The sequence below is a fragment of the Scyliorhinus torazame genome, chromosome 22, assembly GCF_047496885.1.
Source record: "Scyliorhinus torazame isolate Kashiwa2021f chromosome 22, sScyTor2.1, whole genome shotgun sequence".
In the NCBI taxonomy this organism is placed as follows: Eukaryota; Metazoa; Chordata; class Chondrichthyes; order Carcharhiniformes; family Scyliorhinidae; genus Scyliorhinus; species Scyliorhinus torazame.
This window is the reverse complement of record NC_092728.1, coordinates 90,745,743-90,889,921: the sequence shown is the minus strand read 5'-3', so window position 1 is coordinate 90,889,921 and position 144,179 is coordinate 90,745,743. Positions and strand designations below refer to the sequence as shown.

Here is a 144,179-nt window from a genome sequence, read left to right as displayed (position 1 = left end):
TCTTTTTCCATTCTGTCTGACTTTTTGAAGTGTTGTGTACCCTGGAATATTTATTTCCCAACTTAGGCTACTTGGTAACCATGGCTCCATACTGGCAATTAGATCTAAACTATTTAATTTTATTTGTGTTACTATTTCCTCAATCTGATCTTATTACAAATGCTTTGTGCTTTCACTTAATTTATTTTTTTATTACTGCCCTTTGTTCGATGATGCATTATTATCATTAAACTCTGTCTTTGCTGCGAGGGGATCGCAAGATCAAGGAGAAATGGGAGGAGGAGTTGGAGGGGGAGATAGGTTGTGGACTGAGGTGTTGCACAGGGTGAACTCGACCTCCTCGTGTGCGAGGATGAGTTTGATACAGTTTAAGGTGGTACACAGGGTACACATGACTTGGGCGAATGAGTGGGTTCTTCCAGGGGGTGGCAGACGAGTGTGAGAAGTGTGGGTGAGGACCAGCAAATACGCGCATATGTTCTGGGAGTGTGGGAAGTTAGAAAGATACTTAGAGGACACTAGCAAAGATTGTGGGGTAGAGGTCGGGCCGGACCCGATGGTGGTGATTTTTGGGATATTGGAGCTAATGGAGAGGAGGAAGACTTCGCCTCTGGTTGCCCGGCGAAGAATTTTACTGGAATGGTGGTCGACAACGCCGCCAGGGGTGGCGGCCTGGCTAGGGGATTTGTATGACTTCTTCTGTTTGGAGAAGATTAAGTTTGAATGAGGGGTTCAGCGGAGGGTTTTTGAGGCATGGTGGGGATTGTTTGTGACCATTTGTATGGAATTGTTCGTCGTGGCCGGGGGGGGGGGGGGGGCTAAAAAAGGAGGAAACTTGTACAGGCTGTAAAATTGTGAGTTGGGGAGAGTGTTCCCCAGATTATTTATGACTTTGTATTTTTGAATATGTTTGGACTAAATTACATTTTTTTAAAAATTCTGTTTTTGCCTAGCTCACTCTTCCCTTCAACCAAATTGCTACACCGCTTATTGTCTTGACTCCCTTTAGATTTCTAAATCTCCCTTCACCCTCCAATCTTTTAGTTTAAATTCATAGCCCAATTCATAGCCCTAACCCTAACCCTTCTTCACACACCATTCTTTGAGCCAATTGTTTAATATTCTAATTTGTTCGCACGGTGGCGGTGGCACAGTGGTTAGCACTGCTGCCTCACAGTGCCAGGGACCCAAATTCAATTCCAACCTTGGATGACTGACTGTGTGGAGTTTACACGTTTTCCCTGTGTCTGCGTGGGTTTCCTCTGGGTGCTCCAGTTTCTTCCCACAGTCTAAAGATGTGCAGGTTAGGGGGATTGGCCATGCTAAATTGTCCCTTAGTGTCCAACGGTTAGGTGGGGTTATGGGGTTACGGGGATGAGGGGGGGGGGGGAGTGGGCCTCGGTAGGGTGCTCTTTCAGAGAGTCAGTGTACACCTGATGGGCCGAATGGCCTCCTTCTGCACTGTAGGGATTCTATGCCAGTTGGCACGTGGCTCAGGGAACAATCCAAAGATTATTATCTTAGGCTTCTGCACAAAATGATGGGTAACACAACAATAATTGCATACCGAGGATAGGATAACCTGGAACCTTTATGACACGTCCTGTCACTAGCCAAATATATCCCGTAAATAGCAAATTCTGGACATCTTTCAGGTGGAATGAATTCCAACTGATTCCTTTTTTACAACAGTGCACATCAATCGTAAATTAGATCTGTTGGTAAGTATGAAGGTGTTGACGGTTTAGAGATATTGGTAATGAAGAGAAAAGTGGCTGATGCAAAAAATCCCATGCAGTGCAGTGATACATTTGCACTGAAGACTTCATCTTGTTTTTCTACACAGCTATACTCTTGAGCTCCCTGCCCTTCGTTTCCTGTTTTAGAAATAACAAAGATTTACTTACGAACAATGATTGAAATCTTATTGCAAAAGTAAATGAGAAGAAATTGTAGTAGCATACATAAGATATTGTGCAAATTGATTTTCTTGGTGTAACCATCTGAACCTGGTTCTCAACTTCCCTAAGTGTTGCTTTCATGGGCACACACAGAAGTTAAACTAGCAGCTTTGAGTGCACAATGTGCCATGTTGTGGTACAGACTTGAGTTGCACCTTCTGAGTTTTCAGTCGAATGACTTTGCAACCTTGACAGGGCTGCCGGAATCTTGATGAGCTGAACTGAGATGCACCTCTGTGCGGAAATAAAGGGAGATTGGAAGGTAGTACGTTCGACAGCAACATTACATTCTCTGGGATTATTCAGATTCTGCCATGCAGCTAATCTTCCTATGAGGTTTTGAGGATCTAGACTGACCTTACCCAGAGTTAACTTGATTACTTTGAGATTTCCAGTAACCAGGATGTGATGAATCTATTGGGGGGGGGGGGGGGGGGGGGGAGGGGGGGGAGCATGATGGGCATAAGGGGCCAGGAAATTCCTCCAAGCTGTTCCTGATTGTCTGGCATTACTTCACTGGAGGTTTGGCAGAAATTTTGTTTATTCATGTGAAGTACTGTTTCAGTCACACCTCTGCTAAAATGAGCTAAGATTTGAAGAATTTCCTGGGAAGTGAAGTTGTTTTTTCGATTTATTCATTCATGGGATGCATGTGTCATGGGTAAGGCCAGCGTATATTGCCCAATAATAAATGATACGATCATCTAAAAACCCAAAAGTGTAAGAAAGCAGATTTAAAGCAGATAACGTGACAAAACTGCTGAAGTATTCTTGAGTTTCAATTATGTCTCCAGTAACATTATTGCAATTATGCAAAAATACTGCTTCTTAGAAAGAGGCACGGTTGCATTCAACACAAATCTCTGATGGGGGTCTCAGCAAAAAAAACGGTTTGTTATTGAGAAAATAAATATGATCTATGCTTTGCAGTGTACAAAAGAACTTCCCTGGGTCTATGCAAATAGTGTTGAAAATAGTCACACCCATTATTCCCAAACCCCCATGCAAACCCTCCAACCTTTCTATGGGGATGTAATGTTGTTGCCGGGAATTGAGGTTGGAATTCGATTTCACTAAACTATTATGAGTGTTTCCAAAAATAATTTAATTAGTGAAGGAGTGTATCAGAATGGGCAATGGCACACAGGGCGGAACAGAGAGCTTTGCTCATTTTTAGTACCCCAGGTGATTTAGAAACTGCCCATATGAATGCAATGCACATGTGCAAACTTTACATTACATAGAATTCACAGCAGAGAAACAGGCCATTTGGTACAACTACTTATAGTTCACACCATTAGATTTAGGATATGTCTGTGATTAAATCCAACAGTAATTGCTAAGCAAAATAGAAGTGTCTCATCAATCTACAATGCCACTTCCACAATGATATTATGCCTGGTTGCAATCCTTTGGGAGATTATACATTACTTCAAAATACATGAAGTCATGGAAGAATGGGAACAACAATTTTGATTAATCAAACAAATGGCAATGTTTTAAAAATTGTTCATGGAACGCGGGCGCTTCTGGCTGGGGTCAGCATTTATTGCCCATCCCTAATTGCTCTTCAACTGAGTGGTTTGCTAGGCCATTTCAGAGAGCATTTAAGAGTCAACCACATTGCTGTGGATCTGGAGGCACATGTACTCCAGACCAGGTAAGGACAGCAGATTTCCTTTCCTGAAGGGTATTAGTGAACCAGATAGGTTTTTATGACAATCGACAAAGGTTTCATGGTCATCATTAGATTTTCAATTCATTGAATTCAAATTTCACCATCTGCCACGGATCCTCAGATCATTACACTGGGTTTCTAGATTACTAGTCCAGTGACAGTCAAACAACAACCTCGGGTGACTGTCTGTATGGAGTTTGCACATTCTCCCCGTTTCTTTGTGGGTTTCCTCCGGGTGCTCTGGTTTCCTCCCACAGTCCAAAGATGTGCAGGTTAGGTGGATACATAGATACATAGAAGATAGGAGCAGGAGGAGGCCTTTTGGTCCTTTGAGCCTGCTCCGCCATTCATCACGATCATGGCTGATCATCCAACTCAATAGCCTAATCCTGCTTTCTCCCCATAGCCTTTGCTCCCATTCTCCCCAAGTGCTATATCAAGCCACCTCTTGAATATATTCAAAGTTTTAGCATCAACTACTTCCTGTGGCAATGAATTCCACAGGCTCACCACTCTTTGTGTGAAGAAGTGTCTCCTTATCTCTGTCCGAAATGGTTTACCCTGAATCCTCAGGCTGTGACCGCTGGTTCTGGACACACCTATCATTGGTAACATCTTCCCTGCATCTACTCTGTCTAGTCCTGTTAGAATTTTATAAGTCTCTATGAGATCCCCCTCGTTCTTCTGAACAGCTAGAACAATCCCAACCTAGTCAATCTCTCCTCATATGACAGTCCCGCCATCCCTGGAATCAGTCTGGGAAACCTTCGCTGCACTCCCTCGAGAGCAAGAACATCCTTCCTCAGAGAAGGAGACCAAAACTGCACACAATACTCCAAGTGTGGCCTCACCAAGGCACTGTACTATTGCAGCATATCCCTGCTTCTATACTCGAAACCTCTTGCAATGAATTGGATTGGCCATGCTAAATTGCATCTTAGTGTCCAAAGGCTAGGTGGGATTACTGGGATACGGTGGGGGAATGGGCCTAGGTGGAGGGCTCTTTCGGTGAGTGGGCGCAGACTCAATGGGTCGAATGGCCTCCTACTGCACTGTAGGAACTCTATAATTCCATAATTCTATCTTTATAAAAAAAATGTGTAATTGCACAATTAATTCAAATGACTGCTATATACTCTGTCCTGTCCATAATCTACTTCATTATAACAATCTTTCCTGTGATTCTAAATTCAGGATACAGTTAGATGAGTGGGTGATTCAGGGGTTTAGAAAGCTGCAAGTGAAATATTTGATTAAATGCTGTAATAGGCTTTGGGTATAAATTTCAGTCAAATTTATTTGGTATTAATTATTCACAGACATGCTTTGTCCTGTAGTTTTTGCACAATTGGACATAACCACATATTTTTGTTGTATGTAGACAGCAGGTAGAATAATGCAGTGAAGAAGGTGGAAATACACCGTAATATGTAAATTCTGCATGAAGACACAACCAAATGCTTTCTGCAATTAAGAATCTGAGTAAAGAATTGAATTTGTTCGGGCGACATGGTGGCGCAGTGGTTAGCACTGCTGCTTACAGCGCTGAGGACCCGGGTTCGATCCCGGCCTTGGGTCACTGTCCGTGTGGAGTTTGCACATTCTCCCCGTGTCTGCGTGGGCTTCACCCCCACAACCCAAAGATGTGCAGGGTAGGTGAATTGGCCATGCTAAATTGCCCCTGAATTGGGAAAAAATAATTGGATACTCTAAATTTATAAAAACAGAAAAAAAAGAATTGCATTAGTTTACATTTTTGCCAAATAAATACCATTTTTTAAAATCTGTTTTTTCCCAGTTCTTTTTTCTTTCTTGACCACAAAACATCACCCTTTGGGGCAGGGTGGAGTAGAGGAAGGTCTGGAGTACAGGCAGACAATTGCTTGTGAGTTTTGAACTATTCTTGAAGAGGTCACTCCCTTAAAAACCTTCCTCCTGCATTATTGACCCAATCGAAGTCAAAAACTAGAAATTGAGCGGGGGAGGGGGGGGACATGGTGGAGCAGTATTTGGAACTGCTGCCTCACGGTGCCAAGGACCCGAGTTCGATTCCGGCCCCGGGTCACTGTCCGTGTGGAGTTTGCATTCTCCCCCTATCTGCATGGGTCCCACCCACGCAACCCAAAGATGTGCGTGGATTGGCCACGCTAAATTGCCCCTTAATTGGGGAAAAAATAAATTTAGAAATGGGATTTAAAATGGGACAGGGTAGATGTTGAGGGCATGTTTCTACTTGTGAGAGAGTCCAGATTAGGGTCTATACATAGTCGATAGTTACTAATAAATCTAATGGAGAAATAAAGCAAGATTCCTTACCTATAGAAGGATCATAATGTGGGCCTTGATACTTCAACAAGTGATTGAGGTAAATAGCTTGGATTCTTTTAAAAGGAAACTTGACAAGTACACAAGGGAAAAGAAACTAGGAAGTTAGGAAAGGGTGGGATGAGGTAGCTGGAATGGGAGGAGACTTCTGTACAATATAAAAGTTGGGCCAAGTGGCCTGTTCCTATGTATAGCCCAGATAATTATAGGGACTTAAGTTTCTCTAATAGAGATACTCAAGATCGTGAGGGGTTTGGATAGGGTAGTTAGTGAGAAACTGATCCCACACAAGAGAGAATCAAGAACAAGGAAGGTACAGATTCAAAATAATCGGCAAAAAGAGTAAAAGTCATGTGAGGAAAGATTTTACCACCCCGAGGTTGGTTGGAATCTGGGACGAGCTTCCTGAAAGGGTGGTGGAAGCAGGTTTGATTGAGGTATTCAAAGGGGAATTCGGATTTCTATCTGAAAATAAATAAGGTGCAAGGTTACAGGGAAAGGGCAGGGCACTGGGGCTAGGTAGAATTCTCTTACAGAGAGCCAGTGTACTCGATGGGCTGAATGACCTCCTTCTGCACTGTAAAGACAATGATTTATTTTTATATTTGGTCTTGTTCTTCTGAAGTGAAATACCTGCCCTCTCCATCTCAACTGCATGTTTTTTGTGTCACGATGAGCAAATAGATTTGGGATGTTCTCTAAGAAACAATTATGTTGGATTAGAGCAAGGTGCTTTGAGGAGTAGATGGTAAGCTGAGTGTAAACACTGTGCTTTATCATCTGAGACTTCAGTTCATGTCAGCCCAGACTACTTTTCTTTAAATCATTGGTGCCTCAAAAGGCAAGCTAGGTTTCTGTGATAAATGTTCTTTACAATAGGAGGACAGTTTATTATGAGACCAGGATGCTGGTGTGAGCTTGTATTGAAACTAAACTCTTCATAAAAAATAATAATTATTATGAGGGAACAGTAGCTGTCACCTTCCATCGATACAAAGAACTGAACAAGTGATGTTTGATGTATTAATTGTAAAATTATCCTTTAGCTACTAGACTGGGTCTGCGGCAGGTGATGAGAGAGCCAACATGAGGGGAAAACATTCTTGACCTCACTGCCTGCCACAGATGTCTGTGTTCATGATAGTATCGGTCAACGTTTCCACCGCACAGTCCTTGTGGAGACAAAGTCCTGACTTCGCATTTAGGATACCCTCCATCGTGTTGTGTGGCACTACCATCGTGCTGGATGAGATAGATTTCAAACATGACTGGGCATCCATGAGGCGCTGTGGGCCACCAGCAGCAGAATTGTATTCACCCACAATCTGTAACCTCATGGCCTGGCACTATCCGTGAACACAGCCCAGTACATCACACGAACCTGCCTCCCATCCAGTGACTCCATCTACACCTCCCGGGCAGCATAATCAAAGACCCCGCCCCCACCCGGCTTACTGACTCTTCCAACTACTTCTATCGGGCAGGAGATACAAAAGTCTGAGAACACACACGAACGGACTCAAAAAAAGCTTCTTCCCCACTGTTACCACACTCCTAAATGACCCTCTTATGGACTGACCTCATTAACACTACACTCCTGTATGCTTCACCTGATGCCGGTGTTATGTAGTTACATTGTGTACCTTGTGTTGCCCTATTACGTATTTTCTTTCATTTCCTTTTCTTTTCATGTACTTAATGATCTGTTGAGCTGCTCACAGAAAAATACTTTTCACTGTACCTCGGTACATGTGACAATAAACAAATCCAATCCAATCCCCCACTATACCATTATCACCAAGTCAGTGGATCAGACCTGGTTCAATGAAGAATGCAGGAGGGCATGCCAGGAGCAGCACCAGGCATACCTAAAATTCTGTGTCAACCTGAGGAAGCTACAACACAGGACTACTTGCATGACAAACAGCATATGTAGCAAGTAATAGACAGAGCTAATCAATTCCACAATCAATGGATCAGATCTAAGCTTTGCAGTCCTGCCACATCCAGCCGTGAATCATGATGGACAATTAAACAACTCACTGGAGGACGAGGCTCCACAAATATCCCCATCGTCAATGATGGTGGAGCCCAGTACATCAGTTCAAAAGATAAGGCTGAAGCATTTGCAATAATCTTCAGCCAGAAGTGCTGAGTGGCTAGATCCATCTATTATTTGTCAATGTACTCTGTTGAGTATTCTTTCTGTCTACGTGTACGTACCGTGTATGTTCCCTTGGCCAAAGAAAAATACATTTCACTGTACTTCGGTACATGTGATAATCAATCAATCAATCGATCAATCAATCATCTCGGCCTCCTCTGGAAATCCCAGCATCACAGATTTCAGTCTTCAGCCAATACGATTCACTCCACGTGATATCAAGAAACGGCTGAAGTCACTGGATATTGCAAAGGCTGTTGGTCCTGACAATATTCCGGTAATAGTACTGATGACTTGTGCTCCAGAACATGCCATGCCATTAACCAAACTGTTCCAATACAACTACAACACTGGTATCTACCTGGCACTGTGGAAAATTACCCAGATATGTCCTGTACACAAGAAACAGGACAAATTCAACCCAGCTAATTACTCCGCCCCCAGCAGTCTACTCTGTCATCAGTAAAGTGATGGAAGGGATCATCAACAGTGCCATAATAATAGTAATCTTCATTAGTGTCACAAGTCGGCTTACATTACACTGCAGTGAAGTTATTGTAAAAATCCCCTAAACTCCACACTCTAGCGCCTGTTCGGGTAAACTGAGGGAGAATTCAGCATGTCCAATTCACCCAACAGCACGTCTTTTGGGATTTGCGGGAGGAAACCGGAGCACCTGGAAGAAACCCACGCAGACACTGGGAGAACATACAGACTCCGCACAGACAATGACCCAAGCCGGGAATTGAACCCAGGTCCCTGGCGCTGTGAAGAAATATTGCTAACTACTGTGCTACTATATTGCCCATATTTACTCAGCAATAACCTGCTCAGGCACACCCAGTTTGGGTTCTACCAGGACCACTGAACTCCTGACTTCATTACAGCCTTGGTTCAAACATGACACAAGAGCTGAATTCCAGAGGTGAGAGTGACTGCCCTTGACAACAAGGCAGCATTTGACTGAGTGTGGCAAGAAGGAGTCCTAGCAAAACTGGAGTCAATGGGAATCAAGGAAAAACCCTACATTCTTTGGAGCCATACCCAGCACAAAGGAAGATGGTTGTGGTGGTTGGAGGTCAATTATCTCAGCTCTAGGACTGCAGGAGTTCCTGAGGGTAATGTCCTAGGCCCAACCATCTGCAGCTGCTTCATCAATGACCTCCCTTCATCATAATGTCAGAAATGAAAATATTTGCTGATGTTCAGCACTTTTCGCAACTCCTCAGATAGCAAAGCAGTCCATGCCCAAATGCAGCAAGACCTGGACAATATCCAGGCTTGGGCTGACAATTGGCAAGTAATATTCACACCACACAAGTGCCAGGCAATGACCATCTCCAACAAGAGATAATCTAACCATCGCCCCTTGACATTCAATGGTATTACCATCGCTGAATCTCCCACTATTAACATCCTGAGGGTTACCATTGATCGGCCATATAAATACTGTGGCTACAAGAACAGATGAGAGGCTAGGAATCCTGCGGTGAGTAACTCACCTCCTGACCCCCCAAAGCCTATCCACCATCTACAAGGCACAAGTCAGGAGTGCAATGGAATACTCTCCACTTGCCTGGATGACTGCAGCTCCAACAACACTGAAGCAGCTCAACAACATCCAGGACAAAGCAGCCCGCTTGATTGCTCCTCCTTCCACAAACATTCAAACTCTCCACCACCGACGAAAAGTGGCAGCCATCTGTACCATCTACAAGATGCACTGCAGGAATTCACCAAGGCTCCTTAGGCAGCACCTTCCAAACCCACGACCACTACCATCTAGAAGGACAAGAGCAGCAGATACCTGGGAACACCACCACCTGGATGTTGTCCTCCAAGGCACTCACCATCCTGACTTGGAAATATATCGCAGCCGTTCCTTCAGTTGGTGGGTCATACTCCCGGAACTCCACCCCTAACAGCATTGTGGATGTATCTACATCTCAGGGACTGTAGCGGTTCAAGAAGGCAGCTCACCACCACCTTCTCGAGGGCAACTGGAAATGGGCAATAAATGCAGGCCTAGCCAGCGACACCCACATCCTGTAAATGAATTTTTAGAAATTGCTGCCAGCACAACTAAAATTCCGAGGATTAGAGGTTTTGTTCTATCATTGATGTACTTGTTTTTAAATAAACAGACATCGAGTAAATATCAACAGTGATGCTGTAAATGGGGAAAATGGCAACATTGTGACTTGAAAAGTTTTAAAGGTTTTGAACTTTGACCTCTGGTCAATAGTGCTGGCATGGAAAATATATTTTATGCTGATGGAAGTTCTACAGCATTTAAAGCTCAAGTTAAAGTGAAATGTCTGGGTCCCTTTGACCCCGGGGCCGGGTTGGAGAATCGCCTTGCCGGGCGCGATTCACACGATGCCGGTCCGCCGATGACCAGAGAATCTGCGCCATTGGCGCCGGCGCGGCACCGGTCGGGGCCACTCTATGCAGCGCCCCCCCCCCCCCCCCCAGCAATTCTCCGCCCGGGGTGGGCCGAGTGGCCGCCAAGAAAGCTCGAGTCCCGCTGGCGCCGTTCACATGTGGTCTACCCGGCGGGACCTAGGCGTCCATCCTGCAGGGAGTGGCTCGTGGGGGGGAGGGGGGATCCGACCCCGGGGAGGGCCTCCACCGTGGCCTGGCTCACGATCGGGGCCTATCGATCGGCGAGCCGCCCTCTCCTGTTGGGGGCCTCTTTTACTCCACGCCGGTCCCTGTAGCCCTACGCCATGTTGCGTCGGGGCCGGTGCGGAGAAGGAAGCCAGTGCACATGCGCGAGTTGGCACCGGCCGCTGCGTGCATGCGCAGACCTGCGCCGCCTGTTTGACGCCGGTCTCGGCAGCTGGAGCTGCGTGAGTCACTCCAGTGCCGTGCTGGCCCCCTGTAGGGGATCGCTGCTCCTGGGGGCCTGTTTACGACGGCATCAACACTTAGCCTCAGAATCAGAGAATCCTGCCCCTGATATTTTTCATTAAGTGGAATATCTTATTGATTATTATGCTGCCTCAGCATCGCAGCTCAGGGACAAAATAACACATCATTATTTCATGTTCCTATGTTCTTTAACTCCAACTTAGTAAGAGCCCATGAAGATTTGGCCGATCGATCTAGCCGAGAATTTCTGATTTTTTAATATCTCAAAATATCTCAAAACACGTAAATGGGAGAAGTTGCAACAATTCTTGCTTCCTTCATAAATAATGTAACACACAGTGTCTGCCGAGAGGGAAATCGCCTCCCTGCAATAATTTAATTCAGTGAATGATGAATTCTGGGAGAACGACATAATCTTGTTCATGCATTACCGTGTTTCAGATGTAAGTGCAGATTCCTGAAGATGGTGACATCCATCTCATTACATCAGGCAGTCACTGATGAATTTAAAGTACCTTTTCCAGTTAAGGTTAAAGATATCTTTGGGCCCAAAAGATGCCACTTACAAGAACACTTATAAATATTGGACTTGGTATAATGCCCCAGTAGCTGAATACTTCAGTGAAGCTCATTGTCCAGGTTTCAGAATGGAAAACAACTTTTCTTTTGCAAGTTAATTATATTCCTATTTTTATTTCACCTTCTCTCTTTTATCCCTCTCTATGTTTGTCTCCCCTTCTGTGAGGAAAACACACGTTTCCTTTTAAAATAGTTTTTAATGATTTTTTCCTGATTTGTGTAGAGCTGCAATGATAATGGTTTTGTCTTTTTGTCAAATTTGTGCACATTTCCACAACATTTATTTTAGTTCATTGATTGATGGATATTGTCATACATCAAGGTGTTAAAGAGTTTGTAAGGAGAGGAACGGGGGTGGGGGTGGTGGTGGTGAGGCAAGGAAGGAACCCAGGGGAGTATCAGGGAGGGACATGGAAATAGAGTGAGGAAGGGAGGGGGCAGAGAGCCTTCCCAGTAAACCCACAAGGATAACAGCAGGAATCACAAAATGATGAAAAGACGTATAACAATACGAAACCCAGGACGAAAGATGGGGCCAGGAGGGAGCCCGCCTATTAACAGGGGGGGGGGGGGGGGGGGAGCAAGGAAAGGGGGAGGGCTGATAAAAGAGGTACGTGTAAAATTGTACATAAGAAACATCATACTCTGTGAATATTATGTGCTTATATGTCAAATTGTCAAAGTGTTAAAACTGGAAAATGCCAATAAAAATATTTATTTAAAAAATGTAAGTGTATTACCAGGAAGTGGGGGCTATTGGTTTACCATCCCACTGTCTGAATGCAGATTTGTGCATCTATTGCATTTCCAGAAATTCACTATCAGGAGGAAACACAAGTGGAGGTGAGAAAGAGTCTGAGACCAAGGTGTCCCACTCTCACCTATCAAAGCAGGTACTGAGGGTCTGAAAGCGAAGGATCAAAAAGTGGAGATGATGAGTCAGTTTTTAAAAATTGTTCTTTTAACAGACTGATTAAAACCATCATATAAAAGTATTTGAAAATGTGCTTTAGTTTAATGTGTGAAAAGCCATTTTCTCCATGATAACATGACTACAAGTGACAATGAAATGAAAATTGCTTATTGTCACAAGTAGGCTTCAAATGAAGTTACTGTGAAAAGCCCCTAGTCACCACATTCCGGCACCTGTTCAGGGAGGCAGATACGGGAATTGAACCGTTCTGCTGGCCTGCCTTGGTCTGCTTTCAAAGCCAGCAATTTAGCCTTGTGCTAAACCAGCCCCTGTAGTAATTCAATTGGTCATTGAATTGCCTATTTATAAACAAATGAAACAATCTTTCCCACTTTTTTTTTCTGCAACTGCTGTTATGTATAGCATTCATAATTCAAGCAAAATATTGTTTGGTAATCCACTTTTGTCCAGGATCCAGCTCCTGTATCTTTTGTTGACATAGTTGCTTCAGTTACTCTATGAAATTCATACTGTTCCACCAGGTGGTGCTCTGAGCTGCCAGAGAAACCGGATTGGTAGGAAAAGCTCCTGTACCAGAAGTAAAAGCACTCAAATACTGTCAATGTAGCCTTTTCTTTCCATAGTGGAAGTTTTTTCCTCCTTCTCTTGCCCTCTATTTTTGAAAGGTATTTGTCTCCTTTCTTATAACTTACATTCTATGCTAGGCAGCATTGCTCGATTAGAAGGACGCCCGCTGTGGCTCCATTAATGTTGTTCACAGCTTACTGTTCTCTTTTTACCAAGGAAGCTACAGTAAAGGAGGTTTGTCTGGATACCGGACGTTAAAATAAAGAGGCATTCAAAAGGCTGGAGTTGATAAATTACGCACCCTGAATGGGTGCACCCTAGGTTACATTTCTAGATTAAAACAAGGATTGCTCTTCCAAAGTACTTCATTGGCTGCTAAGTGCTTTAAGACGTTCAAAGGTCATGAAAAGCACTAAATTAATGCAAGTCTTTCATTCTCTCTAGGTGGTTCAGGGAAGTAAGATTGCAGACATGCTGGCCACAATCTTTGATACAGGGGTGGTGAAATTGCAAATGTTATACCATTGTTCACAAAGGGCAAGAAGGATAACCTGGTACTGATGGGCACTCACTTTAGCATCAATTGTAGGGAAGTTTTTGTCATAATATACACCAGTATATCATGGTGCAGACACACACTGATGGACACACAGTGGGACCAATCAACATACACAACACCGCAGCCAATCACCAGTGAGAGCACACACACTATAAAGACAGGGGACATCAGAGTTCCCGCTCATTCGAGTAGCAGCTAGCTAGGAGCACAGAGCTCACATCCTGCAACACAGACATTCACCATGTGCTGAGTGCATCAACTGGTTAGGACAAGGCAAAGGTCTTTAGTTAAATCTGGTATCGTATTTACCCACAGTTCAAGTATGTTTAAATAGTTAACCTTTTAATAAAATAGTGTTGCACTACTTCAAGTGTTGGTGACCTGTATGTGATCCAGAACACCCAACACATCATGATACCAGGAGTGGTTGCATACTAGCACTTCTTAGACCTACCTGCAAGTGATCTGCCTTCCGCCAGCATTCCGTCATTCTGCAATATGGACAACATCAGCCCGCTGCTCTGCATCGCCGGCAACCTCGGGGCCAACTGGAAGATTTTCAAACAGCGCTTCCAGCTCTACCTCGAAGCCACGGACAGGGAGGGCACCTCGGACACCAGAATGATTGCTCTTCTCCTCTCCACGGCCGGGGACCATGCCATCCATATTTTCAATTCTCTCACCTTTGCAGATGACGAAGACAAGACGATTCTCCTCAAATTTGACACTCACTGCAGCGTAGAGGTGAATGAAAGTTTTGAACGCTACGTGTTCCAGCAGCGTTTGCAGGGTAAGGATGAACCTTTCCAATCCTTTTTAACGCACCTCCGCATCCTTGCGCAATCTTGCAGCTACGGGCCCACCTCCGACTCCATGATACGCGACCAGATCGTTTTTGGTGTTAAGTCGGACCCCCCACGTCAGCAGCTCCTCAAAGTAAAGCAACTCACCCTAGCGACCGCCATCGAGACCTGTGTCCTACATGAAAATGCCACCAGTCGGTACTCCCATATACAAGCGGCTGAAACAGCGCGGCAAGGTCCCCATGAGGCGGAACGGTTCCAAGTGATTGAACACCTCCAGGGTCTCAGCCTGGATGAGGGCCATTTTGCGCACTCTTCGCAGACTCCCACACTTGTACACACCGAACGAGGGCACGGCGACATGGAGGAGCGTAATGCGCAGATGCGCATCACGCAGGACCACACCGCGCATGCGCGATGGTGCAGCGAACGTGCTGACGTCACGACGTGCGGCAACTGTGGCTCCGCTCATTTAAAGCGGCAATGCCCCGCAAAATCTCGACAATGCCTACGATGTGGAAGACATGGCCACTATGCTGCCTGCTGTCAAGCAGCTCAGTCTTCCAATTCATATCGCTTCAGCCAGCCTCCCAGGAATGTGCGGGCAATTCAACCCATGGTCACCGAGTCCGATTCCGACCTCCCACACAGCAGTGACACCGAGGACCCGAAGGCACCTTTTCAAGTCAGTGTCGTAACGAAAAACAGGCTGTCCCCGAAGCAAAGTCACCAGCCGCTGTCGGTATACAGCATCGATCCAGACGATGAGTGGTGTGCCACCCTGACGGTCAACCGGTCCCAAATACGATTCCGCCTGGACACTGGTGCCTCCTCCAATCTCATGGCGTGGTCTGCTTTCCAAAGCCTTTGTGTCAAACCAACCATTCTCCCATCGGCCGGCCAGCTATTGGACTACAATGGCAACATCATTCCTGCTACCGGCTCATGCCAACTCGAAGTGATGCACAAGTCACGAAAAGCCATCCTTCCTTTCGAGATCATGGGCTCCGCGAAGGACTCTCTGCTTGGCGCACAGGCGTACAAATTGCTGAACCTCGTTCAAAGAGTTCACTCTCTCTCTCCTGATGACACGTCTGCCTTCCAGGATGCTGACTTCAGGGTGCAACTCAACGCCATCATCGACCAGCACCGCGACGTCTTCGAAGGCATGGGCACGCTCCCATATACTTACAAGATCATACTCAAACAGAACGCCACGCCTGTGGTGCATGCACCTCGCAGAGTCCCAGCACCTCTCAAGGACCGCCTCAAGCAGCAGCTGCAGGACCTCCAAGACCAAGGAGTGATCTCCAGAGTTACGGAACCAACCGACTGGGTCAGTTCCATGGTGTGCTTAAAGAAGCCTTCCGGCGAGCTCAGAATCTGCATTGATCCAAAGGATCTGAATCGCAACATAATGAGGGAGCATTACCCAATCCCTAAGCGCAAAGAGATCACATGCGAGATGGCTCGGGCCAAGCTCTTCACCAAACTTGACGCCTCAAAAGGATTCTGGCAAATTCAACTAGACAGATCCAGCAGGAAAATGTGTACCTTTAACACCCCTTTTGGCAGATATTGTTACAACAGGATGCCGTTTGGGATCATGTCGGCGTCAGAAGTATTCCACAGGATCATGGAACAAATGATGGAAGGCATTGAAGGTGTTCGCGTCTATGTTGATGACATAATCATTTGGTCCAGCGCGTGTTCAAACGCATACGGGAGCAGGGCCTACGCCTCAACAGAGCCAAATGCTCCTTCGGCCAGACAGAACTCAAGTTCCTAGGGGACCACATTTCCCAGTTGGGTGTGCGGCCGGATGCAGACAAGGTGGCTGCCAGAGGACAAGAAGGCGGTCCTCCGATTTCTGGGCATGGTCAACTTCCTAGGGAAGTTCATCCCTAACCTCGCCTCTCATACCACAGCTCTCAGGAACCTGGTCAGGAAGACGACAGACTTCCAATGGCTTCCTGCCCACGAGAGCGAATGGACAGAACTTAAAACCAAACTTACCACGGCCCCGGTATTGGCCTTTTTTGATCCAGCGAAAGAGACAAGAATTTTGACCGATGTCAGCCAATCTGGCATTGGGGCAGTGCTCCTGCAACGCGATGAGGCCTCATCATGGGCCCCCGTTGCATATGCGTCACACGCCATGACCCCCACGGAACAGCGCTACACGCAGATAGAAAAGGAGTGCCTGGGCCTGTTGACCGGTGTTGTCAAATTTCATAATTATGTGTACGGCCTTCCCCAATTCACTGTCGAGACCGACCATCGCCCGCTGGTCAATATAATACAAAAAGACTTGAACGACAAGACGCCTCGCCTCCAGCGCATTCTGCTCAAACTCCGGCGATACGACTTTCAGCTCGTATACACCCCGGGCAAAGACCTGATCATAGCCGACGCTCTGTCCAGGGCAGTCACACCCCGTGTGACCCAGCGGGATTCGTCTGCCAGGTTGACGCCCATGTGGCCTTCGTGGCCTCCAATCTACCGACCACAGATGAACGCCTCATCCAAATTCGACGCGAGACTGCGGCTGACCCCCTGCTACAGTGTGTCATGCGCCACCTAACAGACGGGTGGCTCAAGGGCCAATGCCCGCAGATCTACAACATCAGAGACGATCTGGCGGTAGTCGATGGTGTCCTCCTGAAGCTGGACTGCATTGTTATCCCACACAGCATGCGCCAGCTCGTCTTGGAACAGCTACACGAGGGCCATCTTGGCGTGGAGAACTGCCGCCGACGGGCCCGAGAGGCAGTGTACTGGCCCGGCATCAATGACGACATCGCCAACACAGTGCTCAACTGCCCCACCTGTCAGCGGTTACAGCCGGCCCAACCACATGAGACCCTACAGCCCCATGAGTTGGTCACGTCCCCTTGGTCCAAGGTCGGCATCGACCTGTTCCACGCGCTGGGCAAAGACTATGTTCTGATTGTAGACTATTTTTCAAACTACCCGGAGGTGGTACGTTTGCACGACATCACATCGTCTGCAGTCGTCGGTGCCTGTAAGGACACCTTTGATCGTCACGGCATCCCACTCACTGTGACGTCGGACAATGGCCCCTGCTTCACAAGCCAGGAATGGTCCAACTTTGCCAGGAGGTACAACTTTGTGCATGTGACATCCAGTCCCTGTACCCCCAATCCAATGGCAAAGCGGAGAAGGGCGTCCACATCGTCAAACGGCACCTCTGCACGGCTGCCAATGCGGGATCCAACTTCTACCTCGCCCTGCTGGCCTATCGCTCGGCCCCACTGTCCACTGGCCTGTCGCCAGCCCAGCTGCTCATGGGTCGCACCCTGAGGATGACGGTGCCGTCCATTCACGTCCCAGACCTCGACCACGTTCTGGTCCTTCAACGAATGCAACTGCTCGTGCACAGCACAAGGTGGCTCATGACGCCCATGCAGCTGATCTCCCTGCTCTGGCTCCAGATGACAACGTCCGCGTCCCTCTTCTGGATGGTGGCTGGTCTGCAACTGCTGTGGTTCTTCGGCAGGTGGCTCCCCGCTCGTTCCTGGTTCGTCTACCGGATGGTTCCATTCTGCGCTGTAATCGGCGTGCCCTTCGTCTCGTTCCGCGCTCGCTACCTGATCCTCCGCCAGTGCCACGCCCTCCTGTTGTCCCTGACCTGGACTATGCAGAGATTACGGTTACTCTGCATCCTCCTCACTCTGACGCAGTCCAGCCTGCTCCTCAGCTGGTGGCTCCTGACCCACTCTTGAGGCGGTCAACCAGAATTCGTTGCCCATCTCAGAGACTTAATTTGAGAACTTTGCACTAATGGACTCTCTGGTCTGTTCTGTTCTTCCATTTAATCGTTCAAGTGGTTTGTATATAGTGTTCATCTCGTTATTTGTGTGACACACTGTTTCTTTCTGCACCAGGCACCTTCCCATGTAAATAGCTGAGTTTTATGTACATAGTCCTGTAAATATTTCGCACACACGAAGTCAGGAACATTCACCACACACTATTTATTGTCACGCAGGCACGTTTTTTTATATAAAAGGGGGGATGTCATAATATACACCAGTATATCATGGTGCAGACGCACACTGATGGACACACAGTGGGACCAATCAACATACACAACACCGCAGCCAATCACCAGTGAGAGCACATACACTATAAAGACAGGGGACATCAGAGTTCCCGCTCATTCGAGTAGCAGCTAGCTAGGAGCACAGAGCTCACAGCCTGCAACACAGACATTCACCATGTGCTGAGTGCATCAACTGGTTAGGACAAGGCAAAGGTCTTTAGTTAAAGCTGGTATCGTATTTACCCACAGTTCAAGTATGTTTAAATAGTTAACCTTTTAATAAAATAGTGTTGCACTACTTCAAGTGTTGGTGACCTGTATGTGATCCAGAACACCCAACACATCAGTTTCAGGGAATAATAATTCGGGGACCAAAATTACCAGCCACTTGGATAAGCATAAGCTTCTAATGCAGAGCCAGCATGGATTTATCGAGCTTTCGAGCCAATTTTTTGCTGTACTGTTGGTGCAAGTTTGAAGTGGGTGAGTGTGGGAGAATCAGTAAGCAGGTTCTAATCAACGAGATGATCACTTCAGTAGTGTTCCATCTAAATGTACAAACAGTCCTGGTCACGCATGCACAATGGAATTACCTAATACAGGAACCCCACCATTATCTTCCACCCTATCCCGATAGTGTACATCTTTCTATTTATTTTTCCACCCCAGTTACAGTGAACTCTCAGGACACAGTTGAAATGAAATAAATGCCTTTATTTTTTATGATATTGTACATTTGTGTTCAGGTTTTCTTAGCCAGTGCTTCCACCTTATGATATTCTACCACTGAACTGTATACCTCTTCTAATTGTATATAAATAATAATAATCTTTATTGTCACAAGTAGGCTTACATTAACACTGCAATGCGTTACTGTGAAAATCTCCTAGTCGCCACATTCCGGCGCCTGTTCGGGTACACAGAGGGGGAATTCAGAATGTCCAAATTACCTAACAGCCCGTCTTTCGGGACTTGCGGGAGGAAACCGGAGCACCCGGAGGAAACCCACGCAGACACGGGGAGAACGTGCAGACTCTGCACAGACAGTGACCAAGCCACACAAGATATATCTATATTGAACCATGGGAAGCAAAGTCAGAGTCTACTGTAAAACTTAATGAAACTATTAAATCCTAACCAGCGGCAACAAATATTACATTAATATCTAGATCTAAAATTAATCTAATTTGCACAACTGCGTGAGACATCAGAACAAACATCTGAGCTTTTGTTACTAGACCTTGTTACAGTCTGTCTGACTTTGATTCTCAGGCTCAGGCACCAGAAAGCTGTCTCTACCTTGCTTGCTTTAAATGATTGCTTATCCAAGCTACACTTAACCAATGAACTATATATGCTCTTCCTCTGTTGCCTAAGATTTGCTTTACTTTCAGTATTTGAAATAAAGCAACCAAAAAAAATCACCCATTAACAAAGGAAAATATTTATCTTTTTAAAACCGATGGTTAGCTGTATCACGTACCCACTGGAAAGTCCCTGCCATAGATTCCTCTGTGCTCAGTACTTACTTTTAATTTGTCTGCACCCTATTCTATGTTGTGTTTCCTGTATTTTAACACCTGTATGTCAGTGAAAGATTGTGTATCGCTTCCATCACTTAAGTATAATGTTAAGCTACATGAACCAAATGTTTTATACATAGTGCTACGAGAGGGAGATATTAGGAAATTGGGTCCAGAAATGGGATTGAACATGTAGTAGGCAATTTAGGGGTTAAACAGACTGAGGAAAAAACTGCTAGCACAGTCAGAAGGATGCACCCAGACCTGGCCTGAGTTACATTGTCTCATTCAAACTTAAACTTGTTAGTGGGAATACGCAGGATGTCCCTGTTCAGCCAGGGTGATTCACTCAAGACCCTTTGTCATTCGGGACATTCTTGCTTGACCAGCCATTAGACCATTACAGAGTCTGATGGCCTCTTTTGTCCGTAAATGGGAGGTTAGTTGCATATCAATAGCAAGGCTCTGTTCTTTTTGTAAACGGGAGTGGGAAATCCATCAGCCAAGATAATAATTATGGGTTCATGTCTGGACCCTCCAGGAGAGAACCTTTGTTTGAGGGGCTGGGTGGAGCTCAGAAAGAGAGAAAGAACAAGTAAGCAGAAGCATTTGAAAAGCCACCAGAAAAAGGTCATGGAAAGCTGCCTCAGAGGCAGGCTTTGAAAGGGTTCTGAAGGAACTTCACTAACAGCAGAAAAATTGATTTGTAAATTCATAGAACAGTACAGCACAGTACAGGCCCTTCGGGCCACGATGTTGTGCTGACCATCTATCCTAATCTAAGATCAAACTATCCTACACCCCTTCAATTTACTGCTGTCCATGCGCCTGTCCAAGAGTCGCTTAAATGTCCCAAATGACTCAGACTCCACCACCTCTGCTGGCAGTGCATTCCAAACACCCACCACTCTCTGTGTAAAGAACCTACCTCTGACATCTCCCCTATACCTTCCTCCAATCACCTTAAACTATGTCCCCTCGTGACAGCCATTTCCACCCTGGGGCAAAGTCTCTGGCTATCCACTCTATCCATGCCTCTCATCACCTTGTACACCTCTATCAAGTCACCTCTCTTCCTTCTTTTCTCCAGTGAGAAAAGCCCTAGCTCCCTCAACCTTTCTTCATAAGACATGCCCTCCAGTCCCAGCAGCATCCTGGTTAATCTCCTCTGCACCCTCTCCAAAGCATTCACATCCTTCCCATAATGAGGTGACCAGAACAGGACACAATATTCCAAGTGTGGTCTAACTAGGGTTTTATTAAGCTGCAGCAAAACCTTGCGGCTCTTAAACTCAATCCCCCAGTTAATGAAAGCCAACACACCACATGCCTTCTTAACAACCCTATCAACCTGGGAGGCAAATTTGAGGGATCTATGTACCTGGACACCAAGATCCCTCTGTTCCTCCACACTTCCAAGAATCCTGCCTTTAACCCTGGATTCAGCATTCAAATTCGACCTTCCAAAATGAATCACTTCACATTTATCTAGGTTGAACTCCAGCTGCCACTTCTCAGCCCAGCTCTGCATCCTGTCAATGTCCTGTTGTAACCTGCAACAGCCCTCACCACTATCTACAACTCCCCCAACCTTTGTGTCATCAGCAAACTTACTAACCCACCCTTCCACTTCCTCATCCAAGTCATTTATAAAAACCACAAAGAACAGAGGTCCCAGAACAGATTCCTGCGGGACACCACTGGTCACCGACCTCCAGGCGAGATACTTTCCATCCACTACCACTTGCTGTCTCCTTTTGGCCAGCCAATTCTGTATCCAGACAGCCAAATTTCCCTGTATCCCATGCCCCCTAACTTTCTGAATGAGCCTACCATGGGGAACCTGATCAAATGTCTTACTGAAATCCATACACACCACATCCACTGCCTGATCTTCATCAATGTGTCTCGTCACATCCTCAAAGAATTCAATGAGGCTTGTGAGGCATGACCTGCCACTCACAAAGCCATGCTGACTATCTTGAATCAAACTATGTTTTTCTAAATAATCATAAATCCTATCTCTCAGAATCCTTTCCAATATTTTGCTCACCACAGACGTAAGACTGATGGGTGTGTAATTCCCAGGGATTTCCCTATTCCCTTTTTTAAACAGGGGAACAACATTTGCCTTCCTCCAATCATCCGGTACTACTCCAGTGGAGAGTGAGGATGCAAAGATCATCGCCAATGGCGCAGCACTCTCCTTCCTCTCTTCCCGTAGTAACCTTTGGTTTATCCCATCAGGCCTGGGGGACTTATCTATCCTGATGTTTTTCAAAATTTCAAGCACATCCTCCTTCTTAATATCAACCTGTTTGAGTCTATTAACCTGGTTCAAACTGTTGTCATGAGCAACAAGGTCCCTCTCTCTAGTGAATACTGAAGCAAAATATTCATTTAGTGCCTCCCCCATCTCCTCAGACTCTAGGCACAAGTTCCCTCCACTATCCCTGATTGGCCCTACTCTCACTCTGATCATCCTCTTATTTCTCACATAAGTGTAGAACGCCTTGGGGTTTTCTCTAATCCTTCCCGCCAGAGCTTTTTTATGCCCCCTTCTAGCTCTCCTCAGTCCATTTCTGAGTTCCTTCCTGGCTACCTTGTAACCCTCCAGAGCCGAGTCAAATCCTTGCTTCCTCAACCTTACGTAAGCTTCCTTCTTCCTCTTGACTAGAAGCTCCACTTCTCTTGTCATCCAAGGCTCCTTCACCTTACCATTCCTTCCTCGTCTCAGTGGACAAAACTATCTAGCACTCGCAGCAAGTGCTCCTTAAACAATCCCCACATTACTGTTGTGCATTTCCCCAAGAACAATTGTTCCCACTTTATGTTCCTCAGATTCTGTCTAAAAGCAGTATAATTTCCCCGCCCCCAATTAAATACCTTCCCATACTGTCTGTTCCTATCCCTCTCCATGACTCTGGTAAAGGTCAAGGAGTTGTGGTCACTGTCACCTAAATACTCTCCCACCAAGACATCTGACACCTGGCCTGGTTCTTGCCGAGCACTAAGTCCATAAATGGCCTCCCCCCTAGTCGGCCTATCTACATATTGAGTCAGGAATCCTTCTTGTACACACCTGACAAAATCTGCTCCATCCAAACCATTTGCAGTGAGGCGGTTCCAGTCAATATTAGGGAAATTGAAATCACCCATCTGTTACTTCTGCACCTTTCCAAGAGCCGCCCAATCTGTTCCTCTATCTCTGTGCTGCTATTGGGGGGTCTATAGAAATCTCCTAATAAAGTGACTGCTCATTTCTTTTTTCTGATTTCCATCCATACTGACTCAGTAGACAAACCCTCCTCAACTACCTCCTTTTCTGCAGCTGTGATGCACTCCCTAATTAACAGTGCCACTCCCCCTCCTCTTTTACCTCCCTCCTTATTATTCTGAAAACATCTGAACCCCGGAACATCTAACAACCATTCCTGCCCCTATGAAATCCATGTCTCCGTAATGGCCACAACATCGTAGTTCCAAGTACTGATCTATGCTCTACGTTCATCACCCTTATTCCTGACACTCCTTGCATTGAAACAGACACACTTTAACCTATTCCACTGAGTGCAACTTTGCCCTATCAACTGTCTATCCTTCCTCACAAACTCGCTGCATACTGTTTCTGCCTGTTGAACAGCTACTCTATCCTCTGATCCATAGCTCTGGTTCCCATCCCCCTGCTAAACTAGTTTAAACCCTCCCGAAGAGCTCTAGCAAACCTCCCACCCAGGATATTGATGCCCCTCCAGTTTAGGCAATCCATCCTTCCTGTACAGGTCCCACCTTCCCCAGAAGATATCCCAATGATCCACATATCTGAAGCCTTCCCTCCTGCACCAGCCCTGTAGCCACATGTTCAGCTGCACTCGCTCTCTGTTCCTTGCCTCACTTGTATGTGGCACCGGTAGCAATCCTGAGATCACTACTCTGCTTGTCCTGCTCTTTAGCTTCCAACCTAACTCCCTAAAATCACTTTTTAGATCCTCATCCCTTTTCTTAGCTATGTTGTTGGTGCCTATGTGCACCATGACTTCTGGTTGTTTCTCCTCCCCCTTAAGAATCCTGTTGACTCGATCCGAGACATCCCTGGCCCTGGCACCCGGGAGGCAACATACCTTCCGGGAGTCTCGTTCGCGACCACAGAATCTCCTATCCGTTCCCCTAACCATTGAGTCTACTATACTATTCCTTTTCTATTCTCCCTCCTTATCTTCTGAGCTACAGAGCCAGTCTCAGTCCCAGATACCTGGCTACTAGGGCATTCCCCTGGTAGGTCATCCCCCCCAACAGCATCCAAAATGTTTTGAAGGGGAATGGCTGTGAGAGATCCCTGCACTGTCTGCCCGTTCCTTTTCCTTCCCCTGACTGTAACCCAGCTATATTTGTCCTGCACCTTGGGTAACTCTTCTCTATCACCCCCTCTGCCTCCCACATGATCTGAAGTTCCAGCTCCAGTTCCCTAACGCGGTCTGTGAGGAGCTGGAGTTGGGTGCACTTCCCTCAGGTGTAGTCAGCGGGGTCACCGGTGGTATCCCACGCCACAATCCTGCAGGAATATCACCTTTGCCTTCCTGTGTAAGTGGAATGAGAGCTGTATGTTCCTTTGAAGTGATGTTTAACGGGAACGTGTGTGTTAGGGATAAGAAACTACATGTAATCAGTTATTCTTAGGGTTGAAGTTTAAAACTGTAAATATTGCTTTTCTTTTGGTTTATAAAATAACCAAGCCCTGTTTATTTTGTTATCACTCCTGGAATGAATTAATCTTTCCGCACCGCATTAAAACTTAAAAAATTTATGGATCTGACCCACTAACTTAGCCACTGTTGAGAGCTGACCAGGCATCCATAACAATAGTTTTTTTTTAAAGTGACTGAGGAAGTTTCTTTACTGAACTGAGGTGAATCAACATTTTAATGAGTCATTTATTAATAACAACAACTTCTATATTGCCTTTAACATAATGAACACCCCAAGGCACTTCACAGGAGCATTGCAAAACAAAATATGATACCATGTCACAAAAGGAGATATTAAGTCAGATGATCAAGGGGCTGGTTTAGCACACTGGGCTAAATCGCTGGCTTTGAAAGCAGACCAAGGCAGGCCAGCAGCACGGTTCGATTCGCGTACCAGCCTCCCCGAACAGGCGCCGAAATGTGGCGACTAGGGGCTTTTCACAGTAACTTCATTTGAAGCCTACTTGTGACAATAAGCGATTTTCATTTCATTTCAAAAGCTTAATGAAAGATGTAGGTTTGGGAGTGTCTTAAATGAGGAAGGTGAGGTACAAGGCTGAGAGGTGTAGGGAGAATACTCCAGAGTTTGGGGCTTAGACAACTGAATGCGCAGCCACCAAAAGGTGGAGCAATTAAAATTGGGGTGCTGAAGGGGCTATAGATTTAGACAGATGCAAATATCGTGGAGGGTTGTGGAGCTTGAGGAGATTACTGAGAAAGAGGGAAGGCAAGGCCATGGAGGGATTTGAAAACCAGGATGAAAATGTTCAAATGTCTCCAGTCAGCGAGTACAGAGGAGATAGTGTTTGCTGCAAGTTAAGACACTGGCCGCAGAGTTTTGGATGAGCTCAGGTTTACAAAGGATAGAATGTGGTAGACCAGCTAGGGGTGGGAAAGGATTCATCTTATCGTTCATCTAGAGTTGAAGCAATGCCAAAGTATGTATCATTAGAGAGTGCAAGCTCTAAACCACAGAGTTTGCCTATACAGCTGCTTATTAACAAATTCCCAGCACTTGGTTGTATATCAAGTTTTGCAAGCACTTGAAAACCTCATCCTGTTTTCGCTATTTTTCTTGGTGATGAAGTGCTGTTTCCATTCAGGCCGCCTAGTTGTTCATGGAGTATCTGTTGTCATCACTGGTAGCCAACGGATGGAGGACATGGTGGAATTTATGGCAGATTTGCAGAAAGCATGTGTCACAATTTATTTACTCAACAAACAAGAAAGCAAACAAAATTGCCCAATCATCTCTATTCTGATGGTGCGACACTGTGTAGGAGGTCTTGTGGCGCAGTGGTAGTGTCCCTATCTCTGGACCAGAAGCTCTCGGTTCAAGTCCAACACCAGGACTCGTTGGCCATGGAAGGAGTGTTCAGAATGCGGTTCAACAGGCTGATAATCGGCTCTTGAATCCTCCTACCACTTCCCCACTATTCCCCAAAGGGAAAAACAGTGTGGGTGTGAAGATGCGTTTAAAAAATAACTGTCAGCCCCAAGATTTGTGAACTGGGTAAAGCTACTATATAAGGAGTCGAAGGCGAGTGTCCTCACAAACAACATCAGCTCGAGATACTTTTCTCTCCATCGAGGGACCAGGCAGGGATGTCCTATGTCCCCCCTGCTGTTTGCACTCGTGATTGAGCCGTTGGCCATCGCATTGTGAAGTTCGGAGGTAGGGAAAGGAATAGTGGGGGGGGCGAATAGAGCATAGGGTGTCCTTATATGCCGATGACTTGCTGTTATACGTTGTAGCCACCTGAGTTGGCCAAGTCCCGATTTGAAATGGAGCACAGCAAAGGCTGAAGAGAAATTCAGCCAACACAGGCAGAAACTGGCAGGTGCAAGTTTACTGTGTATTAAACTCTGCAAAAGCCCAGACAGCATCGATGCCAGCGACCATCGGCATAATAATGTAGCAGCCATCTACATACTAATGAGCAATCCCTGGGAACAATCAAAACATTTGGGATAAACAAAGCCAAGCCAGACTCCCCGGCGCCAGCAGGAGCCAACACAAAAGAGGTTAACGGGCACCTCAAGACCGCCCATTGATCAGGGAACCGCTCCAGTATTCGAGAAATCGAACCAAGCGATTGGAACGAAGTCCAATCACCTAGAACCAGGTACAGGGTCCACCCTGAAAGGCGGGAAGCCCCTGGGAACTATAAAGTTAAGCCCCCAAGTTCAAATCGTTCTTCTTGACCGGGTCACTCAGCAACGCGAACCAACCCTTGACAGTGACCGGTGCAGCTGCCGCCGAGATCCAGTAAATCTTAAGTCAACGCTCGCTACGAGATAGGCGCTCCTAGCTACCAATCCGTACCAACTTCGAATCCCGCAGACTCAGAACCCGAACAAAAGGCCATTTGTTCCCCTGACCTGGTGGGCCAGTCCGAAGCTAAGTATAGGCCTGTTAGTTGTAGAAGTAGCTTAGAAGTAGAATTTGTGCATGAGTAGCGATTACTGTGTATAATAAATGTGCTTTGATTTGAATCTTACTAATTGGTGTATTGAGTCATTGATCATTACTTGGACTTGAATCTCGTGGCGGTATCATAAAGATACCTGGCGACTCGAGAGCAAAGGTAATAAAACAGAGCCAATTGAACCAACCAAAAGTTAGCAACAATGTGTCGGAACCGACTGTGTCGATAGGGGGAATATTGGAGCTGCTTTGAGTGTTTGGGTATTTCTCGGGGTACAAACCAAATCTAGACAAGAGTGAGTATTTTGTGGTGGGGGGGCTGACATTCCGTAGGGCAGGGACTCACTTTAGTACCTGGGGATGCAGGTTGCTCGGGAGCGGGGGGGGGGGGGCTCCACAGGTACAACATTTCTAGTTTGGTGGGGAGAGTGAAAGCTGATCTGGCAAGGTGGGATGGTCTCCCTCTGTCACTGGCGGGTCGGGTACAGGCGGTTAAAAATGAACGTGTTGTCACGACTTCTGTTTATTTTTCAATGCCTGCCGATTTTCCTGCCAAAGGCTTTTTTCAGATAGATTGAGGGAAGGATTACTTTGTTCATATAGGGAGGGAAGGTGGCCAGAGTTAGAAAGGTGCTGCTACAGAGGGGAAGGCAGGCAGGGGGTTTGGGTCTTCCGAACCTGATGTATTACTACTGGGCGGCGAATGTGGAGAAGGTGCGGAGCTGGGTCAGAGGGGTTGATTCCCAGTGGGTCAGAATATAGGAGAATTTGTGCAGGGGGTCGGGATTGAAAGCACTAGCAACAGCACCGCTCCCGATGGCCCCAGGGAAATACTCAGGGAGTCTGGTAATAATAGCTTCATTGAGAATTTGGAGGCAGTTTCGCCAACACTTCGGGTTGTAGGCAGGGTCAAGGGAAATGCCAATTCTGGGGAACCACAGATTAGAGCCAGGGAAGTGGGATGGAAATTTTCGGAAATGGGAGAAGGGGATTAAGACAATAAAAGATTTGTTTTTTAGGGGTCAGTTTGCAGGATTGAAGGAGCTGGAAGTGAAGTACGGGCTGGAGCAGGGAGAAATGTTTAGATACATGCAGGTTCGAGATTTTGCCAGAAAGGAGATACAGAGCTTCCCGGTGGAGCCGGCCTCCACATTGCTGGAGGAGGCGCTGACGACAGGGGGACTGGAGAAGGGGGTAGTGTCGGCGGTTTACGGAGCTATTTTGGAAAAGGAGAAGGCACCACTGGAAGGGATCAAAGCAAAGTGGGAGGAAGAGTTGGGAGAGGACATGGAGGAGGGGTTCTGGTGTGAGGCACTCCGGAGAGTGTCTGCCTGCACCTCGTGCGCGAGGTTGGGACTGATACAGCTGAAGGTGGTATACAGAGCACACCTCACGAGAGCGAGGATGAGCCGATTCTTTGAAGGAGTAGAAGATGTGTGTGAACGTTGCGGGGGGGGGGGGGGGCGCTAATCACGTTCATATGTTTTGGTCCTGTCCAAAGCTAGAGGATTACTGGAAGGAGGTTTTTAGGGTAATTTCTAAAGTGGTGCACGTAAAACTGGACCCGGGCCCTCAGGGGGCCATATTCGGGGTGTCGGACCAGCCAGGGTTGGAAACGAGTGCGGAGGCAGATGTTGTAGCCTTCGCCTCATTGATTGCCCGAAGGGGGATCCTGATAGGTCGGAAAGCAACCTCTCCACCCTGTGCCCTGGCGTGGCGGGGGGACCTGTTGGAATTCTTGACTCTTGAAAAGGTTAAGTTTGAACTGAGGGGAAGGATGGAGGGGTTCTACAATTCATGGGCATTATTCATTATGCACTTTCAAGAACTGGATAACATCGAACATTATTTGGGGGGGGCAGGTGGGAGGGTTGGGGGAGGGAGGCTGTGTGTGTTAATGGCGACTATGGGTGATCCCTAATTCCTTTTTGTCATTTGTTTGTGTGAACATACAGGCTAATGTTTGGGTTTTGGTGGGAGGATGGGATCGTTGTTATTCATATGGGGATTGACATATTTGTTACTGATTATTGTTTATTGTTGATGGGTGTAAATTTGGGAGAAAATGCGATAAAGGAGAAGAATAAAAAAATATATTTAAAGAAAAAATAAATAACTGTCAGCCTTTCTCCATAGTGCTGTGTGGAAATCGTAAAAGCCCATCTGGTTCACGAGTGTCCTTTAGGGAAAAATATCTGCGGGACTTCCGGTTGCGGCTATGCGGAGCTAAGTCGCACATTCGGCGGCTCCCGCAAAAACGGACTTTTGGGCTCTTTTCAGGGCCCCCAACGGCACTTTTTCGACGTTTCCCGGTGTGGGAAGGAGTCTACAACAGCTCCCCGTCAGTATATGGCTTCAACTAGGAGCGGGGCGACAAAAAAGGTGGTGGTGGACCCGAAGAAGATGCGAGGGAAGAAGGACAAAATGGCGGCGGGCGGAGACCAGGCAGCGTGGATGCAGTGGGCGGAAGAGCAGCAGGAGGGTATCCAGCGCTGCTTCAGAGAGATTAAAACGGACCTGCTAGAGCCGATGAAGGCGTCTATTGATAAGCTGCTGGAGACACAGACAGCCCAGGGAGTGGCGATCCGCGAGGCTCGACAAAAGATCTCTGACAATGAGGACGAGATCTTAGGCCTGGCGGTAAAGGTGCATGAGGCGGTTAAGGTGCACGAGGCGCTCCACAAGAAATGGCAGGAGCGGTTCGAGGAGATGGAGAATCGGTCGAGGCGGAAGAATCTGCGGATTCTGGGTCTCCCAGAGGGGCTGGAGGGGCCGGACGTGGGGGGCCTATGTGGTCACCATGTTGAACTCGCTGAGGGGAGCGGGGTCCTTCCAGGGGCCCCTGGAGCTGGAAGGGGCCCACAGAGTGCTGGCGAGGAGGCCCAAGGCTAACGAGCCTCCGCGGGCGGTGCTGGTGAGGTTCCATCGGTTCGTCGATCGAGAGTGTGTGTTTAGGTGGGCCAAGAAGGAGAGGAGCAGCAGGTGGGAGAACGCGGAGGTTCGGATATATCAGGACTGGAGTGCGGAGGTGGCGAAGAGGAGGGCCGGGTACAATCGAGCGAAGGCGGTGCTGCACAGGAAGGGGGTGAAGTTTGGCATGTTGCAGCCGGCGTGACTGTGGGTCACCTACAAGGACCGGCACCATTATTTTGAGTCCCGGAGGACGCATGGGCCTTTGTTCAGGCCGAGAACTTGGACACAGATTGAGGGTCGGGACGGGCGATTGGGGACTGCGGCTGATATGCTATGTTTATTTTTGTTTCGAGAGGGGGGCCTTTGTATTGCTCCGGGTTTCTTTTTCTTTGTGTTTTTTCTCTTTTGGGTCGGTGAGGGTGGCTGGGGCGGGTTGGGTACTGTTTTGGTTGGGTTGGTCGGGGGGCCTCTTGGAGTGAGATGGGGCCCCGCAGGAGAGGGGGATGCCCGAGTCAGGGGTGAGGGGACCGGGCCTGTAAAAGGAGCTGCGTCAGAGGTGGCGGGGCCGGGTAGGTGGAAAGCACGGGCTTTTTCCCGTGCTGAAGACGGGAGGGGGCGGGGCCGGGGCGGAGAAACGAGGGTTGTTTCCCGCGCTTAGAACAGAATCGAGTTGCTGCTGCTATGGTCAAGGAGGAACTGGAGCGAGTGGGGGGGGGGGGGGGGGGTCAAGACGGGGATATGCCGCTGTGGGGAACGGGCCGGGTGTGGGGTGGGGGTGCATGGCTGGCCGAGGAGGGGTCATGGCTAGTCGGCGGGGGAGGGCGGCGGGTAGCCCCCTGATCCGGCTGATAACCTGGAATGTAAGAGGACTGAACGGGCCGGTCAAGCGGGCCCGCGTGTTCGCGCACCTGAAGGGGCTCAAGGCGGATGTGGTTATGCTTCAGGAGACACACCTGAAGGTGGCAAACCAGGTAATATTGAGGAAAGGGTGGGTAGGTCAGGTGTTTCACTCGGGGCTGGATGCCAAAAATCGAGGGGTGGCGAGCTTGGTGGGAAAGAAGTTTGAGGCGTTGAGCATTGTGGCAGATAATGGCGGCAGGTACATTATGGTAAGTGGTAAGTTGCAGGGAGAGACGGTGGTACTGGTCAATGTGTATGCCCCGAACTGGGACGATGCGGGTTTTATGCGGCGTATGTTGGGTCGGATCCCAGACTTGGAAGTGGGGGGCCTGATAATGGGGGGAGACTTTAACACGGTGCTGGATCCAGCACTGGATCGCTCCAGGTCTAGGACGGGTAGGAAGCCGGCGGCGGCTAGAGTGCTGAGGGGGTTTATGGACCAGATGGGAGGGGTGGACCCTTGGTGATTTGCAAGGCCGGGGGCTAAGGAATTTTCATTCTTCTCACACGTCCATAAGGCTTATTCCCGAATCGACTTTTTCATCTTGAGTAGGGCGCTGATAGCGAGAGTAGAGGATACTGAGTATTCGGCAATAGCCATTTCGGACCACGCCCCGCATTGGGTGGACATGGAGATGGGGGAGGAGAGGGACCAGCGCCCGCTGTGGCGCTTGGAGGTGGGGCTGTTGGCGGACGAGGTGAGCGAGCGGGTCCGAGGAAGTATAGAGAGGTACCTGGAGACCAACGACAACGGGGAGGTCCGAGTGGGGATGGTATGGGAGGCACTGAAGGCGGTGGTGAGGAGAGAGCTGATCTCCATTAGGGCCCACAAGGAGCGGAGGGAGCGGGGGGAGAGGGAGAGGCTGGTGGGGGAGATGGTGAGGGTAGACAGGAGGTATGCGGAGGAGCCCGAGGAAGGATTGTTGCGGAAGAGGCGTAGCCTCCAGGCCGAATTCGACCTGGTGACCACCAGGAAGGCGGAGGTGCAGTGGAGGAAGGCCCAGGGGGCGGTCTACGAGTATGGGGAAAAGGCAAACCGGATGCTGGCGCATCAGCTTCGGAAGCGGGACGCAGCTAGGGAGATCGGGGGAGTTAAGGACAGGAGAGGGAGTGTGGTGCGGAGTGGAGTTGGCATCAATGGGGTCTTTAGGGACTTCTACGAGGAATTGTACCGATCTGAGCCCCAACGGGAGGAGGGAGGGATGGGCCGCTTCCTGGACCAATTGAGGTTTCCAAAGGTGGAAGAGGGACTGCTGGCGGGATTGGGGGCCCCGATTGGGCTGGAGGAGCTGGTCAAAGGGATAGGAAGCATGTAGGCGGGGAAGGCACCGGGGCCGGACGGTTTCCTGGTCAAATTCTATAAAAAATATATGGACCTGTTGGGCCCGCTGTTAGTTAGGACCTTCAATGAGGCAAGGGAGGGGAAGGCTTTGCCCCCGACGATGTCCCGGGCACTGATCTCCTTGATCCTGAAGCGGGACAAGGATCCCCTGCAGTGTGGGTCTTACAGACCGATTTCCTTGCTAAATGTAGATGCCAAGGTGCTGGTGAAGGTCTTAGCCACGAGGATTGAGGATTGTGTGCCGCAGATCATACATGAAGACGAGACGGGGTTTGTGAAGGGGAGGCATTTTAACGCGAATGTGCGGAGGCTTTTGAACGTTATCATGATGCCGGCGAGGGAGGGGGAGGCGGAGATAGTGGTGGCGATGGACGCTGAGAAAGCCTTCGATAAGGTAGAGTGGGGGTACCTGTGGGAGGTGCTGAAGAGATTCGGGTTTGGGGAGGGGTTTATCAGGTGGGTTAGGCTGTTGTATGATGTCCCGATGGAGAGTGTGGCCACAAACAGGAGGAGGTCCGAGCACTTTCGGCGACACCAAGGGACGAGACAGGGGTGTCCCTTATCCCCCCTGCTCTTCGCACTGGCGATTGAAACCCTGGCTATGGCATTGAGGGAGTCAAGGAACTGGAGGGGGTTGGTGCGAGGTGGGGAGGAGCATAGGGTGTCACTTTATGTGGACGACCTGTGGGTGGAATGCCAGAGGTAATGAGGATTCTTAGGGAATTCAGGGACTTTTCGGGGTACAAGCTCAACATGGGGAAGAGCGAGCTGTTCGTAGTTCATCCAGGGGACCAGGGGAGGGGGATTGGTGAGCTTCCACTAAAAAAGGCAGAGAGGAGCGTCAGGTATCTGGGAGTCCAGGTGGCCAGGAGCTGGGGGGCCCTGCATAGGCTTAATTTTACAAGGCTGGTGGAGCAAATGGAGGAGGAGTTCAAGAGGTGGGACGCGTTGCCGCTGTCCTTGGCGGGTAGGGTGCAGTCAATCAAAATGACGGTGCTCCCAAGGTTTTTGTTCCTGTTCTAGTGCCTCCCCGTGTTTATCCCGAAGGCATTTTTCAGGTGGGTTAACAGGAGTATAATGGGGTTTGTGTGGGCGCGAGGGACTCCGAGGGTGAGAAGGGTGTTCCTGGAGAGGAGTAGAGATAGGGGGGACTGGCGCTGTCCAACCTCTGTGGATACTACTGGGCCGCCAATGCGACGATGGTGCGCAAGTGGGTGATGGAGGGGGAGGGGGCTGAATGGAAGAGGCTGGAGATGGTGTCCTGTGTGGGTACGCGTCTGGGGGTGCTGGCAACGGCGCCGCTGCCGCTACCTCCAAGGAGGTATACCACGAGCCTGGTGGTGGTGGCTGCCCTCAAAGTTTGGGGGCAGTGGAGGCGGCACAGGGGGGGAAGTGGGGGCCTCGGCGGGGACCCCATTACGGGGGAACCACCAGTTCGCCCCAGGAAGCACAGGTGGAGGGTTTGCGGGGTGGCACAGGGCAGGGATATGAAAGTTGGGGGACCTGTTTGTGGACGGGAAGTTCGCAAGCCTGGGTGAGCTGGAGGAGAAGTACGGGCTCCCCCCCGGGGAACACCTTCAGGTACTTACAGGTCAGGGCATTTGCCAGGCGGCAGGTGGTGGAATTCCGGCGGCTACGGCCACACAGAGTACAGGATAGGGTGCTCTCGGGAGGGTGGATGGGAGTGGGGAAGATCTCGGAAACTTACCAGGTGATGCAGGAGGAGGAGGAGGCCTCGGTGGTGGAGGTAAAAGGTAAGTGGGAGGAGGAGTTGGGAGAGGAAATTGAGGAAGGGACGTGGGCAGATGCCCTGGGGAGGGTGAACTCTTCCTCATCGTGCGTGAGGCTCGGCCTCATACAGTTTAAGGTGCTGCACAGGGCACACATGGGCGGGACAAGGATGAGTCGTTTTTTTGGGGGTGAGGACAGGTGTGTTAGGTGCTCAGGGAGCCCAGCAAATCACACCCATATGTTCTGGGCATGCCCAGCGCTGGAGGAATTTTGGAAAGGCGTAGCGAGGACGTGTCGAGGGTGGTAGGATCCAGGGTCAAGCCGGGCTGGGGGTTCGCACTATTTGGGGTGGCAGAGGAGCCGGGAGTGCAGGAGGCGAAAGAGGCCGGAATTCTGGCCTTTGCGTCCCTGGTAGCCCGGCGAAGGACTCTTCTTCAGTGGAAGGATGCGAGGCTCCCAAGCGTGGAATCCTGGATCAACGACATGGCGGGGTTTATAAAGTTGGAGAGGGTGAAATTCACCTTGAGAGGGTCGGTACAAGGGTTCTTTAGGCGGTGGCAACCGTTCTTAGACTTCCTGGCAGAGCGGTAGACATTGGTCGATGGCAGCAGCAACCCGGGGGGTCGGGGGGGTCACTTTATTTTTTGTTTTTGATATTTACACTGGAGGGTCTGAGGGGGTGTATATACTTGTTGTATTAAGTCGGGGCGTTAATGTTAATTTATTATTTATGTACAGGGGGGAGGGGGGTACGGAGGGTTGTTTTTCTGGACTGTGTTTTGTACTTAACCCTGTTGGGTTCCTTTTTCATTTTGTTATTGATATTTTATGAAAACCTTTAATAAAAAATTTTTTTTTTTTTAAAAGGGAAAATATCTGCCATCCTTACCTGGTCTGGCCTACAAAACTTACCACACAAATTCTTGTGGAGATGATAGCCAATTGCATGCAGACATTTAGGAGTTTCAAATAGACCAAAATGGATTCAGTTATATATTTTAATGTGCTCTTTTGGTGAGCTGGACGGAGGAACTCTTGTGATCAGGTAATATTGTACGCAAGTGGAAAAGAGCAGTCTGTACAGGAGAGCAGTAGGGGAAGTACGATTACCATGCTACCAGTTGATTTTCTGGAATTCCAGTAAAGGCTGGCTTGAATGAAACGGACTGCATGAACAGAGTACAAATGGTGCACCAATAAGTTTCTTTACAACAGCAGCTTGGAAACTTGTCTTGTTTCTAACCATGCTTTTGCTCATACAGGTTCATACAACATATGTGTACATAGAGTGTAACAGTCATAAAGCAAAGATGGATGTGCGGATGTCAGGACAGCTGAAACTACCAGATGCAAAGGTACTGGGTTCGAAGTAAAAAAAACTAAGGCTCCTCTGTCATTTTAATTCTTACAATGCAGTGTAAGGGTAATAAAGAAATACTTCTCAATTATTCAATGTTCTACTTGTATTAAAATGATGTCAAAGATGGGCACCTTCCATGTACGGCACAGTTTGTATTCTACATCCCTCCTCAGTGGAGGAAACTGTGTCCTGGTTTGTCCAACATTTCTGGAAATCTGACTTAAAAATTCAGAAACCGGGTTAAAATCACATTGTAGAAGTTAGGTTTTGTCAGTCATAGCCTGCCTCCCAATGGATGCAAATTTACTGCATGCAACTAATTTGACAGTAATTTGGTTTTCTCAGCTCAGACTATCCTGTTTTGACATTGTGAATGAAATATGACAATAAGTCACTGTCTGTGCGAAGTCAGCACGTTCTCCCAGTGGATTTCCTCCGAGTGCTCCGGTTTCCTCCCACAAGTCCCCAAAGATGTGCTGTTAGGTAATTTGGACATTCTGAATTCTCCCTCAGTGTACCCGAACAGATGCCGGAATGTGGCGACGAGGGGATTTTCACAGTAACTTCATTGCAGTGTTAATGTAAGCCTACTTGTGGCAATAATAAAAATTATTATTTTACTGAGTTTTATGTTAAAACTGCAATGTGCCCTCCCTGATATAGTAGCCAGCTAGAGCCATAACTTCAAACTGCTTGGACTCAAAATGAAGGGAATGGAACATAAGTACTATTTATTAATAGATTAATTAACTTTTTTGCAGCTTGATGAATCTGAAGACAAAGATTACAAAAAGAAGAACAGCTGCTGTTTCAAAGCAGTAGGGTGTAGGTTTAAGGTAAAAACGCACTTGAGATATTTCAATAGAATGTTGACAGCAAATAGAAATGCCTATTTTTCAAAATCCCATTTTGAGGGCACAATACCTAAACTGCTGGGTGTGCCGCTTGCATTGTTGTATAAAATATTTAATGCAGGCGAGTTTCAGCCTTGCAAATGTGCCAATTGGACCTCTTGCCCTGGGGATGAAAGATAAGAATTTGTTTTATTACTATGGTTGGCCTCAATCAGGGTGAACCTTGGGTGTTTCAGGAAACAAAACAGCTGAAGAAGACATGGTAAGGTGCCAAGAGTTGGGGCATGGGCCCCTTTGCCGCAAAAATAGCCTTTTATTGTTCGGATCTACATTTGATGCAAATGCACACATCAGATTTCTCATATTTTTTGGGTATGAAATCCTTTGATTTTTCTCCCAAACTATGAATAGTTTTGTACCTTAATTCTTATATGTTTCAAATTTTAACAATCACCATTTAAGGGTTCATAAAAAGTAAACAGGAATTATACTAATGTGTATTCATATGATTTACATCATTGTACCTTGTGACTTTATGGTTTATATATTAATTTATTTCCACATGTAATTTGTATATTGTACATTTTCTTGCCAGATTAAAGTGACCACAGGTGTTTCTGCACTGTGCCGCAGAATTTCTTGGGGTTTTATTTTACGATAACTGAAGTTATTTTTGTAGTTTAACAAAAAGATCCCAGCAGAATGTGGGTGAAACCAGGACTTTCTGCCTCAACATCATGGGAGGAAAGAATCTGCTGAATTTCGATAAATACACAGGGGATTGTTCATGTTCTAAGCAGAGGAGGATGCTGAGAAAGTCCAAAATATTTTACTGAGGGGCGAATCTATTACTAACAAAGGAACACAGACACAGAAGGGACTGTGAGTCCACTTCACAGAATGTAACGCTATGATTCAGAGAATTGAAATCGGCTTCTGAGCTCTGTCCACTTGTCATTTCCAAAGAGATGCATTGAACAAATTAACATAAATTCAAGGAAGAATTATATCACGGCCTTATCCTTGAGAGAAGGTCATTGCCTAAAATACAAGAGAATTGCATTTTGCACGCATGCAAACATTAAACTGCTCTCATCTGCTCACTAGACCATTCCTCTTAAATCACCATTCCCAGAGTCCACCCATTTTTCCCTTGATGCTGGGTAATTCCCCTATTTATATCAATCACAGATGTCCTTTACCTCAAACTAAATAACTGATTTCTTCCTGTCCCACTTACCTGCTCTACATGCACCAGTGACAATGGTAGGTATGAGATATTAAAGGGAATACCGGAAGCAGGTGAAGATATCATAACAATGGGTGGTATATGTTTAGCAGCACTAAATTGTGAGGGTGTACACATCAAATTGTGAAGGTGAGAAGAGTACTAATTCTCTACCCTATATCCCACTGCTTTGGTGGGAATATCTTCCGAGTGCTCTGAACTCTGATCCCACATACTACTAACCACTAAAAGCAGTACCCCCCCAACCCCTCCAAGGCACTTTTAACATAATAAAGTGCGCCAAAACATTCCACATAGGAATATGGCGCTGAGCCACACATATGGAGATATTAGGCAAAATGCCCAAAAGCTTGATTAATTAGGTATTTTTAAGGAGTGTTTTAAAGGAGAAAAGTGAGAACAAGAGGTGAGAAATTCAGGGAGGGGAATTCCAGAGCTTCGGGCCCAGTCAGCTGAAGACATAGAGATTCAAATGGGTTGATCAAGAGGCCAGAATTAGAGGACAACAGGTATCTTGGTTGTGGAGCTGGGTTTGGGGCTAGTGGAGTTTGCAAAGATAGTCAGAGATGAGGCTCTGGAAGGGTTTGAAGTCAAGGATGGTCGTTTTAAAATCAGCACATGGCTTAACTGGAAGCTAATGTAAGTCAGCAAGCATAGAGATGATGTGTGAATGGGATTTGGTCCAAATTAGGAAACAGGCAACAGAATTTTGAATGATGGGGCTGGATTCTCTGTTTGGGAGACCAGGGACGGGATTCTCCATCCCGTCGCACCAGATTTCTGGTGCGGCATGCCGTTGGGATTTTCCGTTTCGCCGGCTGGTCAATGGGCAGCCCCACACCTTCGGGAAACCAGCAAAACGGAGAATCCTGATGGTGGAGAATTCAGCCCTCTGTTCTCTTGCCGGAACAGAATCGCTTCTGGTTTGCGCTGGCACGAGGAATGGCACCCAGAAGCAAGTCAACTTCTCTTGTCATGTAAATTTAGGCATGGCAGGGAACGCCAGGGATTCCGTTCCAAATCCTGCTATTGGGCCACCATTTTGAACAGGTGGCCCGATAGCGAGGTTCGGCCAACCTTGCCCCACTCATCATGCAAATACTGCCCCCGAACCCCATCCCCATGGAAATTTCTATGTCACCACCCCACATAACGCACACATGAAGGTGACCTCCCCCTTAATCAGAGACCTCCCCTCCATCAGTCACCCCTTTCTGAAAGCTAAAGAGCAGTCCAGGCAGAAACAGTGAAAAATCACTACTTTTTCATTCACTAGTCCCTTACACCTGCTGCCTCAAACAGAGGTGTAGAAAGCAACAGTTGTTACTTCATAAAAAGACACAACCCCATCACACGGCATTAAGCCCCCTCAGACTCTTTGATCTGCAAGGTTTCTATTAACTTTCAAAAGAGAAAAAGCTTTTAGTGGGCTGCAATTGACAGGGTAATACCTTCCAGACAGCCAGGTGTCTGGATTGTTTATTTTAATTTCCCTTCACACTTGAATACCCTCAATTAAACTGCTTTGAATTTAACCTCAATGTTTATAAATATCCAGGAGTTAAGTTCCTCTTTTTTGCAGCAGAAAGCACATAACTGCTTTTGATGTGGTCAGGAGCTGTCAATCATTGATGTTTATAAATATTGAGGTTAGGTTCAAAGCATGGTATTTGAGATGCAGTCAAGTGTGAAGAGAAATTAAAATAAACAATCTCCGATATGGGAGTTCTGATAGGGTCTTTGATGGGAAGGGTTTTGGAGGGGGTCTGGTGTGAGAGTCTGATGGGGGGCTGGGGGTGGGGTGGGCAGGATTTGCATTGTGCAGGGGAGGAGGCCTTCTGGCGATGGACTTTGAGGGCACCCACACTAAATGCCTACCCCCTTGGCCCACCGCAAGGTCCACCAAGTCAGGGCCACGCTGGCAAATACTTGCATCAACCCACACCTCCGTGAAACCCGGTCCAGGGGGGCCAGAGCATCACGGAGACATGGAGAATCCGGTGTCCAGCTGTTAATAGGATACAAGAGCCCCATTTGCAACCTCCCGCTGGCATGGGATGCGAGCCTCGCTGTCACTGCCAGTGGGGGACTGGAGCATCACAAAGGGATCAGCGTCCTTTTTTGCCCAATAGGAGTTTCTCCAGTGCTTCGGGAACTCCGCTACCTGCGGTAGGCAGCGGAGAATTCCGCCCCCCCCCCCATGTTTACAGAGGATAGAGGGAGGTCGGTCATTAGAACGGTCAAGTCTAGAGGATGGAAGAAGTTTCAAAGCTGATGAGCCTAGGTAGGAGCGGAGTCATAGATTATCATAGAATGTACAGTGCAGAAGGAGGCCATTCGGCCCATCGAGTCTGCACCGGTCTTGGAAAGAGCACCCTACCCAAGGTCAACACCTCCACCCTATCCCCATAACCCAGTAACCCCACCCAATACTAAGGGCAATTTTGGACACTAAGGGCAATTTATCATGGCCAATCCACCCAACCTGCACATCTTTGGACTGTGGGAGGAAACCGGAGCACCCGGAAGAAACTCACACACACACGGGGAGGATGTGCAGACTCCGCACAGACAAGTGACCCAAGCCGGAATCGAACCTGGGACCCGAGAGCTGTGAAGCAATTGTGCTATCCACAATGCTACCGTGCTGCCACAAGGTTATGGAGGTGAAAATAGGGAACCCTAGCAATGACGTTGTGGGTCAGCCAGAGGTCAAAGATGACACCAAGGCTGTTCCAAGTTGCAACAGAAGGCACAGACCCCCTCAATCCTTCCCCTGCTCTCACCTTTCGCATATGCCCGGATCCATTTCCTAATGTTGCCAGACATTACAATTTATTTCATCCATTCTGTAACACCTCCTTAGTCAATCTAACCTCAGGAGCCCCTGAGCTGTGCTACACAATGCAGGACTCTCACTCCAGTAGTCAAAAAAAGCAAGTGCTCCCTATATATGCCAAATTCCATGATCTTCTTGTCCTACTAGATCCAAGAAGCTTTCCCGAAAGACATGAACCATTCTCTACCATGCCTGTAAACATAAAGCCAACACTTTTTTCTATTCTAGGGAGGGAAATCGAAGATTCAGGAACACGAGGCTGGAGGTATCAGACAGCACCTTAATCTTTTAATGGATGAAGTCATGAAGCTGAATCAGAAAGCAATTTCTGCCAATCTGCCACCAGATATATCAACAACTTTAAAACAAATGGAGGCAGAAGCTAACAAGATGGAGTTGAGGATCACATCCTTTCAGAAGGACCACCAAATAAATGAAGTCTGCAAAGAACTTCAAGAATTTGGCAAGCTATTGGAAGAAACAAAACAGTGCGTCACAATGGTTGAGGCTAGATTGAGTGCTTTGGATGACAGGCTGACAGCATTGCCAAGGGAGATTAACAAGTGCTCAAAGATTTCTACTACTTTGAATAGACAAATAGAGCTCAATAACCTGCAGTTTATTGATGTAGAAGGCAAGGTTAGTTGACTTATTTAATTACTTGTTTTAATGGGATTGCTTTTGTGAAGAAACCATATTTGACAGCTTAAATGAACAACTGTTGGCTTTGATTACACATCATTCCTTTGGTATTTGCTCTGTACCATTTTAACTGGTTATTATATTCGAGTGTGGCTATTTTGATATTGATACACTTTTTCCAATCAAAATATGACAGTGCAGGTGCCTTCGGTTCTTCAAATTTCTGCCAATCCAGTTTTGGAATATTCCATGTCTCATAATAGTTTTCCATCTAGTTTTTGTCTCCTCCTGCCCACATACACCTGGATCTATATTATCTTTCCTCTCGAGGGAAAAAGGTACCATAATGGATTAGTCTGCCAAAAGACATTGCGGGTGCTTCTCTGTCCTCATTCAGGCCGGCGCACATCCCACTATTCTGGGAGAATAGCAGGAGAGCACCTAAACGTGGTTCGTGCCAGGCATTGAATGGAGCGCAATGCTCCCAGCCCGCGGTGCCTGATGCGATCAGGTTCACGCTCTCACTGGGCGTGAACCAAATGAGCATATTTAAATGAGTATTTAAATATTCTCAGACCACTTCAAGCTGGAGTCTCCCGGCTCCCGGATTCCCCACCCCCGGTCTCATGGGGGCTGTGTGAGGTCGGCGGGGATCACATCTGGTCTCCATCAACTGAGACTAGATGTGATAATTATACCGGGGGCTCGGAGGCCATTGGAGCCCCCAGGTATTTGGGGACATGGCACGGCAATGTCTTGGCAGGTCCTCTATCACCTTGGCAGTGCCAGGATGCCAAGGAGACTGCAAGGGATGGGGCCTGAAAGTGGGCATGGCCATGGTGGCATTCGATGGTCAAGGGAATCCTCAACTTGCTGACATTCTCTGTCTCTCTCCCCCCTCCCCCTCCAAGGGTCATACCAGCATCACCACAAGGTGTTGGCCCTGGGTTGGCAGTCTCAGCTGGTCTTGTCCACAGGACAGAGGAGGAGGATGACGACTCGCTGTGAGATGAGCTCTGCTGTCCCTCATTGTCTAACAAAGTCTGACTCCTGTCTTTAAGATAACATACCTCTGTCCGGCCAGATCATCTCTTCATGTGTGCTTCTCATGGGTCAAAATATGTTTGCGGGGGCTTGGGGTGGATGGTATATGGTTAGGGCTCACTCACTAGGGTTGCTGTCATACAAGGCGGGCTCACACTACTGCCCACATATCCTGCCACTTCTCGGTGAGGGTGTAACCATGTGGGACATTCATGTGCCATGGGCGTCCCCCGCATCCCATATCAGCCCACCCTGCCTCCGCAGAATCCAGTCCCAGACCATTCTTCACACCCGTGAGACAGAGGTTAGAGGCAGACCAGGCTGGTGGTGAAAAAGTGTTTAATGATGAGTATTTACAATATGTGTGCCTTTCCCCCTTACCATCAACTATCAACTCTATATTATACCCATGTTAACTTAAGTGTCAACTATTTTTCGGGGCCTACCACTTCTCCTAGGTGACAGCACATTAGAAGTGGAAGTGGCCTGCTGCTTGTCTCGCCCTCTGCCCTGTGAGTCCCTTGGTGGCCATCCTCTATAGGACCTGGAGCTGGATGGGCCAGGGCTGACTTTCAGTTATCACAGGTGACAACGTCTCAATCCACTCTGCCCGCTTCCCTGAGATGCGCCAGTGTCAGGTGGGGGAGCATTCAGAAGGGATGAGGAATTCCAACATCTCCCATGAGCTCCATTATTTCCTCCTACCTCGGGTTGCTCGGTGGCCCTGGGCCACTCCATGGGATGGAGGGGAGGCTAGAATGAGCTCCAGAGGTGTCACCATCACTTGGCACAACAATGACCCTTTGTGAATAGGTCAAGCTCTGGTGCGCCGCAGCAATGTGCATCTGCACCCGGGACATATCCGCCTGTGATTGGGCTCTACGTTCCTGCACCTCAGCCATGGTGTGCCCAAGTCTTAGACATCCTGAAACATGACCCTGACGTCTTGCCCCAGGCCTTCCACCGCAGACGCCATCCTTTCAGTGTTGGCCTGGGTGTCACGTGTTGTCAGCAATATATCCTGTGCCTGAAGGAGGCTGGGCTAGGGTTAGGGTTAGGGTTAGGGTACTTGCTGTACTTGCAGGCACTGAAAAGTTGCTGACACCCGCTCCTGTAGATTCTGTCTCTGCTACTACATTTGCAACAGTGATGAGATAATCTTTTCCACAAGCAGTACATCTGTCTGGGCGACAGCTGTTTCCTGGGATTGGGCACCTCTCCGACCTCGCGTGTGCCTGCCTCCTCCTGATGTGATGCAGCAGATGTGTGGTGCTCACAAGAGGGTGCCCCAGGAGCTTGATCGCTAATGGTGCAGGTGAAAGCAGTGATGAGACGTCAGTGTCTTCCTCTGAGTTGTGCTCCGGGGTGTTCTGAGGGTCTGGATGGGGGGGGCAGCGACCCTGGATGACCTGGGGACATCCGAAGGTGATCCTGCAAGACAAAAAACATGGGGTGAGATCTTAGGAAAGACTGGTCTGTGGGAGAGGGGTGACTCACTGGTTATAGAGTCATCTGTGTTGCATTGGACTCTCACTTGTTTGGCACAGTGGCTGCAATGTCAGCCACTGCCCTCTCCTCGGCCTGCCCCTGTGAGTTGTAGGGACCTTTCCTCATAGGAGGTGTGGACCCAAATACCTGGGATGCCTCCTCCCGTCTCTGGCTCTCCAGGCGATTATGGCCTACTTTATCCTTGGGAACTCAGAAAGAACATAGTGAGATGCTGTGATGTGGGTTTTAGGGGGCGTTAGTAGCTGGTAGCTTGTGTGTGCAACGCTCCAGGCCAAAGAGGTTGGGGTTTTGTGGAGAGTGGGTTGTAGGCAGATGGGCTGTTGTTGGCCTCGAGGGGATTGGGGACAAAAGTGAGAGGTGAGGGATGGGCGTGATGCCTGCGGCATAGAGGTGGTTACTCACCTGAGCTGCTCTAAGGAGGTTGTTCATCTTCCTTTGGCATTGCGTGCCAGTCACCTGGTGAAGCTTGCAGCACTGACTTGTTCAGAACGGTGGGCTTGAGTCTCCACCCCACCTCCCCCAAGGCATCCAGCATTCGGTCGATCTCCCATTCCAGCAACCATGGAGCAGATATATACTAGACTGGAATGACAGTCAGTGGTGAGTGGAGCACTTAAAAGCTGCTGCAACTTGTCAGGCTCTGAATGAGAATCCCGATCCCAGTAAGATACCAGTGAGGCCGGGAATCACATGGGCTGCTCATGGGCTGTTTGCTGGCCCATTTGCCTGAGCTGATTTTCTCCTGGCAGGAGCGTGCAGTTCCTGCGATTCTACTCCAAAGGCATCTGATAGTCTCCAAAATGGAGAATCCAGCCCTTAGTCATTTTTTGGGAGAATTCCACTAGATTCCCATTCCTTTTCTAAATGGTTAAGCCAAGAAAATGGGTGGGATTCTTCCATTATCGGCGGGGCGGGCAACTCCGTAGGGAAGGAGTGGCGTGAAGCACTCTGGCGTCGGGCCGCCCCAAAGGTGCGGAATCCTCCACACCTTCAGGGGCTAGGCCCACCCCGGAGTGGTTTGCGCCCTGCCGGCTGGCGGGAAAGGGGCTTGGCGCCACGCCAACCGGCGCCGAAGGGCCTCCGCTGGCCGGCGCAAGTTGGGCATGCGCGGGAGCGCCAACATGTGCTGGCGTCATCCCCGCGCATGCACAGAGAGCTTCATTTCCGAACCGGCAATGGAGGACTGGTACAGCCACCGGTGCGGAACAATAGAGTGGCCCCACGGCACAGGCCCGCCCGCGGATCGGTGGGCCCCGATCGCGGGCCACGCTACCATAGGGGCACCTCCCTGGGCCAGATCCCCTCACGGTCCCCCAAGAACCCCGGAGGCCGCCCGCGCCGCTAGGTCTTGCCGGTAAGGACATACTCCAATTTGCGCTGGCGGGACTGGCAAAAAACGTGTGGGAATTTGGGCGGCTCCGGGGCCCATTGAGTCGCACCGGTCCCTGCCATTCTCCGAGGCGGGCAGCGCGACTCACGCCAGGGCCATTTTTGGGGAGCCGGAGAATTTGGAGGACGGCGGGGGCGGGATTCACGCCGACCCCCGACGATTCTCCGACCCGGTGGGGGGTCGGAGCATCCCGCCCATTATGTTTTCTGTATTTCTTCCGACCAGTTTTCAAGCCTCACGCAGCAACCAAAACTTCAGGGGCACACTGGCTAAAGACCTCTAAAGCTTTCCCAAAGAGCTCATCATTATGGTTCTATAATATACAGGGTGATAAAGCAAGGGTCGAGCAGTGGGATTTGTTTTGGATAGCTTTCGCAAAGAGGTGATACCGGCATCATTGAGTGGCATGGTAGCACAGTGGTTAGCACTGTTGCTTCACAGCGCCATGGACCCGGGTTCGATTCCTGGCTTGGGTCACTGTCTGTGCGGGGTCTGCACATTCCCCCCATGTCTGGGTGGGTTTCCTCCGGATGCTCCGGTTTCCTCCCTCAAGTCCCAAAAGACATGCTTGTTCGGGGAATTGGACATTCTGAATTCTCCCTCAGTGTACCTGAATGTGGCGACTAGTGGATTTTCACAGTCACTTCATTGCAGTGTTAATGTAAACCTACTTGTGACACGAATAAAGATTATTATTATTGTTATTATGGACCAATTACCTCTCTTACCGTCTGACTCGTACTACTGAGAAAATGGAAACAATTTCTATTTGATAGTGCTTAAGTGATATCTTAATAATTAACTGCTCTGATTCAATAAACATTTTCTCTAACAATGATTTCTTTGATATTATGGCTCCCTAAAGCTGACGAATTGTGAGTCTAAATTGTTTCAAACAGAGAAGGTTATAGAAGAGACTACAGCACAAATGATGGCTCTGGAAACAATGACACAAACTGGCGTATATATCTGGAAAATTCCACACATTAAAAAAAGGTTGAAAGAAGCTATCGATGGAACAACACCTTACTTGGATTCCAGTGGTATGACAACCAACTGAATTTCTCTGCTTATGTGTGACAATCCTAGTTAGTTCTAATAATTTTACTTTGCTACGTCTATTTTTAGTAACTTTCTCTTCTCTCCTTTTTCCCTGGTCACCCGTTGGTACCTTACTAAAGTAGCCAAGTGAACCTGAACAGCTATTTAACCATGGAACAGTATCATAGCTGAGCCTTTTCCTGTCCTCAATCAATGTTTCAACAGATATTTGAAACAGTGGTAAAGGACTATGAAAAGAGAGAGCAGACAGTGAGTTTATATTGAATTGTGATGCCACTAACTCAGTGATCAAATTACCTCCTGTGTTATAAATATCTATGGTTCCTCTCTGTGTACCAGCAGGGGTCACTGGACAACAATCAGAACTGATATTCTCCCCCGAGAGCAGAATGCTTATGCTATTACGATCCTGGACCAGACTCCAGCAGTGGCTCGGATACTGGACAGAAACCCCAATATTTTATTTTAATTGTGTAAGACTGTGAGGAATGGATACCTCGCTCCAGGAGTGATTTCACACAAAATGGGGATATGGAATATTAAAACAAACTTTATTCCGAACAGAATATTAAAATATCTTTAACATCATACCAGAAAAATAGCTTAAACAATGCTAATCAATAGAATGGCACAATAACCCTTAACTGCTATCTTTATTCCCACTCAAACAACAAAACTACCTTGGCTTAAATCCACTTTCAAATACAATTCGCATTCAGGAATACCTGCTGTACAGAGATGTCTGGATACTTTACTTTTAGACTGTTGTAAGATATAGACCTAAATCTTGTCAGAACAATGCAGACATTCTGGCTGCATTTCTTCAGAAGCTGCTTCTCCGGTTATTTCGGCTGTTCGCTGGTTCATTCACAGATTAGAGTCAAGCTGCCTGGTTTAAATTTCAAACAATGCCTAGCAGTTAACTGTAAGTCACTATTCCCCATGGCAACGTCTCTACAAATCTAGAGTTCACTTGCCAACCAATCAGTGCCCTCTACTCATACAATGTAAATATGTTGATTGACATGGCATTGCATTCTTGCAATGAACCTGATGAGTGCAAGATGAAAAGCTTTGGTGAAAATATCTTTTTCCAGCAATACTGATGAAATTAAATTTTCAGAGCAGCTACATTCAGTATTTACTTTTCTAGCTCAACAGGTTTAATTCTACAGATAGTGCTTCACCATAATAAGCTAGTTTCAATTTGGCAGAGCGGAGAATCGCCGCCACTGGGGCCAGCGTGGTCGGCGCGGCGCTGGTCGGGGTATGCGCCGACTCTCCGGGCTGGCACGGGGCGGCACGACAATTCACCGGCCCGGATGGGCCAAGCGGCCGTCAACAAAAAGCCGGGAGCCGCCGCCGCGATTCTAACTTCCTCCGAGCCGGTGGGACCTTGAAGGGTCCGGGGGCGGCCTGTGGGGGGGGATGGGGGCCCGACCCAGGGGTGGGCCTCCGTAGTGGCCTGACCCGCGATCGGGAACTACCAATCGGTGGGCCGGCCTCTCTGTCGGGGGGCCTCCTTTCCTCCGTGCCGGCTCCTGTAGCCCTGCGCCATTTGGCGTCGGGGCCGGCGCAGGGAAGAAGGCCACTGTGCATGCGCGAGTTGGTGCCGGGCCAACCGCGCATGCGCGGACCCCACGGCACCGGGTTCACGCAGGGATCGGCAGCTGGAGTGGCGTGGGCCACTCTAGCGCCGTGCTACCCCACTGTGGCCTGGAGAATCGGGTCTCGGAACGGGCACCGACGCCGGAGTAAAACACTCCCGTTTTTACGCCGGCATCAGCACTTAATTGCCCAATGGGAGAATCCCGCCCAAGGTTTGTTGTTCTGTTTGTTGCATGTTTTCCGGGATCTGCGATGCGGCCAGGCAAAGAAAACTACTAGCCGAAGTACATTTTGACCACCAAAGAGCTGTGGAAATTGCGGTATCTAGGAAAAGCGGTGAACAGGGAGTCCAAGAACTCCAGGGGATGGCGGTGCTCAGCTTAGGGTGCCAAAACAGGCTCGCACACAGCCCGCTAGGTCCTAAGAACCCGTTCCCCAGAATTGGGGCACCGACAGGAAAGTGGTGAGATGGGAGTATAATTACTGGCCTGCAGCAGTAGCAGCGGGACACAAGGATCCGGGGCACAGAAGGCCACCCATCCACTGCACCGCTGGGTGTGACCGCCCCACCTGTGGCTGGATCCACTACATGGAGAACGATGACGACCAGTACCAACAACTACATTGTGTGGCAGCACCAAGAATTGCACCCATCCAAACCTTGCTCCAGGTGAACGGCCACCCCGACCCGCATGGAACTCGACATGGGGCCTCCTCTGTCTGTCATTAGTCGACACACCTTCAACCGCATATGATCCAGAATCCATCCGCTGACTCTCCAGACTACCAATGCAAGGATAGCGACCTACACAGGGGTGCCTCCTGCAATTGCAGACACGACCACCGTACCCGTTGATTACGGCGGCAAGTCACAAAATTTACAACTGGTCGTTGAACATGGGAGCGGCCCGAGCCTGTTGGGGCATGACTGGCTCCGGCACCTCCGCTTAGGGAAGGGTTTGCCAATCCACCCACATGACCCCAAAGGCATATTGACCAGATTTCCGACCATATTCCAGGAAGGTTTGGTGACCATCAGTGGGGGCCGAAGCCTGAATAAGCGTGGACCCCATAGCCCAGCCGCACTATTTCCATTCCCGCCCTCTTCCTTACGCCTTGCGTCCAAAGGTAGATGGACCGCATGGGGAACCTGGGGAATCTTAAGACCTGTACAATTTTCCGACTGGGCGGTGTCGGTCGTACTGGTAATGAAATCTGACAGATCAGTGCGTCGCTGCAGGGATTATAAAATGACAGCAAACTTGGTATCATGCTTAGACCGTTATCCAGTCCCCAGGATCGAGGATCTATATAGCAAGCTCAGCAGTGGACTGACAGTCACCAAGCTAGATGTGAGCCATGCGTATCTCCAGCTGGTCCTGGCAAGAATATTCATCACCATCAACACAAGGGACTCTATGAGTATACCCGGCTACCATTCTGGGTCTCCTTGGTGTGCACAATATTTCAAAGGATCATGGAGAACATGTTGCAGGGGATACCACGCGTGGCGGTCTACTTGGATAACCGGTTCATCTGATCAGGGGCACCTCCGCAATCTGAAGAAGTGCTACAATGCTTTGAGGCGCTGGCGTCTGCCTCTGCCAAGAGAAGTGCGATTTCAATGCAGCCGAGGTGGTGTACTTAAGGTACTGCATGGACTGCCACAGTCTGCACCCCATCCACCGAGCCCCGTGCCCGGGGGACCAACAGAACTTTGGGCTTTACTGGGGCTGGTCAATTATGGAAAGTTTCTCCTGGGATTAGCCACAGCATTGGCTCCCCTCCATGTACTACTAAAGAATGGACAACTCTGGGCTTGGGGCGCTGAGCAACAAGCAGAATTTTCCAGAGTGAAACAGCTGCTTTCCTCTTCAAGACTACTCACTAATTCTGACCCCTCTAGGCCACTCTTACTGACCTGCGACCCATCCCGTTAAGGCGTCGAGTCTGTGCTAGCCTATGTAATGGAAGATGGTTCCGAACAACCTATTGCGTTTGCATCTAAGACATTGGCCAATGCAGAGAAATGGTATGCATGAGCACAAGTGGAGAAAGAAGGACTGGCTGTGGTATTCGGTGTAAAGACAATTGCACCAGTACATCCACGGGCACCACGTCACCGTCCTGACGGATCACAGCTCCTTCTGGGGCTCTTCAAGGAGGACCGTGCGATTCCTCCCATACCCTCTGCCCACGTCCATCGCTGGGCAGACCAGGGCAGGTTTCGATAGACATGGACACGTCTCTGGACTTGGAGCGGGGGGAGGAGGGGGGCGGGGCGGTTTATGATAACCCCAGTGGAGGTCACAGGATAGGAACCATCAGGTTTCCCGTGCCTTCTGGGGAAATTAACTTCCCGGTAAAGGGGCGGGCCTTCCCCTTCCCCAATAGTATAAATACCTTGATCTAAGACCCTCCAGGGAGTAGTGGTGATTTGACTGTAAGTCATAATCAACCTTTTTGTGATCTAACCTACTGCTGATGCGTGGCTGCTTACCTCAGATCTAATACTAATCCAATAAGAAAATGCTTTGATTTCATTCTCTGTCAGTACTATTTAGCCTTGCCTTAAATGCACCAATGTCATTAGAGAGCAAATATCAAGAAATCTGAAATAGAAGGTTAGGAAAAGTAAGAGGCAGTATGAAAGAAGACTGGTTAACATAAAGGGTAAGTACAAGGAATTTTATAAATATATAAGAAATAAAAGATGGTCAGAACAGATGGAACCAGGAAGTCCAAAGGTGCCATCTTGGGTTATTGTGAAAAGGTAGAGTTGAGATAACTCATTAGCTATGATCTCATTGAATAGCAGAATATGTTTGAAGGGCTGAATGGCCTACTCCAGCTCCTATTTCCTATGTGCCTATAGATCTATATTTATTTACAGTAGTTTCCATTGCTTTTGCAGAATTTTACTTTTGCAAATATGGGTATAAGATGTGCCTTCGCATATATCTGGATGGCTATGAAGAAGCTCAAGGAACACACATTTCACTTTATTACATTTTGCTCAAGGGGCAGTACGATGCTTTGACTCAGTGGCCTTTTAAACAAAACGTAAGGAAACGTATGGAACCACACCAAGCTTTTTTTTGCTTTTTTCTTGTTCTTACCTTTGCTTGATTTATTCGCAGGAGGAATTTCACTGTCCATTTTTTAAGTAATAGAATGGCATTATTTGCAAAAATGTTATGGCTTACAAATTTAAGGTTCCCCATCTACTTTTTGGATGCAAAACAGGGGCGGGATTCTCCGACACCCCGCCGGGTCAGAGAATCGCCAGGGGCTGGCGTGAATCCTGTAAAAAGCGAGTAGCTGCAGGTTGGCTGTGTATTTACCTCTGGAAAGGCCAGACAAGATCGATACCAGCAACCATCAGCACAACAAAACACCAGCCATCTGCATACTAATGAGCAATCCCTGGGAACAATAAGCAACATTTAGACACACAAAGCAAAACCAGACTCTTGGCGCCAGCAGGAGCCTACACAAAAGGAGGTGAATGACCACCTCAAGACCGCCCATCGATCAGGGAACCGCTCCAGCGTTGGAGAAAATCGAACCAAGCGATTGGGACAAAGTCCAATCACTTGGGACCAGGTACAGGGTCCGCCCCGAAAGGCAGGAAGCCCCTGGGGACTATAAGAATTGAGCCCCAAGTTCAAGTTGCGCTCTTCCTCAGCTCTTCAGCTCTTCACCACCGCTTCGCCAGCTCTTCACTCTTCAGCAGCTGGGCGAAAACTGTAAGTCTTACTTCAACGCTCGCTACGAGATAGGCACTCCTAACTATCAATCTGTACCAACTTAGAATCCCGCAGGCTCAGAACCCGAACGAAAGGCCATTTGTTTCCCTGACCTGGTGGGCCAGTTCCAAGTTAAGTACAGGCCTGTTAGTTGTAGAAGTAGCTTAGACGTAGAATTTATGCATGCGTAGCAATTACTGTGTATAATAAATGTGCTTTGATTTAAATCTTACTAATCGGTGTATTGGATTATTGATAATTACTCGGGCTTGAACTACATGGCGGTATCATACAGATACCTGGCGACTCAAGAGCAAAGGTAATAAAACAGAGCAATTGAACTAAGGCAAAGTTAGCGACATTATTTGGCGACATTCTAACGGGACCCGATCTAGAAGTGGAAAACCACTCCGGGAGAACCCAGAATTTGAATTAGAGATCCAATTGGAAACAGAAAACCACAAGTGTTCAAGCAGTTCTGATCAATGCTCATAATTTGGAAGTGTGTGTATGCATGCGTAACTAATAGGGCGATAAGGTAAAACTGATAGATTTTTTGTTGCGACAAAACTGTCGGAAGTTTGTATATCGGAAAGTAGCGAAAGCCGTACCCGTATTTACAGCACCGTCTTAATACCCCTGTCCCAAATTTGAAGAGCAGCATTCGGATTAAAACCCCTGTTCCAAAATTTGAAGAGCAGCATTCGGATAGGAAAGATGGCAATGCAGGCAATGCAGCGCCTAATGAACCCAGAGGAAATTGCAGTTGCATCGACCAGCAGCAGTAGAGTGGGACAATGTCCCATTTGGGAGGAAGAAATCAGGAAATATCTCAAAGGGAAAGGATGGCCCCTTTGGAATGAATTCTGTGACAACGAGGAATCAGGCCCCGGGAGTATAGGACATACTTGGTGGGTGACCCTGAGCGAGAGCCACAAAAAGAGCTTAGGGAAAGCTCGCAAGCCGATGGCAATCGTGTCCTGCTTGGCACAATTGCGAGGCACAGAGGAGGTCGTTAGAACGCTCCGGAAAGAAGTTGAGGGCATACATCGAATGAGTAAGGTCGATGTAAGCGAGGTAGAAAAGGAGAATTTGGAATTGAGAAGGAAGTTGGCGGCAAAAGATGGAGAGGTGGATGATGCCAAAAGGGCTCACCAGTCTTGTCTGGCGCACTTAAGCAGCTTCCAGTCTCAACACGAAAAGGCCTTTCAGGACACGCAACGTGCAGTCCTGATACGAGAAGAAACGGAAAAACAGGTAGAGGCATTACAGAAACAGTGTAGGGACCTCAAGGCAGCATTAAGAGCACTCCATGCTGCCACCACAGAACAAAGACAAAGCATGTTAGATCACGCAAAGTGCCGGAAGCAGATTGCAGAGCTGCAATCGCTGCTTTCTGTTCAGAAAGGTTTCCAGGAAACTTTTGGAGAAAAATTAGATCAGGAAGACGGCCCTGATTGGGAAGAATTTTACGAAACAGCGCAGAGATATGTTCAGGGAACATGGGCGTCATTCTCCGACCCCCCGCCGGGTCGGAGAATGGCCGTTGGCTGCCGTGAATCCTGCCCCCGCCGAAGTCTCCGGTACCGGAGATTGGGCGGGGGCGGGAATCAGGCCGCGCCGGTTGGCGGGACCCCCCGTTCAATTCTCCGGCCCAGATGGGCCGAAGTCCCGCCCAGAAATTGCCTGTCCCGCCGGCGTAAATCAAAGCTGGTATTTACCGGCGGGACCAGGCGGCGTGGGCGGGCTCCGGGGTCCTGGGGGGGCGCGGGGCGATCTGACCCCGGGGGGTGCCCCCACGGTGGCCTGGCCCGCGATCGGGGCCCACCGATCCGCGGGCGGGCCTGTGCCGTGGGGGCACTCTCCCTTCCGCCTCCGCCACGGCCTCCACCATGGCGGAGGCGGAAGAGACTCTCCCCACTGCGCATGCGCGGGAAACTGACAGCGGCCGCTGACGCTCCCGCGCATGCGCCGGGAAACTGACAGCGGCCGCTGACGCTCCCGCGCATGCGCCGCATTTCCGCGCCAGCTGGCGAGGCAACAAACGCCATTTCCACCAGCTGGCGGGGCGGAAATCCCTCCGGCGTCGGCCTAGCCCCTCAATGTTGGGGCTAGGCCGCCAAAGATGCGGAGCATTCCGCACCTTTGGGCCGGCGCGATGCCCGTCTGATTGGCGCCGTCTTTGGCGCCAGTCGGCGGACATCCCGCCGTTGGGGGAGAATTTCGCTGCATGTGCGCAGGGAAAGCCACAAAAGAGAAAAGCGCCCCAACCCCCCACACAGCAGATAGTTCAAGCTCCAATGAACCCAGCCACACCCACCGCACAGCCACATCGGACGATGCAGAATTTCTATACTCCACCCCCTTAACAGTGACCCAATTACGGGACGCGTGCGATAAGATCACACCGTTCCTCCCCCCCTCAGACCCCCACCATTTCTTTGCCACAGTTAAGCATCAGGCGACCATGTACGGCCTGGATGAGCGAGAGCATGTAAAGCTCACCATTTTAAGTTTAGACCCTTCAGTAGCAGCAGCCCTTCCCGACCCACAGAATGTAGGAGGAGGCACACTTGCAGAAATGCATACCGCGATCCTGGATGCGATCGGGTATAACCGGGGTGATCCCGTAGATGGCCTCAACAAATGTAGGCAAAAGAAATCCGAGCACCCCACATCGTTTGCTGGACGCCTGTTGATTCACTTTGCAGCAGTCTTTGGAGACTTAGATTTGTCCCCAGACAACATGCCACAGAAACAGGACAGAAAGCTTGCACGAGTTATGATCCCTCAGAGAAGGCCCATAACGAGAAGCGGGTAGTGAAAAGATTGTCCCGCGCCTGGGAGCAATCTGTACAAAGTAAACCCGCTGTTAAGAATAGCGAGGAAAAGCAGGCCGCAGCGGATATGCAGGCAGTAAAAACACACCAGAACCCCGCATGGGTGAATGAGGGAAAGAACAGCCCCCCACCCAAGTCACAGGAGTGTTACAACTGCGGACAGTTGGGACACTTCGCAAGAGAGTGCAATGCCCCTAAAAAGCCACAGAGAGCCCAGCAGACGGGCACTCTGATTAAGAAGAAGACAGAGCCCATTCATAGCGTTAGCGCCTGTTCAGATCAGACGGACTTGACCGGAACGGACTGACGGTGTAGGGGCTCCCCCCGTTGGGTCTGCTACACCCTTTGGGATAGGTCCGGACGACCGGTAGTTGCAGCAAAAATTCGGGGACAGCCCATCGAATTTCTTTGGGACACAGGAGGGTCCCGCACCACAATAAATTCCTCCACCATGTTTCAAAAAGACACGTGGTCAACTACAGCCACTATCACCCTCAGCAGCTTTACAGGCCACTCACAGCAGGGACACATCACAGCCCCTGTACCCATTCAAATCGGAACCATCACCACCAAGCACCCCATGGTTTTAGTTGACCTGCCCCACACAGCAGAACACATTCTGGGAATCGATTTCATGAATTCCCACAATCTTTCATTTGATCCAGTCAACCAGTGTGTCTGGAAGATGGCAAAATCCACAAGAGCCCCTGCAACGCTTAACATAGGAGAGTACGCGAACAAAATTAGCGCAGTAGGCGAATTTTGGTTCAACCCGACCACGCTTAGTACAGACAAGCAGGTTAGGGCAGTTCTGCAAAAAAACCCACAAGCACGACTGTGGACGGCTGACTGGCTCCGTACAGATAACAGGACCTGACCCTAGACCCCTGTCATGATATTCAAACATACATCATAACACATACATAATGATAGACAGACCAACGGACCAATTAGCACACATAATACGACAGCCAATCACAGACAAGAGCAGACACAGTATAAGACAAGAAACACAACACTTCCTGGGCAGTCCATCTGGAGACAGCACAGGGCCAGGACCTCATAGCAAGACACTCACACCGTCACAACGTGCTGAGTACCAAGTCTGATGTATAAATAGTTAAATGGAATAAAACTGCGTTGTACCAATCGCAACCGTGTTGGTTCGTCTGTACCTCAGAGCACCCAACACTTCAACCCCCAAAACAGTATGGATTTCCCCAAGAGGCAGAGGGAGAAATCTCCAAGGTAATAGAAAGCTTATTAGAGCAGGGCGTACTTAGATCAGTAGCCTCTACTAATAATGCCCCGATTTGGCCAGTGAGAAAGCCCGATGGATCATGGCAACTGACCATCTATTACCGGGAACTCAACAAAATCACCCCCGCAGCAGCCTACACATTAGCAACAAGTCCTGAGACCATACTCAAGCAGGGACTCAATTCCCGATTCTTTACGGTTTTGGGCGTCAGTAACGGATTCTGGTCCATTCCATTGGCAAAGGCGTGCCAATACAAATTTACCTTCACCTTTAAAGCACAGCAGTACACGTGGACATGCCTGCCACAAGCCTTCCACAACTCCCCCTCCATTTTCCACCGACAGCTGGCAAATGGTTTAGCCAAATTTCCTCGCCCCGAATGTCTGGTACAGTATGTAGACGACCTGCAACTGCAGACAGACACCAAGGAAGAGCACATTGAGCTTCTGTCCGAACTCCTGGAACTCTTACACTCAATCGGTTGTAAAGTCAACCCCAAAAAGGCCCAGATTTTGGAAGAAAAGGTGATATATTTGGGAACAATTATCACACATGGTAAACGTGAGATCGAGCATAAAAGGATTGACTCGATTGCTAAATTGCCCCTTCCCCAGAACGTTTCAGGCCTCCGGTCGTTTTTAGGACTGGTTGGCTACTGCCGAAACCACATTGACGGTTTCGCTAGTAAGGCAGCACCCCTCTCAGATCTCCTAAAGAAAGGAGCCCCCTGGAAATGGCTTCCGCAGCATACGGATGCTGTGGACTCTTTAAAATAGTCACTCATAGCAGCCCCCGCAGAACAAGTACCAGACCCGCTTTCCCCTTACGCCATAGAGGTAGCGACCACAGACCGCGCCCTTTCAGCCGTGCTCCTCCAGGAACGCCACCACCAGTTAAGGCCCGTAGCTTACGCCTCCAGAATTTTAGATGCTGTGGAGCAGGGATTTTCAGCCTATGAGAGGCACCTGCTCGCAGTATTTTGGGCAGTGCAGTATTTTTCATATATTACCGGACTGAACCCCATCACAATTCTCACCGAACACACCCCCACCCAACTTTTACTGGACGGAGGACTCAAGGACGGTACAGTAAGCCAGATTAGAGCAGCGAGATGGACCCTTCTTTTGCAGGGATGGGACATCACTGTTAAACGGACAAAGACGCACACCTATTTAGCCGACAACTTACAGTACCCCGGAACCCCCCATGAATGCGAAATTATCTCTCCACACCACGACACAGGCCCCTTTATCGCTAAGACACCCCCCAGACAGATAGGTCGTTCAACCCAGAGCCCCCAGCACACAGACACGTGTGAGCCCATAAAGATCTATGTGGATGGATCTTCCACAGTCTTGGATGGGAAGCGCATAACAGGTTGCGGTATCTATGTCGAGGACGCGCAGGGACGCGCCCTTGAGGAAATATCGTTAAAACTTCCAGGCCACTTAGGCGCGCAGGCAGCAGAGCTCGCGACCATCGCATATATAGTGGACCACCCAGATTCCTTTCCCAGCCCAGCAGACATATACTCGGACAGCCTCTATGTCTGCAACAGTCTCACGGAATTTCTGCCCCTGTGGGAAGCAAGAGGATTTGTTTCCGCAGACGGAAAACCCCTCCCCTCAGCCCCATTGCTCCGTCATATTTTAGAGAGAGCCCAGAACAGGACTTTTGGTATAATCAAAGTCTGTAGTCACCATCGTTCCTCACCCCGTGGAAATGTGAAAGCCGACGCACTGGCTAAAGCAGGTTCCAGGCATGGATACTTTTGGACACCTCCCGAAAGTGCACCAGTGAGTGCAGTTCAGGTCTCACAGACAAAGATCGAGGATCTAGTAGAGGCCCAGAAGCAGGACAGCAATCTCAAGGAGATTGTAAAAGGAAAATATCCAGCTCCCTATGAGAGGTTCAAAAATGCACTGACCACACATGACGGTGTGGTGTTAAAAGACACCCTTTATGTGGTTCCTGAACAGGACTGGAATCAACTGATTTGTTTGTTCCATGACGGTCATGGACATCAGGGAATCGATCTCACTACAGCCCATCTCAAGCAGCTTTGTTGGTGGCCGAATTTAAAGGAAGATGTAAACCATTACATCGAGAATTGTCTTATCTGCACCCAGAATAATCCGGACAGATATGCCAAAAAGGCTCAACTCAGCCACATCCGACCCGTTAATGGCCCCTGGACTAACCTCTAGATTGATTTTATAGGAGCATTGCCCCCTTGCAGGAATGGCTATAAATATGTACTTGTGGTAATTGACACATTTACGAAATGGGTGGAAGCATTCCCAGCCCGCACAAACACTGCAAAAACCACAGCCAAGATTTTGACCCACCACATCTTTACAAGATGGGGACTCCCCCGCAACATTGAATCCGACCAAGGCTCCCATTTTACGGGACGTGTCATGCAGAACGTCCTCACAATATTTGGCATCACCCAAAAATTCCACATAGCATACCACCCACAGTCGAGTGGTATCGTGGAGCGCATGAATCGGGCCCTAAAATCCACCCTCAGAAAAATGGTCCAGCAGAACAACACCACTTGGGACTCAGTCCTCCCCTTTGCGCTGATGTTTTTGCATATTACAATTTCTACTTCCACAGGTTACACCCCACACACTCTCATGACCGGACGCCCCATGAAAGGCACAGAATATTTATTAGGTTTAAGACTTGACCAACCCCGAAGTGACGGCCCTCACACACGAGAAAGCAGTACAGCAACTAGTTGAAAATGTTAAAACGGCCCAGCTAGCAGCCGCAGTAAAATTGGGCACCAGAAAGAAACAGAGCAAGGCTTGTTTCGACAAGACAGTGCATGCGACTGAGTACAGTATAGGACAGCAAGTTATGCTCTCTGTATATAACCCCAGCACATTCCTGTCACCAAAATACTCAGGTCCGTATTCCATTGCAGACAAAGTAAGCCCTTCTGTGTATAAAATAAAGTACCCCAACGGTAAGACTGCGTGGTTCCATATAAACCAGCTGAAGGTTTATGGAACACAGTCGAACCACGCACACCAGATCATGCTCGACGCAGCACACCACACCCCGCTAACCGCCAACGTAACCCTACCATCCCCCAACACGTCCAGCCCAGCCACGGACTTGACCTTGACTCCACCCCCTAAATATACACTCCGCCCCGGAACGCCCACCGACTGCAGCAGCAGAGACAGCGACTGTGACTCGGACGATAGCCACAGCATGCCTCCCTACTATTCCCATGCAACAGGCCCCACACCCAGCGGTTCTGACTACAATCCAAGTGATCCCTTCATGATCACTTTCCTAAATAAACCCCACCACCGACCACCGAACTACACTGATGACCCCGATTCTGTCTCCACACAACTAGACACCAACTATTGGCACCGAGATAACTCGTTCCGACTCGTCTGCAACAACGAGAGCAACCCCACCTCACACCATGCAGCCCTTTCAGCCCTGATGCACTCAAGAGTTTGGCACCTGGGAGAAGATGACGACCTTGGGTCTGACTCCCAAACTGAGAACCCCTTTGCGACCCTGTTCGCAACCGAGAACTGAGGTGTCCAGATGATGTTTTAAAGGAACCGCTTGGGAGAAGTGGTGTCCTTTCTGATGGAACCTGCAGAATGTTTTATGTTGTTTGTAAGTGTGTTAAATGTTGTATGTCCGACAGGTAAATTTCTTTTTCACTGCCCCACGCTTATTCGGCCGGAACCTCTGAGAACTTGTCCGCACGCCTTTTCAGCAGAAACCTCTGAGGACTTGACTGCAGAGACTGGTTAAGGTACCAGACGCCCGTTCGTAACTGCCCTTCTGGTTCGAAGGCAGAACCACTACGGGAGCCCCACCACGATGACTACATTTCTTGCCCGTTCTTGTCGGTTGCTCAGGCAGTGGAGAAATGGCTTGGGACCCATCCTGCCTGGGAACCCCCCCTCTGGTCAACTACGCTCGGGTAGGAGAGACACAGCATTGGTAGCCGTCCTACCCGGGGACTCCATCCAACTCTTACCCGTCGCGGCCCATACGCACCTCATTTTGGCACTTTTCGTTCAAAAAGTTCTGTTTTGTTTTAGGTAACCTTTAGGTTGCCAACCACGTGCTATTTATATCCTGAAACATTTGTATGGTAAATTGCACAGTCTGTGAGACGGCTCGCACTGGTTCATTATTTGGAAGTGTGTCTTGTCCTAAAATTCGATTTTTGAAAAAAAGTGAGGGAGTCACACATAGTAACCAATTATAAAGGGAGTAATTGGCACTACAGGAAAGACACACTATCGTACGAGATATTAAACAAAGATAGGTACAGACACTATGCTTGTTTCCACAGAACTCCAGAAGCTCCAGGACCAGAGAAGAGAAGGAAGAAAAGGAAAGAGAAGAGCCGACTTCCTTCACATGGATCAGCATCATCTTTATGGACATTTGGTTGCGCGTGAACGTGAACCCCATGACTTCAAGCCCCCCAGCCGTTAATGTTTCACTTCCCCGCAGTATCCAGAGCCCAGTCACCAGAGACACCACATCATCATGGTGTGCCAGGTTTATAACCTGGTACTCCCTGTCCTATGTAATAGAAACCTTACTGGTATTAGCAATACTCTGCTGCATAGTGCAGACTATGCGTCTACGGAAATGGAGAAGGAGAGCCTACCGCGCTCGAACCCCGGTATATAGGATCAGATCCCCTATTTTCAGATATGACCAGACCCCCGACCCCCGCGATCTATAATAAAGAGCATTTACTTGCGTTTTATTGTAAATAAAGAAATGTAAAGAACTGTTCATGAGCAAATTGTACGATCCTGAGCTTGGCTGCCAAGCCAGGAAAAATGTGTATAAACTGCTATGATTTTGTTGTATGGTTGAAGACGTTAGGATAATGAAATGTTTAAGTGAGTGTAGTGTATTAAGAATAGTTAGAGGTTCCCAGTTTATTGTTTTGTAATGCATGTCCCTGTTTGACATAGCGCCCTTAGAATTGTTAGTTAAAAGTTTTTTGCATAGCTATGGTCAGTGCAGAGGCCATGAAGGAAGTGCCCCCCCCCAGGTCAGGGAATGGAAAGCAACATAGTAGTTATGTGATCCTTCACGCTTCGCGTTAGGATCACAAGGAGGGTATGTAGCCACTTAAAATGGCCAACTCCCGATTCAAAATGGCGAACGGCAAAGGCTGATGGGAAAGTCAGCCAACAGGACAAAAATGAGCAGCTGCAGGTTGGCTGTGTATTTACCTCTGGAAAGGCCAGACAAGATCGATACCAGCAAACATCAGCATAACAAAACACCAGCCATCTGCATACTAATGAGCAATCCCCGGGAACAATAAGCAACATTTAGACACACAAAGCAAAACCAGACTCTTCGGCACCAGCAGAAGCCTACACAAAAGGAGGTGAACGACCACCTCAAGACCGCCCATCGATCAGGGAACCGCTCCAGCATTGGAGAAAATCGAACCAAGTGATTGGGACAAAGTCCAATCACTTGGGACCAGGTACAGGGTCCACCTCGAATGGCAGGAAGCCCCTGGGGACTATAAGAATTGAGCCCCAAGTTCAAGTTGCGCTCTTCCTCAGCTCTTCAGCTCTTCACCACCGCTTCGCCAACTCTTCACTCTTCAGCAGCTGGTCGAAAACTGTAAGTCTTACTTCAACGCTCGCTACGAGATAGGCGCTCCTAGCTATCAATCTGTACCAACTTAGAATCCCGCAGGCTCAGAACCCAAACGAAAGGCCATTTGTTTCCCTGACCTAGTGGGCCAGTTCCAAGTTAAGTATAGGCCTGTTAGTTGTAGAAGTAGCTTAGACATAGAATTTATGCATGAGTAGCGATTACTGTGTAATAAATGTGCTTTGATTTAAACCTTACTAATCGGTGTATTGGATTATTGATCATTACTCGGACTTGAACCACGTGGCGGTATCATAAAGATACCTGGTGACTCAAGAGCAAAGGTAATAAAACAGAGCAACTGAACTAAGGCAAAGTTAGCAACAATCCCGCCCCCGCCGTGTCCCGAAGTCTCACCACCAGAGATTCGGTGGGGGCGGGAATTGCAATGCGCCGATCGGCAGGCCCACCCCCGCCAATTCTCCGGCCCGTGATGGGCCGAAGTCCCGCTGCTGGAATGCCTGTCCCGCCAGCGTGGATTATACCACCTTTTGAATGGCGGAACAAGGCGGCGCGGGCAGGCTCCGGGATCCTGAGGGGGGCGCGGGGCGAGCTGGCCCCAGGGGGTGCCCCCAAGGTGGCATGGCCCGCAATTGGGGCCCACCGATCCATGGGCGTGCCTGTGCCGTGGGGGCACTCTTTTTCTTCCGCCTCTGCCATGGTCTTCACTATGGCAGAGGCAGAAGAGGCCCCCTCCCCTGCGCATGCGCGGGGATGACGTCAGCAGCCGCTGCTGCTCCCGCGCATGCGCCGACCCGGGTCGCCCGGTGAAGACCTTTCGGCGCTGGCTGGCGTGGCGCCAAAGGCCTTTCCTGCCAGCCAGTGGAGCGGAAACTGCTCCGGGGTGGGCCTAGCCCCTCAAGGTGAGGGCTTGGCCCCGAAAGGTGCGGAGACTTCCCCACCTTTGGGTAGGCCCGACGCCGGAGTGGTTCCCACCACTCCATTACACCGGAACCCCCCGCCCTGCTGGGTAGGGGAAAATCCCACCCCAGGTATCTAAGCATTCAATATCGTGGACGGTGCCATTGCTGTCCCATGGACAGTTGCTGTCCCATGGACAGTTCCATGGCACATTACCCACCATAATGTCAAAGGCAGAGAAATAAGTGTCCAGTGTTCCTGCCTGATACTGGCGTTAGGTTCTTTGCTTATGTCTGCAAAGGGGTTCTTTTCATCCTGTGAGACAGGAAACTGCGGCATTTTCTCCTGTAGAGTTGCATGCACACTGCAGATATAACATGCATTAATGCAGTATCATGTGGCAATGGGTGCTGAATGGTTCCTCCTGCCATTCGGAGTCATGGCAACTCCTTGTACAATATCAAGCCCCAAGCCCCACATTTAGAAACACTGTCCTGTAGAATGTACAGCTGACTGCACTAGACTCCATTACAGAGAAAGAGGAAACAACAACATTTACATTTATTTTGTATTTACCAAGTTAAAAAGGAAGGAATTAAGATGGGCAATGAAAACCTGATTTGAAGAGATTGGTTTTGAGGTTATTTTAAAGATGGATAGGGATGGAGAGGTTTTGAAAGGAAGTTCCAGAGTCACACCAAGCTACAAGGGCTGAGGTGGTGGCAAATAATATTGGTGATGCAAATAATATTGAAAGGATGGATTCGATTTTTGAGTAAGGGATGATGATAGTGGTTATTAGGGGAAGAACAGAGTGCCTTGGAAAGGGGGGCATGAAATAATCCAATATGACCACTTGAGGAGCAAATTATCTTTTGCAGCAGAAGACCATATTGCAATAGTTAATTTCACAGCCAAGCGAAACATCTACATTTACCTGAGATGCCAAACAGTGGCATAGTACTTGTGACTTTGCATTTTCTGGCATGTATTTACAATATGAGATTAACTTCAATGCAGTCCAACAAGTTTTAATTCAGATTGTGTCTTTTTTTTGTCAGGTGAAACTTGCTTTACTAAACCTAAATGATCGACAGCAGTCCATTCTGAAGATCTACGTTCCAGGTGAACAGGACCCAGCTTTGCAGAGACCTGTACAAAGTATGAATGCACCACGTGGATTCCCCATGTTTGCAACTTCATCTGAATTCAACCAGCGCTTTTCTGAGTTTGTGATGGGTGATGAAATGTTTGTTGGTGCAGAGGTTGTCCCTATAAATTGATTAGAAAGTTCTACAAAGCAGTCCATGTGTTGATTCTAGGTAACACAATTAATACTTAACACTACACAGGTAAAATGTGACATATAAAACATATAACTGTGTCAACCTGTTCCGTTGTCACTGTAGGATAATACAAAACTTAATGATCAGGATATATTCACAGAAAATTAAGTGAGAAGACATTAGCAAAGACATTTTTCTTAAAAAAGGATGCATTTTAAGAAAAAGATATTCATAATATTGTATTATCAGTATCATGTGCTCCCTGAAAAACAAATCGTTATGGTCCAGGAGGAGCCCTCCACAATCATTGTGCTGATGAGGTGCTGCAATGTCAGATATTCAGTCCTTCAAATGAGATTTTAAAACACAGGACATGTTTAAGAGGAGAGTAAAAGACCCACAACACTACTTCAACAAAAGCAGGGAGCGTTCCTGTTCAACATTGTTCCCTTAAGCACTATCACCAGAAAATAGATTAGTTCTTCATGCCATTGCTGTTTATGAGATCAATCTTGTGAACAATATTTACAAGCATAGTGTCTGCGTGGGTTTCCTCCGGGTGCTCCGGTTTCTACCCACAGTCCAAAGATGTGCAGGTCAGGTGGATTGGCCATGCTAAATTGCCCCTTCGTATCCAAACCTTAGGGTGTGTTACAGAGTTATGGGGATATGGTCAGGGCGTGGGCCTAGATAGGATGCCCTTCCGGAGGGTTGGTGCAGACTCGATGGGCCTTATGGCCTTCTGCACTGTACGGATTCTATGAGAGCCTTTCTTATGACAATATAATGTTACTTAAATTCTTATTTTTATTCATTTTTTAAATTTTACACAATACAAAATAACAAAAAAAGAATAAACACATTTATATACATTTAAAAAACTCTAACATACCAGAACCCCTCCCGTCCCATCTTCCCCCCCCCTTAATAACCAACGGTAACCAATTCCTTGAAGTAAACAATAAACGGCTGCCATCTCCACTAGAACCCCTCACGGTGTACTTTACTTTCTCGAGGTATAGGAACTCCATCAGGTCTCCTAGCTACACCGAGACACTGGGTGGGGACGCCAAACTCCATCCCAACAGTACTCGTTCCGGAAAATTAACGAGGTGAAGGGCAGAACATCGGCCCCCCGCCGGTCTGCAGCTCCGGCGAGTCTGACACCCCAAATAGGGCCACTAAAAGGACAGGGCTCCAGTTCAATCTTCAGAATCGCCGACATGGTGCCAAAGGAGACCCAGAAACCCACAAGCTTGGACAGGACCAGAACATGTGTGTGTGTGTGTGTGTGGTTAGCCAGACCACTTGAGCAGCCCTCACACCTGTCTTCCCTGCAAATAAGCGACTCATTCTGGACTTGGTCAGGTTTAGCCTAAAAACTACTTTAAGCTGAATCAAACCAAGCCTCGTGCATGAGAAGGTGGAGTTCACCCTGTCATCCAATATGGGCCCCAACTCCCCTTCCCATCTAGCTTAACCCCCTCCACTGAAACCAAGTCTTATGACAAAATGAAATGAAAATCACTTATTGTCACAAGTAGGCTTCAATGAAGTTACTGTGAAAAGCCCCTAGTCGCCACATTCTGGCACCTGTTCGGGGAGGCTGGTACAGGATCCATCCACAGATACCGGAAGTGCTCCCTTCCTCCAACCTTGCGAGTGAAAGAACCCTTTCCATTAGAGAGGTTAGCGGCGCCATGGGGAACGTCGGAAAAATCCGTTTCACAAAGTTGCACACTTGAAGATAACTAAATAAATCTGAATCCAAGAGCCCAAACCTTTCCGTCAATTCCTCTAGACTGACAAATTGCCCCTCCAGGAACAAATCACCGACTCTCTCCAGCCCCTTCTCTTCCCACCCCCTGAATGGGCCATCTAATCTCGCAGACTTGAACAAATGGTTAGCACAAATGGAACCCAGCTTGATTCCAATTTAAAATGTTGGCACAATTGTCTCTATATCTTCAAAGTAGAAACAACCACTGGATTTGACGAATACCTTGTCGTTGAGAACGGGAGCGAGGCTGTCACTAATGCCCGTAGGCCAGACCCCCTACATGACCTCGATTCTAACTGCACCCACGTGACCCCAGGATCACCACGTCAACCCAACACCTTCTCTGCATTAGCTGCCCAGTAATAAAATATCAGGTTCGGCAACACCAGGCCTCCGACTGTATGTCCCTTTGAAGGACTGCCCTACTAATCTTCGAGGTCTTGCTCGCCCATATAAAGGATGTAATCAATTTCTCGACCCTCCCCAAAAAGATTTAGGAAGGAAAACCGTCAGACACTGGAACAGAAACAAAAATCATGTCAAAATGTTCATCTTGAATGACTGCACCCTGCCAAGGACACGGGGAAGATTATCCCACCTTTGCAGATCGGTCTTGACTCTACCTACCAAACTAGTATAATTAAGGTTACGAAGTCGGGCTGATCCCAAGCCACCTGAACCCTGAGATATTTAAATCTGGAACCAGCCATGCAAAATGGTAGCACCTCTCGATTGTTTCCCCTCCCCAGGGAAATATTCACTCTTCTCCAGGTTTAGCTTGTATCCTGAAAAGGAGCCAAAGCACCTCAGTAGTTCCATTATATCACCCACGATGGGGACCAGGTTTGTCACATAAAGTAAAAGTTCATCAACATACAGGGACACGCTATGCTCCACCACTCCCCTCATTATCTCTCTCCATTTACGCGAAGCCCTCAAAGCGATGGCCAAGGGCTCCATCACCAATGCAAACAAGAAGAGAGACATAAGGCAGCCCTGCCTCGATCCCCTAGGTTGCGAGTCCTCACCCCTTATGAGGAAAGAGCCCAGTGGGCTAAACAGCTGGCTTGTAGTGCAGAACAAGGCCAGCAGCGCGGCTTCAATTCCCGTACCGGCCTCCCCCAACAGGCGCCAGAATGTGGCGACTAGGGGCTTTTTACAATAACTTCATTGAAGCCTCCTTGTGACAATAAGCGATTATTATTAAGAGTCCTGGAGATCGCGGGGGTGGCTCAGAAGCGAGCAGTGACCGAAAGCGAGGTTGACCTGTGCCACAGAAGTGAGGATCCACTGTACATTCAGCCACACAGCCCAGTCTTACGCCTCCCATCCATTGACTCTGTCTACACCTTCCGCTGTCTTGGGAAAGCGGGCAGCATAATCAAAGATCCCTCCCAATCATTCTCTCTTACAACCTCTTCCATCGGGAGAAGATTCAAAAATCTGCGAACACGGACTAACAGATTCAAAAACAGCTTCTTCCCCACTGTTACCAGACTCCTGAATGACCCTCTTATGGACTGAACTGATCTCCACACGCATCTTCTCTACTGTTGGAGCACTATACTCCGTATGCTTAACCGACGTCTATGTATTTACATTGTGTATTTATCTTATGTCCTATGTTTTTCATGTATGGAACCTGTACGCAGAACAATATTTTTCACTGTACCTCGGTACAGGTGACAATAAATCTAAATCTGAATCCAGAAGACCTGTCTGAAATGAGTTGTTGATTTCCCAGACCTTTGTTCTCCCCTTCCACTGAACCCATGGCTTGAAAATTTTGGGAAACCTGGCTCAAAGAAACCATAAATGTCACTCAGTGCCAGTGCTCATACATGGGCAAAAAAAAGCCAAAGGAAATACAAGTTTGTTTGGATATATCCAACCGGAAGCAGGCAGATAAACTAGGATTGCTCCATGAATCCACCTTTTAGCCCTGCCATACATGTGATCAGGGCTTGTGAGAGCTGAAGGCACTTCAGATGGTTATTTGTTAATTTGTTGATGTTGTTGATAATAACAAAAGATAATTAAAATAAAGCTAAACTTTAATTTTTATTCCACGCATTCTATGTGGCATGTTAGGAACTTTGTTCCATTATAAACTATGTTCGCAATTTCACCCTTCGCAAGATCTTGCGGGAACAGAACCCCCTACCAACAGCAGGAGTTCACTGTACTCAAGTTCTGTACTACCATACAACTATTTCCAGGCTTTGTCTCTAACCTGGCACCCCATTCCTTTAAATATTCTTTTACTTTCATATGTTTATAAAATATTTTGGGGTTCCTTTTAATGTTATCTGCTAATCTTTTCTCATACTCCCTATTTATCCGTCTTATATCCTTTTTCCATATCCCCTCTAATAAAATCAAGTTGATGTATTTCTAAATGATAATTGTTCTATTCATTGGTTTCATCGTATAACCGGGCTGAATTGGATTTATTTCCCACAACCCCCAACAGGATCTTGAAAGGCTTGATAAAACTAAAAACTATTGCTGCCAGTAATTAGCAGTCTGGCCAATCCCAGAAAGTGGGTGTCAAACCAGGGGAAATTATTGGAAGCTTCCTCGTTATGAGATCACTTTAACTGGCATCACATGTAAATCTATTAATGATGTAATCCGCAGATTGTTCACAAAGAATATAACAGACAGGAAACACAAACTGGTTGAAAACTATAAACTGATGTTTCAGATATATTTGGGTGTGGTATTTCACATTAAATAAAATCACGCGGTAGTGTTTGGGACACCATGGTGGAAACTATTTCATTTGTGTTGTAACAGTGACATACACTTTTTACATATAGGGGATTTTAGAACCGTCAAACCCTTAATAACGGAGTAATCATGTTTTTGTACTTGAGGAAAGTCCCATGAAGTGATTAGCCCTGCCTTACTTCCTGTTTCCTCTTTCAACACTCCCCTCCTTATGATTGTGGTTTTAAAGGTTAGTTTCATTGACATTTTCAAGCCCCTGAATCAAATTGACCACTTCGTTAAAATTAGAATCTCCCAGCAGGGGAACTACATTTTGGGGCTGGAAACGGAGGTCCGATTCTATCCGGAATCTGGCTACAGGGGAGATTCTGGAGACTAATCCTCCTCATTTGTCTTTCCCCAATTCATCTTATACTGTAAGCTCTTACTGGAAGAAAGAACGTATTATTTGCATCTCATTGACTGAGGTAGTCTGGGTTCACTGATTTCCCTCTCCTCACATGCAAAGGAAGATTTGTCCTCAAAAAAATGAATGCTATGCAATGTAATCATGCAAAAAATGTACAATAGGTTATATTGTTTGACACGAGGCTCACAAGTACACACCATCTCTGTGCTAAGTTAATGGGATCATTCAGAAAAGATTTTATCCAACGTGGTAAAATGTCTGTAATATTTCTATTAAAATTTCATGCTTACAAAGCGGCAGAGCAAATACCTAAAACAATAATTTCCAGCTATGTTCAGGGTCAGGGTGAATGGAGCTCAAGTCTCTTCCTCAAACAGCAAAATAAGAGCGGTTTTCCCTGGTGGCATAATCAGCATCCTACTTCTTCTTCTTCTTGGGCAGTCCTTCAAGACTGTGGATGACTTTCTTCCGCTCTGGGGTTGTGGGTCCTGTGGTGACTAAAAAATCCAATGCTGGATTTTCACTCTGCCTGGCTGAGGCAGGTAGAGTTTGATGAGGCAGGTGTGTGGGATGCTCAGATTTTGGTGCACTCCTTTTACACTCCAAGTGTGGACTTGGCCTGTCGGAGACATTCAAAATGGTTGTCACCTTCACAGATGTTTCTTCTCCAGCTCGGGCAGTCTCGAGCAAGATATTTCCACAAATCGTTGGGGGTGCGGCATTTTTTCAGGGAGGCTTTGAGGACATGCTGAAATGTTTCCTCTACCCGCCTGGTAACCACTTGCCATGATGAAGCTCAAGTAGAGAGCCTGTTTTGGGAGTCTTGTGTCAGGCATATGGATGATGCAGCTCATCCAATGTAGCCGATTTAACCATAATCAGTGCCTCAATACTAGGGATGTTGGCCTGAGAGAGGACGCTGATATTGAACCACCTATCCTGCCACTGAATTTTCAGGATTATGCAGAGGCATCACTTGTTATATTTCTCCAGGGATTTAAGATGTCTACTATATATTGTCCAATTCTCTCGCATGTGCAGGGGGTTAGGTAACACTGCAGCCCTATAGACAATGAGATTGGTGCCATTTTTGAGGTCTTTGTTAACAAGTGCTCTTTTCTTCTGGGCAAAGGCTGCATTGGCACATCGGAGGCGATGTTGAGTTTCAGATCAATGTCTGTGCTCACTGGGACGAGGCTCCCAAAATATGAGAAATGATCATGCTGTGCAATGGTTCGCTGTGGATCTTGATACTTGGAGGCAGTGTTGCACAGTGGAAGCAGGCTGGTAGAGGACATTTGTCTTTGGGATGTTTAGCTTAATGGCCCATTCTTTCATAGGTCTCCATGAATACATTGATGGTAGTTTGGAGCGCGTGCTCTGAGTGTGTGCATACTCACATTTCATCGGCATACTGCAGTTTGATGAGTGTGGTTGGGGTGATCTTGGTTCTGGAATGGGGGTGTTGTAGGTTGTGTAGTTTCCCACTCGTCCTGTAGAATAGCTCCACTCTGGCGGGAGGCTTCTTGGAGATAGGATGGAATGTTGCAGTGTTGAAGATGGAAGAGAGTGTTTGGTGCAATGGAATTATCTTGCTTGACCCCAGTTTGCACTCATATTGGGTCTGTAGCATATCCACAACATCGGGAACATTAGTAGAAGTTGGAAACAAGGTTATTTGTCCTTTTGGCAACAGGTGGCGCTAGCTCAGGAGGACCAGGTGAATGGGCAGAACGTGCTCTTATAACTAATTTTAAGAGCAATATAGAAAATAAAAGAGAAAAAAATAACTTCTGGTGTGGTAATAATTGGGAAAACATTAAGCAGTGAATAGCAAATTGCTCTGAGCTACAGATTAGTGGAAAATAGAAAACTAGGAAGAATTTTGAATGACAATTCAGCAAAATATGAGAGATTTCTTTGTGTGTGAACAAGGATGAAAAGTAATAGTCGTCAGCCAAACAGTATTGCCTAGCATGCTGAAGTCCAACTGATGGGAAACAAATGTCTTCTTGTATGTTTCAGGTAGCACATGGCATCATTGTTTAGCAGTTTGTTGAGGCACTCATCCATTGCCTCTCATTCATTGGCATTATATATGTGTAAGGATTCAAATGGAACACAGATTGATTGAATGAAAGTCAATGTTTGTTGGGTCCTTCAGAAACAGAAAATTTAAGCACAGTCCTTCCCACTTGCTCTGTCTGCAACCTTTGACGCAGGATATCACAGGCGGCACGGTAGCATAGTGGTTAGCACTGTTGCTTCACAGCGCCAGGGTCCCAGGTTCGATTCCTGCATAGGTCACTGTCTGTGCAGAGTCTGCACGTTCTCCCCGTGTCTGCGTGGATTTCCTTCGGGGGCTCCGGTTTCCTTACACAAGTTCCGAAAGACATGCTGTTAGGTGAATTGGACATTCTGAATTCTCCCTCTGTGTACCCGAACAGGTGCCAGAATGTGGCAACTAGGGGCTTTTCACAGTAACTTCATTGCAGCGTTAATATAAGCCTACTTGTGACAATAATAAAGATTATAAAAGATTATTATTATAATTTGTATCCTCATGGGACTTACGGAGCGGGGACAATTATATTCCTCGTGTCCTTTGCGAATTCGAGCTTCCCTGCTAAGCGGGCAGGGGAAGCTTAATTTCTATTTTATACAAGTGCAGCTCAGGACAGGACGCCTCAGACCTGGTTGGGTACCAGGTGTATCTTAAACTTTGTGAATAAACCTTTATTTCTTTCATTTTACTCGGTATGATCTCCTCGTGTCTTCTTAAAATAGTCGACCAAACCATATCCTCCTAAAAAGCTTCCCACTGTTGTCCAGCTGGGTAGATCTGCACTTTCCTGGTTCCATTCATTTCATCACGTCTGTGCTGGCTGAAAAAGTTATCTAGCCCAATGCCATTTTCAGGCTCCTGGTCTAAAGCCTTCTAGGTTTCTGTACTTCTACTGTATATCCAAATATTTTATGTGAAATGAAATTGAACAATCAATGCAGTTCCTCTTGGGCAATCACCTACATCACAAAATGGTTTCAAATTTGATATTACTTTGGCAATTTCACTCAGAGACACCACAGATGCCTGGTGTAGGAAATTGAATCTTGGCATACTTGGGCAATGAGGTGTTTTCCTGAAATTAGGGCGAAGCACTTTGTTGGGATTGAGCAGAGGGAGTTTTGCTTTAAATTTGGTTGTTTGGAAGGCTTGATGCTGATGCTGGCTGCCTGAAACCAAAGTTTAATTTCCCTAACCAACACGAACATTTATCACCTCTTGGAGCTTCAAAAAAATGTCCTTCCTGCTATTTAAATAACAATTAGAAATTATGCATGTGCATTAAGAGTGGGTGCTCCTTTCTCTGCTTCACAATACAGTTCAATCAACTATAATTCTCCTACACACTTATCTCTGCTTCAGGGACTTGGATAGCCTACAGCAGGCACCTCAAAGCACTGGAGAAGCACCACCAGCAATGCCTTCACAAGAACCTCCAAATTCTGAGGCAAGAAAGGCGGTTGAACTGCAGTGTCCTTCTCACCTGGCTTATTCTCTCTTCCAATATCTTCCACCAGACAGTAGGTACAAAAGTCTGAGAACACGCACTAACAGGTTCAAAAACAGCTTCTTTCCCGTTGTTATCAGACTCCTGAATGATCCTCTGATGGACTGAACTGATCTCTTCACACATCTTCTCTACTGAGTAGACTACACTCTGTGTTCTCACCCAATGCTTGTGCCTATGTATTTACATTGTGTATTTATGTACGCCCTATGTTTTTTCATGTATGGAACGATCTGTCTGGACTGTACCTTGAACAATACTTTTCACTGTGCCTCGGTACACATGACAATAAATGAAAATCAAAATCCAAGTCAACTTCCCAGCATTGAGGCACCAATCACTCAAAACCCACTCCATTGGGCAGGAAATTAGTTTACATGCCTGACACCAGACTCTTGAAGCAACTGTTCTACTTAGAACTTGGTCACAGCAGGAGATTTCCCAAGACAGTGTAAATGCTTTAAGGATGTCCTCAAAGCGTCACTGAAGAGCTCAAAAATGTTGGTCGACTCATGGGAGACACTGGCTTGTGGCCGGCCAAATTCGAGAATGCTCATTCAGGAAGGCACCAAACACATTGAGAGACTATGTCAGGATTGTGCATAGATGAAGTTGAGGCATTGGAGGGAGTGCACAAATCTTCAAACAACCCATCCACCCAACCCTTCAATTACCACCTGCCCCACAATAAAGATCATGCGTTGGACTTATCAGCCACCTCAGAACCCATCGAACCAGAATGAAAGTCATCCTCGATCCCAAGGAACTGCATAAAAAGAGGATAACAATTATTTTACCCATCCTGAGTAATTCTTTCCCATAATCTGTGTTGCTACCTCCTCTCCCCTTCAAATGTCCTGTTGTTTGACAACATTTTCGCTTTCCTCTATATCCACTTTCTTGTTTTTTTTTATCCTGTCTTTTCCACCTGTTTGAACACTGTGATGTCTTCATTATGGAGAACAATTTGGAAATGTAAGCTGTTGAAGATGTTTACCACATGATAGCACAGTCCCAGCTTTAAAGGTTGTCTTGCTTGGTAATTAACAAGCAATCAATAGAAAATGTGTACTTTTCTTCAAAATTACATCAACTGATGGCATTAATTATCTTCAGTTGAAACAATGTCAAAGGTATAATTCTGGTGAATTTGCACCGTGCCCCTTCCAAAGTTAATATATTTCTGATACAGGATCATCAACCTAAAACATTAACTCTGTTTCTGTTCATGAATGCTACGAGATCCATTTTCCAGACTTTTCCCTTTTAAATTAATATTGAAACACCAGGCTACAGAAATTGTATGTGATCTGGGCATCTGTAAAGTGGCTATTATCACATTTGACACCATTGCTCTATGCAGGTCTCCACCTCAGATTTCCAATGATATAGGGGAAATCCCCAAATAATGAGCCTACCACAAATATACATTCCTATAAAACATAAGAACCCAACAGGAAAGGTAATTAACCGTAGCTAACAAAAGAAGTTAAAGATTGCATTAGATCAAAGGAAGTGGCTTATAAGGTAGCCAAAAACAGTAGGAAGCCTGAGGATTGGGAGAAATAGAATCCAGCAAAGGAGGACCAAGAAACTAATAAAGAAAGGAAAAAGAGAATAGGAATAAAAGTAAATTACTGCGGATGCGGGAATCTGAAACCAAAGAGAAAATGCTGGAAAATCTCAGCAGGTCTGGCAGCATCTGTAGGGAGAGAAAAGAGCTAAACATTTCGAGTCCAGGTGACCCTTTGTCAAAGAGAGTAGGAATATAAACTAGTGGGGAACAAAAAGGTATTGAAAAGGATAAGATTAGCAATCAAATGTGGGTCCATTACAGGCTGCTACAGGAGAATTCATAATGCAGAGTAGGGAAATGGTGGAGAAACTAGACAATTACTTTGTTCCTGTCTTTGCCGAGGAAGATACAGAAAATGTCTCCGAGATACTGGGGAACCAAGGGAGTGTGAAAATGAGGAACAGAAAGGAATTGGTATTAATAAAGAGATAGTGTTTGAAAAATTAATTCAGTTGAAGGTTGATAAACCCCCGCACCAAATAAGCTACGTCCTAGAGTGTTGAAGGAGTGGTGATACCGTTCCTGTTGCGTTCTTATGTTTTACAGGAATGTATATTTGTGCAAGGCTCATTATGTGGGGATTTCCCCCAGATCATTGGAAATCTGGGGTGGCGATCTGCATAGAGCAATGGTGTCAAATGTGATAATGAGCCACTTTACAGATGCCCAGATCACATATAATTTCTGCAGCCTGGTGGAAACCAAATATTTGTTTTAATATTAATAGTTCTATCGATTCTGGAAAAGTTTCTGCAGATTGGAAAGTAGCAAATCTAACCGCAATACTTAAGAAGGGAGGGAGAAAATGGAGAACAACAGACCTAGTAGTATGTCAGTGGTATGGAAAATGTTAGAATCTATTGTAAAAGGTAGCACAGTGGGTAGCACTGTTTCTTCACAGCTCCAGGGTCCCAAGTTCGATTCCCAGCTTGGGTCACTGTCTGTGCAGAGTCTGCACGTTCTCCCTGCATCTGCGTGGATTTCCTCCAGGTGCTCCAGTTTCCGCCCACAAGTCCCGAACGACGGGCTGTTCGGTAGTTTGGACATTCTGAATTCTCCCTCTGTGTACCCGAACAGGCGCCGGAATGTGGCAGCTCAGGGCTTTTCACAGTAACTTCATTTCAATGTTAATGTAAGCTACTTGCGACAATAAAGATCATTATATTATCAAAGGATGTGATAACTGGACACTCAGAAAATAATGAAATGATTGGGTAGAGTCATCATGAATTTCCGAAAGGGAAATCATATTTGACAAACCTGTTTTTGAGGTTGTTGCCAATAGCATAGATAAAGGAAATTTTGTGTATTTGGATTTTCAGAAGGCTTTTGATAAGGTCCCACATAACAGAAAGGCAGGGTAATTCTTGAATTGTAAGAGGTTGGGAAGTGTTGATGTCCAAGATTACAAGGGACTAAAGGTTAGAATGCAACAAGCAATTAGGGAGGCAAATGGTATGTTGGCCTTCATCATGTGATGAATGTAAGAAATTGACATATTTTATTGCAACAATGTTCTTAAAACCTAGATTAAGATACATACAAACATGTTAGAATGGTGATTATGGTGTCGTAAAAGTGAGGAAATCATTGATTTTCAGCTGAAGTGTTCTGCCAATAGATCTGGAGAACCATTTATTTGTTTACAAATAGCTAGCCAATGGAATATTGTTTAGGTTTGAAGGACCCCTGGGTGTAGATAATTTATGAGGGGTATTATGTTTGGACCTGGTTAAATGGGTCAAGGAGCATCTTGTAAGAAGAGAGAAAAGAATGCCTTATGTTTTGGGTACAGATGATGTCGTTAAAGTGGGGGGGGGGGGAGAACAGGTCTGTCTGAAAAGTCAGCACGTTCTAGAACCTTAACCTGATAAGAGGTGCTTCAGTTTGGTGCTGAAAGGTTCTCTTGCCAAAGATTCTGCACAGAGAAAAGGAAGTGAAACCCTGGTTGTTAACTTTATTCATAGGTGGTATTTGAAATATATTGGTTTACTTAATTGGAATATAGTGGCAGGTTTAGGAAGTAAGTTAAGGCTTCTTCTTTTATTTAAGAATAGTTGTGACTGTTAACTATAAAGCTATTTCTTTGATGCTAATGTTGTTAATTCTGTGATTAAATTAAAGTTTGTTTTGACATAAAAGATTCCTTTTAGCCAGTGTTATTACTCCTGTGGTGCAGTAACATTTCCTCACGTTTTACAAATTGAAAATAGTTGGGTTCTCGTTCAGGATCCTACTAATCGTGAGGGGGCTTGATCACAGGAGTGAGGATGTCTTGCTGCAGTTATAAATGGCCTTGGTGAGATCTCACTTGGAGTAATGTGTACAATTTGGATCTCCTTATCTAAGGAAGGATATGCTTGCCATAGAGGGAGTGCAATGGATGATCACCAGATTAATCCCAAGTCCTCCAAGTCTGATGAGGAGAGACTGAGGAAATGGGGCCTGTATTCTTTAGAGTTTTGAAGAATGAGAGGTGATCTCATTGAAACTTAAATTTTTTTTACGGGGTAGATGTGAATATGATGTTTTTCCTGGCTGGTGAGTCTGGAATTAGAAGACACAGTCTCGGAGTAAGGGGCAGGGCATTTAAGACTGTGATGAGGAGGATTTTCTTCACTCAGAGATGAATCTTTGAAATTCTTTATTCCCCTGTGGGAACTCAGTCACTGAGTCCGTTCAAGACAGAAATCAATAGATTTCTGATTACTAATGACATCAAGGAATATATGAATGGTTGGGGGGGGGGGGGGGGGGGGGGTCGAGGTGGATAATCAGCCATGATCTGTTTGAATGGCAAAGCAGGCTTGACAGGCTGAATGACCTCCTTGTGCTCCTACGTGCCTGTGTTCCATCCAGTGCAAGTCTACACCAATTGGCAATGTGGAACATCAGGATATATCTGGATGGAAGTGGAGAGTGAGGATGTGAAGAACGTGCAGTAAATGCTTTTGTATAAAGTTGAATAGCATGGAGGGAATTTCAAGAGACGGTGCAATTTGTGAAGCATCGTTTCCTAAGGGAGGTTTTTGGGTCTGGTGCCATTGAGAAATTCCACCTGAATGTGGGTAAGATTGGGCAGCTGCATATTCTTGAGCCTCCTCGATATGCTTGCTGGAGTCAGAGCCATATGCGGCTTTCAGCATGTGATGGCTTTGGCTGCAGGCCAGGCATAGCGCCAGGACATCTGGGCTATCAATGTCACCAGTGACAACCATGATGCTAGCTACCTTCACAACCAGGGGCTTTACCAGCCACATCACCAAATATCATCAAATTGAAGTTTGGATTTCCAATCAGCAGCTGTGTCAGAATGGCCGCCAAGAAGTCAACATGTTCCTGGAGACGACCATATTCCAGAGACTGCAGGTCCTATTAGAAATCAAGGAGATTTTTTTTCACATATCTTTATGAATGTCATAGGTTAGGCCTATGCCTGAAGAAAACATTACCAACGTACGCACCTTGGGAGGGTGAACTCCAGCAAGTGTGATTTAAGTTTTAAATGTTGCTCTTGAGCACAAGAATCCAGGCTAATACTCCTGTGCATTACTGGGGGAGCGTTGTACTGTTGGAGGTGCTTTCTTTCGGATGAGATGATAAACCAATTGCAAAAGATGCAATGGCATTATTTCAAAGAAGAGTGGGGTCAGGAATGCGGTGGTTATCCCTAATGTCCAGTGGGGTATTTATATCCCTCAATCAACCCCACAAAACAAACATGCTACTAGGTTGCTGCTCATGCGGGAGCTTGCTGTGCGTAAACTGGTTGCCACCTTTTAACAAAGGCTTGCTACTGGTCAAAAAACACGTCATTGACTGTAAAGTGCTTCGGGACGTCCTGTGGATGGCGAGAGGCGCTATACGAATGCAAGTTATTTCTTGACGATCAGAGTAAGTCTGCAAGACCTGTTAATTTTGGGGAAGCTGCCTTTTCTTCAGCTACAGGAAGTTCCTGTTCAAACTGCACTGGTGGAGATTTGAAGCGGAAGCATTTCAAACTGTGGAACGAATATTTTAGGTAAAGTATGTGATCTTTATTTATTTTACCTTTATGCCCCCCCCCCCCCCCCCCCCGAACGTTTATATGAAGAGCGCTGTCGGGTACTAGAAGAATTTCGAGAAGCGGCCTGCTGGGGTGTTTTAGAAACAAACGCGGGACGCCCTTTGTCTACAACAAACGCGCGCGAGAGAGGCTAATTGATTGCCGCGCTTCAATGTAAATATATATATATATATTGCTTCGAAATATGTACTTAACAGTAAAGTGGAGTGCATTTTGGTTGAGGTCTCATCGCCGCTCTCTATCCCGGGGAGTCGTTATTTTTTAAATTTTGAAAAGAGGCAGCGTTCCAACGGCCGCCGAGGAAGGCCCTGAATCTGTCGACAACCTTGAATAATATTCAGTGCCGTCTGTCCTGTTCAAATTGCCAATAAACGAAATCTTAACGTTTTGAAACCACCAAAAAATGGAAGTTGCCCTTTTGTTCATTTATATTTCAGTTGAAGTTCCTGCTCCCGTATTTTTTTCCTCCAAATTGTGAGCCTTCACATTAACATCCGGTTATTGACATCTTGTTATAAGGAGGATTTTACCTAACCTGAATAGCAACAGCCCCTGTCCAATATTCATTTGAAACTGTGGCACAGGGAGGAATTTGCAAATACTTCCCATCAGTATACACTTTTTGTGGTTTTAGATGTTAAGTATCACTTTTTGTTTTGGAAATTCAGAATTCCTATTTTCCAGCATTTCAGATCAGGATCAATTTTGTGGTTTTGGATTTTTAAGATCAACCTGGTTTTTAATTTGAAAAAAAAAAGTTTTCCTATGTTATTTGTAGTGGGATTTAATTTAAATGTGTATATATTTTGATATGTAATGATTATTTTGGAGGCTTCTTTGGTTTTCAAACTGATCCAATTTGAGCAGACTCAAAAAAGCAAGGGGATAACACTTAAGATGAAAGCAAATTACTGCGGATGCTGGGATCTCAAACGAAAACAAAATGCTGGACAATCTCAGCAGGTCTGACAGCATCTGTGGAGAGAAGGGAGCTAACTTTTCGAGTCTGGATGACTCTTCACTGAACATGTTAGTTCTGTTCTCTCCACGGATTATGTCAAACTGCTGAGATTGTCCAACATTTTTCCTTTTTGTGTGAGGAAATAACACGTTTGTTTTTAAAATGTTGTTTTCTGCCTTTCCATTTTGGGACCATATGCCCTTTTTGTCTATTGCTGGTGAATTATGTGAGAGGTCCAGCAGTGAACAGGGTGGAAGAGATTGGCTGCCCTATTTTTTCCCCCTTCCCTTTTGTCTGAATTGCAATGAGAAACATGTATTTTTTTTCCTAACTTGGCAAGGGGTTGGGAACCAGGGATATAATACTGAAAAGAAAGAAAGACTTGACCAGCAGACAAGTGAATTATTTTGAAGTGTAGTTACTGTAGTAATGTTGAAAACGTGGTAGCCAATTTGTGCACCGCAAACTCCACAAATAGGAATGCGATAATGGCCAGTTAATCTTTTTTCTGATATTAATTGAGGAGATAAATATTGGCCAAGACACCAGGAATAACACATCCACTCAATCAGGCGGATGAAATATCAATTTAAAGTCCTATCCTAAAGACAGCACCTTTGACAGTGCAGTATTCTCTCAGTACTGTACTGGAATGTCAACCTTGATTTTTCTGCTCAAACCCAGGAATGGCTTTGAAAAGGCATTGGATAATTATTAGAAGCGAACAATTTTGCAGGGCGACAGGGGAAAGATAAGGAGTTGGACTTGTTAAGTTGGTCCCGCAGAGAGCAGCACAGACACGATTGGCCAGATAGCTGCCTCATACGCTAAAACAATTCAATGAGTCCATGACCCTAATTTTGTGCTACACCTGTCAGAATTGCGGTGTGCTGTGCTTTCTTATACTAATGCACCAACTGATTAGGCAGTGGTTAAATATCAACCCATGTTTTTCAGGAAGAAATTTAACTGATTCTCATCTATGATTAATTATGGTGTAACTAAATAAAGTAAATCTTTCTTCTTATGTTCTTATTAACTCTCTTGTCTTTGTGCCTAAGAAGGTAAGGAGTACTAAAATGCAAATGTGTGCTTTTCGCCTGCATGCTCGTGTATGTGGAAACAATGTAGAATTGTTCCTGGGGTTTGTGTATCACATCTTCTTTTGTCTAACCTTTAAGTTTAGATTCTATTTTGCATGAGTCTGTGGGTGGTCTAGTACTGGAGATTTGCGAGCACATGGAGCAGTATTTAATGGAGACAATGGTGGTCTCCTCTGCTGGTTAAAGAGCTGGCGAGAGTTGTCTTCTTTTGGGAAGGCTTGCCGCATTAAATGTAAATCAGGCATTTAACTCTGCACTGACTGGCATTCCATAGGAACAAGGACCCCCAGGGATAGAAGTCCTGCCTAGAACTGCCGGCCTATCAGAGGCTGACAGCTGTTCAATTGCTTGGCAGCATTACCAGGTAGGTGCTGGCTGCTGCTGGTACTGCACCCACCCAAGCCCTCGGGTCACCATGGACACCAGAGTTCACTTTCCAGGCGCCTAAGTGACGAGTCCCCCCATTCGCCCTGGATGAATAAGAGCAGTGGCAGGATGAGGCCCTCATGTAGTGGGTAATGATTGCCCACTTAAGAGTCTCCATTTGCAGTGGGCAGGAAGGTTGTCCATGAGTCTTCCCGTCACAGACTTAATGGGGATATTGGTGGGGCACCCACCCACCACTTTCCGAACCAGTTAAATGCCACCGAATGTCCATGGATGAGGACATTGGAATCTGCTTATTGCACTCCAGCTGTTCTGCAAAATAAGGAACCTACATCAGTCTGATTACAATTTCTGTCCAGCCACATGACTAGCAGTAACAAGAGGACAGTTACATTTGCAAAATGACATTTAAAGATCATTGATCACTGACTGCACAGAGCTCCCCACCCCTGCGACCCAATGATTTTTACAGTGTGAAAGTGCCATTATACTATCACAATTCATTCTCATAGCTCTTCAATTCTTGCTGTGTTCCTGGACCTCTTTCATTTTCTGGTTGAATGCACAGCATTGTTTGAATCAGGCAACAATAATATTACTATTCTGAGTTATAAAGTGCTTTAGAAAGCACCTGTTAATAATTTACCAGACTAAACAGAAGCCTGGAAAGCATGTGTGAAAAGGGGATTTACATTAATGGTGCATTTTAAGTAGCTGCCCAGAAGAGGCGAGTTACTGGAAATCCTATTCAATATGGTGGCGAATGTGAAGACCAGATCTTATTTGGCATGGCAATAGGCTGCTTTATAAATTTCCATGTGTAATCCAGGTAATTCAGTATCGTCCACAATTTCAGTATGCATGTGACATTTCTTTTGGCTGCATCCCAGTGTGGCTGCAAAGACTCAATAAGGAACTGAATTTGGCCACTCATTCCCACTAACTGCCCTGCCAAGTTATTAACTGAGAAGTTTACCATCTTAACATTGATATTTGCCAATATTTTTAAATATATTTTTCTTTATGAATAATGACAATTTGAGGAGGACGAGAAGCAACAATACATCAAGGACTTGGGAGAGCAAAGAGAGGTTGGGAGACGGGTTGGTAGTTTGCAGGGAACTTTTGAAAGATGTGTTTTCAGGGCTAAGGTAGAGGAGAGCATTGGAGGAAGTTGGCCAGGTAGGCTAGAAGGCAGGGATGCGGCATAGGTAGCTGATTGGATTGTCTCAATGAGCTCCATGCTCTTATTGTTGAAGTTGATAGGGGAGAGAGATTTAAGATTGTCTAAAAGAAAATTACACATGTTGATCATGGGCCTTAAGATGTTCTACAACTGAAATAATAGTTCATTGGTACAATTTTGAACAGAAAACAAATAAATGAAGGGCCTTGGCAATGCAGTATAATTTATCCCACATCATTGTGACAGTGGTTAAAACTGATCATTCTATAATTTGAGGAACTGAGCAAACTTCTCTCCATTTCTTTTAGATGTTATGGATTCTCGAGTTAATTCCTTTTTCATTTGAATGCATGCTATAAAGATTACTTGCCAGCTAGCCTCCAGCTCAGTCTCAACAAAAAGCATGGCTTTGTAATGCTAAGGTACCTTTGTGACACTTGAGTAAACCATTTAGTCTCCTCGGTGGCCTACTTTGAAATATCACTCATAATCCAGATCTGTTCACTTATAACCTTACAGAAGATGAGAGTCAATTTAACGCATGATCGAGCTTTGAGTCTTAAATCCCAAATGGGGATATTGTGAGTACTTTGACATTGTAGGTATGTGCTATAATTCTCAAGGAAAGAAATTACTGGTGAAAGTGAAACATACATTGGCATAAGCAGATCTTTTGACTGAAAAACAATTGTGCACAAAATGAACAAGGAGTTACTAGGCCATCTTCAAGGTTACACAAAACATTCTATTGTGTTATGTTGCTTTATATACTGAGTTACATTTTCAACAATTAGACCTCATCAGAGAAGAGTTTTTCTGCCATCTCTTTAGAGTAGAATCTAAAACAAAAGGCAGTGTTCTGAGCTACTTCGCTATTCAGTTCCTTTTCCTAAAAATTTTAAAAATACTTTAACAGAATAAAACTGATATCTTTAGTACTGTCAGAGCAGTAGTAATTTTGTTACCTCTATTTATCAAAATTCCTTTGTGAGAGGGGAAGGGAAATTTGGATCAAATTATGACTTTCTACAGAAGTTGGGAGTTTCTGTGCTAGTTTTTCTGTTTTGTGTTCATAGTGGAGAACTACATTACACTTTAAATTCAGTATTTCTATTTACACTGGACATCAAAGGGGACTTTATTTTTTCCTTTTGGAATAAAAGTAAAGTTCCTTGCAGTCCAAAGACGTGCAGGTTAGGTGGATGGCCATGATAAATTGCCCTCAGTGACCAAAAAGGTTAGATGGGGTTATTGGGTTACGGGGATAGGGTGAGGGCTTAAGTGGGTCGGTGCAGACTCGATGGGCTGAATGGCCTCCTTCTGCACTGTATGTTCTATGATACTTGGCAACGTGTAACATGTTAGCTTACAATCGGCCTATGTGATCCTGTTCCTTTGTGTTCTGCTAAAGAAGGTGGAATCAAGCTTCCAGCTCTCATTTTTAATTTTAAACCTCACAGCCAGTTTGAAACCCTGTTCCAGTTCCTGTTGTCATTTAGTCCAATTCCTTAGTCCAATTCTCTGTCTAGCCACAAACACGCAGCCATTCATACCACTTTTATTAGTGCTAGATATTTAAGTGTGTGCAGTGTTAAGCTGATTGTCCGTCAAGGTAGACTTCCAGACCTAACAACTTTTAACAGGTAGCAGACTAATTTCTGTAAAATATACTCAGATATCGATTTGTGGTGGAAACAGGGGGGAAAAGAAAAGAACGCTGAACCCAATGTATGCCATACAGGGGCACCGCAAATGCTCATTATTTTCTGGCATTCCAAATGTGAAGCGGAAGATCAATTGGGGAGTATGGAGTGAGGCACTGCATAGGGTAAACGGGACCTCCTTTTGTGCAAGGATGAGCCTGATACGGTTGTGCACAGGGTGCATATGAGTCGGGTGAGAATGAGAGGGTTCTTTCAGGGGTTAGCAGATGAGTGTGAGAGGTGAAAAATGAAAATCACTTATTGTCACAAGTAGGCTTCAAATGAATTTACTGTGAAAAGCCCCTAGTCGCCACATTCCGGCGCCTGTTCGGGGAGGCTGGTACGGGAATTGAACCGTGCTGTTGGCCTACCTTGGTCTGCTTTAAAAGCCAGCTCTTTAGCCCTGTCCTAAACCAGGGGCAGGGGCCAGTGAATCACGCGCACATGTTTTGGGGTTGCGAAAAATTGGGGAGATTCTGGGCAGGAATGTTCGCGGTCTTAGCCAGGATAGTGGACCTTTGGTGGTGATATTTGGGGTTTCAGAGAAGCCTGAGCTCATGGAGAGTAGGAAGGCCGATGTCTTGGCCTTCGCCTCTCTGATTGCTCGGCGGCGGATTTTGCTGGAGTGGCGGTCGGCATCGCCACTGGGGGTAGCGGTTTGGTTGAGTGATCTATACGACTACCTGCGATTAGAGAAGATAAAGTAGGATAAAGGGGCTCTTCAGGGGGGTTTGAGGAAAGGTGGGGGATGTTTGTGACCGTGTTTGAGGGGCTGTTCGTCGCGGGAGAGGGGGGATGAAAAAGGGGGGACATCTGTACAGACTTTATAGTTGATTGTTGGGAAGTATGTTTCCCGGGGTGTTTATTAGCTGCAACCTGTTTTGATACATGTTTGTAATAAAATACATTTAAAAAAAAATATATATATATTTTGGGGCATTCCAATTGATAATATTACACAGCATGGCGGCACATTGGTTAGCACTGCTGCCTCACAGCTCCAGAGACCCGGGTTCAATTCTGGCCTTGGGTGACTGTCTGTTTGGAGTTTGCACTTCATCCTATGTCTGTGTGGGTTTCCTCCGGGTGCTCCGGTTTCCTCCCACAGTCCAAAGATGTACGGGTTAGGTGAATTGGCCATGCTAAATTGCCCTTTAGTTTCAAAAGGTTAAGTGGGGTTACTGGGCTACGCGGCTAGGTTGGGGGTGTGGGCTTAAGTAGGATGCTCTTTTCCAGGGGCCGGTGCAGACCGATGGGCCGAATGGCCTCCTTCTGCCCTGTAAATTCTATGATTCTATAACAGTAACATCGCTAGGATTCTGTCAGGCTGATGGGAATCTCACTCACTGGTTGGAGAACCAGCAGGGAACCACCGTCAGTTCCATGGGGGAGGCCCGTTAGAATCGGGTGCACTTCGTGCACTTAGCAGCCACCTTAGGGCCGACCCTCCAATTGGAGTCCATTGTTGCAGAAGTACTGCCCACTGAGAGCATCTGGCAAATCGGAGACTGGCACTGTGTCTACTGGCATGAGAGGGAGTGATGGCAGCTGGTGGCAATGCACCCACCAGAGGCCTGGGGTCATCATAGGATCCTTAACCAAAGGTGAGTGAAGGTAGGGTGGGGGTCGCGGAATGGGGGTGGGTGGTAAAGGCAGATAGTGGCTTTCAGCACCCATTCTTCCCAATGCTAGGTCGCTCATTGAGGCTACAAGGGATCCCCTCAGGAAACCATTGGCAAACCTAACATGTTCAGTGGGGTGGCTTCTGAGGGTGCAAGAAAGCTATGCAGCTAAGGTACCATTACATTACGGTGGGCTCAGGAATAATGGGTGTAAATTGGCTCATTAATGAGCCTAACTGAACCACAGGCTAAGAACAGTACGAAGTCTTACAACACCAGGTTAAAGTCCAACAGGTTTGTTTCGATGTCGACATCGAAACAAACCTGTTGGACTTTAACCTGGTGTTGTAAGACTTCGTACTGTGCTCACCCCAGTCCAACGCCGGCATCTCCACATCACAGGCTAAGACTTCACAGTCAGAAAGGGAATGGAAAAAAACAGAGCTAGAGGACTAGGTAGGTAATACATAATCTACTGTGGCCATTGCACTGCAAAACAAATATGCAGCTTTGGATACTGTTGTGGAGGGAATAGCCTCTCAGGGGAAAGCAGCAACAGCCAAATTCATTGCACCACAGCTGGCTCTGCTGCACGGGGGAGGAGTAAAAAGTGTGGAAATGCAATACTTATAGGGGATTCAATTGTAAGGGGAATAGATAGGTATTTTAGTGGCCAGAAATGAGACTCCAGGATGGTATGTTGTCTCCCTGATGCTAGGGACAAGGATGTCTCAGAGCGGCTGCAGGACATTCTGGAGGGGGGAGGGGAACAGCCAGTGGTCTTGGTACATATGACATAGGTTAAAAAAAAAGTAATGCAGTCCTAAAAGTAGAATATAGGGAGTTAGGAAGTAAGTGGAGAAGTAGGACCTCAAAGGTAGTGATCTCAGGATTATTATCAGTGCCACATGCTAGTCAGAGCAGAAATAGGATATACCAGATTAATCTAAGGAAGGATGTGCTGGCCTTGGAAAAGGTCCAGAGGAGGTTCACAAGAATGACCCCTGGAATGAAGAGTTTGTCATATGAGCAACGGTTGAGGACTCTGGGTCTGTACTCGTTTGAATTTAGAAGGATGAGGGGGTGATCTTATTGAAACTTACAGGATACTGCGAGGCCTGGATAGAGTGAACATGGAGAGGATGTTTCCACTTGTAGGAAAGATTAGAACCAGAGGACACAATCTCAGACTAAAGGGATGATCCTTTAAAACTGAGATGAGGAATTTCTTCAGTCAGAGGGTGATGAATCTGTGGAACTCTTTGCCACAGAAGGCTGTGGAGGCCAAATCACTGAGTGTCTTTAAGACAGAGATAGATAGGTTCTTGTTTAATAAGGGGTTCAGGGTTTATGGGGAGAAGGCAGGAGAATGGGATGAGAAAAATATCAGCCATGATTGAATGGCGGAGCAGACTCGATGGTGGGCCGAGTGGCCTAATTTTGCTCCTATGTCTTATGGTCATAATATGTGGCTGAAGAGATGGTGCAAGGGGGTGTGGGTTTCTGATTCCTGGAAATTTGGGAGCCAGTTCTAGGGGAGGTGGGACCAGTACAAACTGGATGGGGTGCACGTGGGCAGGACCGGGACTAATGTCCTTGGGAAAGTATTTGTTAGAATGGTTGGGAAGGGTTGAACTAAAATGGCAGGACAGTGGGAACCTATGCAAGGAGTAAGAGGAAGGGGGAACATGGACAAGGACAAACTACAGAAAAGGGAATAAGAAAAGTGATAGGCAGAGAAATCATGGGCCAGAATCAAACAGGGCCGCAGTGAAACATAATGGGAACGGGGCAAAGAATGTTAAAAAGACAAGCCTTCAGGCTCTGTGCCTTAATATGTGGAGCATTTGCAATAAAGTGGATGCATTAATTGGATATGATATAGTCAAAATTACGGAGACATGGCTGCAGGGTGACCAGGGATGGGAATTGAACATCTAAGGATATTCAGTATTTAGGAAGGACAGACAAAAAGGAAAAGGCAGTGGGGTTGCATTGCTGGTTAAAGAGGAAGTTATCACAATCGTGAAGAAGGATACTGGCTCTGACCATGTGGAATCTGTATGAGTAGGGGTGAGAAACACCAACGGGCAGAAACAAAGGTTGTATATGGACTCCCAAACTGTCGTGGTGATATTGGACATGGCATTAAACAGGAAATTAGAGACTCATCCGATAAAGGAACATCTGTAATTATGGGTAACTTTAATCTGCATATAGATTGGGCAGATAAAATTAGTAACAATACCGTAGAGGAGGAATCCTGGAGTGTATATGGTATGGTTTTCTGGACCAATATGTTGAGGAACCAACTAGAGAACAGGCCATCCTAGACTGGGTATTGTGTAATGACAATGGAATCATTGGCAACCTAGTTATGCGAGGCCCCTTGGGGATGAGCAACCACAATACGATAGAATTCTTCCTCAAGATGGAGAGTGGCGTAGTTGATTCTGAAACTTGGGTCCTGAATCTAAATAAAGGAAACTACAATGAAACGAGGCGTGAGTTGGACCAGATGGATTAGGGAATGTTACTTAAAAGGGATGACAGTGGATAGGCAATGGCAAACATTCAAAGAACATAGAACATACAGTGCAGAAGGAGGCCATTCAGCACATCGAGTCTGCACCTACCCACTTAAGCCCTCACCTCCACCATATCCCCGTAACCCAGTAACCCCTCCTAATCATTTTGGACACTAAGGGCAATTTATCATGGCCAATCCACCTAACCTGCACATCTTTGGACTGTGGGAGGAAACCGGAGCACCTGGAGGAAACCCACGGAGTCACAGGGAGAATATGCAGACTCCGCACAGACAGTGACCCAGCTGTCACATTATTTAGATTCAGGACCCAAGTTTCAGAATCAACTATGCCACTCTCCATCTTGAGGAAGAATCCTTGAACCCGAGACCCTGGCACTGTGAAGCCACAGTGCTAGTCACTTGTGCTACCATGCCCCCCAAAGTCCCCCCCAAAGAGTACATAGGTAAACTGCAACAATTGTTCATTCCTGCCTGGCGCAAAAATAAAACGAGAAACATGACCAAACCATGATTTACAAGGGAAATTAGAGATGATATTTAATCCAAGGAAGAGGCATACAAATTGGCCAGAAAAAAGCAGCAGACCTGAGGATTGGGAGCAGTTTAGTATTCCACAAAAGGAGGACAAGGGATTGATTAAGAAGGGGAAAATAGAGTATGAGATTAAACTTGTGGTGAACCTAAAAACTGACTGTAAATGCCTCTTAGGTATGTGAAGATAAAAAGATTGGTAAAGACAAATATAGTCGGAAACAGGGGAATTCATGATGGGGAACAAAGAAATGGCTGACTAGCTAAATGAATATTATGGTTCTGTCTTCACAAAGTAGGACACAAATAGTGTACCAGAAATGTTGGGGAATGCCAGGTTTAGTGAGAGGGAGGAACTGAAGGAAATCAGTATTAGTTAGGAAATAATGTTGGGAAAATTGATGGGATTGAAGGCCAATAAATACCCAGGGCCTAAAATGTTGTTAGGAAAAGAAAGGTAGTTTTAAGTGGGTTTAATTTAATGGTTCTGTGCCTGGAAGGGTAAAACCTATAGTTAGATTCATACTGGGAGGAAAGATTCATACTTGTGGACAAAGGTGTTTGTATGTGTGGGGGTTGGTTAAGTTTCTACTGTACTTAGAGATAGCTATGCGTGAAGAATAAATAGTAGTAGCGGGGATGGAGGCCATCTTCCTTGGTTAGTTTTAACTGCAAGCCAGAGCATTTGAGACAGAAGGTTGGGGACTGAACATTTCTCAACTCTACCAGAAGTGTGTGTGTGTTTGGGGGGGGGGGGGGGTGCCTCAAGGTGCCAAGATCCCAGGTTCATTCCTGGCCCTTGGTCACTGTCTGTGTGGTGTTTGCACATTCTCCCCGTGTTTGCATGGGTTTCGCCCCCACAACCCAAAGATGTGCAGGGTAGGTGGATTGGCCATGCTAAATTACCTCTTAATTGGAAAAAAAATGAATATTTTTTTAAAACCTCTGCCAGCAGAAAGACTGGATAGGACGGGAGCTGCATAGAAACAGGTTTCCTAAAGTTAGAGTTACAGTCCAAATAACCAGAGAGTTGAAAGAGTGTTTAAGACGATTGGAGTTAAGAGAACAGAGACCAAGGTATTGTTCAGAAGAATTCGAGGAACAGTAAACAAAGTGTTCTGAGTTAAGAGACAATTGCAGTAACTAGATTATAAAATGGGACAGCAGACATAGATCATAGAATTTACAGTGCAGAAGGAAGCTATTCGGCCTATCAAGTCTGCGCCGACCCTTAGAAAAAGCTCCCTACTTAAGCCCACACCTCCACCCTATCCCAGTAACTCATGTAACCTTTTTGGACACTAAGGGCAATTTAGCATGGCCAATCCACCTAACCTGCACACCTTTGGACTGTGGTAGGAAACCAGAGCACCCGAAGGAAACCCATGCAGACACTGGGAGAACATGCAGACTCTGCACAGATGGTGACCCAAGCCGGGAATCTAACCTGGGATCCTGGAGCTGTGAAGCAATAGAACATTACAGTGCAGTACAGGCCCTTCGGCCCTCGATGTTGCGCCGACCTGTGAAACCACTCTAAAGCCCATCTACACTATTACCTTATCATCCATATGTCTATCCAATGACCATTTGAATGCCCTTAGTGTTGGCGAGTCCACTACTGTTGCAGGCAGGGCATTCCACGCCCTTACTACTCTCTGAGTAAAGAACCTACCTCTGACATCTGTCCTATATCTACCTCCCCTCAATTTAAAGCTATGTCCCCTCGTGCTGGACATCACCATCCGAGGAAAAAGGCTCTCACTGTCCACCCTATCCAATCCTCTGATCATCTTGTATGCCTTAATAAGTCACCTCTTAACCTCTTCTCTCTAACAAAAACAGCCTCAAGTCCCTCAGCCTTTCCTCATAAGATCTTCCCTCCATACCAGGCAACATTCTGGTAAATCTCCTCTGCACCCTTTCCAATGCTTCCACACCCTTCCTATAATGCGGCGACCAGAATTGCACGCAATACTCCAAATGCGGCCGCACCAGAGTTTTGTACAGCTGCAACATGACCTCATCGCTCCGAAACTCAATCCCTCTACCAATAAAAGCTAACACACCGTACGCCTTCTTAACAACCCTCTCAACCTGGGTGGCAACTTTCAGGGATCTATGTACATGGACACCGAGATATCTCTGCTCATCCACACTGCCAAGAATCTTACCATTCGCCCAGTACTCTGTCTTCGTGTTATTCCTTCCAAAATGAATCACCTCACACTTTTCTGCATTAAACTCCATTTGCCACCTCTCAGCCCAGCGCTGCAGCTTATCTATGTCCCTCTGTAACTTGTAACATCCTTCCGCACTGTCCACAACTCCACCGACTTTAGTGTTATCTGCAAATTTACTCACCCATCCTTCTACATCCTCCAGGTCATTTATAAAAATGACAAACAGCAGTGGCCCCAAAACAGATCCTTGTGGTACACCACTAGTAACTGGACTCCAGTCTGAACATTTCCCATCAACCACCACCCTTTGTCTTCTTCCAGCTAGCCAATTTCTGATCCAAACTGCTAAATCACCCTGAATCCCAAGCCTCCGTATTTTCTTCAGTAGCCTACCGTGGGGAACCTTATCAAACGCTTTACTGAAATCCATATACACCACATCAACTGCTTTACCCTCATCCACCTGTTTGGTCACCTTCTCAAAGAACTCAATAAGGTTTGTGAGGCACGACCTACCCTTCACAAAACCATGTTGACTATTTCTAATCAAATTATTCCTTTCCAGATGATTATACATCCTATCTCTTATAAACTTTTCCAAGATTTTGCCCACAACAGAAGTAAGGCTCACTGGTCTATAGTTACCGGGGTTGTCTCTACTCCCCTTCTTGAACAAGGGGACAACATTTGCTATCCTCCAGTCTTCTGGCACTATTCTGTAGACAAAGATGACTTAAAGATCAAAGCCAAAGGCTCAGCAATCTCCTCCCTAGCTTCCCAGAGAATCCTAGGATAAATCCCATCTGGCCCAGGGGGCTTATCTATTTTCACACTTTCCAGAATTACTAACACCTCCTCCTTATGAACCTCAAGCCCTTCTAGTCTAGTAGCCTGAATCTCAGTATTCTCCTCGACAACGTTGTCTTTTTCCTGTGTGAATACTGATGAAAAATATTCATTTAGCACCTCTCCTATCCCCTCGGACTCCAAGCACAACTTCCCACTACTTTCCTTGACTGGCCCTACTCTTACCCTAGTCATTCGTTTATTCCTGACATATCTAGAGAAAGCTTTAGGGTTATCCTTGATCCTACCTGCCAAAGACTTCTCATGTCCCCTCCTGGCTCTTCTTAGCTCTCTCTTTAGGTCCTTCCTAGCTAACTTGTAACTCTCGAACACCCTAACTGAACCATCATGTCTCATCTTTACATAAGCCTCCTTCTTCCTCTTGACAAGTGTTTTGACTGCTTTAGTAAACCACGGTTCCCTTGCTCGTCCACTTCCTCCCTGCCTGACAGGTACATACTTATCAAGGACACGCAGTAGCTGTTCCTTGAACAAGCTCCACATTTCCGTTGTGCCCATCCCCTGCAGTTTTCCTCTCCATCCGATGCATCCTAAGTCTTGCCTCATCGCATCATAATTGCCTTTCCCCCAGATATAACTCTTGCCCTGCGGTATATACCTATCCCTTTCCATCACTAAAGTAAATTTAATCGAATTGTGGTCACTATCACCAAAGTGCTCACCTACCTCCAAATCTAACACCTGTCCTGGTTCATTACCCAGTACCAAATCCAATATGGCCTCGCCTCTCGTTGGCCTATCTACATACTGTGTCAGGAAACCCTCCTGCACACATTGGACAGAAACAGATCCATCTAAAGTACTCAAACTATAGCGTTTCCAGTCAATATTTGGAAAGTTAAAGTCTCCCATAACAACTACCCTGTTGCTTTTGCTCCTATCCAGAATCATCTTTGCAATCCTTTCCTCTACATCTCTGGAACTTTTCAGAGGCCTATAGAAAACCCCTAACTGGGTGACCTCTCCTCTCCTGTTTCTAACCTCAGCCCATACTACCTCAGTAGACGAGTCCTCATCAAACTTCCTTTCTGCCACCGTAATACTGTCCTTGACTAATAATGCCACCCCTCCCCCTCTTTTACCACCTTCCCTGAGCTTACTGAAATAATAGTGCTATCCACTGTGCTACTGTGCCACCCTATTTTCGAGGTGGATGTAATTTTAATACAATCTGACTGTTGAGATTTAAAGCACTTGTGAGCAGTTTGCACAGCGTCACAACCAAGAAATCATAAATTCTGGACTGGAGTTACTATTAAAAGTGGAGCGGAAGCTTTGTTTGAAAGTGTAATTTGTAATACCTGGACTGGATTTTGGAATGCAAACCACCAAGGGAAAGCATTATGAGAGTATGAAAGAAGATTTTAAAACGTGTTTTTGGGAGTGGAGTTTGGAAACTCTCATGTGACAATCATCTCTGGAGATTCTGAGGAGAAAACCGCAGAAACTAACTTGGGTGCAGAGCTGGGTGTGTATTTTACCACCGACGTCTTATGTGTTTTAAAAGGGGCTTTTTGTGTTAATGAGACCATTGTAGCTTAAATTAAATTTTTAATCCATGTTAATTTCAAGCTAAGGGGGTGGGAGTAAAGATGTATTGTATAAGAATCCAACTTTTCATGTTTTATAAATATTTTGTTTTGTTGTTAAAACTAATTAGCAGTCCGCTGACTCTGTTCCTCCATGCTTCACATTGAAAAAGTTACCGCCTTTTGAGCCAGGGTTTCATTCTGGAATCGTGTCATCCAATTATAACATCAACTGGGATTGATACAATCTGAACATCCCAGAGTACTTAGGAAAGTGGCCCTAGCAATAGTGGATGTATTGGTGGTCACCTTCCAAGATTCTATAGACTCTGGAACAGTTTCTACAGATTGGAAGGTAGCTAATGTAACCCCACTATTTAAAAAGGGAGCTAAAGAGCTAACGGAATTATAGACCAGGCAGACTGACTTCGATAGTGGGGAAAATACTACAGTCCATTATAAAAGATTTTATAGCAGAGCACTTGGAAAACAGTGGCAGGATTGTATAGAGTTGGCATGGATTTATGAAAGGTGATTGACAAATCTACTGGAATTCTTCGAGGATGTAACTAGTATAGTTGACAAGGGGGTGCCAGTGGATGTGGTTTATTTGGATTTTCAGAAGGCTTTCGACAAAGTCCCACATCCGAGATTAGTGTGTAAAAGTAAGGCACTTGGGATTGAGGGTAGTCTATTGAGATGGATAGAAAACTGGGCAGACTGGAAACAAAGGGTAGGAATGAATGGATCCTTTTCCAAATGCAGGCAGTAACTAGTGGGGTAATGCAGGGATCATTGCTAGAACCCCAGGTATTCACAATATATATGAATGATTTAGGTGAAGGAACTAATTGTGATATTTCCAAATTTGCAGATGGCATAAAGCTAGGTGGGAGAGTGAGCTGTGAGGAGGTTGCAAATGGTATGTTCGTAGCGAGAGGATTTGAGTACAGGATCAGAATTGTCTTGCTGCAATGAAACAGGGCCTTGGTGAGACCACACATGGAATATTGTGTGCAGTTTTGGTCTCCATTTCTGGGGAAGGGTGTTCTTGCTATAGAGGGAGTACATTGAATGTTTAGCAGACTGATTCCTGGAATGGTGGGACTGACATATGAGGAGCGATTGAATTGGTTAGGATTATATTCGCTGGATTTCAGAATAATAAGGAAGGATCTCAAAGAAATCTATAAAATTCTAAGAGGGTAGATGCAGGAAGTTTGTTCCTGATGGCAGGAGACTCCAGAAATAGCAGTCACAGTCTAACGGTAGGAAGTAAACCATGTAGCACTGAAATGAGGAGAAATTTCTTCACTCAGAATGGTGGGCCTGTGGAATCCACTACCACAGAAAGCAGTTTGAGGCCAAAATATTGCATGTTTTCAGGAAGGATTTAGATATAGCACTTGGGGCTAAAGGAATCAAAGGATATGGGGGGGAAAGCAGGAACAGGTTACTGAGTTGGGTGATCAGCCATGATCATAATGAATGGCGGAGCAAGCTTGAAGGGTTGAATGGCCTACTCCGGCTCCTACTTTATTTGTTTCTATGTTCCGCCACCAATGGCCAGGAAACCCGCATCAGCCCCTTCTGCACTCCAACTTAATCAGTGCGATTTTGCTGCAGCGCGAGGCAGACACGGAGCCTCTTCTGTAATTAAGTTGGCCTAGCCGCCATGTTTCCCACTTCCACAAGCTGCATTAAATTTAGCCCATAATTGTGTTTATATTTTAGTAAATACGTTTATACCTTTGTGCTTAAATACGCAATCTGGGTGGCACAGTAGCACAGTGGTTAGCACTGTTGCTTCACAGCGCCAGGGACCCGGGTTAGATTCCCGGCTTGGGTCACTGTCTGTGCGGAGTCTGAGCATTCTCCCCGTGTCTGTGTGGGTTTCCTCCGGGTGCTCCGGTTTCCTCCCACAAGTCCCAAAAGATGAGCTTGTTAGGTGATTTGGACATTCTGAATTCTCCCTCCGTATACCCGGACAGGGGCCGGAGTGTGGCGACTCAAGGATTTTCACAGTAACTTCATTGCAGTGAGCCTGCCTGTGACACTAATAAAGTATATTATTCTTATTAGTTCGATATGATCTTTGGGATACGATATTTTCAGTTAATATTAAGTTAGAAAAAATTAGTTGTACTTGCTTTATCAATTTATATTCGTGAAATGTTGAGTAAATTGTGGAGCAATTTCATAGAAAACAGACTGGAGAGTGGCAGCCTGTGCTGCTCCTGTGTGTAAAAAAAAAAAAAATGTAGCATTTTCAAAATTATTTTTTGTTTCTCATTCGTTGGAGAGTTTATGCTGTATTCCAGAATGTCTAATATGTTGGAGAAAATTGAATTCCCATTTACTTATCATTCTTGGAAATGAAAAATGAAAATCGCTTATTGTCACGAGAAGGCTTCAATGAAGTTACTGTGAAAAGCCCCTAGTCGCCACATTCTGGCACCTGTCCGGGGAGGCTGGTACGGGAATCGAACCGTGCTGCTGGCCTGCCTTGGTCTGCTTTAAAAGCCAGCGATTTAGCCTAGTGTGCTAAACCAGCTGACAGGGAGATGAGGCCTTTCATGAACAACTGTGCCCATCTGCTGATGGCCTCAACTTGTCCATTTTATAGAGCAAACAACCGAGGAGAAACTGATACCAAGCAGTGGTAGAATTAGGATCAAAAGCATGGATGAAAAAGTAAGGCAACCATGGAGAGAAAACGCAAGGTGAATGATTTGGTAGTGAGACCTCCAAACTGTAGAGCTCTGTCAATAATAGTGGGATGGAGCAAAAAAGAGCTGTCCATGGGTTGGAGGACACAAGCTTGAGAAAGCTACAAAAGTAAAAGTGCCCATGAATAAATTTATAAACCAGAACCTAATCTGACAAAGAAGCATATTGTAAAGCTCAAAATATGTTCCTCCATGTTTGGATGGACAAAATCTGTAAATGGGTGTTTCTTACAGCCCAAATGAAAATGTAACTTGCTCACCATTACACTACACTGGTGACAACACTGTGTGAATGCTGAACAATCCTCACCTTTCCAGTTTATCTATTGAAATTAAAAGAAAGGTTGATGTAAATGTGTTTGTAAGTAATAGAAATATTAGACGAGATTCTCCAATTTTCCAGCCACATGTTTCTCGACATTCCATTTGCTGGAATTCTCTCTTCCCACCACTTGTCAATGGGGTTTTCCAATTGAAGCCACCCCACCCCATCGGGAAACCCACAGGCGGAGTGCGCTGCCGGTAGGAATCCCAGCCATTATTTCATTGAACAAGAACTTCAACTCCAGCAGTGTCATGTTAAGGATGCAAATTTGCTCAGTTGGGTGTTCCGTTGATCCAGTCCAGAGTCCATTGATTGATTGCACATTCATTTTCTTATTCTTCGTGATTAAGTTAAAATAGAGATATCTTTACTTTCTGACAAACCAAATAACATTTACTGGTAACTCTGTCAATTTGGTTAGTGTAGGTGTATTCTGACTCTGCAGAATCATTAAGAATTTCCAGATTTGTCATCTCGGATTTTTTTTAAAATCCACAGCTGAACTATAAAGTTTACTGCTGAGTGAAAACCTTTTATTTTCCCAGCTTGACTTGTTCTCATCTGTGACTCTGTACATCTGCACTAAAGAAACTTTGATACATTTTTGACAGAAAACCCTGGATATACAAGCAGTTTTAAATGGCACAAGAGCTCAACGGATTCGTACACAATGGTCCGCCTTCTTCACCCGATGAAAATGAATTACCTTCTGGCTTTCCACAAAATATTTGTGATGATGTACCGGAGCAGAAGTACCTGTGCAGCTTTTGTAAAAACATCTTGAAGAAAGCATACCAAACATTGTGTGGACATCGGTACTGCTGGGCATGTGTTGAGTGGATTGTCAAGTAAGACATTCCTACATTGATTGTAGCCTTTTAAAATAAATCTTGTATTCAGCTAAAAATAATCATGCTGAGTAAATACAGCCATACATTTAAAAAGAAAACAAGTATTTGTTTTGCTCTCTTGGATTACTGTTTTCTTTAAAAAAGTACCATTTTGGATGGCAAAGCTATTACTTTGTCGCTATTGAGAATGTGGGTAATTGTGGTATATTATAAGTTGACAAAGGGAAGAGGAATAAAAGTTAGCTGGACGTTTCAAAATGCTTCGAGGGCAATGCCTTTTTATCTTTGTTCTAATTTTTAAAAAGTTCCTTTTCGCTATCTTGTAGATCATTACAAATCCAAATTTTACAAAGTTAAATTGCTGCCTTTTGTTTACCAAATTTTAAGCAATTTCTAGATGTTAAATTTGTGTGTAGATTTAAACGGATTCATTTTTTGGAGTTGCTTATATTGCTTTGTACTTAAAGTTGAATAGTAGTTCAATTAACCCAGTTTGATGAAGAGAAATATCTTAATTTTTTGTGATCTTTCAAATTGAGAGATGTGTATGTAGTTCATATAATTGTAATTCAACTAATGCAGATATTGATATTAAAATATTTTACTGTTATTGAACAGGTACAATAAAACTCCAATCTGTCAAAAATGTAAGGAAGACGAACCTCCGAGTATAAACGAAGATAGCATTTTGGGCTTGGGAAAGGTATGTGATTTTTATAGTGAAAGATATCTAGCAAAATTAAAGCTTAGTTTCAGAAGAGGCCAGGTGCCATCTAATATGTAAAACTAGATGGAATAATTTTGTGATTTATTCATTAGCATGCAATGTTATTATCTGTGATGAAAATGCTATATTTTGTTTCCAGCACTTTCTGTTTTTATTTCTATATTCTGCGACTGCCTTGGGACTGCCTTAGTAATGTTTCAGCATTTGGATTCCACCCTTCCTTTTTCCTTGTAGCTTTTTTCCCAAAGATATGTCAGATTAAATTTCTGACTAGAGGGATGGTTCTAAGTAATATGAAGCAGGAGGAATGATGAACATTTTAGCAATGAATGTTGTGTTCCCCTATAGTAAAGTTTAACGCAAAGTTCAATATCTGTTTGGATGTCATATGGAAGCAAACTTCAGGGTTCTGATGGATTTTCAAAAGGAAAAGCACTGATAATCTGGGGAATTCTGTAAGAAATCAGGAATATCGATTTTACACAGTTCAAGAATAGTTACTATGACATTTTGGCCGCCAAAAATTATTTTGACAGAAAAAATGATTTTCTCCCCTGTTCCTTCCAAACCCCCAATTCCATCGATATCTACAGCTCTCAGCTACTTTGCCTAAGTACTCTTTGTTGGTACAATGCAAGGGCGTAATATGAGCGCTTCTACCTCAATGAATATTTCAGTGAAATGAAGGACACTTTTGTGAATAACAGCTTATCATTAGCAGTCAAATATTGTTTTTATAACTGAATATTAGCAATTGTATTATTCTACTATTTTCCACTCCTTTAAATAAAGTAAAATAAATGTTAGTGCTTAAAAACTTGAATAATAAGAATTTGAATGATGTGTCTTTGAATTTCAATTCCAGCTTATAAATCGGGAAATAATAAAAGTTTCCACTACTCTCTTTAAAACATTGTTCACCAGTAGCAATATTGGACAATTCTGAAAGTATGGTACTTGAGGTTCTGTTGTGTAAACCAGACACTTCTTTAAAAACTGAGACGGCAGTTAAGAAGTAGCCATACAATTTACACATATATTTAAATTTCTCTCACTCTTAATAAATGCAAATAGATTTGTCGAAAGCCAGTATTTGCTTTAGTAGAGATTTAATCATCATAATTCTAATAGAATATTAGATGTTGATTTACAGATGTGCTTCCTGATTAGTTCTGCCACTGTTCCATTATCAGATTAGCTGACTATATTGCTGCATGAATTGGAGTGAATGTAATTTAAGCATAACCTCACGCCATTGCTATGCTGTAGAGCTCTCTACAGGTAGGGGCAAGGTTTAGAGTAGAGGGGCAAGGTTTAGAGTAGATGTACGAGGCAAGTTTTTTACGCCGAGGGTAGTGGGTGCCTGGAACTTGCTACCGAAGGAGGTGGTGGAAGCAGGGACGATAGTGACATTTAAGGGGCATCTTGACAAATACATGAATAGGATGGGAATAGAGGGATACGGACCCAGGAAGTGTAGAAGATTGTAGTTTAGTCGGGCAGCATGGTCGGCACGGGCTTGGAGGGCCGAAGGGCCTGTTCCTGTGCTGTACATTTCTTTGTTCTTATTTTGTTCTAGGCCAATTTCCACAAGTCTATACAACACCAGCATACAGGTTATATTGAGAAAACAGACTGAGATTTTAATTTTTTGTGCTAATATAATGTAAATCAGCCAAGTATCTTGGAATTCTTGTTGTTAAAATTTAAATACTATAAATGAATCACATTTTAGAAACACCTACTCATGTCAAAATGTGACCGGGGTGATGGGATGGAGGTTGTAGTTAAGATCTCTACATTTCTCACAAGTCGCCGCCCCCCCTTAATTATGACTGATAATTTCCATTGATTACATTTCTGTTTCACGTTGATGTGTGCTAACCGTTCTTCTTGAAGGCCGGATACATTGTGGCTACTTTGCTAAGAATTCTTCCCCCACACAATTCAAACGGGAAATGTATTTATGACTCGACTCTTTCCTGAACTGAGGTGAATTCTTAAATAATAGTGGTTCAGTTCAGTTCAGTTCCCCCAAGAAAAGGCCCTGCCCACAAAATGATGCGGTCCCCTCCCCCCCACTTTATAAAAATATTACATTTACTAGGAAACTGTCTAGTGTATACTGGTATATGGTTCAACATAATTTTTAAGTCCTTTCATATACTTTTTAATTACAGGTGGAGTACTTAATTTTGCTGACAAACTAATTTGCAGCTATATTAATGTAACTGCAGCAGCGCTCAAAGACATCGAGAAATACATTTTAATAGAAAGAGAAAAAAATAACGTTCGACTATGCTGTCCAATTGTGCTGGGTTGTGGAAGATTTTATGATTATTTGAATACAATGTTTGTTTGTGGCCCAAGTGGAAACACTGCCCTTTTGTTTCTTTAGTCCAGATGTATAAAGTGCTCATTCTGCATAACCTTCTGTAAATTTGAGATCTATATTTTAACTCTGTCGCCTCAGATTATGGTTTGATTTATTTTCGAAATCCCTCTGTTAACCTAAGGTGTATAGTAAAGTTTTACTTATTTTTTAAACTCTCTTTCCAGTTAATAGTTTAGAACATAGAACATAGAACGATACAGCGCAGTACAGGCCCTTCGGCCCACGATGTTGCACCGAAACAAAAGCCATCTAACCTACACTATGCCATTATCATCCATATGCTTATCCAATAAACTTTTAAATGCCCTCAATGTTGGCGAGTTCACTACTGTTGCAGGTAGGGCATTCTACGGCCTCACCACTCTTTGCGTAAAGAACCTACCTCTGACCTCTGTCCTATATCTATTACCCCTCCGTTTAAAGCTATGTCCCCTCGTGACAGCCATTTCCATCCGCGGGCGAAGGCTCTCACTGTCCACCCTATCTAACCCCCTGATCATTTTGTATGCCTCTATTAAGTCTCCTCTTAACCTTCTTCTCTCCAACGAAAACAACCTCAAGTCCATCAGCCTTTCCTCATAAGATTTTCCCTCCATACCAGGCAACATCCTGGTAAATCTCCTCTGCACCCTCTCCAAAGCCTCCACGTCCTTCCGATAATGCGGTGACCAGAACTGTACGCAATACTCCAAATGAGGCCGTACCAGAGTTTTGTACAACTGCAACATGACCTCATGACTCCGGAATTCAATCCCTCTACCAATAAAGGCCAACACTCCATAGACCTTCTTCACAACCCTATCAACCTGGGTGGCAACTTTCAGGGATCTATGTACATGGACACCTAGATCCCTCTGCTCATCCACACTTCCAAGAACTTTACCATTAGCCAAATATTCCGCATTCCTGTTATTCCTTCCAAAGTGAATCACCTCACACGTCTCTACATTGAACTCCATTTGCCACCTCTCAGCCCAGCTCTGCAGCTTATCTATGTCCCTCTGTAACCTGCTACTTCCTTCCACACTGTCGACAACACCACCGACTTTAGTGTCGTCTGCAAATTTACTCACCCACACTTCTGCGCCCTCCTCTAGGTCATTGATAAGAATGACAAACAGCAACGGCCCCAGAACAGATCCTTGTGGTACGCCACTTGTAACTGAACTCCATTCTGAACATTTCCCATCAACCACCACCCTCTGTCTTCTTTCAGCTAGCCAATTTCCGATCCACATCTCTAAATCACCCTCAATCCCAGCCTCTGTATTTTCTGCACTAGCCTACCATGGGGAACCTTATCAAACGCTTTACTGAAATCCATATACACCACATCAACTGCTCTACCCTCGTCTACCTGTTCAGTCACCTTCTCAAAGAACTCGATAAGGTTTGTGAGGCATGACCTACCCTTCACAAAGCCATGCTGACTATCCCTGATCATATTATTCCTATCTAGATGATTATAAATCTTGTCTCTTATAATCCCCTCCAAGACTTTACCCACTACAGACGTGAGGCTCACCGGTCTATAGTTGCCGGGGTTGTCTCTACTCCCCTTTTTGAACAAAGGGACCACATTTGCTATCCTCCAGTCGTCTGGCACTATTCCTGTAGCCAATGATGACATAAAAATCAAAGCCAAAGGCCCAGCAATCTCTTCCCTGGCCTCCCAGAGAATCCTAGGATAAATCCCATCAGGCCCCGGGGACTTATCTATTTTCAGCCTGTCCAGAATTGCCAACACCTCTTCCCTACGTACCTCAATGCCATCTATTCTAATCGCCTGGGTCTCAGCATTCTCCTCTACAACATTATCTTTTTCCTGAGTGAATACTGACGAAAAATATTCATTTAGTATCTCGCCTATCTCTTCAGACTCCACACACAACTTCCCATCCCTGTCCTTGACTGGCCCTACTCTTACCCTAGTCATTTGCTTATTCCTGACATACCTATAGAAAGCTTTTGGGTTTTCCTTGATCCTACCTGCCAAATACTTCTCATGTCCCCTCCTTGCTCGTCTTAGCTCTCTCTTTAGATCCTTCCTCGCTACCTTGTAACTATCCATCGCCCCAACTGAAACTTCACACCTCATCTTCACATAGTTTCTTGTGATGTTGAAGCAATATTGTGCAAATATGTTCTCCTAATATTGAAGCACAAATTATTCTGTATCTTAATTGTTGTTTCCTTCAGTTTAAGTGCCCGTTCTCAGTAAAGGAAACAACTGTTTTTAATCAAAGGGACTTTTAGCCAGCAATAAACCAACATAATCATTTAAGGTGGGCTTCATGAATAAAATAATCTATTCATAATCTGCAAGACTTTGAGAGTTGATTTGGAAGAACATTCCAAGTCGTCTTATTTGACCTTCTCAAGTCTGTTTAGGGAGCTTTAGGCTTTTACTTTGGTGGGGCTTTAATCTATTAATCTTGTTTTTTAGATTTTCAGTGATGCTGCAGTATCTAAGGAGATCTTAGATTTGAAAGTACATTGTATCAATCCTGGATGTACCTGGAAAAGCACAATGAAGAATTATGAGGTGAGTTAATCAATTAATTAAAAGTTTTAAGGAAGCTGACATATGTCAAAACAGGACCAGTTGATGGAAGAATAAATTCTTACCATTATTATGTTTCTGCAATTTTGGTGGATTTCACAAGGTGGATGACCATTTAGCCCACTGTGGCTCATTCTTTTAAAAATATCCTATAAGTCTAATCAATCATTCAAAGAATGTAATCTCCAATACTATTCATTACTCTTTGTGAAATTAGGTCTACATTTCTGGAATTGTAGACTGGTTGCAGTAGAGAAGGAGGCCATTCAGTCAATCAGTTCCTTGCCAAATCTCTGTCCACTCCCCATGGCTCTGCAACTGTTTTCTCTTCAGGTGCTTATTAATTCCCTTTTGAAATCCCAGATTAAATCTGCCTGCACCACACACTCAGGGAGCACATTTCAGATGCCAACCATTTGCTGTGTAAAAGTAAATCCTTTCGTTCCATTGGGTTTTATGGCCATTCACCTTAAATTGGTATCCACTGGTTCATAGCCCTTCCGTCAATGGGATCATTTTCTCTCTACACTTGCCATGATCAAATCTCTTTGTTAAGGAGAACACAGCTTTTCCAGTTCATCCACATGACTGAAGTCCCTTGTCCCCAGAACCATTCTCGTAAAACTGTTCTGCACCCTCTCTTATGCCTTCACGTCCTTTCTAATCTGTATGCCTAGATTTGGAGACCGTACTCCAGTTGAGGCTGAACCAGACTTTTCTAAAGGTTCATCGTAACTTTCTTGCTTTCGAACTCTATGCCTCTATTTCTTTTTTAAAAAAATATATGTATTAAAGTTTTTCAACAAAACAATTTTTTCCCCTTACAAACAATAAACCCCCCCCCCGTAACAAAATAACATTAAATCGCCCTGAGCAAGATATATACATGGTAAGATGATATATTTACATAGCTTTATACACTGGCTCTCGCCCATTCGTGCCAGTTTCCCCCACCCTCCATGTTATCCCCCGCTCATCCGTCCCCTCAAGCAATCTCTCGTTTCCCCCCTCCCCACCCACCCACCCCCAGGGTTGCTGCTGCTGCTGACCGACCTTCCTCTAACGCTCCGTGTGGTAGTCTAGGAACGGTTGCCACCGCCTGTAGAACCCCTGCACAAACCCCCTTAAGGCAAACTTAATCCTCTCCAACTTTATGAACCCAGCCATGTCGTTTGTCCAGGCCTCCACGCTAGGGGGCTTCGCCTCCTTCCACATTAGCAAGATCCTTCGCCGGGTTACCAGGGACGCAAAGGCCAGAATGCCGACCTCTCTCGCCTCCTGCACTCCCGGCTCATCCACTACTCCAAATATTGCTAGCCCCCAGCTTGGCTTGACCCGGACTTTCACCACCTGAGATATTGCTCCCGCCACTCCTCTCCAGAACCCCTCCAGTGCCGGACATGTCCAGAACATGTGGACATGGTTCGCCGGGCTCCCTGAACATCTTCCGCATCTGTCCTCTACCCCAAAGAACCTACTCAACCTCGCCCCCGTCAGGTGCGCTCTGTGAACCACCTTAAATTGTATCAGGCTGAGCCTGGCACATGAGGAGGAGGAATTAACCCTACCCAGGGCGTCAGCCCACAAACCTTCCTCGATCTCCTCCCCCAGCTCTTCCTCCCATTTACCCTTCAACTCTTCTGCTAGCGCTTCCCCCTCTTCTTTCATCTCTTGGTGTATTGCCGAAACCTTGCCCTCCCCGACCCATACACCCGAGATCACCCTGTCTTGAATTTCCTGTGTCGGGAGCAGCGGGAATTCCCTGACCTGTCGCCTCACAAAAGCCCTCACCTGCATATATCTGAATGCATTTCCCGGGGGTAGCTCAAACTTCTCCAGTGCCCCTAGGCTCGCAAATGACCCGTCGATGAACAGGTCCCCCATTCTTCTAATCCCCGCCCGGTGCCAACCCTGGAACCACCGTCCATCTTCCCCGGGACAAACCGGTGGTTACCCCTGACCGGGGACCACACCGAGGCTCCCACTGCACACCTATGCCGTCTCCACTGGCCCCAGATCCTTAACGTTGCCGCCACCACCGGGCACGTGGTGTACTTTGATGGCGAGAGCGGCAACGGTGCCGTCACCAGCGCCCCCAACCTCGTTCCTTTGCAGGACGCCATCTCCATCCTCTTCCATGCCGCCCCCTCTCCCTCCATAACCCACTTACGGATCATCACCACGTTTGCTGTCCAGTAGTAGCTCCCTAGGTTTGGCAGCGCCAGCCTTCCTCGGTCCTTGCTGCGCTCCAGGAACCCTCTCCTTACATTCGGGGTTTTGTTCACCCACACAAACCCCATAATACTCCTACCTACTCTCTTGAAAAAGCCCTTGGTAATCACGATGGGGAGGCACTGAAACACAAACAAAAACCTCGGAAGGACCACCATTTTTACCGACTGCACTCTACCCGCCAACGAGAGCAGCAACATGTCCCATCTTTTGAAGTCCACCTCCATTTGGTCCACCAACCTCGTCAGATTCAATTTGTGTAGGGCCCCCCAGCTCCTGGCTATCTGGATCCCTAGATAGCGAAAACTCCCCTCCGCCCCCCTCAGCGGTAGGTCCCCTATCCCTCTTTCTTGGTCCCCTGCCTGTAGTACAAAAAGCTCGCTCTTCCCTACATGGAGCTTATAGCCCGAGAACTCCCCAAACTCCCTCAAAGTCTGCATGACCTCCACCATCCCCTCCATTGGGTCCGCCACGTACAGCAGCAGGTCGTCCGCGTATAGCGACACCCGATGCTCTTCTCCCCCGTGGACCACCCCCCTCCATTTATTAGACTCCCTCAGTGATATGGCCAAGGGTTCGATCGCCAATGCAAACAACAGGGGGGACAGAGGGCACCCCTGCCTCGTTCCTCGGTACAGCCGAAAGTACTCCGACCTCCGCAGGTTCGTCACCACACTTGCCACCGGGGCGCTGTAAAGGAGCTTAACCCAGCTAATAAACCCTCCCCCGAACCCAAACCTACGCAACACCTCCCAGAGGTACTCCCACTCCACTCGGTCAAAGGCTTTTTCCGCGTCCATGGCTGCCACTATCTCCGCCTCTCCCTCCTCCGATGGCATCATTGTCACGTTTAAGAGCCGCCGCACATTCGTATTTAATTGCCTGCCCTTTACAAATCCCGTCTGGTCCTCATGTATCACCCCGGGACACGGTCCTCAATCCTCGTGGCCACCACTTTTGCCAATAGCTTAGCGTCCACATTAAGGAGCGAAATCGGCCTGTACGATCCACATTGCAGTGGGTCCTTGTCTCGCTTCAGAATCAAGGAGATTGTCGCCTCCGACATTGTCGGGGGCAGGGTCCCCTCCTCTCTTGCCTCATTAAAGGTCCTCACTAGTAGCGGGGCCAACAGGTCCGCATACTTTCTATAGAACTCCACCGGGAACCTGTCCGGCCCCGAGGCCTTCCCCGCCTGCATGCTCCCCAAACCCTTACTCAGCTCCTCCAACCCGATTGGTGCCCCCAAACCAGCCACCTCTTGCTCCTCCACCCTCGGGAACCGCAGTTGGTCCAGGAATCTTCTCATCCCCTCTTCCCCCCCCCCTGGGGGCTGGGATCTGTACAGCTCTTCGTAGAAGGCCTTGAATACCTTGTTTATTTCCGTTGCACTCTGGGTCATGGCTCCCCCACCATCTTTGACTCCCCCTATTTCCCTCGCTGCCGCCCTCTTACGGAGCTGGTGTGCCAGCATCCGACTGGCCTTTTCTCCGTACTCGTAGGTCGCCACCTGCGCCTTCCTCCACTGTGCCTCCGCCTTCCCCGTGGTCAACAGGTCAAACTCCGTCTGGAGCTGTCGCCTTTCCCCAAGTAATCTTTCCTCCGGGGCCTCTGCGTATCTCCTGTCCACTCGCAAAATCTCCCCCACTAACCTCTCCCTTTCCCTGCCCTCTGTCTTCTCCCTATGAGCCCTGATGGAGATTAGCTCTCCCCTGATCACCGCCTTCAACGCCTCCCATACCACCCCCACTCGCACCTCCCCGTTGTCGTTGGCCTCCAGGTACCTTTCAATACACCCCCTTACCTTCCCACACACCATCTCATCTGCCAGCAGTCCCACATCCAACCACCACAGCGGGCGTTGGTCCCTCTCCTCTCCCAGCCCCACTTCCACCCAGTGCGGGGCATGGTCCGAAACGGCTATGGCCGAATACTCCGTCCCCTCCACCCTCGGGATGAGCGCCTTGCCCAGCACAAAGAAGTCTATCCGAGAGTATGCCTTGTGCACGTGGGAGAAGAAAGAAAATTCCCTGGCCTGCGGTCTTGCAAACCTCCATGGGTCCACTCCCCCCATCTGGTCCATAAACCCCCTGAGCACCCTGGCCGCCGCCGGCCTCTTTCCCGTCCTTGATCTGGAGCGGTCTAGTGCTGGATCCAACACTGTATTAAAGTCCCCTCCCATTATCAGTCCTCCTACCTCCAGGTCCGGGATGTGCCCCAACATGCGCTTCATGAATCCAGCATCATCCCAGTTCGGGGCGTATACATTTACCAACAACACCCACGTCCCTTGCAACCTACCACTCACCATCACTTATCTCCCTCCATTGTCCGCTACAATAGTCTTGGCCTCAAATGACACATGTTTTCCCACCAGAATTGCCACCACTCTCTATTTTTGGCGTCCAGTCCCGAGTGAAATACCTGTCCTACCCATCCCCTTCTTAACCTAGCCTGGTCCGCCACCTTCAGGTGTGTCTCTTGGAGCATTGCCACGTCTGCCTTCAGTCCTTTCAAGTGCGCGAACACTCGAGCCTCTTCACCGGTCCGTTCAGGCCCCTCACGTTCCACGTTATCAGCCGGATTGGAGCCGCCCCCCCCGGCCGACTAGCCATCTCCTTTTCTGGACCAGTCCCGTGTCCGCGTCTCCCTCACCCTCTAGGCCCCCAACCGAGAGACCTCCGTCCCAGCCACCTCTTCTGTGTCCCATTCCCTTTCGGCCAGTGCAGCAGCAACCCTGTCTAGCTTTTTTGCTCCCCCCATATCACTCCCGTAAGTCAGCTGACCCCGGCTTCCCCCGCCATCCCTTTGACCCCCTCCGTGTGGGAATCTTCCCATCAGTAGACGTTCCTACGTTCCCCCTCCCACACGCGGGAGAAAAACCCCGCGCTTTCCAGAGCCTGCCCCGCCCCCCCGACGCAGCTTCTGTTGCGGCCTCGTCTCTCGTCCCCAGCCCATATAACATTCCCTGCGTGTGCTTGCCCCCCTATATACAACCGCCATCATACTTCAACCCTCAAATACCCCCCCACCCTCACAAACCCTCAATTAGAGTCCAACTTTTCAGTTAGTATAAAGGTCCACGCCTCTTCGGGCGTTTCAAAGTAGTGGTGTTGGCCGTTATATGTGACCCACAGTCGCGCTGGCTGCAACATTCCAAATTTCACTCCTTTCCGATGCAGCACCGCTTTGGCCCGGTTGAAACCCGCTCTCCGCTTAGTGACCTCCGTGCTCCAGTCCGGGTATATTCTAATCTCAGCGTTATCCCACTTGCTGCTCCGCTCCTTCTTGGCCCATTTCCAGACCCTCGCTCTGTCTGTGAACCGGTGAAATCTCACCACCATAGCCCTTGGCGGCCCGTTTGCCTTGGGCTTCCTCGCCAGCACCCGGTGCGCCCCTTCCAGCTCCAGCAACCCCGGGGGGGCCTCCGCGCCCATCAGCGCCCCGATCATTGTGCCCGCATATGCCGCGGCGCGGCCCCCTCCACTCCTTCAGGGAGACCCAGGATCCGCAGATTCTTTCTCCTCGACCTGTTCTCCAGGTCTTCGCGTCTTCCCGCCCACCTCTTGTGTAGCGCCTCGTGCTGCTCCACTCTCACCGCCAGGCCCAAGCCCTGTCCTCGTTCTAGCTGACTCTTTTCTCTACCTCCTGGATCTTAACCTCGTGGGCCTTCTGGGTGATCCTGAGTCCTTCAATTGCCGAAAGCATAGGCGCCAGCATCTCCTTGCGCATCTCCTCGCGCTGCTCTTCAAAGCAGCGCTTGATGAACTCCTGCAGCTCCCCTTTGTTCCTGGCCGCCGCCATTTTGCTTTTTTTACCCTGCTTCTCCCGTTGCTCCAGTGCCACTTTTCTGGCCGTTGCACTTCGGGTCTGTTTCATAGGCGTTGGAGGGGGACCTCTCTCTTCCCTTCCCCACAGGTTTTTGTCGAGAAAAGTTCCGTTGGGGCTCCTCTAGCGAGCCCGAAAGTCCGTGGTAGCGGGAGCTGCCGACTCGTGCGGCTTAGCTCCGCATCGCCGCACCCGGAAGTCAAAAGCTGCCTATGCCTCTATTTCTAAATAGCAGGAGCCTATACACCTTTTAAACCACTTTCTCAACTTGTCCTACCATCTTCAACAATTTATGCACACACATCCCAGGTCACACTGTGGCTGCGCTCGCTTTAGAATTATACCCTTTATTTTATAGTGTATTGCCTTGAATTTCCTAACAAGTTGTATGACTTCACATTTCTCTGCATTGAATTTAATCTGCCACATTTCAACCTATTCCACAACCTGGCCACCTTCATCTTGAAACCTATCGCCATCCTCACCACTCACATATAAGTGTAAACTATGCTCCTATCGTAATCTAAGTAATAAAGTGGCTTAATTATAACTTTTCTGACTGAAGATTGCTTTATAAAAAAAGCAACTGTTTAAGGTTTTTATTGAGATTTTGACTATTATGTTCTTTTACTCTGTGAATTCAGCTTATTGCATAATTGGAATGTTCATATGTTGACTTCAATAACTTTGTTCTTTGCATTTTCTAGGATCATGTAACACGATGTGAATTTTCACTAATTCCTTGCAGTACAGGTTGTGGATTGGTGGTTTTAAGGAAGAAACTGGCAGATCATTTGGAAAAAGAATGTAAAAACAGTATGATGGAATGTCAGCAGTGTGGTGTGAAGATGCTTATAAAAGATTTGCAGGTTGGGTGGTAACATTTTTTAGTGTAAAATAATATTACAATTTAAACTGATTTTTCATATCATTTTAGAATAGGAATTTCCTATTGATATATCTGCAATTGAATATTTTTATGGAGGTCTGTGACAACAGTTTTTGCCCTCCGTTGGAAATCTCTGATGTAATTTGATGTGGAGATGCCGGTGTTGGACTGGGGTGGGCACAGTAAGAAGTCTCAACACCAGGTTAAGGTCCAACAGGTTTATTTGAAATCACAAGCTTTCGGAGCGCTTCATCTAGGTGAAGTGGAGGCAGGTTCATATACACAGCATATATAGGCAGAGACACAATTGCAAGATAATTACGTTTTGGAATGTGAAGAATGGTTGGAATGTGAGTCTTTACAGGTAAACGAGTCTTTACAGGTACAAACAGTGTGAATGGAGTGAGGGATAATTGCAGGTAATCGAGGTGTGAATTGTTTCGAGCCAGGACAGTTCGTAGGATTCTGCAAACCCGGGCAGTATGGTGAGGGTGACATGAACCCGAGATCCCGGTTGAGGTCACCCTCATGCATGCGGAACTCGGCTATCAGTTTCTACTCGGCAATTCTGTGTTGTCGTGTGGCTTGAAGGCCACCTTGGAAAATGTTTACCCGAAGATCGGAGGCTGAATGTCCTTGACTGCTGAAATGTTCCCCGACTGGAAGGGAACACTCCTGCCTGATGATTGTCCATGGGCACCGCGGAACAATCTCCAGGCAGGAGTGTTCCCTTCCAGAATCGGCAAGCAGAAATTCCACCTGCATGAGGACGGCCTCGACCAAGACCTCGGGTTCATGTCACATTACGCCCAACTCCCACCATACTGCCTGGGATTGCAGAATCCTACTACCTGCCCTGGCTTGAAACAATTCACACCTCAATTACCTGTGATTTACCCCTCGCTCCACTCACACTATTTCTACCTGGAAAGACTTGTTTATCTGTAAAGATCGCATTCCAATCTGTAATTTTCTTGCAATTGTGTCTCTGCCTATATATGCTGCGTTTGTGAACCTGCCTCCACCTGATGAAGGGGCAGCCCGAAAGCTTGTGATTTCAAATAAGCCTGTTGGACTTTAACCTGGTGTTGTGAGACTTCTTACTGTAACTAATTTGAACAGATAATTTAGCTCTTCCTTCCTAACTGGTGCCAGAGGCACCACTGAGAAAATAGCATATAACAGCCTGAGAGATATTTTCATCCACACAGGTCCAGACAGCTCTACCTGTTCCAATGAGTTAGAATGACTGATGGGTTAGGGCAGTGTTCTTCAAACCTTTTTTCCGGGCACCCATTTTTACCAACCGGCCAACCTTCGGGACCCAACCCGGCCGACCTTCGCATCCCACGCCGGCCGACCTGCGTGACCCATCATTTTCACTTACCTTGTTTGCTGCTGACAGAAATGGAGGAAATGGTTTTGGGTCCCTTTGGCCCTCGTACACGCTCCTCCAATGGAACCTGTTGGATGAAGGTGAAGGGTGTCGAAAGTATGGAGTCTCCACCTGTCCAAAGTTCTGCATTTTTTTCCTATAACATTTTATCAAATAAAAACCCCCTGAACTTGTTAAAAAATAAAAAATAAATTAAATAAATGAATAAAACCGCCCCAAACCTGTAAAACAAAAAGCTGCGGTCGTTTAAAAAAAAAAAGCGGCCGCACTGCGCATGCTTGCCTGATCATCGGCACGCATGCGCATAGTTTTGCGCATGCACGCCGATGATCTGGCCTGTGGCCGCATTTTATTTACACGTTCGTGGCCATTTTGAAGGCCGCTTGCTGCCGGCGTTATTAACAGCCAGTTGCTGCAGCTGTTGCGTGCAGATTTGCACGATCGGGAGCGCCGCGACAGACGGCTCCGCAACCCGCCCACCACCCGCGGGTCACGCCCCCGAGTTTGACGATGCCTGGGTTAGGGCATGATTGGATGACCAAATAAATTCATTGTGCCCTTCCACTCTATTGTGAAGTTCTAATGCCCATAAATAAACAAACAAGAGTTTGAAACCCTTGTCCAAAGTCATTAACGGGAGATTTGTTCAGAAGTTTGCACTGTCAAAATGCCAGATGTTTACTTCTCTAAAGTTGCGTAAAGTCTACAGTAGAAACAGACCTTTTGGCCCATCGGCTCTCTGCAAACATTAGGCTGCATATGAGCCAAAGAGAAGTTTTGCATCGAAGGACTAGTTAAGTACCTCTAATGCAATTTTTCAATTGCATCTTCATTTGTTATTTAAAAAATATATATTATTCTAATGATCAAGCCATAGCATGACCAATGTTTATCACTGCTCTTCAATCTTTGCAGTTATAGAGAGCAATTGAAACCAGTTGCAGTGGATCTGACATAGAATCATCTCCACTTTAATATTTTCGACCATTGTAAACAATTTAGTTTCTTCCAACAAAATCCCAACATATCTTTAGGAAAAATAAGTTTCCTCGTTTTGGGGAAAATAAGTGGAATATTTTATCAAGATTGCACTATGGCTCAATCAGTTAGGTGGCAGAATCTGTTTAGCATTCATTTTGTTTATTATGGTTAGCAGAACAAGCATGTCTGTGAGGAAGCTCCTGTGAATGAGAAGAAAATATTTAAAATTGAATCAGCCAACAAAGAAAAGGTAAGACTTTGGTTAATTGACCAGTTAAGCACAATTTACTACTTTCTTCCAGTGATTTATTGTTTTGTATCCACCAGATAATGTACTGAGCCATATAGTCCAGGAAGGTCTCAGTTCCTGTTCCGTGGTGTTGGGTGTTTTTAGCCTGAATAAAAAAAGAGAAATGGTATAATCGGCCTCTTTGCAATCTAAGCTTGTGAAGGGAAACGTCTGCTAGGATTTCCTATTTTCCTGTAATCACTGCATTATCAGTGCTTCTATATAAAAAGATTAGGAGAGAATAGCTCATGGCTATAATACCCACACCTCTTAATCACAATCCAGGCTTAAGAATGACCAGTTTGAATTACCCAAAGGGAAACCAGTTATTATAGAAATATAATCTATCCTGAATCATGACATTCCAAGACCAGGAGACAAGATTGGTTGAGTGGGTGAAGGAGGAAATGTAATTTCAAGAAAATAACTAGCCCTACTGTTCCCAATTATAACTTGTACTATTTATGTGTACAGGTTTTCCATTAAGTATGATACTAGCCACCAGACTGTTTGCAACCATGGCACCCTATTTTACCCTGAGCTGAGCTTCCCGAACCCCAAGAATGCCTCCCTCCATCTCCAGAACCCTGGCCATCTCAGCTCCACTTCAACTTATTTTCTACTGAAACCATCCGTGGCGATTCCAATTCCAATGCTCTCCAGGCCAGTCTCTCACCTTGTATCCTTCATAGGTTTCAGCTCATCCAAAACTTGGCTGCTACACCCAAGCCTGTTCACCCATCACCCCTGTACGCAATTTTAAAATTCTCATCCTTGTTTGCAAATACCTCCCTGGCTTTGCCTCTAAAATGGTCTCCAGCCCTACAACCACCCAATAACCCAGCACTTCTCCAATTCTGGACTTTTGCATATCCCTGAATTCTTTCTCCAAACCTCTCTGACTCTATCTCCTTTTAAGATACTCCTTAAAACCTATCTCTGCCTGGACTTTTGGTCATCCGCACTCACACCTATTTATGTGCCTCAGTGTCAGTCCGAGGGAGAGTCGATTTGTCCTGTTTCTTGTGTACAAGAAGGCAATTTTCCACATTGCCAGGTAGATGCCAGTGTTTTAACTGTACTAGAACAGCTTGGCTAGGGGCGCAGCAGGTTATGAAGCACAAGTCTTCAGGACTGTTGCCAGAATATTATCAAGGCCGTTGCAGTATCCAATGCCATCACCTGTTTCTTGATATAGCGTACGTGAATCGAATTGGCTGAAGACTGGCATCTGTGATACTGAAGACCTGCAAAGGAGGCCAAGACTGACCACCCACTCAGCATTTCTGGGTTGAAGATACCCGTATTCCCTGATGTGCTGGTCTCTCCATCATTGAGGATAGGGATATTTCTGGAGCCTCTTCCTCTGATGAGTTGTTCAATTGTCCATGGCCATTCACAGTTGGATGTGGCAGTACTGCAGAACCTAGATCTGATCTGTTGGTTGTGGAATCGCTTAGTTCTGTCTATTATTTGCTGCTTATGATGTTTGGCACACAAGTAGTTATAGCTTTAACAGGTTGACACTTAGCTATCCCTGGTGTTGCTCCAGGCATGCCCTCTTGCATTCTTCATTGAATAAACAAATAATGCTCTGCTGATGTCTCTGCTTTGGATCTGCTTGTAACAGGTTTGCCTGTTGAGTTGACTAGGCATTTTGAAAGTTTCCATTTGCTAATTTTACTGAAGAGAATAGCACATCTCTCCTCCAGTTGGTAGCATTTGTGAATTAAGCAGTAATATTTTAGGCTCTATTGTCTAGCTTTGTAAATGTTACAACAGTGTTTACCCAAGTGCAAAGGTCAGTTACTAGAAATCTCAACTTTTTTCTTCATTTTTATCGCGAGGACTGAAACATGGATTTTTAAATGTATTGATTTTTTTTAAAAAACTGGAATTAAAATAATTTATTTTTGTGGATTACTTGTTTTACAGACTCGCCCTCCTGGAGGAAACCGAACACGTGACAGCTGTCGTTTCGTAGAATTAGGATGCAATTTCAGGGTAGAGTTTTTTTTTTAAATGTTGTTAATCTTTTATTGATATAGTCATCCATCTTTTTTTAAACTTTTTTTTTCCTGTCCTCCTGATCTGGATTTTCAGACTACTTTTCAAAAAAAAGATTACACATTTGATAATTGTCTAGCGTTGCATGAGGCATGAAAACCATAGTCTCAATCTTGTTTGATTTTTTAAAATGCTGCTTATCTTTTGGTATAATAATAGATTTCTGAATTGAGGAACTGAGATCATTGATTAATATTTGTTGCACTTCATATAACCTTTGCAGATAAATTAAATGAGAAATGTAAACTACACTGTAAAAAGGAATTGGAGACTGAGTCAGCCAGTGGTGAGACTCAGAATCTGACTGTCACTTTCAAGTGAACTTGAAAGCAGAAGCATTAATTACTTGAGTTACTCTTTCAAAACTGGGTTTCCACCCAGTCTATGACTTTCCCACAATGTGAGATAAGACCAGAATTGTTACGTTGCACAAGAAGGCCATTCGGCCCATCGTGTCGGCACCGGCTCTCCGAATGAGCATTATGATTTGGTGCCATTCTCCTGCTTTTTCCCCCGTACCATTGCACATTGTTTCAATTCAAATCATCATCCAATGCCTTCGTGAATGTCTCAGTTGAATGCCTCCAATGCACTTCCCGCCGGCAATGCATTCCAGACCCAAGTTACGCGCTGTGGGAAAGAAAATGTTCTTGCGTCGCATTTGCTTCTTAAGCAAAGAGAAGGAATAAACTCAATCTCTGAGATTAATAACTTCCACATAACTGATACCTTGATACTCCAGTGAATTAATTTGTTAAATTAATGTTCGACTATCAGTAATTTGTATGATGTCAGACCAACCTTCCTTCTGTTGCGTACTTGAGTCTGGCTATTTCCCATGGAAGATTGTTTTTTGGATTTTATCCTGTGCATGATAGCACCAAGAATGAATGCAGAAATAAGTGCCCTGTCCCATGAGGAAGTTCACTAGCCACCTTACACAGCGTGATAACTGTGAGGATGCCATGAGTTAAAGATCAAGGATAACACTGTGGAACTGGCAGGGAGAAACATCGAATTAAATCAAGCCTGGATAGTCGATATTTTTTCAAAATTGAATAAGACACCTAACAATGTAAAATTTCTAAACCACTTCCAAAATGTTGGCATCTCCAATGGATTTATGTGAGGATTGCTTTTTCATTCATATTGTTTATGCCCCAGCAAATCAGGAGGCTCATCCTTATTTTCAAATCCTCTCTCTGACCCCAGATCACGTTTTATTCACCTTCAGCCACAGACTGCAATCCATGCCTCTAAGGCTGCTTTATTAGAAGAATGAGAGGTGATTCCTACACAAAATAAGAGTCCATGATACAAGGGGTAACATATTAGCCTGGATAAAGGATTGGTTAGTTAACAGGAAGCAGAGAGTAGGTCTAAATGGGTAATTTTCGAGTTGGCAAGATATGACAAATGGAATACCACAGGGATACGTGCTGAGGCCTGAACTATTTACAATCTATATCAATGACTTGGATGAAGGCACTGAATGTATAGTTGGTAAATCTGTTTATGACACAAAGTTAGGTAGGAAAGTAAGTTGTGAAGAGGACAATAAGATGTCTGCAAAGGTATATAGATTACCTTAAGTGAGTGGGCAAAAAATTGGCAGATGGAGTACAAGTGGGAAAGTGTGAACTTGTCCACTTTGACAGGAAGAATAGAAAAGCAACATATTCATAGAAGGAGGCTATTTAGCCCATAGAGTCTGTACGGGTCCTCTGAAAGAGCACCCTACTCAAGCTCACTCTCCCACCCTATCCCTGTAACCCCATTTAACCTTTTGAACACTAAGGGGCAATTTAGCCTAACGTGCACATCTTTGGACTGAGAGGAAACCAGAGAACCCAGAGGAAACCCACGCAGACGAGGAAAGAACGTACAAACTCCACATAAACCGTCACCCAAGGTCAAAATCAAACCTGGGTCCCTGGTGCTGTGAGGCAGCAGTGCTAACCACTGTCACCATGCCACCCATTTATTATCTAAATGGAGAAAGATTTCAGAACTCTGAGGTACAGAGGGATCTCGGTGTCCCGATACATTAATCACAAGTTAGTACACAGGTGCAGGCAGTGACTAGAAAGGCAAATGGAATGTTGGTGTTTATTGCAAGGGGAATGGAACACAAAAATAGGAATGTTTTGCTACAGTTGTACCGGAAATAAATGGGAGCACAGTGAGAGTACTGTATAAAGCTTTGGACTGCTTATCTTAGAAAGGATTGCATTAGAAGCAGTTCAGAGACGGTTCACTTGACTGATTCCAGGGATGAGAGGGTTATCTTATGAGGAAAGGTTGGGCCTGTCTCCACTGGAGTTTAGAACAATGAGAAGTGATCTTATTGAAACATGTAAAATCCTGAAGGACCTTGCTGAGAGAAAGTTTCCCCTCGTGTTGGAGACCAGGACGAGGGCAACCAGTTAAAAAAAAATAAGAGGTCTCCTATTTAAGATGGAGATGAGAATATTTTTCTGAGAGTTGTAGGTCCGTGGAACACTCTTTTCAGATAGCAGCAGAGACATAGTCATTGAATATTTTGAAGACAGAAGTAGATTAACTCCCTTGTTAGCCAATAATGTAAGGGTATGAGGGTAGGCAGGAAAGTAGTGTTGAGGCCAAAATCAGATCAGCCATAAGCTTATCAAATGGCAGAGCAGGCCCTAGAGGCCGAATGGCATACTCCTAATTTATATACATGTACATTTTTTTGTATAATTTCTTCCACTCCACCATCTAAGAATAGTAGGCCAACATTTGCTGTAGTAATAACGGTGAGGCTCCCAGTACTCCGTGTTAGCATTGGGTAAAGCTGACAGCAACCTCTGGCACCCATCCACGCATGGGCAATTAAATGTTGAAATCTGTAAGTTGCTATCTGTGATACCCTGCTCCTCTAGAGGATATGCAATTGCAATCGTTGCTGATCGAATTATTGCAGAAATTGGCTTTTAAGATGTGAACTTGGAGAAAGTACCCACTAGTCGCATTACAGACTGATCAAAGCCTTGTTCAAATGCGTGAAATTAATCTTTAACAGTGCAGTAATTCAGACTACTTATTAACAACTCCTCTGGACCTGAAAGGGGAATTTCAAAGCGTGGGGTCACTTTTTAAAAAAAATATTTTAATTCAGTTTTTCCAATTTTATACATAACAAACAATAACAACAACAATCCACCCCCCCCCACCCCCTTTAACAGCTAACGGTGACCAACTCTTTGAAGTACAAAAGGAACAGCCACCACCTTCAGTAAAACCCCTCAGTTGCGCCCCTCACGGTGTAGTTAACTTTTTTAAGGTACAAAAATTCCATAAGATTCCCCCAGCCTTACTGAGGCATTAGGTGGAGAAGTTGACCTCCAACCTATCAGCATCTACCTACGAGCAATCAGCAAGGCGAAGGCCAGAACATCACCACACCCCCCGCTCCGGCAGGTCTGACACCCCAAATTTGGCCATTAAGGGACAGGGCTTCAGATCAATTTGTAAAATTGCCAACATGGTGCTGAAGAAGGAGACCCAAAATCCCATGAGCCGAGGATATGCCCAGGACATATGTACATGATCAGCCGGGCTCCTCCCACAATGCTCGCACTCATCCTCCACTCCCACAACCTACTCATCCTGGATTTGGGCCCTATGCATTACCTTTAACTGTATCACCCAAACCTTGCACATGATAATGTGGAATTACATTCCCTCAAAATTAATTATTTCCGTTTTCTAATAAAATTATTTTGGAGCTTTTTGTTTTCCTATTAAGTTTATTTTAACCCCATGTGTATAGACTAGAATTGTTACAGCATATATGTTCCAATCTTTATTTAATTTTCTGTACAATTATTTAAATATAATTTATATTTCCCTTTTTTTTTTAAACTTCCCGCTTTGCTGCTAATGAGGATTCTTCAATGTAATTGGTTGATCAGCCTTTCCTCCTACTTGTTCTGTTCAAAGTTCCCCTTTAAAGAGAGTCATTCAAATGTTTTTGTGTTCTTTCATGGGATGTGGTTTATGCTGGCTGGGTCAGTATTTATTGCCCATCCCTAATTGCCCTTGAGAAGGTGGTGGAGAGCTGCCTTCTTGAACCGCTGCAGTCCAAATCGAAAAAGAGGAAATTTGAGCTCTGGAAGCGACCACAATTTTTTTGGCATTTTTATTTGAGGTGAATGGCAAATGCCCTTCCTGCACCGCTAACCACATCATCAGGCCCAAAATGTTGGCTTTTACTATGTCTTCTGGAATTCTGTTCCAAAATTAATTTGCCTGTCTTATCTTGCTTTGCTTAATAGAATAGCTTTTGTGTCTTGGGTATTTTTTGCTCCCTCCAAATGTTTTGCTTCCTGCTCAGTGTACACATCTCCCTCTTATGAACTGTTTTGAGATGATTTAGCACTAGGAGTGTAATGTAAAATGTAGCTTCTCGTAATCTGCTTTAAATATTGTCTCATTAAATTTGTGGTTTTTAGCTAAGCCTGTTTTAATTCTTATACCTTTTTTAAAACAATGCAGGGTGGCAAAGAGCGCCTCAAAGATCATGAAAATTCTTCAGTTGTTGCACATCTCGCATTAGTACTTCAGTTTGCCAATACTTTGAAAACGAGCCTCACCCAAAATCCCTGCATTCCTAATGGCGGTAGTGATGATCCATCAGTCATTTCCCTCCCATCAATGCTTGCTGAACTACAGTCCAAAGTTCAACAGCTAGAGAAGAATGTGTTGTCTTTGTTCTCTGAAGGTTCTTTAGCGTCTTTGCACACCCAAGTTGCTGTGGAATCAACTGGTGACTTAGAAACCGATCATTTTGAAGGAGCTTCCTATTGTAGCGGAATTTCAGATTTGCAAACAGCACCATATTCTGGTCAAACATTGGCAGAGTGCCAAAGTAGAGTTGACGCTCTTGAGCGGAAAATTCAGACATTTGAAAATATTGTGACTGTTTTAAACAGAGAAGTAGAAAAAACCCAAACTACTCTGGTTGCATTTGAGAGGCAAAGCAAGATTGACCAGGATGCCATTAAAGCCTTGGAGCGTAAGGTAATGGAGTCAATTTTCCTACGTGTTTGTGTGTTCCTGTATGCAGTGTTATGACACCTTGGGCTAGTGCGCAGTCAATTCCAGACCCACTTGAAACAGAGCCGCAACACAATTGAATTAACCGATAATTCTTAGAAAAATACCCAAAGTCTTTGGCCCTTGACTGCCCAATTATTACGGTCACCAGGTTTGTAAGTTTAAACACAATTACTTATTATTTATAACAAGAACTATAATTAAATATGCAGCAAATGCAACAGGTTAACTATTATCTAATTTCTAATCCCCTCCCACTTTAACTTGCCCCCACCTTCATATATATTTTATGAACACAGAAGGGAGAAGAGAGGTGAAAAAAGTAAGGATGAAAGTCAAAAGATAAGATGCTTTGTTTCAGATGGTTGTTTCTCGCACAAACTTTGCTTTCAGTTTGAGATTGTCACTATAGATTAATTCAGGTCCCTGTAGGTTCAGAAATATATCAACTCATAGCCTTTCTAGAGAGAGGAGAAGGAACAGGTCCTTGTCTCTGTGTGTCCAGTATTCAAACTCATTGGGTCTCTAGAAGTCATCCCACTCGGGCAGGATCCAATCACCACCTGTTACCGGGCAGAAAACGACCTTTCTGCCAATTCATAGGCCACCAGCCAACCTATCGAACCAAGTCCCACCCCATCTCTCAGGCGCAGAGAAATCTAGATCTGCTGTTCAAAGCGAGTAGAGTGTACTATAGAACATAGAAAATACAGCACAGAACAGGCCCTTCGGCCCACGATGTTGTGCCGAACCTTTGTCCTAGATTAATCATAGATTATCATTGAATTTACAGTGCAGAAGGAGGCCATTCGGCCCTTTGAGTCTGCACCGGCTCTTGGAAAGAGCACCCTACCCAAACTCAACACCTCCACCCAACACCAAGGGCAATTTGGACATTAAGGGCAATTTATCATTGGCCAATTCACCTAACCCGCACATCTTTGGACTGTGGGAGGAAACCGGAGCACCCGGAGGAAACCCACGCAGACACGGGGAGGACGTGCAGACTCCGCACAGACAATGACCCAAGCCGGAATTGAACCTGGGACCATGGAACTGTGAAGCAATTGTGCTATCCACAATGCTACCATGCTGCCCTTAGGAACAAATAAATCTACACTATATCATTTTACCGTAATCCATGTACCTATCCAATAGCTGCTTGAAGGTCCCTAATGTATCCGACTCAACTACTTCCACAGGCAGTGCATTCCATGCCCCCACTACTCTCTGGGTAAAGAACCTACCTCTGATATCCCTCCTATATCTTCCACCTTTCATCTTAAATTTATGTCCCCTTGTAATGGTTTGTTCCACCCGGGGAAAAAGTCTCTGACTGTCTACTCTATCTATTCCCCTGATCATCTTATAAACCTCTATCAAGTCACCCCTCATCCTTCTCCGCTCTAATGAGGAAAGGCCTAGCACCCTCAACCTTTCCTCGTAAGACCTACTCTCCATTCCAGGCAACATCCTGGTAAATCTTCTTTGCACCTTTTCCAGAGCTTCCACATCCTTCCTAAAATGAGGCGACCAGAACTGTACACAGTACTCCAAATGTGGCCTTACCAAAGTTTTGTACAGCTGCATCATCACCTCACGGCTCTTAAATTCAATCCCTCTGTTAATGAACGCGAGCACACCATAGGCCTTCTTCACAGCTCTATCCACTTGAGTGGCAACTTTCAAAGATGTATGAACATAGACCCCAAGATCTCTCTGCTCCTCCACATTGCCAAGAACTCTACCGTTAACCCTGTATTCCGCATTCATATTTGTCCTTCCAAAATGGACAACCTCACACTTTTCAGGGTTAAACTCCATCTGCCACTTCTCAGCCCAGCTCTGCATCCTATCTATGTCTCTTTGCAGCCGACAACAGCCCTCCTTACTATCCACAACTCCACCAATCTTCGTATCGTCTGCAAATTTACTGACCCACCTTTCAACTCCCTCATCCAAGTCATTAATGAAAATCACAAACAGCAGAGGACCCAGAACTGTTCCCTGCGGTACGCCACTGGTAACTGGGATCCAGGCTGAATATTTGCCATCCACCACCACTCTCTGACTTCTATCGGTTAGCCAGTTCGTTATCCAACTGGCCAAATTTCCCACTATCCCATGCCTCCTTACTTTCTGCATAAGCCTACCATGGGGAACCTTATCAAATGCCTTACTAAAATCCATGTACACTACATCCACTGCTTTACCTTCATCCACATGCTTGGTCACCTCCTCAAAGAATTCAATAAGACTTGTAAGGCAAGACCTACCCCTCACAAATCCGTGCTGACTATCCCTAATCAAGCAGTGTCTTTCCAGATGCTCAGAAATCCTATCCTTCAGTACCCTTTCCATTACTTTGCCTACCACCGAAGTAAGACTAACTGGCCTGTAATTCCCAGGGTTATCCCTAGTTCCTTTTTTGAACAGGGGCACGACATTCGCCACTCTCCAATCTCCTGGTCTGGTACCACCCCTGTTGACAGTGAGGACAAAAAGATAATTGCCAACGGCTCTGCAATTTCATCTCTTGCTTCCCATAGAATCCTTGGATATATCCCGTCAGGCCCGGGGGACTTGTCTATCCTCAAGTTTTTCAAAATGCCCAACACATCTTCCTTCCTAACAAGTATTTCCTCGAGCTTACCAATCTGTTTCACACTGTCCTCTCCAACAACATCGCCCCTCTCATTTGTAAATACAGAAGAAAAGTACTCGTTCAAGACCTCTCCTATCTCTTCAGACTCAATACACAATCTCCCGCTACTGTCCTTGATCGGACCTACCCTCGCTCTAGTCATTCTCATATTTCTCACATATGTGTAAAAGGCCTTGGGGTTTTCCTTGATCCTACCCGCCAAAGATTGTTCATGCCCTCTCTTAGCTCTCCTAATCCCTTTCTTCAGTTCCCTCCTGGCTACCTTGTATCCCTCCAATGCCCTGTCTGAACCTTGTTTCCTCAGCCTTACATAAGTCACCTTTTTCCTCTTAACAAGACATTCAACCTCTCTTGTCAACCATTGTTCCCTCACTCGACCATCTCTTCCCTGCCTGACAGGGACATACATATCAAGGACACGTAGCACCTGTTCCTTGAACAAGTTCCACATTTCACTTGTGTCCTTCCCTGCCAGCCCTGCCAGCCTATGTTCAAAACTATGTTGTCTCTTTTTTAATTCCTCATTCTCTCTGCTGCTTGACTTGAAGATATATATCTTTAAGCATCCATGGGTCAAAAACGATAACAGCAAAAATAAAGAAAGGGGAAATAAGTGAATCAGCAGGGAAGTAGTAAATCATTTTCTGAAAAGCTGAAACCTTATGAAAGATTGGGATTTTCAGTGTTCCTCATCTTTTCAGTTAGCGTCCTAAAATTGTTGCTAATTTCAGGATCTTCTGTTCTAACCAAGTGTATGGAAATTAGTCATAACTCGTCACTACATTTATTTAATTTTAAATTGTTTTTGACTGGTACTCTGTACACCATTACAGGCCACATAAGCAATTGTGACTAATGTTAAAATTATCATATACAGTTCCTTAAACCTAGAAATTCTTGGAATTTCAAACAAATCTTTTAATTTTTTAAATTTATTTTGAACAGAGGGAACCACTCACACATAAATTGCATATTGTTAGATTCCCAGAGGTTCACATGAAGAACGTTCACAAGACAGAATCTTTTCAGACACAGTAGATAGATGTAAACTCTGCTCCTAGGTCTAATTGCTTTGTAATCAGTTGTGAAGTGATGTGTAGGTGGAGCTTGATTTAACCTGCGATCTTATGAGTTTGAATGAACTCCATTCCGGAGGATCACTCTGATCGTCGTGCCTGAGGTGTGTTGTGTGCGTGTGTTAACTGTTCACTCCAGGTGGCTGTGGCAATGTACACCTTTACATGCGTGGTGTAGTCGGCAGCTATGGATAGTGATGGTAGAGGCTCCAATGTTATTTTCATCACATGGCTGACAAGGAATCTCTCCCACTCTTGCTGTCTGCCATTGGCATGTGTTGGGAAGATTTGCAAGTTGACACTCAAACAGTTTAGCCACGTTATGAATGCACCATCTTCCTTAGCAATTAATTCCAGGGGTGTAACTCAAACCCACAGCTTCTGGCCCAGAGGGACACTACCACTGCGCCACAAGGCCTTCGGTCTCAGCAGTACAGGGCTAATAAAGATAACATCAGTAGAGCGCAACACAGTCATCACAATTCGAGGTAGTACATTACAGTAACAATTTGAAGCCAATTGCGATATTTAATCTTTTATGTGAAAATGTGTTGTAGATAAACTTTGCATTTTGTCTGACACTTTAATCTATTTCTAGGTTTCAGATCAGCAGCATCTCCTGGCTTTGAAAGACGTGGTTATCAATGAATTCCGTTTGCAAATGCTTTCTTTGGAGCAGATCTCTTATGAGGGATTATTGATGTGGAAAATTACTGATGTCAGTAGAAAGCGCCAGGAAGCCATTTCAGGTCGAGTAACGAGCCTTGCCTCTCCAAGTACGTTTTTTAACTCCTTGAAGTAAAATAATTCTTCTGGCCTTGACGTGATTATGCCTCTGCTTACAATTATGTATGAAATGATGTGACTTTTCAATGTTAATGCATATCTTTCAGTATCTCAATCCCGAGGTATACAAATTAACCTTTCCTTAGCATTGAAAAGTATTGTGGCAATCAATCTGCATGTGGGTCATTAGGTTTATTAATCCAATCTAATGGTTTCCCAAAGGGATATATCTTAATAGAATCCCTTCTGTGCAGAAGGAGGCCATTCGGCCCATTGAGACTGCACCGATTCTCTGAAAGAGCGCCCTACCCCCATAATCCCACCTAACCTGCACAATTTCTGACACAATGGGACAATTTAGCACGGCCAATGCATCTAACCTGTACATCTCTAGACTGTGGGAGGAAACTGGAGCACCCGAGGAAACCCACGCAGACACGGAGAGAATGTGCAATCTCCACACACAGTCACCCAAGGCTGGAATTGAACCAGGGTCCCTGGCGCTGTGAGGCAGCAGTGCTAGCCACTGTGCCACCGTGCCGCCCTGGAGTTGAAGAGATACTTGAGGGTGAGGAACTTGCAGAGTTATGGACAAAAGGCAGGAATGTGGAACATTGCATGACATTCCAAGTGCTAGAGTAGGGATGTTGGGCCAAATGGCCTCCTTCAGTGCACCTTTTTCCACGATTCTTGTGAATCAGTTTTTATGGAGCCAGTATCAGTTGATTTCCTAAAATCTAGATTGGTAACGCTTAAAACCTCATTATCAGGTCTCCAAACGCCTCAACGAAATCTAGGAAGTTGTTGGATAGGTTAAGCATCTTTTGAACCATGCCCGCTTTTTCTAATGGGAATCGTTTCCAAAGAGATCATTATCTTGTGCTGTAATCATTCTATGATTCTATCCTTGTCTTGAGCACTTTTGCACACAATTGAGGTAAGGCCCGAGTAATGTTGAAGGCTGACCCTTTGCCCCTTATTTGAAGATGAGGATTCCATTTGTATTTTTCCAAGTCATTGAGATGTTACCTATTTCCAGAAAATAATCGATGAGGGGATTTGAAATCTTATCAAGTCAGCTCCACCTATGATTGAAATTGTTGGTCTCATTTACCTGACATTTCCTTTCAACCATGCCTTCCTACTGAGACTATGCCTACCCTTCTGCTTTTCTCAATTCATTTATCTGTAGAAAAAGTACATCATTGCTATATTGCTGACATTTCATTTCCATAATGTAAGACAAATTTTCAATGCATTACAAAAGTGAGAGACTTGTCCAGTGATTTTATTGGTTTGGGCTTGTATATTCCTTTCCAAAGGAATCTCTACAGAAATGGTGTACTTGTACTGACAACAAAAACACTGAAGGTGACAGCAGTGAACCTGAATTAAATTGTATTTTTAGTATAAAACTTCCTGTGAAACTTTTATTCATTATGCCATAATCACATTTATGGTGTAACATGCTTCTGAACAAGACATTCTCTTATTGTTGGTTCTTTTCTCACCAGCATTCTACACCAGCAAATATGGGTATAAGGTGTGTATGAGAATTTATTTCAATGGAGATGGATCAGGCCGTGGAACTCATATCTCTTTGTTCTTTGTTGTCATGAGGGGCGAATATGATGCTTTGCTACATTGGCCATTTAAGCAAAAGGTATGTAGAATGTTCAGCTGAAATTTTAATATTTCTAATACCTTGTATTCATAATTCACAATCACCTGCATACATTGGAGGAACTTACAGAGATAGTAGATGGAATATTGTGTCCTCCCCGGTGTGGGCGGGATTCTCCACTCCCGCGCCGAAGTGCCCACGCCGTCGTGAACGCCGTCGAGGTTCCCGACCGATTCAGGCCCCGACAATGGGCTAGGATCGGGGCCGCGTCATCTACACGCGCCAGGCCTTGTCGCCGCGTAAAGGCGGTGCCGCATAGATGACGCGGCCGGCGCCGCATAACTGGCGTCACCCGCGCATGCGTGGTTGCCGTCCTCTCTGAGTCCGCCCCGCAAGAAGATGGCAGACTGATCTTGCGGGGCCGCGGAAGGAAGAAGGTCCTCCTTCAGAGAGGACGGCCCGACGATCGGTGGGCACCGATCGCGGGCCATGCCACATTTGAGGTACCCCCCCGGTGCAGGATCCCCCCCCCCCCCCCAGCGTTCCCGCGCTATTCCCGACGGCACCGACCAGGTGTGGATGGCGCCGGGGGGAACCCGCCGTTTTGGCTTGGCCGCTCGGCCCATCCGGGCCTGAGAATAGCGGAGAATCGCCATTTTGGGTGTCTCCGGCGATTCTCCGACCTGTGGCCCTTGGAACTCGACGGGGCCGTTCCCACCGCTTGGGAGAATCGTGGGAGGGCGTCGGACCGGCATCCCGGGAAATTTTGGCGGCCCAGGCGATTCTCCCAACCGGCGCGGGAGTTGAGAATCTCGCCCATGTGTTTGATGGCCGGGGTGGCATTTGAACAGATAGAATGGTGGCAGGTGGGATCCCAGCAGCTTCTTGTCTCCACTCCGATTTAAGTCTATTGAATAGCGACCCACGGACAGCGTTCCCCACTGCCAATTGAGGCCTTTAAGTGGGCAATGATTGCCCCAAAACACTCAGTGTCTGATCTATGCACCAGACCATCTGGGGGACCGGGGGTGGGGGGATCACTCACTTGTGGCCTGAGATCCTTTGCCTTGGACAGGTGCTGTAACCCACAGCAGCCACAGCCTTCCTAGTGGTGCTGTAATTCAATTGGCTAGCAGCTCTCACCAGGGTCCTGGATCCCAATGCACGGCCTGTCGAAAGTGACTTTGTGGAAAATAGACAACATGGAGAAACCCCCTTCACCTCCACATATTCTTCCCAGAGTGTTGCATATGGATTGTCCAGTCTTTGTAATTTGTTTTTCACCATCCTGGAACACTAATGTTGTACCCTATCCTTTTAACCCTTTTAAAAAATAAATTTACAGTACCCAATTCATTTTAAATTAAGGGGCAATTTAGCGTGGCCGATCCACCTACTCTGCACATCTTTTGGGTTGTTGGGCAAAACCCACACAAATACGGGGAGAATGTGCAAGCTCCACACGGACAATGACCCAGAGCCGGGATCGAACATGGTGGTTTCCATTTCATTCTGTGGTCTGACAATATTATTCAGTTACTCTTGCAAAGGTCTAGAGTGGATTTCTGCAGGCCATCGCATTGGTGATCTACCAATGGATATAGGAAATTGTGAAACAGCCAATGTTCCATTTCCATTTCCCCTTCCATCCCGGTCATTGGGAGACACGTTGATATTACTATCAATGATGTGATCATCATGTTTTTGGGTAGCCTCAATTTAATGATGTAGTTATGGAAAATGTCGTTGCAATGGACCTTGTGTGTACGCTACCAGTCATCCCGTTCTCCCGGGAGACATGAATATCTAAAACAGTTAGCACTTTCCATCACAAGAACTGTTCCATAGTGAATAAATCTTAAACTCCTAAAGAGAGCCAACCTTTATTAAAATTATTGGCAAGTGTAAAGTCTACTTGCTATTGTGCTTAACCTTGGCAAATAACATCCTCTGTGCTAGACCAACCAGTAGTTACAATACTATATAAAAGCAAATTACTGCGGATGCAGTTACAATACTATAATTCTGGGCTCTAAAATGACATTGAATCCTGTTCATGACTGTTGGTCACACTTCTGACTTCCTAGAGTGATTTACCAGTCTCCGTGAGGCTGTTTCAGAGAAGGTACTGCAAATGGGCTAGTGATGGACACTGTGTCATTGTTCTCAGTTGAATCATTGTTCTCATTTGTATCATGGAATGGAGAACAGAGCACAGTACTCATGAAACATTGAAGATGCCCGTAGGCTGGAAACTCTCAGCGACCCAGTCATCTTTTTGCTGGGTGAGGAATAGCTGTTGCTGCAGCCACACCTTTAGTGCAGCTGCTTCATTAATTGAAGATGATAAATAATTCAAGTTGAAACAACAGAATTAACTTAAGATGGGCACTGATAGAGATTAATCTGTGTCCCTCTTTACCTTCATGCAATAATCATAAACTTGGTACAAAATTAAAATAATTTGTTCCACAAATGTAGTTGTATGTAGGGCTGAGTATAATATTTATCTTTTTGTTAAAAATTGGATTTTGGAAAGTTTTAATGTTTATGTAGAATGGGTGCAAATGATCTAATCAAAATAATGTGTGGTCAGCTCCCTAGCATCCATAATCCTCAATTCATATTGATTTTAAATGGTTTCTAAATCTATTCCACCTGCAAGTCCAATATTCAGTCCTGTATATGGGATTTGCCAGGTTTGTTGCTGATATTTCAAAATGCCTTCCAAAAGTTGTCAATATTATATCTATTTTCATTTTTACCCACCTAAGGTCACCTTCATGCTTCTGGACCAGAACAACCGGGAACATTTAATTGATGCCTTTCGTCCAGATGTTAATTCTTCCTCATTTCAAAGGCCAGTGAACGAGATGAATATTGCCAGTGGCTGCCCTACGTTTTTCCCGTTGTCCAAACTTGACTCTCCGAAACATGCCTATGTGAAAGATGACGTCTTATTCGTTAAATGTATTATAGATGCCACCACTTAAATCAGAGAAGGGGGTTGGAAGCCTGTAAAATAAGTTTGTATTATTACTGCTTTATCTTTTACTCCAAATGACTATGAATTATGTCAAGAACCACACACAAAAATGCTGAACTCTAGAGGTTTGAATAACTGCCTTTGACATCAAGGCAGCATTTGAGCTAGTGTAGCATCAAGGAGCCCTAACTAAATTGGAGTCAATAGCAATTAGGAGAAAATACTCTCGAGTTGGAATCATAATTTGCAAAAATGAAGATGGTTGTGATGTTGGGAGGTCAATCATATCAGTCTCAAGATATCACTGCTGGAGTTCCTCGGGGTAGTATCCAGCCCAACCATCTTCAGCTGCTTTATCAACCTCCTTCAATCAAAGGTCCAAAGTAGGGATGTTTGCTGATGGCTGCACATTGCTCAGTATAATTTGTGACTCCTCACACTGAAGCAACCCATCTCCAAATGCAGGAAGACCTGGACAATCTCCAGGTTTGGGCTAGCAAGTAACATTTTTGCACACAAGTGGCAGCGATGGCTATCTCCAACAAGTACCATCCAGGACAAGGCAGCCCGCTTGATTGGCACTTCATTCACTTCCTCCTCCACCGGGCGCTCAATGGCAGCATCTACAAGCTGCACTACAGGAACTCACCAAGGCTCTGTAGACAGCACCTTTCAAATCCATGACCACTACCATCTAGAAGGACAAGAGTAGCAGATACATGGGAACATCACCACCTGGAAGTTCCCCTCCAAGTCACTTGCCGTCCTGATTTGGAAATATTTCGCCATTCCTTCACTGTTACTGGGCAAAATATGGAACTCCCTCCCTAATTTGCACCACATGGACTGCAGCGGTTCAAGAAGAAAGCTGTCGCGGGCAATTAAGGGTGGGCGACAAATGGTGGCCGAGCCAGTGATGCCCACATCCAATGAATACATTTTTAAAAACTTTTTGTTTCGGGGAAAGAAATTTTAAATATTGGACAATATCTCCAATAGGTATCTCTTCAAATTGAGCCATGTGATCTGTCCTGATTTTATATGCAACTTCTTGGTAATATGCAAATATTTCCTTCCACTGAGAAATCAGGATAATTGATTCAGAATCTTACATCTATAACTGTTCACTTTAAGTGGTGCTGGAAAAGAAAATGCCCATTTCACATTTCTTGCTCTTGATGTATTTTGCTTGAATGTGAAGACCATTGGTTTCTGGAAGGCATTCATCTCTTTGTCCTCGAGCACTAGCTGACAGCTACACATTCCATTTTAATATGCCCATCAATGGGTGCAGATTGTCTGCTACTATGCCTAGTTAATCAATTAACTGATTAACCAGCATAAATTCAGAGAAAGGCCAAAGCATCTAAATGTCATTCTGGAAAGAATATTGAAAGAAATTTCCATTTATTGGGGGAATAAATTAAATTAAATTAAAAATGAATAAAAGAATATATCAACCTAGTTAATTTTAAATGGTTCTTGCATTGTTCCTCCATTAATAATATTTCTAAAGTCGGTGCCTCCATTTTAATCAATAGAAGTTGTTCCATGGAATTGTTTTTGTTACTTTTCACTCCAAAGTCAGTGAGTTTCAATTCATTGTCGTCCTAGAACTTTTCACTGTTTTGCTGTGTGTCTCAATCAACACCAGTTCACAATATAATATATCATTTTGATATTGTCTTCTAGTTCAGGGAAATTGTAAAACAAATGTAGAAAGTAACACTATAGAGTTCAAAGAATAAAATAAATAGGAGCTGGAGTGACCCCTCAAACTGGCTCCCACCATTCAGTAAGCTCATGGCTAATTTTCTAAATGCTACTTCACTTACCCCCTTTTCCCATATCCCTGTTTTCCCTTGTCTAAAGATTTATGAGGCTCACTCCTGAATATACTCAATGACTGAGTGTCACTTGCTTCTTATGGTAGATAATTCAAAAGATTCCCAATTCCGAGTGAAGAAATCTCCTCATTGCCTTCTGAATTGCCCTAACCTTTAACCTGAGTTAATTACCTCTTAGACCCTCTAACCAAGGGAAGCAGCCTCTCCGCTTTCAAGCCATCTAAGAATTTTATATGTTTCAAATAGATCAACTCTCATTCTTCTAAACACCAGAGAATATAGGACATTTCAGGCAATCTCCTCTCACAGGACGACTCTCTCATCCCAGGAATCAATCTAGTGAACCTTTGTTGCACCTCTCTAACATGAATAGATCCTTCTGTGGATAAGAAGAACAAAACTATACCAAACATAGATTTTAATGTTAACCACATGTACAAAACATACGTTTTATTAGCAGTTATTTTAAAAACTAGTCTTCCTTAATTAAGATCATTTAATGTGTATCTCATTAATATGAGTTGGGTTCTTCTGGATATGTGAAGAAAGATAATCCACCTCTGTTACATTTTCTGTCCTCCCATTTGCTTTCGATATAACACTAGTATTAGTTGTGGATCGACTATTGACGCAAGTCATTTTTTTAATATACAAGATGTTAATTGTGGGAATGAGACATCAGAAATTTGTTCAACAAAGCTATATAAAGGCCAGAGTTTGGGATAACATTGTGACAGTTAACAAAGTGATTTGCAGTGTTGAATATTGGAGATCACCTTTCAAACCCAATACCTTCAGGACAAGGGCAGCAGATACATAGGAATACCACCATCTGGAGGTTCCCTTTCAAGTCACTCACCAACCTGACTTGGAAATATATCACCGTTCCTTCACTGTCACTGGGTCAACATCCTGGAATTCCCTCCCTAAAAGCACTATGGTATACAAGGCTACGGGCTGAAAAATGGGATTAGAGCAGATAGGTGCTTGATGGCTGGTATGGATACGATGGACTCGCCTCTTCCGTGCTTTAAAAACTCTTGACACTGTGGATGTACCTATACCGCAGGGACTGCAATGGTTCAAGAAGGCAGTTCACAACTACCTTCTCAAAGGCAGTCGGAGATGGACAATAAATTCTGGCCTAGTCAGCGATGCCCACATTCTGTAAATTAATAATAAAAATAATAATTATGGCTTAAGATTTGTGATTAGGAAACTTGTGCAAGTGTGAGTTTCTTACTTTATTGAATATTGAAGCAGTATTTTGATCCTCTCTATCATTTAGATTCATTGTCACGTGTACTGAGGTAAAGTGAAAAGTATTGTTCTGTTTACAGTCCAGGCATGTTCGCTGCATGATGTAAATACATAGACATAGGGTGAAGCATATTGTATGCTAAATGTTTAGCTTTTAACACTGCGAGACATTCTATTTAACTGAGAAATATTTCATTGTAGTAATGGGATGACCTTGCAATTCTGTAGTAGCTTGTTGGAGATTTGTTAGGAGTGACACGTATTTGTTAGAGATGTTTTACAGGAATAACGAACCCGCTCTACCACAGTCAGTACCAAATCTAATTTAAGTTGTACGCCATGTAGGCCAACAACATTGTATAATTGACTTGCCTATCAGCACAATGAAAAATAAAAGAGTGGTGGGGCAGTTTAAATCAGCTAAAACCGCCCAGAAATTTTATTCATTCTCAAGCTAATAATTCGATTCGAGTTGGATCTTAAAATGTTTCTTTTTTTTTGTGTCCTGGCTACCGCTACCTCCACGAGGTACAGGATGGGCAATGTACTGAATCTAAATGTGTAGTTTACATGGGAACATAGAGACAGGAGTTGACTATTCAGCTCTGCAAGTCTATTCCACCATTCATTTAGATATTGCTGATCTGTACCTCCACTCTAGTTGCCAGCCTGATAGTACGACTAGCATATTATAAACCTAACACTTCTTTGTGTTTATAGCACTGCTGCATGAAACCATCAAACAAGTACGGTTACTAGTCTTCAATATTATTGTTATGTAGTTTCTATAAAACATACCACCTTGAGATTCAGTATAGCAAACAGCGGTAACTATTTGCTTGATATCTACCTGTGAGATTAAGGCCAACTTTACCAGTGCACTGGTGTTCGAGATGTAGATTAATGACTTGTTGATTTATGTTGAGACTAGAATTCCACCACTCCACAAAAATTGTACAAGAAATCAAGATATTTACTTCCGAGCTGTTTAGTTCATTCTATGTGAATTTTATTGTTGGGCAGCATGAAATGGTGTGCCCTTTTATTTAAGGTTCTTTTTGTTCTTTGTATCTATATATTTTTGCATATCGAAATGTTACTTCACCTTGTGGGGTCTGAATTGTAGAAGAGCTGATGCAAATTAAGCTTCCTAACCTTACTGCATTAAATATTTTTCTTCACCCTGTACATGCTGTAAATATTTGAAAATACAGCTTTACAAATGAAAGACAAACCATTTTAGCAGCAGTAGAATAAAGCGTGGGTACAACAACCACTTTTTTTCAGTAGTAAGTATATTTTAAAAAGTGCTAACTGACTACAGAAACTTAAGCTTAAGACCGATGCCTGTACTATATTTATACCCATGGGTTGACCAAAAAGATCAGTCTTTTAACTTGTAGCCAGGCTGACTTCAATCTTTTTGGTCTATATCTTTGGTGTTACCATAGAATTTACAGTGCAGAAGGAGGCCATTCGGCCCATCGAGTCTGCACCGGCTCTTGGAAAGAGCACCCTACCCAAGGCCCACACCTCCACCCTATCCCCATAACCCAGTAACCCCACCCCACACTAAGGGCAATTTTGGACACTATGGGCAATTTAGCATGGCCAATCCACCTAACCCGCACATCTTTGGACTGTGGGAGGAAACCGGAGCACCCGGAGGAAACCCATGCACACACGGGGAGGATGTGCAGACTCCGCACAGACAGTGACCCAAGCCGGAATCGAACCTGGGACCCTGGAGCTGTGAAGCATTTGTGCTATCCACAATGCTACCGTGCTACCGTGTGTATATATAGACATCGGTCTTAAACTTAACTCGGGGGTTCTTTCAGAAAGGTTCCTATAATTAGTTAACACTTCTTATTGGTGCTAATGCCAGTTACACATTCTTACAGATATATTGTAAGAGGGACCTCTAGTGTGCATTCAAGGAATTGCACAGAATTTACGCGGGGGAGTGTATTCAGCTACTGTTAATACATTAGCACATTTGAAAGTGGGATATCTGTTCTAAAAAGAAATACATAATCTAAAGTGAAAAGTTCTACTCGTAGGTCAAGACGGTGTAAATTTGAGCGTTATGTACTTAACAAAACCCAAGTTTATTTTATGCTAATAAAGTTTGCGAATTTCCACAAGATTAATCCAACAGATAAATTTTATACTGATTAGGGATCTGCTTTATAGAATATTTGAGTTTTATATGTGAATATTGTAGAACTAATGAATACAAAAGAAAAAAAGTTTCCTTTTCTGGAATGTAGTGAGGCTTGCAAGACTGACATTTGTTGCCCAATGTTGGTGGGCTGCCACCTTGAACTGCTGTAGTGTGGGTGCTCCAACCTGTTTTAGATGGGGAGTTTCAGGATAGTAGTTAAATATAACTGTCTAGCTAATAGTTAACTGACCATCTGGGCCCCACCTCGGAAGGAAGTTAAGAGTCAGCCATGTTGGTATGGGTTACAAGTCCCATACAGGCAGATGGCAGGTTTATTTCCTGAAAGAACATGAGTGAATCAATTGAATTTTTACGACAACCTGATAGTTTTATTGCCAATTTTACTGTTTTATTTGCAGATCATTTTTTTAATATTGAATTCCGATTCTCATGTTAACATGGTAGGAATTCAGAGTCTCTTGATTATTAATTATTAGTTCAGTAACACTACATTGCCATATCCATCCGGTTGACTGTGTCCATACTGGGGAATCCCTCCTCATCCTTCTTGACCTGTAACAAGCCTTTGGACATGGATGACCACACCATGCTTCTTCAACACATCTTCTCCATTGTCAACTGATTGAGTCTACACTCAACTGATTCGATATGTATGATTTAGTTAGCTGAAAGTGCAGAGAATTTCCTTTAATGGTTTCTCTTCCCATCTCCCCACATTACCTCTGGGGTCGCCCAAGTATCTGTCCTTGATCTTCCTACATCTTATCTACAGGCTGCTCCTCAGTGACATCATCCAAACTACATGTCAGATTCCTCGTGTACACCAATGATACACTGCTCTATCTCGCTGTCTCAGCCTATATCACCGGAAATCTGCTGCTAATCCCTTCAAACCTGACTATTACTGTGCTCACTTGGTCAGCCTCTTATTATGTACACTCAACAATTTCTGCTCAACTACAACTTTGTTTCCGGATCCTTTACTGCACACCTCCGTTTGCTCCTACATTAGCTTCCAGTTCCACAACACCTCACATTTAAAATTCTTACCCTTGTGTTCAATTCCCTTCATGAATTCTCCATTCCTTTCTTTAGTATACACCAGCCCGAACACCTTCCAAGAACTATGTATTCCTTCAACTCTGATCTCATGCATTTCCCACTCCATTCTGGCATTGATGGCTGTGGCTTCAGCTGTCTAGACCTGAAGATGTGAAATTCCCACCCATAAACCTCTGCCACTCCTTGTTTAAGGTGATGCTCTTCGACCAAGATTTTAGCTACTCTGCTTTGTGTTGATTTTGTTTTGTTATGTTTCTGTGAAACAACTTTGAATGTTTTTCTACGATGAATGTACTTTTTTGGAAAAATAAGTACATTTGTAAATACTCAACTTCTATTGTATTGGAAATAAATGCTTTTCAACTTTTCATGCTGGTTTATATGATGTTTGATATCTGCCATTATTCATTTTTTGTAATAATCTTTATTGTCACAAGTAAGCTTAAATTAACACTGCAATAAAGTTACTATGAAAAAACCCTAATCGCCACACATTCTGGAGCCTGTTCGGGTACACAGAGGGAGAATTCAGAATGTCCAAATTACCTAATAGCACGTCTTTCGGGACTTGTGGAAGAAAACCGGAGCACCCGGAGGAAACCCACACAGACACAGGGAGAACGTGCAGACTCCGCGCAGACAGTGACCCAAGCAGGGAATCGAACCTGTGACCCTGGTGCTGTGAAGCCATAGTGCTAACCACTGTGCTACCGTGATGTTTACAGGATTTCTTTTAAACACTTTTTTTGTACGTATACAAATGATGGAACGATTTTTATAGCCACTCTAGTGTTGCTTTAGTATTAAAAATGAATATGGCGAGATTGCCAAAAACTATTATTGAAAAATAACTTATGTTCTTGCCTTTTCCATGGGCTCGACTAGCTTTTTTTTTTACCCTCACCATCTCTCCTGAGGAAAGTGACTTAAGCTAAGATGCTAATCCATGAGCACAAGTTATCCCCTCTATCTTGCTAAAGTGGCCATTCTCCAAGGGAGACTATTCAACCTGATCCTATGTGAATGGTGGAATGTTGATTTTTGGCCAACTATACTTGTTCTGGGCAATTCATTTCAAACTTTAAAACAATAAATGCACTTAATAACTTCAGTGTTACTTCATTTTTATATGTTAATCAATGTCTGGAAATACACGGTGTGCTCATCTGTATTCTTTATGATTTCAATTATTTGTTTTACTATAGTCTGGTGGAATAAATTGTATTTATATCACACCTTTAATATAATAAACTGTCCCAAGGTGTTCTACGGGAATATTATTAAACAAAATTTGACACCGAGTCACACAAGGGGATATGACATAGAAGCAGAATTAGGTCATTCGGCCCATCAAGTCTACTCTGTCATTCAATAATGGCTGATTTGTTTCTCACCCCCATTCTCCTGCCTTCTCCCCATAACCCCTGATCCCCTTATTAATCAAGAACCTACCTATCTCTATCTTAAAGACACTCAGTGGCTTGGCCTCTCAGGCCTTCTACGGCAATGAGTTCCATAGATACACTACCCCCGGCTGAAGAAATTCACCTCATCACTGTTTTAACTGATCGTCCCTTCAGTCTGAGGCTGTGCCCTCGGGTTCTAGTTTGTCCTACTAATGGAAACATCCTCTCCACATTCACTCTATCTAAGCCTTGTAAGTTTCAATAAGATCCCCCTCCCTCATCCTTCTAAACTCTATTGAGTACAGACAGAGTCCTCGACTGCTCCTTTTATGACCAATAGCTTGAACTAAACCAAAGTGGGATCAGGTGATGTTATGGAGGTTGAAGTAGGCAGATATGTGCTCGATCACTCCCCTTGGGGTCAAATCCAACACCAATCTTGAGAACAGGTTGTCGGTTCAACCTCCAGTAGTTTCCAGAGAAAGGGGTGGAGTTGATGGTCAGAAAACAGAGTTTCTGGTGGGTCCAAAGGCATAGCTCTGGTTTCATCAATATTTTGGAAATTTCTGCTCATCCACTATAGGGTGTCTGACTGAGAGTGTGACAACTTGGAGACAGTGTAGGGCTTGAGAGACGTGACCGTGAAGAAGGGCTAAGTGACATCAGCCTGTATGACTTCACATAAAACCAAACATTGATTCAATATGTGTTAAGTGTATTCCAGAGATCCACAGAACTTTAACAGTACAGAAGAAGGCCCTTCAGCCCGGCGAGTCTGCACTGACCCAAAAAGTACCGTACCCAAGCCCAGTCCGCCTCTCCCTATAACCCTACCTAACCTGGACATCTTTGGAACCTAAGGGGAAATTTAGCATAGCCAATCTACCTAACCTGCATGTCTGGACTGTGGGAGGAAACCGGAGCACCCGGAGGAAACATGCAGATACTGGGAGAATGTGAAAATTCCCTTGTTTAGTCTTTTGGGGAGAGTGGAATGCTTGACCAGAAGACGTAAAATGAATTGGGACTGTTCACCTTCAATTTGTGGAATGCCCCACACAGATATTCTTGCGATAGGATCTGACAAGACAGCTTGTTAGAGAGATAGAAAGGGTTTTGGAGATTGGATAAGGCCTAGTACATGAGAGAACCTGTGGGGTTACGGACAGGTATGTTTCCTACTCAAGAGTTCAGTCTCTACCATGGTCATGACAATCATCAGCACCGCTGAAACCCCAAAATTAAAATTGACATGCCCTCCGCCAGTAGAAGGACCTGAGAACGGATTAGTATGAGGGGAGACAGATTTAACTTAGTATCGTAATGTTCAACATGAACTGATGCCAGTTGTTTTGAATATGACCAATATCTAGTTACCTTCATGGTGTCCCGCATGTCTAGGACAATATAAAGACAAAAACTAAGGTATATCATATTGCAAAGGCCAGTGGCAGGCTGGAAGATTTCAAACATAAACAAAGGGATACTTAAAAAGTAATAAAAAGACTTCCGGGTGCGGTGATGTCCAGCTAAGCCGCACGTTTCGGCAGCTCCCGTTGGAACGGACTTTTGGGCTCTTGATAAGAGCCCCAACGGCAATTTTAAACGGCCAAAATCACTGTGCGGTGAAATAGAAGGGAATCCCCCCCGGACGTTGATGGACAAAGGAGAGGATAGCGGCAGGATTGCAGTGGATCCTTCGGAGCAGCGGCAAGGAAGGGAAGCTCGAAGCAAATGGCGTCGGAAGGTGGCAGTTCGATATGGGGCCCGGAGCAACAAGAGTTCCTGCGGCGCTGTGTGGAAGAGCTGAAGAAGGAGGTGTTGGCCCCGATGCTACAGGCGATTGAAGGGCTAAAGGAGGCGCAGAGGACCCAGGAGCTGGAGCTTCGGGTCGTGAAGGCAAAGGCTGCTGAAAATGAAGATGAAATTCAGGGCCTGGTGGTGAAGACAGAGATGCACGAGGCGCAGCACAAGAGGTGTGTGGAGAGGTTGGAAGCCCTGAAGAATAATTCGAGGAGGAAGAATCTAAGAGTCTTAGGTCTTCCCGAGGGCGTAAAGGGGGCGGACGTCGGAGCACATGTTAGCACGATGCTTCACTCGCTAATGGGATCGGAGGCCCCGACGGGCCCTTTGGAGGTGGAGGGAGCTTATCGAGTTATGGCGCGAAGACCAAGGGCAGGAGAAATACCTCGAGCCATAGTGGTGAGGTTTCACCGCTATAATGTCAGAGAGATGGGCGAAGAAAACTCGGAGCTGCAGGTGGGAGAACGCGGTGATCCGTGTATACCAGGATTGGAGTGCGGAGGTGGTGAGAAGGAGGGCAAGTTTCAATCGGGCTAAGGCGGTGCTTCACAAAAAGGTGAAATTTGGAATGCTGCAACCGGCGAGACTGTGGGTCACATACCAAGGGAAGCACCACTACTTTGAGACGGCAGAAGAGGCGTGGACATTCATTGTGGACGAGAAGCTGGAATAATCTGGCGAGAGAAAGAGCTTCTGGGGCAAAGTGGTGGGGTGACTATGTGGGACGAGGAAGGGGGGGGGTTGATTTTTCAATTGTTAACTCTTTAATCCTGTAAATTTTCTCTCTTCCCCTCGTTTGGGGCGGGGGGGGGAGTATGAGGAACTGTGGGCGCCGGTGGGTAGGAAAGCGGGCTGAGTGGGAAACGCGGGCCTCGTTCCCACGCTATGGTAATTAAGGCGGGAACAGGGACGCAGGAAGGTGGGGGCCTCGCACAGTGAGAGGCCGAGGGTAAACGGGGAAGCCGAGGTAAAAAGGGGATGGCTAGTCGACAAGGGGGGGTAAAGAGCCCCCCAACCCGGTTGATCACGTGGAACGTGAGAGGGCTGAATGGGCCGATTAAAAGGGCGCGGGTACTCGCACACCTAAAGAAATTAAAGGCAGATGTGGTTATGTTGCAGGAGACGCACCTGAAATTGACAGATCAGGTCAGACTACGTAAAGGATGGGTGGGCCAGGTGTTTCGTTCAGGTTTGGATGCGAAGAATAGGGGGGTGGCTATTTTAGTGGGGAAACGGGTACTGTTTGAGGCAAAGACCATAGCGGCGGACAGTGGGGGTAGATACGTGATGGTGAGTGGCAGACTGCAAGGGGAGGCGGTGGTTCTGGTGAACGTATACGCCCTGAACTGGGATGATGCAAACTTCATGAGGCGTATGTTGGGGAGTATCCCGGACCTGGAGGTGGGAAAGTTGGTAATGGGGGAGATTTCAATACAGTGCTTGATCCAGGGCTGGACCGGTCGAGGTCCAGGACCGGGAGGAGGCCGGCAGCGGCCAAGGTGCTGAAGGACTTCATGGAGCAGATGGGAGGAGTAGATCCTTGGAGATTTATCGGACCTAGGAGTAAGGAGTTCTCATTCTTCTCCCATGTTCACAAGGTATATTCACGGATAGACTTTTTTGTCCTGGGAAGGGCACTGATTCCAAAGGTGACAGGGACGGAGTACACGGCCATAGCCATCTCGGACCATGCTCCACACTGGGTAGATCTGGAGGTAGGAGAGGAAAAGGAACAGCACCCACTCTGGAGAATGGATATGGGCCTATTGGCGGATGAGGGGATATGTCTAAGGGTGAGGGGATGTATCGAAAGGTACTTGGAGCTTAATGACAATGGAGAGGTTCAGGTGGGAGTGGTCTGGGAGGTGTTGAAGGCGGTGGTCAGAGGGGAACTGATATCCATAAGGGCACATAAAGGGAAGCAAGAGAGTAAAGAAAGGGAGCGATTGCTGAGAGAACTTCTGAGGGTGGACAGGCAATATGCAGAGGCACCGGAGGAGGGACTGTACAGGGAAAGACAAAGGTTACATGTGGAATTTGACCTGCTGACCACGGGTAAGGCAGAGGCACAGTGGAGGAGGGCACAGGGAGTGCAGTATGAGTATGGAGAGAAGGCGAGCCGGTTACTGGCCCAACAATTGAGGAAGAGGGGAGCGGCGAGGGAGATAGGTGGGGTGAGGGATGAGGAGGGAGAGATGGAACGGGGAGCAGAGAGAGTGAATGGGGTGTTTAAGACATTCTATGAGAGGTTGTATAAGGCTCAGCCCCCGGAAGGGAAGGAGGGAATGATGCATTTCCTGGATCAGCTGGAATTCCCGAAGGTGGAGGAACAGGAGAGGGCGGGACTGGGAGCACAGATGGATGTGGAGGAGGTGGTAAAGGGGATTGGGAGCATGCAGGCGGGGAAGGCCCCGGGACCGGATGGGTTCCCGGTGGAATTTTATAGGAAATATATAGACCTACTGGCCCCGCTCTTGACGAGAACCTTTAATGAGGCCAGGGAAAGGGGGAAGTTTCCCCCGACTATGTCGGAGACGACAATATCGTTACTTTTGAAGAAGGATAAAGACCCGCTGCAGTGTGGGTCCTACAGGCCCATTTCCCTTTTGAATGTAGATGCTAAGCTCCTGGCCAAGGTAATGGCAACGAGGATAGAGGATTGTGTCCCGGGGGTGGTCCATGAGGATCAACCTGGGTTCGTTAAGGGGAGACAGCGGAACACGAACATACGGAGACTGCTAGGGGTGATGATGATGCCCCCACCAGAGGGGGAGGCAGAGATAGTGGTGGCGATGGATGCCGAGAAAGCATTTGACAGGGTGGAGTGGGACTACCTGTGGGAAGTGTTGAGGAGATTTGGTTTTGGTGAAGGGTTCATTGGATGGGTACAGCTGCTATATAGGGCCCCGGTGGCAAGTGTGATCATGAACAGGCAGAGGTCTGACTACTTCCGTCTTTATAGAGGGACGAGGCAGGGGTGTCCCCTGTCTCCGTTACTGTTTGCATTGGTAATTGAGCCCCTGGCCATAGCACTGAGGGGCTCCAGGAAGTGGAGGGGAGTACTCAGGGGAGGAGAAGAACACCGGGTATCATTGTATGCAGATGATTTACTGTTGTATGTTGCGGACCCGGTGGAGGGGATGCCTGAGATAATGCAGACGCTCGGGGAGTTTGGGGAATTCTCGGGGTACAAATTGAACATGGGGAAGAGTAAGTTGTTTGTGGTACATCCGGTGGAGCAGAGCAGGGGAATAGAGGATTTACAGCTGAGGAGGGTAACAAGGGATTTCCGGTACTTAGGGATTCAGATAGCCAGGAGTTGGGGAACCTTACATAGGCTTAATTTAACACGATTGGTGGAACAGATGAAGGAGGATTTTAAGAGATGGGACATGGTGCCCCTGTCACTGGTGGGGAGAGTGCAGGCGGTCAAAATGGCAGTCCTCCCGAGATTCCTTTTTGTGTTTCAGTGCCTCCCGGTGATGGTCACAAAGGCTTTTTTCAAGAAGATCGAGAAAAGCGTCATGAGTTTTGTGTGGGCTGGGAAGACCCCGAGAGTGAGGAGGGGGTTCTTGCAGCGTAGCAGGGAGAGGGGGTGACTGGCACTACTGAGCTTAAGTGAGTACTATTGGGCCGCCAATATTTCAATGGTGTGTAAGTGGATGGGAGAAGGAGATGGAGAGGCGTGGAAGAGATTGGAGATGGCGTCCTGCAAAGGAACCAGCCTACAAGCACTGGTGACGGCACTGCTGCCGTTCTCCCCGAAGAAATACACCACAAGTCCAGTGGTGGTGGCAACACTGAAAATTTGGGGGCAGTGGAGACGGCATGGGGAATGACGGGAGCCTCGGTGCGGTCCCCGATAAGAAATAATCATAGGTTTGTCCCGGGGAGAATAGATGGGGGATTTGGAGCATGGCAGAGAGCTGGGATTGTGCAACTGAGGGATCTGTTCCTGGACGGGACGTTTGCGAGTCTGGGAGCGCTGACGGAAAAATATGGGTTTCCCCAAGGGAATGAATTTCGATACATGCAACTGAGGGCTTTTGCGAGGCGACAGGTGAGGGAATTCCCGCAGCTCCCGACGCAGGAGGTGCAGGATAGAGTGATCTCAGGGACATGGGTGGGGGATGGTAGGGTGTCAGATATATACAGGGAAATGAGAGATGAGGGGGAGAACATGGTAGATGAGCTGAAGGGAAAATGGGAGGAAGAGCTGGGGGAAGAGATTGAAGAGGGGCTGTGGGCAGATGCCCTACGTAGGGTAAACTCTTCGTCCTCGTGTGCCAGGCTTAGCCTGATACAATTTAAGGTTTTGCACAGGGCACATATGACCGGAGCAAGGCTCAGTAAATCTTTCGGGGTAGAGGATAGGTGTGGGAGATGCTCAAGAAGCCCAGCAAACCACACCCACATGTTTTGGTCATGCCCGGCACTGCAGGGGTTCTGGGTGGGGGTGGCGAAGGTGCTTTCAAAGGTGGTGGGGGTCCGGGCCAAGCCAGGCTGGGGGCTGGCTATATTCGGGGTTGCAGAAGAGCCGGGAGTGCAGGAGGCGAGAGAGGCTGATGTTTTGGCCTTTGCGTCCCTAGTAGCCCGGCGAAGGATACTGCTTATGTGGAAGGAAGCCAAGCCTCCGGGCGTGGAGACCTGGATAAACGACATGGCAGGGTTTATAAAACTGGAACGGATAAAGTTTGCACTAAGGGGTTCGGCTCAGGGGTTCACCAGGCGGTGGCAACCGTTCATTAACTACCTCGCAGAACGATAAAGGAAATGGGAAGGTAACAGCAGCAACCCAGGGGGGAGGAAGGGGGGGGGGGTGCAGGTGGGTCCTCAGGGGTGTTTTTGTAAAGATATTGGTACTTGGTTATGTATATTGAATTGCTGATTTTATTATTTGGGAGAGATATTATTTTTGTTATGGCAGTTGCCATTTAGTTTATATATTATTTATTTATTTGTTAAAATATGGTCACGGTTATTTATATTGTTTTGCTGTTGTAAAAAGGGGAAAAACCTTTGTACTGTTTTGTTTGGCCGAAAAAGTTGAATAAAATATATTATTTTTAAAAAGTAATAAAAAGAGCCAAGGTATATTACGAAAGAAAACCTGCACAAAATATCTAAAAGGATAGCAAAAACATAAAAGGGAAGAGAGTCGTTAACGTGAATGTTGGTCCCTTTGAAGATGAAACCGAAGAGTTAATAGTGGGGAACACAAATGGCAAAGGTGGTAAATAAATATAACAACATAACGGGCTACAAAGCGAAGCCGAACAGTATCTCTGGCAGCAGTGCACCCCTCCCGATGAACTCAATGCATTCTATGCTCGGTTCGAGCAGGTAACCAACAATCCGCTGGCGAGTGCCCCAGCAGCCCATAATTCACCCATACCCACCATCACAGCTTCCGAAGTCAGATCGGCCTTCCTGAAAGTGAACCCTCGGAAGGCGACGGGCCCAGACGGGATCCCTGGTCGTGCTCTCAGAGCCTGTGCGGACCAGCTGGCGGAGGTATTCGCGGACATCTTTAACCTGTCCCTGCTCCACTCCGAGGTCCCCACCTGCTTCAAGAAGACCACCATCATACCGGTACCAAAGAAGAACCAGGCAACATGCCTCAATGACTACCGACCAGTGGCCCTGACTTCAGTCGTAATGAAGTGCTTAGAGAGATTGATCATGAAGCGCATCACCTCCATACTCCCAGAACGCCTTGATCCACTGCAATTCGCATACCGCTGCAACCGGTCCACATCAGACACCATTTCCCTGGCCCTACACTCATCCCTAGAGCATCTCGAAAACAAGGACTCCTACATTAGACTCCTATTTATTGTCTACAGCTCCGCCTTCAACACCATAATCCCAGCCAAGCTCATATCAAAGCTCCAAAACCTAGGACTTGGTTCCCCACTCTGCAACTGGATCCTCGATTTTCTGACCAACAGACCACAATCAGTAAGAATGAACAACAACACCTCCTCCACAATAGTCCTCAACACCGGTGCCCCGCAAGGCTGCGTACTTAGCCCCCTACTCTACTCCCTGTACACACACGACTGCATGGCAAAACTTGGTTCCAACTCCATCTACAAGTTTGCTGACGATACGACCATAGTGGGCCGGATCTCGAATAACGATGAGTCCGAATACAGGAGGGAGATAAAGAACCTAGTGGAGTGGTGTAGCGACAATAATCTCTCCCTCAATGCCAGCAAAACTAAAGAGCTGGTAATTGACTTCAGGAAGCAAAGTACTGTACACATCCCTGTCAGCATCAACGGGGCCGAGGTGGAGATGGTTACCAGTTTCAAATTCCTAGGGATGCACATCTCCAAAAATCTGTACTGGTCCACCTACGTCGACGCTACCACCAAGAAAGCACAACAGCGCCTATACTTCCTCAGGAAACTGAGGAAATTCGGCATGTCCACATTGACTCTTACCAACTTTTACAGATGCACCATGGAAAGCATCCTATCAGGCTGCATCACAGCCTGGTATGGCAACTGCTCGGCCCAGGACCGCAAGAAACTTCAGAGAGTCGTGAACACCGCCCAGTCCATCACACGAACCTGCCTCCAATCCATTGACTCCATCTACATCTCCCGCTGCCTGGGGAAAGCGGGCAGTATAATCAAAGATCCCTCCCACCCGGCTTACTCACTCTTCCAACTTCTTCCATCGGGCAGGAGATACAGAAGTCTGAGAACACGCACAAACAGACTCAAAAACAGTTTCTTCCCCACTGTCACCAGACTCCTAAATGACCCTCTTATGGACTGATTTCATTAACACTACACCCAGTATGCTTCATCCCATGCCAGTGCTTTTGTAGTTACATTGTATATGTTGTGTTGCCCTATTATGTATTTTCTTTTATTCCCTTTTCTTCTCATGTACTTAATGATCTGTTGAGCTGCTCGCAGAAAAATACTTTTCACTGTACCTCGGTACACGTGACAATAAACAAATCCAATCCAATCCAATAAATACATTGCTTCAATTTTAACGGTGGAGGACACTAGTACC

General features: G+C 45.9%; 2 protein-coding genes across 5 annotated transcripts in view; both read left to right on the top strand.

Moving 5' to 3' along the window:
- The window catches only part of LOC140399201 (TNF receptor-associated factor 1-like), a 73,685-nt gene extending 6,859 nt beyond the window's left edge, over nt 1-66,826 (top strand). The window contains exons 2-7 of the mRNA XM_072488557.1: nt 35,355-35,447; nt 36,214-36,288; nt 40,623-41,033; nt 45,845-46,022; nt 50,564-50,712; nt 63,110-66,826. Coding sequence (XP_072344658.1) covers nt 35,403-35,447; nt 36,214-36,288; nt 40,623-41,033; nt 45,845-46,022; nt 50,564-50,712; nt 63,110-63,331 — 1,080 coding nt within the window. The 5' untranslated portion in view covers nt 35,355-35,402 and the 3' untranslated portion in view covers nt 63,332-66,826. The remainder of the gene's footprint in view (nt 1-35,354; nt 35,448-36,213; nt 36,289-40,622; nt 41,034-45,844; nt 46,023-50,563; nt 50,713-63,109) is intronic.
- Nucleotides 66,827-77,286: 10,460 nt separating this feature from the next.
- Nucleotides 77,287-134,303, top strand: traf1 (TNF receptor-associated factor 1). Of its 4 annotated transcripts, none has more exons than XM_072488553.1 (11): nt 77,287-77,425; nt 95,759-95,995; nt 96,617-96,701; nt 101,567-101,665; nt 108,448-108,609; nt 111,179-111,256; nt 113,231-113,299; nt 117,881-118,405; nt 122,781-122,958; nt 124,483-124,631; nt 127,367-134,303. In XM_072488553.1, exons 2-11 carry the CDS (start codon nt 95,787-95,789, stop codon nt 127,583-127,585), a joined length of 1,773 nt encoding a protein of 590 aa, XP_072344654.1. In that variant the 5' UTR covers nt 77,287-77,425; nt 95,759-95,786; the 3' UTR covers nt 127,586-134,303. The 4 variants fall into 4 exon arrangements, with proteins under 4 accessions (XP_072344654.1, XP_072344656.1, XP_072344653.1 ...); XM_072488555.1 differs by having other exon boundaries at nt 77,297-77,430; nt 111,182-111,256; XM_072488552.1 differs by having other exon boundaries at nt 77,297-77,430.
- Nucleotides 134,304-144,179: the final 9,876 nt, after the last annotated feature.

Coding starts and splice junctions, on each gene's coding strand:
- traf1 (XM_072488553.1), top strand. CDS start 95,787: ATGGCACAAGAGCTCAACGGATTCGTACACAATGGTCCGCCTTCTTCA. Junction 118,406..122,780: donor TTAAAGCCTTGGAGCGTAAG/GTAATGGAGTCA, acceptor ATCTATTTCTAG/GTTTCAGATCAGCAGCATCT. Junction 122,959..124,482: donor AACGAGCCTTGCCTCTCCAA/GTACGTTTTTTA, acceptor TTTTCTCACCAG/CATTCTACACCAGCAAATAT.